Source organism: Stigmatopora nigra, chromosome 9 (genome assembly GCF_051989575.1).
Source record: "Stigmatopora nigra isolate UIUO_SnigA chromosome 9, RoL_Snig_1.1, whole genome shotgun sequence".
In the NCBI taxonomy this organism is placed as follows: domain Eukaryota; kingdom Metazoa; phylum Chordata; class Actinopteri; order Syngnathiformes; family Syngnathidae; genus Stigmatopora; species Stigmatopora nigra.
The window spans coordinates 11091303-11216178 of NC_135516.1; the positions used below are offsets into that span (position 1 = coordinate 11091303).

At 38.4% G+C, this 124876-nt stretch overlaps 6 protein-coding genes and 1 long non-coding RNA gene across 12 annotated transcripts; 6 read left to right on the top strand and 1 right to left on the bottom strand.

Annotated features, from left to right (window-relative positions):
• Nucleotides 1–810: 810 nt before the first annotated feature.
• On the top strand, nucleotides 811–5227 carry LOC144201605 (uncharacterized). The gene is made up of 3 exons (XR_013327368.1): nucleotides 811–1226; nucleotides 1840–1883; nucleotides 4996–5227. It is a non-coding gene; the product is annotated as an uncharacterized LOC144201605 (long non-coding RNA).
• Nucleotides 5228–8961: 3734 nt separating this feature from the next.
• Nucleotides 8962–27962, bottom strand: tnn (tenascin N). Of its 3 annotated transcripts, XM_077725092.1 has the most exons (21): nucleotides 27839–27948; nucleotides 27530–27752; nucleotides 26192–26362; nucleotides 21237–21425; nucleotides 20960–21160; nucleotides 19979–20353; nucleotides 17696–17829; nucleotides 17441–17570; nucleotides 17128–17310; nucleotides 16948–17037; nucleotides 14154–14417; nucleotides 13811–14074; nucleotides 13450–13713; nucleotides 13101–13364; nucleotides 12453–12583; nucleotides 11706–11844; nucleotides 11484–11635; nucleotides 11254–11350; nucleotides 11000–11164; nucleotides 10132–10295; nucleotides 8962–9157 (listed from the first exon to the last, which is right to left on the bottom strand). In XM_077725092.1, the coding sequence occupies exons 4-21, from the start codon at nucleotides 21421–21423 to the stop codon at nucleotides 9014–9016; spliced, it is 3348 nt and encodes a 1115-aa protein (XP_077581218.1). In that variant the 5' UTR covers nucleotides 21424–21425; nucleotides 26192–26362; nucleotides 27530–27752; nucleotides 27839–27948; the 3' UTR covers nucleotides 8962–9013. The 3 variants fall into 3 exon arrangements, with proteins under 3 accessions (XP_077581218.1, XP_077581217.1, XP_077581216.1); XM_077725091.1 differs by lacking the exon at nucleotides 26192–26362 and having other exon boundaries at nucleotides 27867–27962; XM_077725090.1 differs by lacking the exon at nucleotides 26192–26362.
• A 6035-nt stretch (nucleotides 27963–33997) lies between these two features.
• On the top strand, nucleotides 33998–35068 carry mrps14 (mitochondrial ribosomal protein S14). Of its 2 annotated transcripts, none has more exons than XM_077724450.1 (4): nucleotides 33998–34120; nucleotides 34188–34320; nucleotides 34400–34585; nucleotides 34671–35068. In XM_077724450.1, the coding sequence occupies exons 2-4, from the start codon at nucleotides 34252–34254 to the stop codon at nucleotides 34851–34853; spliced, it is 438 nt and encodes a 145-aa protein (XP_077580576.1). In that variant the 5' UTR covers nucleotides 33998–34120; nucleotides 34188–34251; the 3' UTR covers nucleotides 34854–35068. The 2 variants fall into 2 exon arrangements, with proteins under 2 accessions (XP_077580576.1, XP_077580577.1); XM_077724451.1 differs by having other exon boundaries at nucleotides 34020–34120; nucleotides 34421–34585.
• A 251-nt stretch (nucleotides 35069–35319) lies between these two features.
• On the top strand, nucleotides 35320–37250 carry cacybp (calcyclin binding protein). The gene is made up of 6 exons (XM_077724307.1): nucleotides 35320–35462; nucleotides 35910–36120; nucleotides 36195–36291; nucleotides 36378–36477; nucleotides 36548–36642; nucleotides 36727–37250. The coding sequence occupies exons 1-6, from the start codon at nucleotides 35445–35447 to the stop codon at nucleotides 36890–36892; spliced, it is 687 nt and encodes a 228-aa protein (XP_077580433.1). The 5' UTR covers nucleotides 35320–35444; the 3' UTR covers nucleotides 36893–37250.
• Nucleotides 37251–37653: 403 nt separating this feature from the next.
• On the top strand, nucleotides 37654–44315 carry plk3 (polo-like kinase 3 (Drosophila)). Its single transcript, XM_077724308.1, has 15 exons — nucleotides 37654–38017; nucleotides 38900–39007; nucleotides 39090–39206; nucleotides 39317–39446; nucleotides 39605–39692; nucleotides 40135–40230; nucleotides 40739–40937; nucleotides 41046–41172; nucleotides 41325–41440; nucleotides 41687–41807; nucleotides 41873–41956; nucleotides 42044–42206; nucleotides 42285–42414; nucleotides 42486–42596; nucleotides 42680–44315. The coding sequence occupies exons 1-15, from the start codon at nucleotides 37796–37798 to the stop codon at nucleotides 42872–42874; spliced, it is 2007 nt and encodes a 668-aa protein (XP_077580434.1). The 5' UTR covers nucleotides 37654–37795; the 3' UTR covers nucleotides 42875–44315.
• A 21033-nt stretch (nucleotides 44316–65348) lies between these two features.
• On the top strand, nucleotides 65349–84271 carry eif2b3 (eukaryotic translation initiation factor 2B, subunit 3 gamma). 2 transcript variants are annotated; one of them, XR_013327398.1, is made up of 13 exons: nucleotides 65349–65635; nucleotides 66170–66335; nucleotides 67307–67464; nucleotides 70539–70698; nucleotides 70781–70892; nucleotides 73607–73696; nucleotides 74973–75109; nucleotides 75584–75774; nucleotides 75853–75918; nucleotides 76105–76253; nucleotides 79864–79967; nucleotides 82164–82286; nucleotides 84254–84271. XR_013327398.1 is itself a non-coding variant. In XM_077724587.1 (12 exons), exons 2-12 carry the CDS (start codon nucleotides 66188–66190, stop codon nucleotides 82214–82216), a joined length of 1368 nt encoding a protein of 455 aa, XP_077580713.1. In that variant the 5' UTR covers nucleotides 65349–65635; nucleotides 66170–66187; the 3' UTR covers nucleotides 82217–82314. The 2 variants fall into 2 exon arrangements, 1 of the variants encoding a protein (XP_077580713.1); XM_077724587.1 differs by lacking the exon at nucleotides 84254–84271 and having other exon boundaries at nucleotides 82164–82314.
• A 7520-nt stretch (nucleotides 84272–91791) lies between these two features.
• On the top strand, nucleotides 91792–121371 carry ptch2 (patched 2). Of its 2 annotated transcripts, XM_077724586.1 has the most exons (23): nucleotides 91792–92427; nucleotides 94329–94521; nucleotides 103739–103928; nucleotides 104036–104105; nucleotides 104184–104275; nucleotides 106361–106469; nucleotides 106560–106646; nucleotides 106742–106863; nucleotides 107423–107570; nucleotides 108465–108596; nucleotides 108697–108852; nucleotides 109539–109631; nucleotides 109709–109834; nucleotides 110850–111222; nucleotides 111301–111822; nucleotides 112248–112390; nucleotides 112473–112653; nucleotides 113060–113340; nucleotides 114931–115068; nucleotides 115421–115563; nucleotides 118428–118809; nucleotides 119367–119868; nucleotides 119962–121371. In XM_077724586.1, exons 1-23 carry the CDS (start codon nucleotides 92275–92277, stop codon nucleotides 119994–119996), a joined length of 4371 nt encoding a protein of 1456 aa, XP_077580712.1. In that variant the 5' UTR covers nucleotides 91792–92274; the 3' UTR covers nucleotides 119997–121371. The 2 variants fall into 2 exon arrangements, with proteins under 2 accessions (XP_077580712.1, XP_077580711.1); XM_077724585.1 differs by having other exon boundaries at nucleotides 110850–111822.
• The last annotated feature ends 3505 nt before the right edge of the window (nucleotides 121372–124876 follow it).

The window sequence follows — 124876 nt, forward strand, 5'->3', positions numbered from 1 at the left end:
CATGTTTTCTGAACCGTAATGCCATTAAAAAATGTGTTCTGACCAACCAATCAGAGGATAGTATCATTTGAATTAGCAAATTGACCTTTTTGAATGAATTTGAAGTCTTGGTCGATTAAAAAGTCTATTGGTAGATTAAAATTTTCATTATGTGGCTCAGCATAACCGATTCTGATGGCAAAAAAACAGTAGACAAAAACTATATTAGTAGGTAATTACAGCTTTTAAATGGGTAAGAAATGTTTCCACAAAGCATATATAGATATATTGGCTACTATATGATCCACATACAAACTGCGCATTACAATACTAACATTGGTAAAGTCCAAATTCAATATAAACACAAAAAACTAACTTACGTTTTCTGTTAGGCCATAATGGTATCAATCGGAAAATAATAATGTTATAATGCACAGTGTTGCTAAATAAAACTTATAAAACGGCATAATGGTATAGAGGTGCGAGTTCACTTTTATCATGCTGCTCTAGTTACCCACACGCCTTCCCTCTCTCTCCTTTTCAAAACATTGAATGAAAAAGCCTCTTTTGCTTGACTAGGCCAGAAAAAGAATTAACCACAATGCCACAGGCGGCCCACTGTAAGTGTGGTTTGTGTGTATGAGTATGAGTGTGAGTGTGAGTGTGTGTGTATATGCACCACCACGCAACACACTACATGTTTCTCACCTGGTAGAGCACTTGCATACTTTCACATCTTTAGCTTCCCGCGTTTGTTCCCTTTTTAGACGTGGGGAGTCGTTTGTTAACAAGGAGGAAGCCTTATTGTGCTGAAGACAGACATTAGAATGACTGTTTTTTGCGTGTGTGTACTTTACGAGGCCTTATGCTTAAACTCAGAGTGACGTCACCCATGAGCATGTGTGTGTGTGTGAGTACAGTAAAAAGTGCCGCAAGAATTTGTGCAGGAAACACACAAGCATGCACAGACAGAGGGTCCATTCTTACACAAAGTGGGTTGGGTACAGTGACGTCGTGACCATAACTCACAAATACACACTTGGAGGAGGAGATTGTTGGAGGGTAAGAGGGGGGCCAGGCTAGAAGAGCAAACAGGAACAGAAAGTGAAGTCTGGTCATAATGTCTGTGTGTAAATGTGTTAGGGGGACAGAAAGAAGAACAACAACCGATGTCTCAAAAAGACAGAGAAACTTAGGCTATTAGTTCCAAGAGGAGGCCAGGCTTGATCCTGAGACCTGGACTACAGGTAATATGTCAATTTGAAAGAGTTTTTGTTTAACTTTGGTGGTAAAAAAGTTTTAAAGTTGACTTTTTTCTCGGGTTGCTTGTATTTGGAGTATTCGTTCACTTGTTTTTACACATGTATGATAATTAAGAAAGTTGAGTGTGTTAAAATTGGATGGAGGTGATAGATGACAGGGCACGTGTTGCATTGAAAGTGAACTGCAGTGTAGAAAAGGTTGTGGATTTGACATTTGTTTGATTGTTTTTTGAAGGAAATGGGATGGGTAGGTGTAAAGGATGATGAAAATTTGTTTGAATGAGAGTATTTGTAAGAAACTTTTATGGGTTGAAGGTGGATTTGGATCTGATAAATCCCATAGTGATAAACTGAGTGAAGAGTGGCAAGGTTTTTGTCAGTTAGTGCAAAAATACAATGTTAAAATAACCATATGTGCGTATATAAGACGTTAAAAAGTTACTCTATGATGGCAAAAAATAGTAAAATGGTGTTTAAAACAACCATTTCTATCTACATGTCTTATTTTTAGGTTTGAACCCAATTTTCACATAAAATATCAGTGCAGTAAATGCTTTTTAAGTGACAGTACTAATGGAATCTTCTTATTTCTGCCTAGCAACAACAACCAAGAGAAAAGTTTGACTTGACCAGGAAATAAACGTAAGTAATTCTGTTACATTTCCATTAATACTGCTTCAGTTTTCAGTTTTTTCATGACTGTTTTTCCTCTATTCTCTTCTTCAAACTAACACAGAGGTCATTAAGAGTTTACTGCTTTTGACCTTGCTAAATTGTCATTTTAAAATCAATTATTTGCGACTAATTTCCCCCAAACAAACAGTCCAAAAAATTGCTAATAGTGTCTTCTATACTCCGGAGGCAATCATTAAAAATTCCTGCCATGCCTTCTGTCACCACTTCTGCTCTTTTAGGTCACACGTGCCCCTTAAAAAGCAGCCCCCGATGCAATAATAATAATAATCATGTTTCTTAGTCTTTCCTGCTTTTGTGGGCCTTGTAAGTTGGCTTTCGTCGGACTAAAAAAATAAAAAAATCCTCCTTTGAGAGCACAATGTCATGAGAAAGTCTACCAGGCGAGTAGACAGTCTCGGAATGTCACAACAGCCGTTGGCTAAAAAATGTCCTATATTGAAAGACATGTCGTTTTTAAACCCCCCCTGTTTTGCTTGTACTAAATTAAAGTAGCAGTAATTTCAATTTGTTTTGTCCTTAGGCTCTCCTTAGTTATATTACGTAACTTACTATTTAACTTTTAGTATTACTTCTTAGTTTTTATAATGTGAAATAGTTCCTATTTATTTTAAGAACATGTCTGTGACCTTTTAAACCACTGGTGTCAAAGTGGTGGTCCGCGGGCCAAATCTGGCCCGGCGCATCATTTTGTGTGGCCCGGGAAAGTAAATCATGAGTGCTGAATTTCTGTTTTAGGTTTAAATTAAAATGAAGAGTATAGATGTATATTAAATTTTCTTGATTTTCGCCCTTTTAAATCAATAATTGTAATTTTTAAATCATTTTTTTCAGTTTTTAGTTCAAAAATAATTTTGTAAAATCTAAAAATATATTTAAAAAAAGCTAAAATAAACATTGTTTTAGATCTATAAAAAAAACCTGAATATTCAGAGACTTTAATCCAGTTCATTTAATCCATCTTTTAAAAAAAAAAATCTAAATATTATATCTAAAACGGTCCGGCCCACATGAAATCAAGTTGACGTTAATGCAGCTCACGAGCCAACCCGAGTTTGACACCCTTGTAATTTTAAACTGTCCAAACATTTCCGAAACATTATTTTTTTTAAACTAAATTGTCTTTACACTTAAATTATTTAAGTGTTTCTCAGTACAGTTTGACAGCAAGTCAATATTTGCATTATTTTTATTATTGCTTGAAAGTAAACACACAACAAAGACACCAGGAGGAAGGAATCAATGGTGTTGTTTATATTTTAATTCAAGGCCATCATATAACAAAACCAAAGGTGTCTTTATCGTTTGTCACATAACACTGTTGATTGCGATCGCGTCCTTGCTGGAAATAGCTAAGCAGCAACTATAAGAGCTTCATTTCCTATTGAGAAAATGACTGGAGGATGGTGTGAAAGGGGGGGGGGGGGGCTGTTCGTTGCTCTGCCTGTCGGTAAAGCAATTTCACATATGAGAAGTGCAGCAACGGTTATGCCAAATGTGCTTTTGCTTGTCACGCAGGTGTCTTCTTCCTTTGCTCTATAGCAACGAATGAGAGACAAAAAAACTTGCCTTGCATTCTGGGAAACAGAGCAGTGATAGGGGGGTTATAGTATTAAAAAAAACTCAAGGTGACCCCAGTGTTGAGGAGCGGATACAAAGTAATTCATTGTAACACGTTGTTGTTGTTGTTTTTTGGATTGGATAACTTTATTCATCCAGTATTCGGGAAATTTCACAGACTACGCCCCAAATTAAAATGTAGAGTGTAGATGTATATTAGATTTCCTGATTTTTCCCTTTTTAAATCAATAATTGGAATTTTTTAATCAATTTTAGGTGTTTTTAGGTCAAAAAAGATTTTGTAAAATCTAAAAATATATTTAAAAAAAGCTAAAATAAACATTAGTTTAAATACATAAAAAACGGAATATTCAAAGGTTTTAATCCAGTACTTTTAATCCATTTATTAAAAGAAATGTAAATATTATATCTAAAATGGTCGGGCCCACGTGAAATCAAGTTGACGTTAAAGCCTGAGTCTGACACCCCTGTTTTAGACAGTTTAAATTTTTTCAGTCATTTATATTCGCCAATATGGACGTCAAAACCGGATTTAACCGGACAGACTTAAAAAAATGGTTTAAATATCTTTTTTTTTCGTGAGCTTTAAATCCAAAGAACCAACTACTAATGGCATACCACCCAAAAGTCAATTTTCTAAAATATGGCCTAGTAAAAGCTTTTATTTGCTCTTCTATAGCACCTCATGTATTCACACTCATTTTCTCGCATCCACTTTGATTCTCCTCCCAATGCTCTTGTTAGATTTCCGATCCCAGCGGGATTCTCGCCAACATTGCTTCACTGAATCTCTCACTCAGATGCCAATGTGCCATTCCTCCCTATGCAAATCCTATCCAATCTGCCCATCTCTGGCCTTTAGTATTCCTTTGAGGGTCTCTCATGGATGTCTGCTCTGAATCCTCAAAAAACCTCTCTGTGGGTATGAATGAGGAATTTGTAATCATAAAATATTTGAAACAAGAAAAGCAACAAAATAGGAAAAAGGGTGACAGGAGCACACTATCGAAATATGTCCATACTAGTGATTTGAGGAGCTTCTTTCAAATAAAATGTGTTTTGCTGCCATTTTGGGGCTTCTATAGGCAATCACAAAACTTTACTGATAGATTTTTTGCTTAAAAATGTCAGATGTTAATGGAAAAGTAATGAGAAAAGCGTTTTCACACTACCAAGATGGCTTTTTTTTTCCTCCCTTAGGCTTTGCAGTTGAAATGATTGCTCATTTGTGTTCTATTTCCAGAACAACCAAAACAACAACAAACAAACCATGCAATTTGACAGAAAACTAGTTTTAGGAGTTATTCAAAACAATTCTTTTCTCTTTTTATTCAAACATTTGAATCCGCGAAATCATTTTTCCAAGCCTATTTATTTCAGCACCATTTTAGGAACAGCTCAATCAATACAAAAAAGGGAGCCTTTGCATTTTACCAGATGTAATATTCCAAATAATCCTAATTTCTTTATTTGTTTTCAGGTATCCAGTTAAATTAAAGTAACAAACCCAACAAATGTGAAGACAACAAGCAAGATTACACTCATTCCAGTTTGGGACTGAATCTCATTTCTTTTGCATCCCATTTTTCAAGATATAATGTTTCAACCCTGAAAATGAAACTCCGAAACTGCCCACATGGAATCAGAAAATCGGATATCCTGCAATCCATCTGAACCCTAAAGTAGGCTTTATAACATTTCGCCATTAAAGCTATGGATGGGACAACAGACAGCATCCGCAATTTCTTCTACTATCTTTGGAACTTTATAACAACCAAACACAACCAAGGTGTCTACAACACAGTGTGTCTGGTAGTCCTGCTTACACTTCCTCTCATTGTCCTCCTCACCACGTTGGTGGTGTGTTGCCATTGTTGCTGTTGTCGCCATGCAAATAGCTGTTGCTGTTGCCGCCATAGAACGGGAGGATGTACCAACACATCCAAGAAAAAGAAGAAAAACTCCGCCAATAACGACGACTTGTGGATTTCCGTCAAGACTAGCCAAATGATGCCTGATCTGGTTACCTTACCGATGGAGTAGGGAGTCATTTTCATTGATCCAGAGACTGAAAAGACTGAAGAACTGTAAATCCAGTGCTAAAAATGCTTGGATTTTGTGTTCGTTGTGCGTTATGTGAGGCGTTATGTTTACAAAGTTTGTGGTACAGACATTTAGAAGCTCAGTAGACATAGTAGAAAGTGTTGATTTGACATTTTTATGCAGAGGAATGAAGATGAAGTGAATTGAGGAGTTTTAGGTAGCACTTTGTTGCTGTATTGTGGCTGTTTTTGAACTATTGGTCCTCTTTTCATTGGAAAGTTGGATTTGACTGTGCATGCCAGTTTTTTAAGGCTTGTTGTAACCTGATCGAGGTGTCGCAAGTAATATATGACGTCTTGCTTTTGAAAGAAAAGTAAGAAAATTAGAGAAATTACACTTGATGTTTGGCTCATGGAATTCAAGTCGCAATTGTTTTGCTGTTATTGGGATTTTTAGTTATTTTGAACACTTCAGCTCACTTATATCTCATAAGATGATTTGAAGTAATTCTCCTCAAACTTTTTACAGTGTACTGCGCTTTTAAGCATAAACAACTGTTACCTCGTGTTTTAAGGACAGCAACAAAATAGTGAGGGTTTACAAAAAAGCAGAAACTGGCATTTAGAACCAAGCTAAGAATGCTTAAAGTTATTTATAAAGCTAAACTAACAGTACTTTGTCTTCTTGAGTATGATTGATTTGTAAAAATAAATCTATAGCTATACATTCTGTTATCTTAAATGAATGTGTGTCCCATTTAAACAAATATAAGTTTCCTTCCATTGTTAGAGATCACAAAGGTCTTAAGTGATAACTTCAAAAAATGTTTCTTACATATAATTTAGTTCAAAAGTCATATTTGTTACTTAATTTAAATCAAATGAAAATTGGATTTGCTTGAAAACATATGCACTACAAAAAAATGTATTTTTTCCCTTTTTTGTGGTAATTACCAAATGAGTCACATATCCGCAAGTGCTCATTATGTTAAAAATAGATGCAAAAAGTGCTAAACTTTTGACTTAAAGGGCAAAAAAAAAATTGAGGATACAGAAAAGCATTACATAGTATTTTTTGTTTTGTTTTTCGGCTTCAGTTAAAGATGTTTTGTTCCTTTTTATATTTCTTTTTCCCCCCTCTGCCCTTTCCTTGAAGTGCTCCTTCAGTTAAAACAAACACTCCCTTATTAAAGCCACGGACACTCATGGAAAAAATAGCTCAATCCAAACCCACGTGTATGCGTCAACCTCACTGACTCATGCAGACACTCACTCTTCCCATTATTTACATATAAAAAGATAAATAGGGTCTGTGAGTGTGTGCATGGGTGCATTAGGTCTTTATTTTAGGAAGTTAAACCTATCTTTTTCCCCTCTCTTTGTGTTTACTCTGGCAGAAAAAAATAAGCCTAACAATGGCGGAAACTATTCTTTTTAAAGTCTTTTGGAAGTCATGGTGAGTGGAAAGACTTTTATTTTAAATCCTCAAATGTCAGATAGCATTTTTACTTGATGACTTGATTTCCAAATAAATGTATATAGTATGAATGAAAATGGGAAATCTTAATTTTCAAAAGACGAAGTGATACGTACTGAGCTATTTTTACATGAAATGTGGGAGGACCTGGGAAGAACTCCACGCAGGTGAGTATTTTTGGTCGCCGTTCTTTTGGTCGCCGTTCTTTTGGTCGCCGTTCTTTTGGTCGCCGTTCTTTTGGTCGGCGTTCTTTTGGTCGCCGTTCTTTTGGTCGCCGTTCTTTTGGTCGCCGTTCTTTTGGTCGCCGTTCTTTTGGTCGCCGTTCTTTTGGTCGCCTGTCTTTTGGTCCCTTTTGGTCACCAGTCTTTTGGTCGCCGGTCTTTTGGTCGCCGGTCTTTTGGTCGCCGGTCTTTTGGTCGCCGGTCTTTTGGTCGCCGGTCTTTTGGTCGCCGGTCTTTTGGTCGCCGGTCAAATGGTGACAGTTTACTGTTGAAACCAGTTCTCAAAATTACATTAATTAGAGAGAGTTTAATATCTAAGAGAGAGAGTTTAATATCTAAGAGAGAGAGTTTAATATCTAAGAGAGAGTTTAATATCTAAGTGAGAGTTAAATATCTAAGAGAGAGTTTAATATCTAAGAGAGTTTAATATCTAAGTACTTTTTAATATCTAAGTACTTTTTAATATCCAACTACTTCTTAATATCTAAGTACATTTGACCGGCGACCAAACGTCCTGTCACGGAGAAGGTCCAATCAATAGGAAGAAGGTACTAATAAATCCCTTTTGGCAGCGTAACATAAACACGTTCCGACCTGGTCGACAGATTTGCTGATGAATAGGAAGAGGAATGCGCCGAAGTAATGAAGCCAAAGCCGTATTAATGACATTTGTCAGCTTGGAGATTAAAATGAGCATTGAGTCATGAAGTCACGCGAATATAGAGAGCGAGGGAGACGGAACCACATTTTAATTGGTGTTTGATTGAAGCCCATCGCCTTGATTGATCAGTCAGGTCCTCGTCATTGGAAAATGTAAAATGTGCAAAGCTTAATTCGTAATTCAGCAAATGTGATTTGACTCGTTTCTGCTTTAGAGAGTACGCCGAAAGTTTTCATTTAAAAAGAAATTACTATTCCAATTACTATTATGACAACTCTTTATTATTGAGGAATATATGCTGCTGTTGTCTATAAAATGAAACAAATACATAAAAATGAAGAATGGGTCATGGTAAATGTTTATATATTCACTTCATTATGTTTACTCTTTTGCTGTTTATGGATATTTTCTTCATTTGTTAAAATTATGCTTGGAATCCTAGGAAAGAAGTTAGATTAGAAAATTATTTCTTCTAATAAGTATAAGACTTTAGTCCGATATTTCTCCATCTTTGTTTATCGTCTATTTGAGTGACAGGTGGAAAAATTACATTTTGTGGTCGTAGATAATGTAAATAATGGTTTAGTGGATATGTCCTACTGAGAAAAAGCATTTGTAAGTAAATAAACCAAGTCCACATTATTTTAGTAGGTAATGTGTTAGCAGTATATTTACTAGGCAAATTTTTAATACATTTTTGCTTGTTTTAGTTTAATAAAAAGTGTTAGAGGGCAACTAACAGCACTTGTTAGCAAATTACAGTCTAAAATAAAGCAAATTGAGTTATATTTTATCTTATTTAGGATATTTGCTTCTTTAAAAACAGGACAAAAAACAATGGGAGTTGAATTATTAATGGCAATTCAATTTTGGAAAAAATCAATTAAAAGATTAGTAATATCACACATGGCTAGTCCAGTTATAATTAAAAAAATGATTGGTGCAAAAGTTTTCCGAGTAGGCTCGACAATTTGTTAGCACGTCTCATAATGGGAAAGTTTCTTGTTCAAATATTGACTTTTATAGTAGGTTTTTTTTTTCTTAAAACCTGATGATTTTGCATCCACTTTGACTGAAAATCTTAAATTTGACCTTTTCTACTTGTTCTGATGACTGACAGCGTTTTCTTGGTTCTTCAACGAGCGTCGTTTCTTGCTGGAATACGAAGATTTTGGTCGGATCTTCATCTCGGTGAAATCCAGGGAAACCAGGTGGCCTTTCCAGGGCTCCCAGTTGACCCCCTAAAAAAACGAGGAGAAGAGATTAGAGAAAAAAAGCTCTGATATCACCAAAAAAGGTAAAATATTCCAATTTTTTCTCCATTTGAAAATGTTTCAATCGATTGTTGTTGCCGGCTGTTGTTGTGCCAGTTGCTTTTTCGTTGGTCTCCCGGCTTCTCAAGTGTTCAATTCCCTCCCTTTTACTCTTGATCTCAAACCAACAGGCAGACGGTTGCCCTACAGAGCCTGGGTTTGTGTTTGAACTTTGTTTGCAAACAGGGTTGTTTTTTTTCCCTTTTCTTCGTCGCCAACTTCATGGTAATGTCGGCTTCACAAGGTTTCACATATAACTATTCAATGTGTAAAGTGCCTAACTGAACTGACTATTATTTGAAATGTTTGCAAGTTAACTTAAAGTAAGAAAAATATTTATTTAAACAATAAATGTAATGTATGGTCTACAATGTATTAGGTATTAGTTTTCCAATTATTTAATGCATTTGTGATAACAAATACATTTCAAGTACTTTTAAAGTCAAAATAGGGTGAATTTCTCATTTTTACACAAATCCTGGTAGGTCTTTTATTACTTTTTTAGGTATTATTTACTAAATTCAAGTCTTAAAAATATATAGAAAACAAATACATTGACTTTTTCGGACATTTAAACATTTTTCTACATTTTTTTTAATCACTCATTGCTTTAAAATGTTTAAAAAAATAATTTGTGAAGATGATGTCGCCATAGAATTATTGCTTTATTTTATTCAGTATTTTATCTGATTGGCGTGGAATTTTGATATAATTTCAACCCATTATAGCATAGTAAAGTAGCAAAATCTTCCAAAATGTCTATTTATGCCAACACTTCACACTGCATATTTTTAGCTTTAAATTATTGGCTAACAAGGAATATATGTGTAGTACAAATTCGTGCTACAATAAACTATCTGACGGATGATGAAGTTAACGAGGCGTATCTCTTGATTACTCACCAGACTGTGCCTGTTGTCCCCCCATTTTCCATTGATATTGGCCAAGTGACAGTTTTTGTACCACCAGGCGCCACGGTGCGTGAGGGCGCAGTTGCCTAAGGCGATGTCGTTATCTGAGTCGATAGTTGTCCAGGGCCGACCTTGGTGGTAGGTCATAGCGTCACCTGTGGAGCAAAATGGACAGACATAATTGATCAGAACCGAGTAAACGCTTCCTAACCTCAATGTGTCATCACGTTTGCTGACCCACTGGACGAATATCGACATTGGCGCAGCAGTGTTGCTTTGAGTAAATTTAGAAATGGCACATTTCTAATGCTGATGAAAACCTGAGTGTCATGAATTCGCATATAAATGAAGAAATAACCATAGAACTAATCAAAACTGGGACAAAGTTAACAAAATAAAAATTAAAGAATGGAGAATGCACACCAAAAAATAGGTAAAAATGACTTACATGACCAAGAAACATGAAACAATACTCACACAAAAGACACGCTACAAATTGATGACAAAGTAAAAACACCTTAGTCATGCAGGGTAAGGGAAGCCAGGAGGGAAACAATAGGGCAATTCCATACGAATCACACAAAGAACTCAAGGAAAACAGAACCATCAAACAACACCAAAACACAGACAGAATATGCAATTGAAGTCTGATTGTAGCATTCACCCCAGCTATATTAATTTTCTCATCCCATTTTGAGGTAAAAATAACAAAGTAAGGTAATGCAACATGGTGCAGGGTAACTTAATATATCCTTGTGTGAAAGAAATATAGGGTAATGTAACAAATGAAGACCTGGTAGTGAATACATCAGAATAGTTCATGTTGAGTGTATAGATGACAAATACATTTCATGTGTACCTGCTGTTCCTCTGTAACTGCCAATGGTAAGCGCAAACTTCTGCCTAGCGCTGGCGATCTTGAAGCTGTCGTAGATGGCGTAGACTCTCTCGGAACCCAGGCCCAAATCAAATCTCACCTCGTACTGGATGGGCGTATTGGTCATTTGGTATATCTTCTCCAGTCCTAAAACGACGCAGCAAAACAAGAGTCACTCAGCTTTGCGTTACTTCACAAAACAGTATTTAGCAGAATAAACAGTTAGGAATCCTGACCAATCCAAAATTCGTCAGTCATGTTGCCAAAACCAGCCACGTATTGCCTCCAGCGTTTCATGAAGTCCAGTTGGCCTGTAGTGCGACGTTGAAGAACCTAAAACAACGTAAAAATCAAGCATTTACAATACATGTCCACTATATAACCAACACAGCCTTCAATTTTCTATAGTACCAGTTATACAGACTGGTAAATGTTTTTTTTTTTCTAAAAGGGAGATTATTTATACCAGCCAGCCGCCTCCATCAGTATCCATGTCGCAGTAGGCCTCCATAGGTTTGGAATTATCATTATTGATGTAAACAGTGTAGATGCCACTCTTCTTTAAACCATTTTTCATAATCTGCAAACAGTCCATGGGGAAGGGGTAGAGAAGTCCAACTACAGGGGATAAAGAGGGGTTAAAAACAGATTTTTTGACACAACCCAAACTTATCTTATGTATCCACACCCGTTTTGAAGATGGTTTCAACCACTTTGCTCCTCTTGTTGCCCTTATAAGCTATGATGCTGACAATGTATCTCTTCCCCATCAGGAGTCTTTGTATCGCAAAGCTGGTCTCTCTGGCTCTGAGCTGCTTTTCAACAGTCTAAAAACACAATAGAACAAATTAGTCCACTTAACCACATTGTCCGCAATGTCCATCGACGATACCATGAGCATAACATCAACTAGCGACTGGAATTTAACTCATTTTTTTGGGATGAGGCAGGGCAAAAGAGTATGGTGTGTAATTTGGGTTCAAATTTTCAGTCCTTGGAGTATTTGGATGGAAGCGTATTACAGACACGTAATAAAAACAACTGCAAAATTGAATATTTAACGAACCAACTGCATTATAACTCCTCTTTATTATTCATGGGAAAATAATGGGGCCCATTTCAACTAGTGGTTGAGTCAATAATTGATTAATAAATCTGTCTGGAGGCCATATGCACTGTGATAAAAATGTGATCTTTAAGACCACAAGAGGGAATCCTTGCACAGATTTTTGACTCTAAAAAAGGATGTCTAGAAAGGCGGGTCAGTTTTTGAATGAAATTATAATACATTATTCATTATATGCATTGTCATCATTTGAATAATAATACAGACATAAAAAAAACCTTTGCCTGCAAAAAAATACATTTTAGAATATTCACAGCGTGAAAGTAATTCAATTATTTGTAATTTTGTCAAAATTCAGGTTCAACTCACCTCCATGTTGCCATCTTCATCCCTATAGGTTAGGATGTATCCGTCAATGTCAGCCAAAGGAGGATCCCAGGTCAACATGGCCGACTCAGTAGTGACACTCAGAGCCCGGAGGTCTTTTGGAGCGTCGATTTCTGTCAGTTAAAATCACAGCAGATGACATAAATGCTCATTCATGCTAGTAAGGAGTTAATTAGTTTGGATTTGGGTGACTGCAAAAGCTTGAACCAGCCAATGACAATCATTTCTCTGGCATGCCGAGAATTGACCGTATTTTGCCTCCTCTCATTTTTGACTTAGCGTCCAGAACTAAAGCTGACAATTATCTGCGTGCATGGTTTTTATTTTGCTTTGTATACCTCAGCTATTCATTAGTCTGTCCTGTTTGAAAATAAATACTAAGCTAATTTGTTTGACACATGCACTCAGGTAATTATCCTGTGGAATGAGAACATGGACCATCCATTCATTCATTTTCTACTGTGCGCCATTTTTTGGGTCAATTGGGGGCCCATTCTAGGTTGTGAGGCGCTTCTCCCAATAATTTGAAGCCAGCCGTTCACACTAATAATTTAACATTTGTAGGGAATTTGAATTTCATAACTCATTGACTGCAATTAACCGCAAATGACAGCCAATCGTTTTCAACACCTGTTTCTGCTTGTGCGGAGACCTTCCTGCTGGTTTTGCTTCCCTTAATAGCCCAGATGTAGATGGTATAGATCACACCAGGTCTCAATGCTGTCAGGGTGTAAGAATTGGCATCTGGACGTAGAGAGATTTCACCACTTGACCCTTCTGAGGATATGTAGGTGAGAATGTAGCCTTCTATTTCTGCCTGGACACCATCCCATGATACTCTGACACTACTTTCGGTTTCATCATTGGCTCGGAAGTTAGCAGGAGCATCCAATTCTATAGTGTAAGCAGAAAAAAGTTTTTAAGGAGTACAAGGTTATGTATGGAGCAAAGATATGAAGAAGTAAGTCAAACTAAAGACCTGTTTCTGCTTTTGTTGAGATCTTACTGCTGGCTTTATTCCCCTTGACGGCCCAGATATGGACTGTATAGATGACTCCGGGTCTCAAATCATTTATGGTGTAAGTGGTATCATGAGGCCCAATTGGGATTTCCTTACTGGAACCATCAGGGGAGATGTACTTTAGTACATAACCGTCGATTTCTGCCTTAACGCTGTTCCATGATACCCTGAAGCTTCTCTCTGTCTCGTCATGGGTTGAAATGTTGGAAGGAGCATCCAAATCTAGGAGTTAAAAGACAAGATTTGGTCATGAAGTCGGTTTTAGAAGGTTGGTTAGTCTATTCTGTTTAGATATCATAAAGTAAGTCATAGTAAAGACCTGTTCCTGTTTGTGTTGAGATCTTCCTACTGACTTTGGTCCCCTTGACAGCCCAGATGTAGACTGTATAAACCAATCCAGGCCTTAAGCCTTTTAATGTATAGGTGTTCCTGTTAGGCCCAATTGGGATTTCCTTGCTAGAGCCATCAGGAGAATGGTAGCTCAGCATATAGCCGTCAATTTCGGCCTGGACACCTTCCCATGACACCTTGAAACTACTGTCTGTTTCTCCCTGGGCCACAAGGTTAGTTGGAGCATCCATCTCTAATGAAAGGGAAATTAATTATTGTAAGATTACAAAACTGTTATGTTGAAAGTTCTGTTCACATCATCTAAACTCTACCTGTCTCAACTGTCGTGGAACTCTTCCTGCTGACCTTGTCACCATTGAATGCCCAGATTTTTATGGTATAGACCACACCAGGCTTCAGACCAACCAGCTTATATGAAGTCAGGTCACGTCTGATTGGTATCTCAACACTGGAGCCCCCATCCGAGGTGTAGGTTAAAGTATAGCCTTCGATATGGGCCTGCACTGGGTCCCAAGAAACCATTACGGTATCTTCTGTGACCTGAGATGTGATCAGGTTTGCTGGACCATCTATGTCTGTGGAGGTCACATTATGACATTACAATGTAAAATGTAATTTTATGTACAAAAAATCTAAGATAATAAACAACATCTGGAATGAATTAATCTACGAAGTAGAAGTACTACTGTATTTTCATTGCAACAGTTTATAAAATAATGGCATTTAGAACTCCAAAAAAGTACCAAATACCCCAATTTACGGACTATAAGTCAAATCAGCCAAATAATGCACACTGTTGAATCTTATTAAAAAAAACAATGGCAAAAACGAACTAAATAGGCATCTGTTAACATATTAGTTTTTGACATAACTGTACAGGGCATCGGAAAAAAAACATACACTAGTCGCAGATCTAGCCAATTTATGAAAAAGAAAATGCAGTTTATAGTCCGTAAAATACGATACTCCCATTCATTTTTGCCAAAACATGTTTTATAGGGCAAAAGATATGAGCAGTTAATGCCAACATCTGTCCCTTCACTTATTGTCGCCTTCTTTCCAAACCACAGATAAAAAGTAGAAGGGTTAAGAATTACCCTTTTAAACATTGTTACGATCTCCATTTACGTTGAACAGCACCACCGGGCTGAGTCACTGTTGGTGACATTGGTGGAAAAAAACGACATCCACCACACAGAGGGGCTTTGTGTGTTAACATCTGTGGGGGTATCGCGGGAGCCACGTGAGGCACGCATGAGGACGGACGGGCGTAGAGAATGTACAGAAGAAAGATTGATGACAGAAGAGTGTAGAAGTGAGGGTGTGGTACGAGAATCCAACAGAGACAGGGGAAGTAAGGGGAAATGTAAAAATAATCATCATTAGGGATGATTCCTTCGTGGCACCCTTCAAGGTTAGTCTGGTGTCATGATGTGGTTGGTTTGATGAAGACTGATGGATGATACTACATTCACGGGGAGAAAGGAGTTGGCTCTCTGCTAAAGTTTATTCCATTTACTTGTCTACTCTTATGTGCTTTCTTCTCATGATTTAAAACGCATATAAAGGTCTTCAGATACTTTAAAACTGGATAATATTATGAATCTTGTTTTAAAACGCACAAAAAGGTCTTCAGATACTTTAAAACTGGATTATATTATGAATCATGTTTTAAAACGCACATAAAGGTCTTCAGATACTTCAAAACTGGACTAGATTATAAATTTTCTTCATTTCTTCTTTTTGATTTGAAGTTGGTACAAAGTAATCTTATCAGTTATTAGGTTCTCAACAATTAGGCATTTTTTTGGTCATTTTTAGCCAGGAGATGGCATTTATCAGATTTAAAAATAACCCTGATAACCCAAGATAAAAGTTAATAAATGATATTTTCTTCTATCTATTGAATATATTCTGCATTTCTTTCGTATTGCCGTAAATTCCCCCACCACACTTAATCAATCTGGCCTAACAACAACAAGTATTAATACAAAATGAGACCAGAACTTTGCCAATGGAGGGAATAGATGATCCTCTTCAATTATCATCAAAATCCCTTTCAGAAAAAAAAATATAAATGAAAGCCTTTAGACACGAACTGGAGAATGAGCTGCAGTCTGTCTGGTGTAGATTAGGGAATTTGTGCACCAGGTCATTCATACTCATCACAGGAACAGGTGAGAGAGAGAGAAACAGAGAGACAGAAGAAAAATAGCAAGAAGCTTCAAAAGAAGAACGGTGATAACTAAACACCATTAAATTGTCTGCCTCCGGATTAAGAAAAGAAAGTCATCAACTGCATTGCCACATAAATTGGAAGACATGTTTCACTAAGGATGAAAATGGAAGTCAAGAGGGAGCAGGAATTTAAGAAATACAGAATTTGGAAGATCTGTCAGGCCTTTGTAATGTGGTAAAATCCAAAATAAGAAAAGCATTCACCAACAACTACTAAATAGAAATGATCATATTTACCGTATTTTTTCAAATAGTAACTTATTTCCCATTAAATAAGGTCTTATCTCTCAAGGGTCTCCAGAATATGATATATTTTATTCATTATTGGATAATTATTAATGATCCTTTAATGGTTTCTCTAGTTGAAACATGATTTTGGTAGTATTAAATTAAGTCAGGGTCCAAACATAAGAATAAGCAATTGGAAATAATACAAAATATTTTTTCCTGTGTTCTAAAATCAGTCCATAAAAAAACCTAATCGTCCAATGGACAAACCTCAGTAAGCATCTTGTAATTGTTTGACCAATCACATCACGTTTCCTATCCATGACCGCACTCACCATTAGAAGCATCCCACATTATAGCCTAGTAAATTCCATCCCTCTACGTCATTAACCCATAATTGTAACTCTCGATGACTAGACTGTATTCCGTAATTGTTTTGTTGTCATTGGCTGAACGTGTAGGCTTGTATCGTATATTACTCTCACAACAAGATTCTAGTTTTCCTATTAAATTCTAGGCTGTTAGCTTTTACAAGTACCCAACCGGCAGCCCAATTAAAAGTATATATCCTCAGGAGAGGTTTATCAGGATTATACAATTAACAGATGGTGATAAACTAAAATGTAGGGTATCACTGACCTGTAGAACCTATTACAGAAGATGCGTTTCCCTCTATTGGCCCTTTAATGGCCTGTACTGCAATCAGGTATTCGGTTCCTGGATACAGGCCTGGAAGTGTGGTAGGGGGGTTGTATGATGAACTCCGGTCAATCATGTCGGTAGGCAAAATTTGGCTTAATAATTAGTTTGGGAACTCACCTACGATGGTGTGTTTTGTGCGAGCTTCTTGGCTTTTCTGGACATTTAACTCTTCCTCTTGTCCTGATGGGTCCATGTGTGTTAAACGGAAGTAATCCACTTCTACTTGCGGGTTACTCCAGTCTACTTGGATTGAGACGTCGGTCTGATCAACAACTCGGATGTCGCTGACTGTTGAGACAACTGGAAAAAGCAACAAAAAGGTATTTCAATTGGCTGGTCCAGATCTCTAGCGTTCATAGTTAGAGATGTTAAGAGTTTCTTCTTTTGAAAGTCTTTTTTGTTGGTTTTAGGTTGGTTTTTTTTGGCTCACCTGTAGAAGCCTCAATTTCTTCGGCTCCACTTTGGATTCCGTTGCTGACTGCATGAATTTCAACCAAGTAAGAAAGTCCAGGTGTCAAACCCGTGATTAGATAGGAGTTATCCTTTTTGGGAACTCGAACCTAGAATGCAAATTGTTAAATCTAGTGTAAAAGTCATGTAAATTGTAACAGGACACATAAAATAATTGCAAAAAAACTACAGGGAATCTAAAGAACATATATAGTTTTTAAAAAAGTTTTTTTACCTGTTTTAAAGCAGTTCCCTGCCCTCTGGGATGATAAGTTAAAACATAATAGTCGACTCCAGGAACTGGTAACCACTGGACTAGAAGGGAGACATCAGTTGCTTGGACCAACTTAAGACCTTTAGGACTAAGAACTATAGTGGAAAAAAAACAGAAAACACAACACTTGAATGTTAATATTTAAAATTTTCCAATTTCTTTCAAGAATTTAGCAGAAGTGCATGTTTTGTTGCTTAACTATTTTCACATGGGGCCGCCTATTTACATCTATGTCTTAAATTACAATTATGATGTTTCTTGCAGATGTTATATCCTTTCTCCTCTTAATTTGCAGATCGTGAGGTCGTTTTGTGGTTGTGAGACGACCAAAAGCAAAGCTCTTCATCAGAGGTAGTGGAATAATTGATGTCAAGAGGTTGAATAAGAATGTATGTATCAACAGCAGTGTGCCATAACAACACAACAGTGGCCAAGTCATGGCAGACAGCCAGTCGGCAGTACCATTGCATGCTACGCTTTCTTAGAATGAGGCAATCTTTGTGGTGGATTAATAGTTGATGAATATTTAGATTAAAATAAATAGGGCTTTGCACGCAGGAACTTGAGTTTTTTTTTCGGTAAAAAGGAAAATATCTGCCCTGTAGAGTTGACATAAGACAGGAACAGTACCACACTGTATTCATCAGTTTTAGTCTTCAGCAGTTATAATGGTTACTTGTGCTATTTGAATCACATAAAGCAATCTTTGACTTTAAATAGCATGGCAGAAAGGTAACTTTACAATTTTAAAAAGGGTGCATTTGCTATCTTTCTGATTTTGAAGGAATATATGGTCCATTGAAGTGTGTTTTGCATTAGTGTGTCTGTGGAAAATTGGGTTCACAAAGGTTGCCATTCAAGCTCAATTTCGCAAATCCCTCAGAATTCTAAAGGTATATCTTCAAATATCCATGAACCAACTGTATACTCAGTCGCAATTGATGTGCTAGTTGACATTTATGCTACTTTTAAGAAGGAATCATTCACGCTTTCCAGGCTAGAAGCCATTGGTGGATAAAGATAACGAATGAATGATACCGAGAATACATATCCATACACAGTTGTTATTTTTGGAGTATTAGTGTAAATCCTGTTTAGTCCCTCTTGAAGACAAGAGAAAATTTAAGTTTGAGGGGGAATTAGTTGCCAAAAATTGTCATTCTTATCTGGGAAATCTTTTTTAGAAACTGTCATAAGCCCAAAGTCTGGATAAGAATTTGTGTATCAGCTCACAGCTGCTTCCCTTTCTTCTCATGTCACCTTCAATTGCAACAGTATGCAATTCCCCTCCACCCAATTTTGCCAACCACACTTTTAGCAGCAAAAGGTGCAGCTGAATTGAGGTTATTTTCTTTTTTTTTCTTCGTTCCTGTGGTGTTATGTGTCCTAATATCTTCAGACATTTGAAGGCCGAAGCTCCTAACAGTATTGGTCAGGGTTCAAACCACTAAAAAGGACCCCCCACCCATCAGCTGCTATTTTAAAATAACTTCTTTCTTCGAATACAAAAAAAAGAGGTGTAGCTGTCTAACAGATCATGTTGGACATTTTGATGATTTAGGTATAAAATACATCTAAAAACATTTCAATGTGTGGCTGGGTTTTAGCAGGTGGGATGATATTTGGAGTGAACCACTACTGTATAGGCAGGCCACTCTAGTCCACAGTGGGTGGTAAAAGTACTGAGACATTTACCCAAACAATTTAAAGATGTGATTGTCCCTCAACATACAGAAAAGACTATTTAAATCACACCTCAGGTAACATTTGCAGTAAAAATGTCTCCCACGTGGCAATTCTGGTTACACTATCAACACAAATTGAAAATGAAAGGTGGCCTTTTTTTAAGTTAGTGTCAGCAGAAACATTCCTGGAATAAAATTGTACTTATAACTGTTTAAAAAATACCTTAAATGAATTTTTCTTGCAGGAGAAAACACTATCTTATGATTAAAAAGGACTGTTTTATGTCTAAATACACAACATTGCTGGTATTTCTAAGGAAATGCCAACTTATACAGTACTACTGTATAGTACAATGGACATTGAGAATGTTCTCCATTTTCTAATAGATTTAAATTCCCAATTCCAATTCCCTCTGCATGGATTAAACAGTTAAATAGAACATTTACGATAAGGAAGAATGAGCCAGGATGGAAATTGATAAATAGCTCCTACGACTAAACTGTTCTTTATGACAACTGCAGTGCAAATGAACAAACAACCCAAAAAAAAGCATCTTACCTAATGAGCAGTCCTCCCCATGAAATCCCTGGTTACAGATACACTGGCCATCTACACAAAAGCCATTCCGACTGCAGTCTTTAGGACACTTCTGGACACTGCAGTCCTCGCCGGTGAAGTGCGGGAAACAAACACATTTCCCATCCACACAGTGGCCCTTGTCATTACAGTTGTTGGGGCATGTCAGTTCACTGCAGTCTTCTCCTGTGAAACCCTGGTGGCAGATGCATTTGCGATCCACGCAGCGACCATTGTCGTTGCATTCGTCTGGGCAGGAAGATATCGAGCAGTCTGGGCCTTCCCATCCTGGGTAGCAGTCGCAGTTGCAATTCTGCTCTTGGTAGGTGCCATGGCCACTGCAGCTTTTGTCCACACCTACAAAATTGCAGTCTCTTAGTGGTTTGTTATCGTAACCGGACGTTTGGTTGCCGTTTTTTTGGTCACCGGTCAAATGGTGATCGAGAGTTTACTTTTAAAACCAGCTCTGAAAATTATATTCATGAGAGAGAGAGTTTAATATCTAAATATCTACTCTTTTCAACAATACTTTGATATTAAACAGTACTTAGATATTAAACAGTACTTAGATATTAAACAGTACTTAGATATTAAACAGTACTTAGATATTAAACAGTACTTAGATATTAAACAGTACTTAGATATTAAACAGTGCTTAGATATTAAACAGTACTTAGATATTAAACTCTCTCTCTTAGATATTAAACTTTCATTCATGAATATAATTTTGAGAGCTGGTTTCAACAGTAAACTCTCTGTCACCATTTAACCGGCGAGCAAAAGACCAGTGGCCAAAAGACCCTGCGACCAAACGTCCAAGCACCGTTTGTTATGTATTTCGCAAAAGTGAGGAAAGCGAGTTTGCAAAATCGATCCAAAAAATTCTAGTGAGACTTATCCAGACAACAACAAGAATGGTGGCCCACAATTTTAGGTTACCAAGTCTTTTCGTTTGAGTCCTACCTACTGAACCTCCACTGCCACAGCATCCTTGAGCACACTGGCTTTTTAGATAGTTGACTTCCTCTTCTAAACCATTGACTCTGTACAAAAGAGATTTGAAGCTCTCAGATTCTGCACAGTCACACGTAGGAGACTCCAGCTTGATCTTATGCCTGAAGATGATGTTGTTCTCTCCAGTCGGTGTGGTCTCCATCTGCAAACCTACAACACACATATATGACCAAATACCACTCTTAATAGTAGGCTTGTTTTTTTCAAGTTAAATGTTTCATCTAACCTTTTTCATCCTGACTTTGAGGAAGCTCCAGTTTACAACCAGACCCCCCAGGAACGTCAATATTATAGACATGGCTGAAGGTAACGGCTTTCTCACGAGTGGAGGAATGCACTCTGGTAGCAAAGCTGCATTGCGACACGGTACAAAGTAAGACCAGCAGGGCCCTGCATTGGAGTTTAGCAGTCATGGCTGAAAGAGAAAGGCAAGAGAGTACAAATTAGGAACAAATCCAGAATTTCCTTAGGGATCAAAAAGTTATCTAAAGAAGCGGAACCACATAAGTTCATTCCGAGACCCCCAAAGTATTACTTCATTTAAAAATCGGTCACCGTTAATGAATTCTCGCAGCGTTAGTCAGCTGCATAATCAAAAGACTAATTCCACAATTTGGCATGAAGTATAATAAAATCCTAATCATGCACCATTGCTTATGGCTGTGTTAAATTAAAAACAGAAACAAGAATGAATTTGGATGATACTCCATCTGTTTGTTTTTTTGTCGATTATCCATTTACATTGCTGGCATGAAGTTTGTATAATATGTTAGGAGAGCTGCAGATGTTTGGCGTCACAGTTGAATGGATGGACGGCATGGTTGCCAAGTTGAAACAGGGTTAAATTTAAATCTCCCTGGCAACCGGTGACATAGAACTGAAAATACAACTACTGTTGACAATGTGTTGTCTTGTGTTTAGCATTTATGTTGTTTATTTTTCTCAATGAACTTAAACCCTGAGATTAGACTCAGTGGTTCTGTGTTTAGGGGATGTTGTCTTTCTGGCAACTAAGCCAATGGCACTATTAATTTTGCCCAGTCAAACATTTGCTGCTGTGCAAAAAACCTTGTCCTCTAACATGATGTCATTGCGTTTTAGCCAAACTGATGTCATGTCAGCCTAAAGCTATTCTGTGGCTCGACCCGAGAGGCTAAATTACAAACTCTTGTAAAAGCAATGTCATTTCATCTTGTTTTTTTTCACCCTTAAAGTCTGAATTTAACTTGTGTGGCAAAGATGTGAGGGAATGTAGGAAGTTTGTGTGGCCGATTGATAGATGTAATGTGGAAAAAGGCAAAGTTTAGTTGGAGTTTATGGAGCCAATTGGTGATGGGTTCATTGGCTAAAAAAATTATTATTGCATTTTTTGTTGTCTTATAGTTATTGATTAAAATATATATACTGTCAGACTTGGGTTGGTTTGCGGGTTTAGATATAATATTATTATTTTTTTGTCAATGGATTATGTTTTGGATCAGTTTTTTATAGATCTAAAACAATGTTTATTTTAGCTTTTTTATATACATTTTTAGATTTTACAACATGATTTTTTAACTAAAAACACAGAGAAAAATGGATTTAAAAATTACAATTATTGATTTAAAAGGGGGAAAATCGGGAAATTTAATAATATACGTCAATACTCTTCATTTTAATTCAATTCTTAAACAAAAAAATTCGGCACTCATGATTTACTTTCCCGGGCCACACAAAATAATGCGGCGGGCCAGATTTGGCCCCCCGGCCGCCACTTTGATACAGTGCTATAGATGAATTAAAAAAAAAGTCAGACTACAACATGCTAAACACTGTATAAAAAAACCTAAATGGTACATATGCGTTAAGTACACTGAATATGAATTAAATGGATAAAGAAATCAATGCAATAATAAGAATAAATACCACGTTTAAACATAGAAATCCCCAAATAACTAAAATGAATGGTTTTGTAATGTCATTTGGGATGCTGTGTAGAATTCCGGGAGGTAAAGTAAATTATGTAAATGTAACGTGAAATCAAATGTGGAAAAAGTGAAGTGGTGCGAAAACTTTCCATATGGACTGTACATCTCCATTGTGTCATTAACATATAGTGTCACATTGCTGTTTACATAGCTGCTAAATCCATTTACACTTCTTCACACCCCATAACGGAAAGACCAGTTGGATCATGGGTGATAGTTGCAATTGTTACTGTGGAGAACAGCCACTTGATGGAAAGAAACATGGCAAAACGGCAGTTCAAAACTCATAGACGGCAAGTTCAAGACACTACTGTAATTGCTATTGGTCAAGAGTTTGAGGTTGCCATTGGCGGCTATATGAGAAATCCAAGCCATTACATCATTGCTTAGGGAACATGTGCAGTGGTCGGCGCATCCACTTAAGTGGGTTTTTTTTTTATGAGAACGTGCAAATAGAGAGAAACAGCATCTTTCATGTCAAATGTATTGCTTCTATTATCTATCAGAAAATGCTCAAAAGGGCATGATAGACAATTCAAATGGAATTGCCTATAGACTATTAAGTACCCTGTTCCAATCATTATTCATACTTGGAGTAAAAGTGCATTTTCATTTGCTGTCTGGGTATCTTCTGGCTGGCAATGACTCAATTTTCCTCTTTTTAAAGTGATGGATTTGAAAGATGAGGACGGATTGGGCTTAGGTTTCAAACATGGAGATGAACCTCTCACTAAAAGTCATGTTTTATGTCTCAGTTCAAACACTTGGTAAAGGCGGAACAGTATAAATATTTCTGGCGGCAGGGCTCCCCATATAATACCTACTTTATTTCGCCATAGCCACAATGTATAGACATAGAGGTATATGATCTTGTAAAGAAAACATAGTGTATATGCTTAACATTAACAGAACTCATCTGTGTTATGTATAATAAGATATCTTCTGATCATTTTAGTGCGAAGCAAAGTTTAACGGCACATAAGCGGTGTGTAATGTAATATAATTAGAATAAATATAAGTAGAAAGAAATAGAGAATAAACTGTTGAATGAAGTGGAATTACATGTTAAAAGTCCATTTTTTTCTTATATGATGGCGTAAAAAAAGTCATTTGTATTATTTTATTTCTTAGCATTTTCTGTTTTGGCATTTGATTAAACCACTTTTCATATTTAACAATTTCACTGGCCTTTTTAAGTTATGATGGACATGTAGGATATCATTTTAGTAGTATTTTGACCTCAACTGAACTCAATTTTAAAGTAAATTGGACTTCAGTTTAATTGAATTTGTAATATTTTGCCCTTATCAGGTAAAAAAACAAGTGTGTTATATTTAAGTAGAGCAGATATAGGCTGTGTTATATTAAGGCTAACATGAGCAATGCCTGTTGGGATCCAAAGACACTTTTCCTGAGAAGAAGTGGTGATAGATGCTGCTACTGTAGTGTTTGTTTGGAAGCTGGGAACGCTCAAACAGTGACCTGACAGAAAGAGGGTGAAGGTGCCACAAACATATGCAGATAGCAAATCTTACGGGAAGAAAACAGAGGGATTGAATACCAAAACAAAAGGCAGCCTGTTTCTCAAAGTACCACCATCATCAACCCAATGTCAAAGGGGCAGAATATGTTAGTTTAGTTAGAACCAGTATGGGGAAACTATGGCCCGCGGGCCACATCCGGGCCCGCTAGGCCTTTTGATTCGGCCTGCCGACGTTGTCCAAATAATGTCCAGTTTTTGTCCAACTTTACAACGTCTTTTTGAGTCCGATTTAGCTTATAAATCTTAAATTTTCTCCAAAATAGACGGGGCGCCTTATAATCCAGTGCGCCTTATATATATGGAAAATACGGTATTTAGCTTCTACAGTCAAGTTTGAAATAGAATAAGGCTGTAAAACAACAAAATTTGTACTGACACTGATAAATGCAAAAAAAAAAAAATTAATAAACAATAGTACTTCAACCAATAGTGGCCTACACGCAGAATAAAAACAAAAAATCCTAAAAAAAACAACAAAAAAACACTGTATTTTCACGACTATAAGGCGCACTTAAGTCTTAGATTTTTCTCCAAAAATAAACAGGGCACCTTATAATCCAGTGCGCCTTATATATGGGAAAAAATGTCATTCATTGAGGGTGCGCCTTATAATGCAGTGTGCCTCATAGTCGTGAATATACGATAGTTTATTTTTTTATAAGGAGCCCACTCTCTGAGGGGTGTGGGTCTCTCCAATTGGCGCACTGTCTACACTGTCGTGCTTGGCCGAGGGTCTACATCTGGAACTTATTTCCAGGGCTTGTGTTGGTCCCCTGAGTCATGCACAGTAGCCTTAAATGTAAATCTTAACGGATCAGCAGCCCCCCCAAGCCAAGCCAATCAAATCTGTTCCTGGTTATTAAGAAAATCTACACTTGAACGTCTTAGCCTCTAAAGGGAAATGAACATTGACGGGCAATAAAGGATTATCTTGCACAACAGGACCATTGAGTGGACAGAAATGTTCCTTTTGGGGAAACTCAAGGGTGTCTTGTGTGTTTCAATGAGAATATCTAGTGGATAAATGCAGTTTTGTGAGAGGCAAGGCAAATAGTGTTTACAGTTAAAATTCTTGATGGGAACGGCACTTTGGCATTTTGATATAAGATTTGAGGAAGGGGGGAAAAAGGGTGTTTATCGATGGGGAATATGTATTATTATTGAGTTTGCATAATTAAGTCTTGAAAAGATTCAGTAATATGCTGTTCAAAGCCAATTTGTTATATTTTGTTTGGAAAATGTGAAATGTCATTTGAACACAGTTTACATTGATGTGTAATTCATATTGAATGTATGTATTTTGAAGGTCAGATCATTAGGAACACACATCCCCAAAATGATGAATTATGCGAAATATAGAAATGATATGAAAAAAATATTAAGAAATGACAAGATATGCAAAAAAATCATTAAAACTAGATCAAATATTGTCATCCCCTGCACATGTATCTTACTGAAGATTTTTGTCAGTGTGTATAATGAATTAATATTCTACATATAGTATATTTTCTCCCAAAAGCATGTTTTAAAAAGGTATCAAATTTCATAATCAATCCCTTCATAAAGCTGCTCTTTCAAGATTATCTTCTCCTTCTTTCAATTCTTGTTGTCAGACAGTAATTGCATGCAATTGTATGATTGAATGCAGTGATAATATAACAAATAGCTCACCCTTGATGGTAGCAATCAGCCTTGTAGCACCTGTTGATGAACTCAAGACCTCCTCAGCAGTGGGGATTCTTTTTTTCCTTCTCTCTGCCGCTTCAGTTGTTAAACACTTCCCAATTGCCTGTAGGCCAATGGGCAGTAATTTGGGAGTGTCTTACTTAGCTCCTTGTGGGACTAAAAGAGTCAGTAAGGACGAAAAAGGAGGAGGAAGAGGATGAAGGAGAATGCTTGTGAGAGCAGCTTTTAATGTTTTTATTCAATTTTTTTTCCCCCTACATGGCACTTGGCTTCTTTCCTCAAACGGATGGGTCTGCCTCGCATACTATTGACTTAAAAAGATACAATCTGATCACGCGTATGGAATGATTTTTTTCCATCCTGAAGAAATATTAGTGTTTATACAGTGACAGATTTGAAGATGAAGCCAAATGACTGCCACTGAAGAAAGTAGAATGCATTTGACAAACTGCAGATTCGTATGCAGTCTTGCGTGTTTATGGGAATAAAAGAATGTCTCAACAGTTTTCAGTAACTCAATTGTTTGAGACATTCGTTAAAAAAATGTTTTTTTTATAAAAGGGTACGCTTCATAGTTCCAAAATATGCATGTTTGGTTGATTTAAGACTAAATTCTGATTGGAATAAATTGTATGCAAAAACTTTCTCTAACAAGTTTGGTTCAGTCGCAAGTATTTTAAATGTTGGTGGGTATGTTCTGTTTTTGTCAAATACTAGAAAATATAGCATTTTAGATAAAATATTTTAAAAAATTGATAAATGGATTAAAAGCCCAGAATATCCAGTTATTTTTTTATAGATCTAAAACATTTTTTTATGTTAGCTTTTTTAATATATTTTCAGATTTTACAACATGATTTTTGAACTAAAAACTGGAAAAAATGATTTAAAAATTACAATTATTGATTTAAAAGGGGGAAAATCAGGAAATTTAATATACATTTATACTCTTCATTTTAATTTTATCCTAAAACAGAAAGTCAGCACTCATGATTTACGTTCCCGGGCCGCAAAAAATGATGTGGCGGGCCAAATTTGGCCCCCGGGCTGCCACTTTGACACCTGTGCTCTATATCCTAAAGTGACCCAAATAAGATGCTTTTGCATATTTATTTTAACTGCTCGTGATGTCTATAGTTGTCACACTAAGCACAAAAAGATGGAACATGACAAAAAATCCGAACAAGGCCATAATGAACACCTGAGTTACGACATTGTTATCCCAACAAAATACGTAAGAGTATTGTTAATTACAATGTAGATGGATGATAGATGAAATGATAAACATAACTGTCAGCTCGGGCCCCTGGCTTTTTTACGTACCATTTTGCTCAGTGGAGGAAGTAATTTGTTGAACGCTCCTTGCACACCTGCTGTAGAGCTTCAACTTCATCTCCTGTCTTCTCCCAGCCAAGATAAATCACTCCACTGCCGCACCGTGCCGGTTTATTCCTCTGGACGACCACCGAATGTGAGGACGCCCAGCTGTTGTTTACCAAATGAATCTCGTTTCTCTCGGCGTAATTAACGGGACAAATCACTCCACCTGCCAAAAAAATGTCACAGACTGATTTAATGCTATTGTTTATTACAGTTTGGTATCTCTATAATATGCAGGAAAACAAATCTTACCATATATGGTGTCATCGTTTTTCCGTACCTGTCATTATTCTTGGAAGGCTGTTTTTTTTTTAAGAGTCCTTCTTGCCACTGTCCTTAACTGTCTCAGTCTGGCTGTATCTGGAAAGGCATTTTTCTTATTTACAATGATGAAAATAAGGAAACTGTCTGTTACCATGTGATTAATCATTTTTTTGTGACACTGACAAAGATAGATGAGACATCTATCACCACCAATGGCAAAGTTATGTTGGGTTTATTTACTTTGGATAGAAAAAAAGGTATTCCGCATATTGTACAACACAAAAATATGGAAGTATTTAAAGGGCAGGATACAATATTCATAAAGGACAACAAATAGTATTCATAGATAACCTTTAAGTGAAATCGCCAAACTCCCATGGCAATGTTCTCTTTAATTTTTCATTGGTTTTGGCAGAAAGACAACTTCCCTGAACGCATTGAGTACCAGTGTGAGTGACATCATCATTGCTCGCTATGGGCACACCAGTATCACACTTGCCATAAGCAGGTGCATGTCAATAAACACACTTGAAAGTCTTAAATTTTCTCTAAAATAGACAAAATAGACTTATAATCCAGTGCGCCTTATATATGGAAAAAACAGAAAACCAACAACGAAAAACCACCACTGTCGGATATTAAAAAAAAAAACACAAACGCCTGAACTGAAACAATACTGTTAAATATGCAGATGCCATCTAAGTCTACAACATCTTCCATCATATAGCTACTCCCCCACTGCAAGATTTTATACCAAAAAAATTCAAAACATTAACAACGGCTAGCTCTAGAGGTGACTGTGTAATGAATACTTCATTTCTGGAAGTCAATTGCAATTACCGTATTTTTACGACTATAAGGCGCACTTAAAAGTCTTAGATTTTCTCCAAAATAGACGGTGCGCCTTATAATACAGTGCGCCTTATATATGGAAAAAATGTCATTCATTGAGGGTGCACCTTATAATGCGGTGCGCCTTGTAGTCGTGAAAATACGGTACATATTTCCTCGTGTATCTGGAAGCAGTTTATTCACTGTGAAACAGAATGACTGTCCAACCTACTTGACGCAAAATGGGAAGTGACAGACAGGCCAAATAATGTCACCGCAAAAAAAAAAAACAGTTGAAATCTTGATTTTTAGCTTGTCTGTTGGTCATTAAGAACTAACTCAATGTTGGCGAATTCACATCCTTACAATCTTAACTTATTTCCATTCTTTTTAAACATGGAAACCACGTTATTAGATTTAGCAGTAAGTGGAAAATGTTCACGTTTACATTTGCAAAAATGCCCCAAAGGGTGTTTCTTCTTTTAATCTTATAATAATGTGTGTATATTCACATCAAAATGATTAAGACCAGATAAAGACATGTTAGGTATAAACAAATCAAGGCCGTCAGGATAGTTTGAATGAATGGTGTCTTTTGTTAGCTCAGCCATCTTTCCATGAACACATTTAAAATGTATTATCAGAGTTTAATTTATACTCATACTGTCCTGGCTTCTGCAAACACAAATTAAAAAATACAGTAAACAAGCCAGAAAAAAAATGATGGGTTTAATTTCAGTGTGAAACATTCTGAACGACAGAAATTCTCTAAATATGTAAAATTTCCTACCAACAGTCTATCATTTATTGTAGACTTTCAATAGCAAACGCAATGTTTATTCCATTATCGAGTAGTGATAGAACAGAAGACACAATTTTACGATTTTATTTTACAAAAGAAGAAGTTAAAACACTATATGTTTAGTTTCTGCAAAAAATTTAGACAAACCCATATTCTTTTTGGCTTTGTTTTGTTCGTAATGAGAAAAAAACTATATTTAACTTTAGAAAATGCCATTTATCAAGGGATTTCATGGGAATGCGTATGAGTTGATTCCAGTTGACCTTCTGTTCATTTTGGGGCATTTTTAGGTCACTTCCTGGTGTATTACGATCGTAAATACTTTAATATATGGTGGTAAATATTGAGTCAGGTTAAGCCACAGACTTGCTGAACTTGTGGTGTTTTTAAACACACAAAAAAGACAAACTTGTTGGATTGAATAATTGCAATGCATGTCACAAAAAGTCATTAGCCAATATAAACTTAGAAAATCTTTCAGTAGTCCACCATTTTGGTGATGGTCCTGATTTTATGCATCGAATGAAGCAAATACATCTTCGAATTCCACCTGGAATTTTGCTTTTGAATTCTTTTGAGTCCATTAAAGGTTTTGTTCATAAAGCCTGAAGGCGACACAATGTACCATCTTGGTGGTCCCGTTTGCAAAATGCAAACACAGATGTGACCCTCAGTAACATTTTTCAGCATTTTTACCATCACTAGGCCTCCCCGCAATGTTCTATTCACAAAGAACATGTGAGAGGTAAAAGAAAAAAAAAAGAACCATCCTTTACCGTTACACATGAATGAAACATAATATCAAATTCTAAGAAATTGTGCAGCATCATATACTGTAAATGTGAGGAGTGGAGTTTGTGGTTTTCTAGAGATGTTATCCTTGGCAGAACTTAAGAGGAAAGTCACTTCAGTGGACTAAAAAAAAAACTGCTACTTTTGCTCCAAGGGTAGAAACACATTGACAGATGATGCTAAGTTGGTGAAATATAGTACATATCTGTCACCATGAAACAGTCCCTGCAGTATTTAGAATATATATTCTGCAGATATGGAAAATGATCAAACATTGAAAAAAAATCTATATATACATATGTGTATTGTATCTATTATTAAATATATTTAGTCGATTTTGCTCAAATTTATTCTCATCACATTTAAATTTTATAAAAATACAAAAAATAAAAAATGGCCATTAAATATGATCACAATAAACATGATATTTTAACCATGTCAATTGCAAAAAGCCGCCATGTGCACATAAAATGCTAACATTAGCCAATATCCCAAATTCAACTCTTTCTAATTGAAACATCATATGATATATATATATTTTTTTAAAACTCAATTAAAAAAATCTAAATATTAATATAAATTCTGAATGTATTTGTGCAAAAAGATCATTGAATCATGTTGTTAAATGAAGAATCACAATGTTTTTATGAAATGCTAAGATTAGCCACGTTTCCAAACTGTTCGCAAGATCATCATTATTATTATTATAATGATGACTTTTCACTACATGTCCGAATCCTCTTTGAGATCTATATCTGTCTCTATCTGCAGCACTCCCAAGTAATTGACCGACTGAGTGAGCGTTCAAGTCTTCGTTTAAGTTTGAGCAGACATTCCTGAGGTGTGGAAACCAAGGGTCAGAGAGGTCACTAATAATGAGCTGCATCTGCTTCATTCACATGGTTGGCGATGGAGGGCATGGCAGCGGCGACCGCTGCTGACTCAACGTCTCCATGTGCGTGTGTGTTCTAACCAGATGGCTGAAGAACATTTGATACCATAACGAAGACAATGTTGTAGTTCTTTTAAAGGTTTGAGTTTTTAAAAAAAATCTAAGTCAATATAACCATCTGGTGCATCCATTGTATTCTTTTAAAGGTGTGTTGTTGGAAATGTAATGGACAAGCTACCTCTCACAAGTAAAAAAAAAATTAAAAAGCTATCTCCAGAAAAATTTAAGCAACTGGAAACTTTGGGTTAATATTAGAATTTTGATAAGTACCTGCAAGACCAGGGGTGGGCAAACTTTTCGACCTGGAGGCAACATTGACTTTAAAAATTGGACAGATAGGCCGGGTCAGCACAAGATAGGATACATATAAAAAAGTGCATCCGTTAACAGTACATATGAAACAGAAAAAAGGACTTAAGTATTAACATACTCATCACTCATCATTAAAGTAAAAACTATAAAGTACAAAGTAAAGTAAAAAGAAATGTATTAAAAATATTAAAATGTCATTTAAAAAAAGATAGAGGGGCTGTAAAACACCAAAAACAAATAAGAGTGGACAGAGCTACTGCCACTGGCTTCCACATGACGGCGCCATCTTGAAAAAAGGAAAAAAAACATTATTTGGACAACGTCGGCGGGCCCGATTAAAAAGCCTAGCGGGCCAGATGTGGCCCGTGGGCCGTAGTTTGCCCACCACTATGCCAAACCTTGACCACAACATAACATAAGCAACATAAAGCATTTATCAACTTATTAACTAACTCTTTTTCATATTTCTTACAGGTTTTTGCATCAATTATATTTCATTGACCCTGTGATAAGACACAAAATTTGAAAGAAATGCAGTACATAAAAAGCAATTGTTTCTCCAAGGATTGCATTTACGGCCGTTGAAAATCTAGATTTAATTGAAAATACTTCAATGTGCTTATTTCTATGCACGTGCTGTAATATAAATTGGAAGTGTGGAACAATGAGGCAGTTGAAGGCTCGACAAGTGTAGCTCCACGTGTTCAGCCAACGAGATCTTGAGGCGGTAAGGCTATTTATTTTAGCTGATGACAGAAATAAGGGGTAACGTCTCCCTGTCGCATTTTCCTCTCACCGGGAGCTCTATACGGCTCACAAAGGCCCCATAGAAATGGAAACGGAACATTTGATCATTTATTTAAGGGCTTCTTTCTCATTTTCTTTATATTTCTAACCTGGATTTGTTTGGTCTTGACACGCTTGATGAAGCAAACCCTCCATACAGTAAAACGGAACCTTTGTACTGTTCCGGTTGGTTTCAATTAGTGTTACGTAGCTTTAACATTGGTTTATACAGCTTGCTACCTCTGTAATACCCCAAAAATATTTTTTTAAAAGCTAAGATGTAGCGCTTACTAATATAATTGACCCCACTACCCATTGTAAGATTGTCTGATTGTCTAAATCAAAATCACTGGTGTCAAAGTGGCGGCCCGGGGGCCAAATCTGGCCCGCTGCATCATTTTGTGCGGCCCGAGAAAATAAATCATGTGTTTCTATTTTAGAATCAAATTCAAATGATGATAAAATGTACATTAAATTTCCTGATTTTCCCCTTTTTAAAATCAATCAATGCAATTTTTAATCCAATTTTTCTTTTTTAGGTCAAAAAGCATTTTGTAAAATCGAAAAATAAATATACAAATATGTTCGATAATTGTCGAATTGTCAAAAATTGTTACTTAATATATTAAGTAAGCACACCTCATAGCAAATTCAAGTACTATGTATGAAAAACTGAAAAAAATGATTCCACATTATTATTCCTAGATGCTATATTTGATGATTTATACTGAACGTCCAAAAAAAAAGCACCTATAAAGTGACCCTAGGCCACAGCAGTGATTATCACTAACCCAGCCTTGGCAGAGGTCTGCACAGTCCTGAACTCGATTCTATTTGATCCATAGGTTCAGCCATGGGTCACGTTTGCACATAATGGAAAACCCCCAACTGGGAAACACAGCAGCTGCAACACTGTTATAGGTTGAATTGCACCCATAAAGGTTCTCGAATCCCTCTGAAGTGATGACCACAACGAGGTCAGCTTGCTTGGCGTTGCCAGTGGCGTAACTGAGAAACACCATAGAAACATGGAGCTTGTTGCACAAATAGTCAATTGATGTTTATTCTCTTTAATCAGTCTGTAAAGCTTCAAATCATGTCTCTGCTTTTAAAAATAAGTTAAATGCATGATGTTAATGAATCTGGTACTTATTGATTTTTATATAGACAAACTAATATTCATGTTTATGAAGATTTATTTTGAATCTGGAATGAACCTTTCAGGTAAGAGAAAATCCAGTTTTATATTTTTCACGTTTATTGTAAAAGCCACCAGTTGCTTTTTATCATCTATTAATCCAATGTAAAAAGTTTTGATCCTACCACCAAGTCTCAATTACAATTGTAATACATGAAAAAAATCCAATTATCTTTTTAGAGCTCTCCAAGTCACTGCTAGTTATTTAAATTATTATTGCAGTTATTTTTTTGTCATTGATAAGTACACACTGCCACCCTGTGGTTATGACGAGTAATTTTGTTAAGTTAGGAGAAGCATGACATTACCTTCCACTCACATTGCACACATTAGAATTGCAATCTCTATTGTCATTGCAGTTTAATTTGCAAGTTTCTTCCTAAAACTGTCCCGTCACATTGAGGCGTAACCACGCCCATATTGTCCCGTTACATTGAGGCGTAACCACGCCCATATTGTCCCGTCACATTGAAAGTGGAAAAGATGGTGAGTTGCTTACCGCGCTCCTAAGAGGTGTTTTGTCCTCCCAACCTGTCTATGTTTAGAAGATGACGAAGAATAGTCGTTATAAGGCCAGTTAACGGCAGAGGTTGACAGGTATGATATAAGTTATTATAGTATTAGGTATATAGTATGTATAGTTATTATTCGCCCTCCTGCTCAGTAGAGGGCGATGTTCTAAACTGACCTTCTTAACTGAGTTGTTGTCGCAAGCGACTTAATCCAACATGGCGACTCCCGTCGTTACACGATTGGGCTTAAGTGCCCTTTACAGCAGTTTAGGTGCCTCGAAGCAGGTATTGTCGCCTCTAATGACATTTTACTTTTGTCATGTGCACATTCTACAATACAATACTACAATGTGATTCGTAAAAGAATAAAAACTTTACCTTGCAGGCGATGAGGGTCTGCTGGGGGGCTGTGGAACAAGTGAGATCTTACTACGTCGACTGGAGAATGCTGCGAGATGTTAAGAGGAGAAAAATGGCATTTGATTATGCTGACGAACGACTACGAATCAACTCTCTGAGGAAGAACACCATCCTGCCTAAAGAGCTCCAGGTTTGTCGCCCAAAAACATTTCAATTCATCTTGGGAAAGTGGAATCAAGAGATCCATGTTCCAGATGTACTCTATTCCTTTTCAGGAATTGGCTGATCAAGAAATCGCTGCGTTACCGCGAGATTCTTGTCCCGTGAGGATACGCAATAGGTGTGTGATGACCTCACGACCAAGAGGAGTGAAGCGCAGGTGGCGACTCAGCCGTATTGTTTTCCGTCACTTGGCTGACCACAACCAAATGTCTGGTGTTCTGAGGGCCAGGTGGTAATTGAAAAAGACAGCCTTCACTGGCATTGTCTGTACTGTGCTTGTGAATGCACCCACACAGTTATTTTTGACATTATCTAGTCTTATGAAGGCCTTCAAGTAATGGATTTTTATTTTGTGCAAGATTACAAAGTAATTCTATCTCTGTGTGTCATGTGCTAAAGTGTTCACTAGTCTCTCACTATAGGATTGTAAATAAACTCAAATGTACAAAAATATTTGTGTATTGATTTATATATGTCGTTGGATGTCAACTGTCAGACTTAGTCGATCAGATTTTTTATTTATAAATTTGAGTCAGGGCCCCTTGGCCGTAAAGAAGAATATTATTGTATTGTCATGTCTGTTTATGCTTCCATATTTTCCATTTTGGATTCAGTTGGGATACTGTAATGGGTTTTTAGTGATGGCCCTAAAATATGTAATTCCACTTAAATCCACAAAGTGGCGGTAATGCACTTGAGACCTCGATGACGTTGGTTTCGAGGAAGAAAGTGGCATTGCGGGTTGCGCATGACAAACGAAACTAACCCACTGAAGACAGCATCATTCGGCAAATATAGAGAAACAAAGTACTTTACTTAACACCAAGATGGACCTGACAGAACAGGTAAATAAAATGCATTTATTCATTTAGTTGAATAACAAGTAAGATACATACGCACGCTTTCTATTTTCTCCCTCACCTAGCTCCTACGTTTCAAATGTAAGTAATGCTACATATGCTAACTTCTCTAGAACATTTTATTGCTGTTTTTCCTTTGCTTGGATTCCATTGCAATTTTTAATAAACATAAATTAGATCAGCGGTAGAGTAATTAAGTGTAAGGATGTTTAGTAGCTTCCTCCGCATAATGAACAGTCTTTGTGTTAAAGGGTTTAGATTTCATATTAAATTCGTTTGTGAGTACAGTTAATAAAATTGTTTTTACAGTACAATGTTATTAGGAAGATTTTTTGTAAGGTGGTGTGACGATGTGTATAAGGTAGGGACATATGTTCAAAATGTCGTGGTTTTGAGGCATCTGATGTAATACAATGAAATCCCATTGCTAAGATCAACCAGTTGGAGGCAGATTTACTGGAACTGGGATCTCTGGTGGAAAAGTCAGAAAGAACAAGAGTGAAAGAGCTCCTCAAGCAGGAACAGAAGAAGGTGGAGAAAGAGATCACCATCAAACAACAGCAGAAAGAACAACAAGCACGCAGAAAGGCCGATCCAGTGGCGTCCTCCAAAGCAGCGTACACGGTCAAAATTACCAACTACGGTATGACATTTCTTGCCATGTTGATATTCTCTCCACTTCTAAATGTGTAATGCATCTTATTCTATCCATTGCAGCATGGGACCAATCAGAGAAATTTGTGAAAATCTACCTCACCTTGAAAAATGTGCATAACATTCCATCTGAGAAAGTGGAAGTCAATTTTACTGAAAGGTTTGTACTAATTCAAAAGAAATCAAATATCAGCGTTCACTAAGACAAGTCGTACTCATCACATATGTGCTTGTTGTCCTGTGCAGATCATTTTCTGTGCTGGTAAAGGAACTTGATGGTAAAAATCACCAGATGACTGTTCTCAATCTGTTGTATCCAATTGATGAGCAGAACAGCAGCACCAAGGTGGACTTAAAGATTGTTTCTGTGTTCATATGCAACAATGTATTTCAAAGCACTGTCTTGCTTTCTACAGATAAAAACAGACATGGTTTTGATCATGTGCAAGAAGAAGACAACCAAGAAGTGGGAGTGCCTCACCGCAATAGAAAAACAGTCAAAGGATAAGGAGTAAGAAACTACTTATTTAAATGGCTTTCATTGTGATAATCAGAAAATGACTAACTTCCCCCCTTTTTTGTTACCTGTCTAAAGTAAGCCCGCCCCAGCCGATGACAATGCAGACCCCAGTGATGGTCTCATGAGTATGTTGAAGAAAATCTACACTGATGGCGATGATGAGATGAAGAGAACCATCAATAAAGCTTGGTCAGAATCGCAAGAGAAGAAATTAAGAGAAGATGGCCAAATGGATTTTTAAAATGTATCACATTATTGTCCATTACTTCAAATAGTGCCCAAATATACAAAATACATTCTTGACATGGATGGACAACCATGGATTGCCTGCCATATGAAGTTCATTGTTTTAGAGTATACAAAAAGATAAATACTGTACTACTGGGGTATTATTATATAGACCAAAATAACACCCTAAGTGAATTGATTTGAGATGTTTCTTTTTCAATCATTGTCAGATTTTGTTTTTTTGATGTTCCTCAAACAAAGATCCTTCAGATTTTTACTTGCAATTGTGTTTTGTCACAGTTTTGGTGGATTTTTAGTCCATACCATTCCAGTCATTGCACCTGTCATGAATAAATGTTTGAAAAATGTGAGATTCCTATGCTTTAACAATTATATAAAAGCACTGTCACATATCACACTATGTTGCCATGAAACTGATTGGAACGTCAGAAACCGACTATACATGCACACTAAAATTAATAAATGCACTAAAGCATTTGTCCAACAGAGAGCAGCAGAGTTTCGATTCATAATAATCACAAATCAACTATACGTATGTGTGAAATGAGTCATCAACGAGGAGAACATTTGATGAAAACACCGCTGGTGTCGTGTTAAATTCTAATTATTTAACTTGTAATACAATCAACCAATCAACTGAGAGTATCTAATAAATAATTTCCTTTTCATTATTCACAGTCGCCCATACAAATTAACAATCAGACACGCCCCCTATTCCATGACCGCGCCCACAGCGTATATATAGTCCTTTTAGTTCATTCTGTCCTGACAGGCTGACTACATGGATGGAATGGAATGACATAGTGGTTTTTTATCCTTGCCAAACGCACTAAATTCTCTTCCAACTAGGAATACAAGATTACTTTATTGTGTTTGTTAGACACCGCCGCTTAATATGGATATCGGTTGTTTCACGGCGGCGCAGCGTCTATCGGGCCACGCCATGAATGCGGATTTCAACAAAAAGCCTGCTACCGATGGGGTCCCACAAGCCGGGGTTCCATCGGTGGCCAAAGCCGGCCGCACTAAATCAGATCCGGGCAAATCGGAGCTAGCACAGGTAGTCCACGACGCCAAGACGGGACGTTCCTACAGTAAAGGGAAGCTTTTGGGAAAGGTAACACATGTTTCATGTATGTACATGTCATTCCCGTGTTGCTCGGTTGCAGGTGTGTCTCATGATAAGCAAGGTATACCGATTGCTTGGACATTTTTTTTTATAAATTGAAGGCGTCCAGATGTTGTATTTGAGAGCAAATAACCACACCAAAGCTGCTGTATCAACATGTTGCGTGTCACGGATCGCTGCTACCAAGTCATGCCTGTGTTCAGATGGACCGCAGAGCCACTGGACAACGTCAATTTCACGTTTTAATGAGAATGCAGCAGCAAGCCCTGCCTCTAGTTTTTGTCTGCATGCTTTCATTCGACCATGAGAGCTTTTTGGTGCATCAGATGCATACAAATGACGCAGAGGCGCAATGACCAAGGCTGGAAAAAGCACCATGATTAGCTTTTTAAAACTCTAAAGTCTTTTAAATATCCTAATAAAGGTCATTTGATATGAATTTTATCCCCATTTGGTTCCCCAGATGTTCTAAAAATCTAAATGAAAGATTCCCCTACCTCAATCAAGTTATGCATTTCATTTTGACTAATTCCAATCTGATCGTCTTGCCTCCATTTTCCTTGAAAGGAGCAATTGATGTTTTAAATAGATCTAGGGCAAGGATCACATTTTTAATCACTTTGATAGGATATGCACATAAATAATCTTGATTGATGCCAAAATGTGTAGGAGAATTGAAAATATTTTGTAAGAAATGCCTGAAAAGGCCAAAAAGGGGTGCATATTTCAGCTTTTTTTTTTGCCTCGGGGAAAGAGTATTCAGTAAAACCCCTTTAGTTGTCTGGAGTCATTCGTCTGGAAAAAGAATGTCAAACTATGTGTAAATTGAATGAGTGGAATTCCAATTTGATCCCCTTCATTCTTCTCAAGGGTGGTTTTGCTCGATGCTACGAGATGACAGACCTGTCGAGCAACAAAATGTATGCCGTCAAGGTGATTCCACAAAGCAGGGTGTCCAAGCCACACCAGAGAGAGAAGGTATTACTGATTGCAGCACATAGTCCTATGACTAAATGTCCCCTTAGCACAAATTATGCTAACTGTCTCCTTCCATTTACAGATAACCAATGAGATCGAACTGCACAAAACGCTATCACACAAGCACGTGGTGAAGTTCTTTCATTATTTTGAGGACCAAGATAATATCTACATATTCCTCGAGCTCTGCAGTCGCAAGGTAAAGACGTCTCGGGGAATTAGGAGTGGGTTTTCATATGATGTAAGAGTAAAACTTCATCTTTTGAAGGTTAGATTTTTGCCTCATCTCTATTTTTTCTCTCCTAACAGTCACTGGCACACATTTGGAAGGCAAGGCACACACTAACCGAGCCTGAAGTGCGATATTACCTCAGACAGATCATATCTGGTCTCAAATATCTACACAATAAAGGCATCTTGCATAGAGATCTCAAACTAGGTATGACAGCAGCAGTAGCAGTACATCATGGGTGGCTTGCTGGCTGCTATGATAGGAATGTTGCAATCGTGCATGAAAGCATCCAAAGTATCAGTTGTGACTTTAGCTGGGCATTGCTGACTTAGGAGGATAACGCTTTTGTATTTTTTTTTTTCAAGGCAATTTCTTTGTGAATGAAAATATGGAGCTACGATTGGGAGACTTTGGCCTTGCTGCCAAACTGGAAACGGTCGACCAGAGAAAAAAGTAAGTTCTCATAGTCTTCAAGTATTGTCTATTCTTGGGATGGAATATTTGTTATGACACACCTAGCAAAAAGCCCAAGAATAGCACAAGGTAGTGGCAACCGCACAATTATTTTTTATTTAATTCTCAGATGAAGTCATGAGGAATTGTCTTTTGGCATCCAACCTTGCTATTCTAGTTCAAAATGTTCAGTTTACCTTTGTTGATTGCATACCACGCATTGTTCTGTGATGGTGTCGTATGTGCAACAACACAACCTTCTTAAACACCTGACTAAACCGGTTTTCAAGTGGCAGTTGAATGTAGTGGTGAGAAAAATAGTTTCACTGGAGATTTTTCACACTACTGTGGAATACCAGAGAATTGCAGTAGTTCTGCTTAATTCTAACATGTTTTTTAATGTATGATGTCTTGTAATTCAATCTTAAATGTCCCTTCTCAGAACTATCTGTGGAACCCCAAACTACTTGGCACCTGAGGTGCTTAACAGACAGGGTCATGGCACGGAGTCGGATGTTTGGTCCCTGGGATGTGTTATGTGAGTAAACTGATTTTTGCACTGTGGTGAATAAAGAGGGGGAGTCAACAAATGTCCCAAGACTTCTACTGACAATGCTAACCTCAACCATTCATAAAAGGACAATGTGCTGATGTACTCAATCCAAGGCTTATATCGAAAGTAAAACCTGACTATGTACGATGTTAAAATGACGATCCCGACAAATACTACTATTAAAGGTTCTAATAATTGCTTTTACATAACTTGACATCTTCACTTAAGCATTTTTGAAGATGAGAGCCAAGATGCAGATATATTTTTTCATTTTTTCCAAAAGTGTTTATGTACTTTTCATGTTGACATTCAACCAAACCAAATTATTAATATAAATAGATATTTTGTCTTACCTTACATGTCTTACCTCATACAACAGTACATCAAATTGGGTCCTTCATCCTCCCTTTTACACTTAGAAGGAAAAGTTTGACCACGCCTTGCATGTTTATTTGGAATCGTGACTGAGTATCCTTGGCTCTCTCCCATTCAGGTACACGCTGATGTGTGGTAATCCTCCCTTTGAGACACTTGACCTAAAAGAGACATACAAATGCATCAAGGAAGTCCGCTACAACTTGCCCTCTGAGCTTTCGCCCGCCGCGCAGAAACTCGTCTCAAGCATTCTCCAGAAAAACCCCAGTGACAGACTCACACTGGACCAAATCCTCAACCATGAATTTTTCACCAAAGTAATTCACATTCAATCCCTATGACACTGATAGACATCATTTTACTGCATTGCCAACATTCAAATTGTCATCCTGGCCTTAATGTGAGCTTCTGTTGGTTCCCTGCAGGGTTTCACACCAGAAAAACTTCCCCCCAGCAGCTGTGTCACGGTGCCTGAGCTCCACCCCCCTAGCCCGGCCAAGAAATTCTTCACCAAAATGGCCAAGAGCTTCTTTGGCAAGAAAAAAGCTAAAGGTATGCATGTCACTATGTGGATCCTACTGGCTTCTACATACCACCTGTAGTTAGTTATCCAGCATGACTTCCTAACTTACTTAAAAAGGATTGCGTAGTGTGCATGGTTTTGTTTCCCAAATGTAATTTTATGGATGTGACTCATGTTGCAGTGGAGAAGGCGCCTTGTGAGGAAAAGGAGGACAAAGATATTTCCAAGCTGGTGTCTGGAATCGTCAAGTGCTCGATCAACCGCCAGATCAACTACAAAATGGTTGGCGCTAATGAGGTATGTCTATTCATTCTCGCGCTTCACTTTAAGGCTTCGTGTGTGATAGCTGATATTTTAGACTGTTAACTCATTCAGGGCCATTTACGATGATAGTGTGGCTTTTTCCAAGCCATTTGACTGACTATTCCAGTTCTAACTGATTAGATGTCTTATCAATTAGTTCATACATTGTCACATAATATTTAGTATTTTTTTTGTCACGGACAAAAGCTTAAAGTTTGGCTTTGTTTTTGTTATTTTCAGGTACCCGCCCCCACAGGTCAGCTGGTCAGTTCAGTGCCTCTTGAGCCAACCCCTGCTGAAGAAGAATCCAGGAAGTCTATATCGCGCTCCTTCAAGGGAACTCTGGCTAGCAGCTCTGAACGTAAGTTCTTGATGGACTTATTAGTTATAGTTTCTTTCAACTAATTTTGTTTTTCCCCTCTCCAGCATGTGAGGATGTCATAACGCCATCCGCTGTAGCCGAATCTGCCATTGAAGTTATCAATAACTGTTTGGCCAACATGCCTGCAGGTAATAAAAAAGCTCCAAGACAGAATCCATTGGTTGTAGTGTCCTTTTGCTTTTTTCTTGAGCTTACTATGACAACCATTTGTACAGCCACTAGAAACCCACCATGCTTGGCCAGGCCCCAGTCCTTCCTGTGGGTCACCAAATGGGTGGACTACTCCAACAAATACGGTTTCGGCTACCAGTTGTCAGACCAAAGTATCGGCGTACTCTTCAATGAGGGAACGCACCTCAGCCTATGTGACCAACGCACGTGAGTAGAAAGCCAGCATAACTCTTACCTCGACAAAAAATGTGAAAATTAACGATTTTATCATCTCGTTTCCTCCAGGACGGTCCACTACTGCTTAACCAACAACAAACACTTTAGCTTTCCTGCCAGTTCGCTACCCGAGCAACTTCGAAGCCAGAAGCAAATTGTGGAGCTCATGGCTAACTACATGGAACAAAATCTCATGGAGGTAAGCTCAAAATAAACAAGAAAAAAGTCCATATCTTAAGTTAAGTCAATACTAACCCATTTCTTCTACAGGGTGGTGACATTCAGTGTCATGAACAAGTTTCTGGACCCCCTCCTCTCCTTCTTCAGTGGGTGAAGACGGACCATGCTCTTGTCATGCTGTTTAACAATGGAACTCTCCAGGTTTGTCCTCATCACCCTAAATGTACCTTTTCAGGGTTTGTAGCTGAATCCTTCACGACATTTTTCTTTCATGTATCATCCAGGTTAACTTCTACACAGACCACACCAAAATCATCCTATCCAAGTCTATGGACTCGTACCTGCTGACCTACATAAGCCGTGAACGTGTGTCCTTCACATACCTCCTGAGCACATTAACCGACCTGGGTTGCACAGCGGAGTTGCGCCACCGCCTCCGATACGTCCTCCACCTGCTCCAGCACCACGCTGATGCCTGATAACCCACCCCCCTAACCTTTGCTAAAACCAGACTGGATAACTGTGATACCATTTGAGGCCCAAAGACCAGCTCCCGTTCGATTGGTTAAAAGACGGGCTTTGTGACACTTTTGGACTACATGCCGAGGCAGCTGATGATATTCCGATTTGTTCAGATGATGCGTTGGCCTCCAGCGTTTGTGCCTGTCCAAAGTTTGTTTGGCATTCTCTAATGATTGGAAAATCCATGAAAGATGCCACAAAAAAAAAAATGAAGACAACCATTGATTCTCCTTCTTGGTTGCATGGTGCCGATAGAGCCTGCTGCTTTCCGCCTCTACTGATAGACGACGTTAGTGCCAAATTTTGGGGTCTCTGTGCTAACTGATGATACACTTTAGATTTCAACTTCTGGTTGAACACAAATGATGGTGGTGGACCCTTTCTTTAATCCTCTTGGCTGCTTCCTAATCTGTGGACACTGGTGCACACTTTTTTTGTTTTCCATTTTAACAAAAAGATGAGCCAGCAATAGATCATAGTGTGATCTTTGTTTACCTCACACGCACACTTGACATTCCTAGCCGTATTTGGACGCTGAGGTTTGGAGGAAGCTTTTTGCTTCTTCACCTTCATTGTCTGCAATTTTATTCAGTGTTCACTTACATGGTACACAATATGGGAGAGACACGTAAATGCACGATTTTTGTTCGCTTATGTATATATAGATGTAACGATATATATCTATATATTTTTTTCTTTTACTATCACTAGTTTTATTTGATTTTAACTTGATACTGAAAGACTCAACTTTTGGTCCATTGGACTTTTAAAAAAAATTAAGTTTTAAATGGACATGTAGGTGAATGCGCGTGTGCCCACATGTTCTGGGAAAAGCAGACAGTTGGGGAAATATGAGATGAGGGATGGGGTGAAAAGTGCCTTTTCTGAGGGATGCCTGTATAGTGCAATAACTAGCCTCTTTAGTGAATGTCAAGCTGACTGCTTTGTCATAGTTTGCACGTGCTTTTGCCCTCCCAAAGTTCAAAAGCACGTCCAAAAGCGATACACTGTCACTACCCGGTATAAGCTTTTAAAATGAACCCTGCTCTCATCAATGTGTAATCCTCAGCAAGAAGAAGATAACGTCGCACTCTTACTGTACTGTGAGCCTCATTTCTCGAGCCAGAGTTGTACCCTCAAAACTGTGACCTGGAATGCAAAGTGTCTCGTACAAAGTGTTGTTGGTGTTTTCAGAAATCATTGTGAAAGCAAGTCTGCCCATTCAGGAGAATCTTTATTTTTCTGGCACATATTGTCCTGTTAATTTATTGTTTTTTATTTATTTATTGTGGAATAAATTTAGTTTTGACATGAAGAAATGTTCAAATCTGCTCACAGTTTTTGTATGTATTGTATTGGGGGAACATGGGACAAAAATAAAGTTTATTGAAAAGAAAATTTCTCTTATGTAATTGAAATTTGTAATGCTTAAACTACAGTAATCAGGATTTTATACTGGTGTTAAATCATTTGAAACCCTAATCCTAGTTTGAAAAAATATACCTACTTTATATATGTGTGTGTGTATACGTGTGTGTGTGTGTGTGTATATACGTGTGTATATGTGTGTGTGTGTACATGTGGGTATATGTATGTATGTGTACATGTGGGTATATATGTATACATATGTATACATGTGTATATATGTATACATATGCATACATTTGTGTGTATATATGTATACATATGCATACATGTGTGTGTATATATGTATACATATGCATACATGTGTGTGTATATATGTATACATATGCATACATGTGTGTGTATATATGTATACATATGCATGTGTGTGTATATATGTATACATATGCATACATGTGTGTATATATGTATACATATGCATACATGTGTGTGTATATATGTATACATATGCATACATGTGTGTGTATATATGTATACATGTGTATATATGTATGTGTATATATATTTATATACACGTGTGTGTATATTTATGTATATATTAAGTATACAGCCAATGCCTATACGTGTGTTTAAGAACCGTTGAACTAATGTACATGCAGTAGTTTACTCCATCTTCACAGTTCCCCTAAAAATGACAAGGCAAAATAGTCCTTTTACAAAAGGTCGATGTGAGTGCAAGTATTACGTCCATATTGAATGGAAAGAAACCAGCAGTAGCAGAAAAATGTTGGAGCATTCAAGTCCTTTCAAGAAAGCAGTCAGCATAGAGTGGGTGGGTGGCATGTGGGGGTAGGTAAAGGAAGAAGGTATATACGTCCTTCCTTCTGTGACCTCGGCTTTCAGTATGTGTTTGTGTTGGCCCTGGCTCTGTGCTGATGTCACACTCCTGCACCAAGCTCATCACACAACGTTTACACGCGTCACACTGCCGCCCTCCAGGAAACGAGTATTTCCTTTTCTCTATATCCTCCTGTGAACCATTATTAGAACAAAGAAACATGTCGCGCTCGTCCGCGACTGCGAGGTTGCCCCAATTCACAGCTTTCCAACTCTAAAATTCTTGAGTAGCTTTCAAAGTTCCTCCAAAAACTCAGGGTTTTTGTTTAACTCAAGCTTCTTGTGCAGACCATATTCAAGTATAGTATATTTATCACTTGCTGTGGGTCCCTAGTTTGCTGCTCTACCAAAAACTCACATTTTTCTACAAAAAAAGAATTCCCAAAAGATATCCAACCAAACACAAGACATTGCTCTTGGTTAACAACCTTAAAAAAAGTCACTATTGACGCTTACTGACTTTCCATTCAGACCCAGAAAAAAAATGACTAGGACACACAAAAATGCTCATTGGTTGATGTAAAAAAAAACCTTAGACTCTTTCACCATGACAAAAATTGACCAAAAATTCAACCTGATAAACTGTAATCAATATGTAAAGTAATATGAAGAAATTTGAGGCAACACTTTAAGTGTATCAGAGCTTTTTCAATGTTTTAGTGGAATCTGCCTGTCTTCTATTTTCGGCTTCCTCACAACCTCTTTATTCTACCTCTATACAAAACACCTCATCTCTCATTGAGATGACGGTACTGACTGGAAACTGAAGCAAAAGCAAAGAGTAAGCAGGCCAGGAAGTCTAACATCTGGAAGCGAGCGGCGAGACCAAGAGGGGAAGGAATTCCGGGAGACATCTAAGTACAGGGGCTAAGGGGGGGTTGGATTTTAGCAACGATAATTAGTAACTTGTGTTTCCCTTAGAGCTTTCCCTCTTCTTCCCAGACTCAACTCCTGCGTGTTAAAGGCCATTGTCATCATGCAGTCGTTTCCTACAAATTCCCAGCCAAGCCACAAGCCGGGGCGTGCATGAGTGTGCACTGCTGGCTTCTTTTGATGGTTTCCTCTCAGGAACTTGGCTTTTTTGACTCATTTCTGTCTGTCTCATCAGCTTTCTTTCCCTTCCTACCAATTTTTTTTTATGGGAGTATCTAAAAATAGTCTTTTTGCTATTCAAAGAACTTCTGCTTATCACATGTTCCAAATTCACCCATTATAAGGTAAAGATTTGCAATATAAAAGACCACATACATTTAATTATACCTCACCCATATGGCTTTGAACACACTTAATTGACATTTACAATGCTTGCTATAGCAACTTTGGTGGAAATTTATTGCAGGCTATCTCACATCCTGTAGTCTACACATGTATAAATGAGCACTGGAATACATACACAGTAGTTACTTGTGTTTTTTTCTCAGCTTTAGAAGAAAATGTTGCTCCCACATACAACACCTACAATACTCAGTGAAATAAACATTTGCCTCTCTATGCAATTGTTTCATGATTGCAGGGTTGGGCAAAAATGGTCTTTGAGGACTTGTGGGTGCAATTTTTTGTTCGAATTGATCCAGTAGAGACGCCTTGACCAATGAGATTTCTGCAATCCACTGATTGTACTTGTAAAATACCAGATTGGTGAAAAGGTGTCCTTTTTATGGGTTGGAATAATAAAAATCTGCACTCACTGTGGCCCTTTGTGGAATAGTTTAACCCACCCCTGAGTTATAGGATTCCAAAAGCAGAATAGCCAAACAATACTCATAACTATTACTAATCTATAATGTGGACAATGTTATGGCAATGGGTTTTAATATGATAAGGTTTTCATAAGGGTTTTGTGTGTTTTTTTTTAAATAGGTATGTCCATACCCTTGACCGTATGCCAAAGCACCTTGAGTGCGATTCTCTTAATCCATTAAAGTCTCCGCAACTGGGAGGACTTTGCTGACGAGATATAAAGCACAGCTTGAAAAACAGATGGCTAAAAGACAAGCAAGCAGGGGAAACCTCAGATTATCATGATGTAAGACATTTGGTAATTCAAATATATTATACTGCCCAAAGTCCCACTATCACAAGTTTTACATTTTAATTAAATGATAGAATCTTGTCAAAGACAGAAAAAAAATCTAGTACAATATGACATATTTATGTAACGGTTTGCCTCTGCATAGTAGAAAACGTAGCAATGTAGTTGATTATTCCTCAATTATCCCTATCATCATCAATGTGTCCTGAACAAGACTCACATGATTGGTCGTGTGATTTCCTCTGAATGAGCTCATTGAGTGTGGACCACTTCTCTGCTCATATGACACACGACCAAGCCTTCAACGCCCATTGTGTCACCACGGAGCTTTCCCTCCCGATGTTAAAACTCCATGTCATTACTGGCTCCAACTATAATCATGTGCTACAGTCACAAGGGGGATGTTTCAAAATTGCTAACGCAATGTTTTAGGAATTCCTGGATTTTTATGCATGACTGATGTCATTGTTCATTTGATCCAAATTCTCAAAGGTCATATTTTGGGGTGCTTTTAGGTGAATATTCCACCTGATACAGCTCTAAAGTTTAAGGAAAAACAATATTTTTTTATGTAGTATATGTGGGTAATCCCCTTAAAACTTGAATTCTGAAGTCAGGCAAGTGAATTACAAGTGCTATGAAATAAAAACTGTGGTTTAATTGATTTTGATTTAAAAAAAATGTCTTTGAATTACAAGCCCTGAATCCAGTCACTCAACTCTTTTAACAAGAACTATAAGTTTGTGAAAAAAGACAAGAATTTATCCAAAAGGAGCCTTAAAGCAATAAAAAATTGATACTAGCAGTTGATGTTTACTGCCAAGCCAAATCAGAATTGCTGCTACAGATTGAGTTATATAACCCTTCATGTAATGAATATTTGAACACAAATAGCACATAAAAACTTGACAATACAGGCATAATCACATGTATATATTCTTTATCCTCCGTTAAAAACATCTACTTGCAATCATACTCCTTTTTTTCATACAGAACCACAATAATGTGTTATTTTCTTAGAATTATTATTTTTTTTTTAAATCTATCGGGAGTTATAGACTCATTTCTAGTCATTTCTATGGTTGTAGCATAGCTTTTTTAAGATTGGACGGTTTGAGTATCTCAAGGCATCGCGTGACAACGTTGGATAACATGCAAAATAAAGTATAAATGTGATAATTAGTGATAGGAATTTTAATTAGGTTATCAGACAGTCCTTCCTCTTTACTGTTCCAAACTAAGGCATGTTAAAGAGAGCCTGTGCCTAAATTCCAAAACAACTGATAACAGGGGATTTCCCACATACACACACACACACACTTGTGTTTTTCAAATTCATGTAAAATAGTTTTTCTCAATATATAATGACTATTAGGGCAAAACATGGCAAAACAAGTCTAATTAATTGTAGTTTCCAAAAAGGCATGACAAGTCATAAGAGTTATGTCACTCAGTTGTGGAAAACATCTTCAAATTTAATATATCAAACAATAAATAAAGCATTAAATAAAACTGTGGTCATTCCACACAACATTTTAAAGACGATGTCACCACTTTTCTCAAAGAAAACTAAAACTGTGACATATTTGAGTCATAACAGTGAGTTGAATTTTAGATTTTGGTTTTGAGTTTGGACATAGTAGAAACTTTGTTGTATTTCACATGACAATTTTAAATTGCTGCATTTAGGCAGGGCATGTGAACTACAAATGTTTTGGTGGATTTGAAATACTTTATGAAGGCAATGATATTTCCTCATAACATGTTGATGAAGCAGTGTTAAACCACAGTTAAAGAAAGGGTGCAGCCTATGAAATTGAATGTAACTATGGGAGACAAAAAACTGGGTGTGGACATCAGATTCACAAGATGTCATGTGTTATTAGTTACATATTTTGATGTATGCTTCTTTGGAAAACAATTATATGCAGACAAAGAGAAATTCTATTGAATTGCAGGCAGAAGTCTTACCAGGAATTATATGAAGTCATGTACATTATGTAGATTTCAATAAAATCAGGAATATGAGACCACACAGATGTTGTTTTTTGACAAAAACAAACCTGCCTGTGTCATAATAATCTGCAGATAAGCAACAACAATCAAGGAAGAGCAATTCACACGTGTGGAAAAACTTGTCAGCGGAATTTATGCGTGGGTGAATTCTCATGCAACAAAAATAAACTCACATTGCTAACCTTATCTTCAACTATTGCGGCAGATAACATGTTTTATTTTTTTAATCTTATAGTGCCTTTAGTTTCCACTTGAATAATTGCACAACAAGAATAAAAGATGTCAACTTTAAGACAGTAAATAAGAGATTATATTTATCAACAAAAAGTGTATTGCACTCACGTGAAGGCTAGCATTTATTTCCATGTTGGCTTGCAGATAAGATAGCAATTTTAGTATTATTTTTATTAATATGGTAGTTAACACGTGTCTCATATCATATCACATTGTCAATTATTTGCTCATTTGAGTTTGTTTTGACTGAAAGAGTCAAAGAAAAGTGTCCAATATTAATAATAAGTGCATATTGTTACTTAGTTGAGATGACCAAAATCTCAAGGTAAGAATTTGATCAAAAAAATGAAGTCACCATTGCTAATACAGTGGAAAAAAAACCTTCCTTGTCAGGCGCACGCCAACACAATAGATTACATAAAAGGGTGACTATTGAGACAGGATTGTGAATGCCATGGTTACCCTACTGGTAAGAAGAAAAGAGGAGAGACAGCTCAAATGTTGTTGTTCAAAAAACCATGGAGATGGTTCTTTTCTTCCTTTAAAAATAATTATCAAGGGACCTTCAAGCAAAGAAGTTTTTGGTATTGCGACAAGGGCTTAAATGCCTTCTTTTTAACCTCGAGATGTCAACATTCCTACTTTGACATGCTGCACAAATTCATACATTCCGAATTGCATGCTTGTCATTTTGGTTAATGCATGTTCAAGTCCATCAAATAGACAGATTCAATCAAATACAATAGTAGTAGACCATTATACATAGTGTATCATTTAGAAATGAAAGAAATATTTATATTATTAATACTACTCTACCTGTGAATTGCTTTCAAAAAAGATTGTTTTGAAATATTCTTGCATATGCATAATAGTGCTTAAAATATCACTTTAGCATGGTTCAGTTTATGATGGCCTACAATCTATAATGCCAACTTGAGTGTCACGTTTTGAAATCACACACATTGTAATCATTTACAGAAAGCGTGTGTGCGCACACTTAACACAAAACCGCTATGTTATCTCGTGCGTCTCAGGGCAAAACAAAGAACACGGGTGTTGACATAAAGCAAGATTATAGATAAGTGTTGAAGTAGAGGAACACCCTTGTTCTTTCATCAGACTGGAAATGTTTAAGAAAAAGACTGTGAGAAAATCGAATTGTTTTGTTGACTAATTTGTCCGTCAGGGTGTATTAACTAGTATATTAGTGTAATAAAATCGTGTTAGAATAAAGGATAAGGAAAATAATTATGACCGAGCAACATGCAGCATTTGCAAGATCACATGTATCCAAATTAGACACAAAATATTATGAATTTTTAAACAAGGTTCCCATTATTTAAAGCCTATTATTCATGGTGCTAAAAAACCCCAAAGAAGAATGAAGGTGGAAAACCACATGAAGAATGCAGTAAAAGCCACTAAGAATACAAATGGAGGATAAGTATGCAAGACGTATAAATAGTGATATCTGTATGCAGGTTGTGTCAGGTTTGTGTGCAGAACAGACAATCTGACTTAATATAGTGAAAAAAAAACCAACAACTGGATGCATAATCAAGCTACAGAGAACTAGAGTGTTCTAACTCCCTTTTTGTCATTTTACAAGTGTTTAAAAGCTTTATGTCTTCCACTTAAAGCTTCCTGTAAGGTCCAAACTTTCATTAATGAATATGAAAAAGAGGTATGAGATTGTAAAAATGTTTATATAGTAGGGCTTATCATTGTTAGTTGATTACCTTGTGTATGAAAGCCTATTGTCCCACCCACCAAAACAAAAGCATGATGGGTTATCACATGACTGTATATGCTACTAAGGCAATGCAAATCTAACAGCGGTGTGAGTCATCTGCCGCATGCACGTTGCTCATTCACATGTGTATTAATCTCAGCAACTTTTTTTAGTAGACTAAATTCACAGTAGACTGTAGCTCATGCTGTTTTATAGCCACAGTAGGAGGTAGTGGCTGTATTCACAGATAATGTTTGTACAATTGACACCTCTGGTGAGTCATGGCCCCAAGACCTCATGCAGTGTTAACGATGTATTTAAGGAAGGTACGCCAGTGTGAACTCTTCACTCTGCTAAAAGGCAAATGTGATTCTGTAGGAAAATAATGTTTTATGGCTCAGTTCATTACACAACCAGAGTGGTGGGAGTGGGGAAAACAACTATGGTTATTATTTTGTTTTAAATATGGCCTTAGAATCGAACTTGTGTCTGGTAATTGCAAAGAATTCAATGCTGTCAGTGTTACATAAAGAATGAATGAACCATTATGAACCTAAATTTATACAGCAGCAGATATATTTGTGATTGAAGGAGTCAGGGGCAAGTGTGCGTTTTTAACCAAATACTGGAAGCCAAAAAATAGGAATGTTTAAATTCCACTGTACTGTGTAAAGCTAACCACACCGACGGCATTCCATCAATGGTTTGACGCGACATGACAATTTTCGCTTATCTGTGAAGGTTGACATCCTAACCATTTTTGCAATAACTTATATTTTGAGTGACACATTCATCATATTTGCATTCATCATCTCTCAGTGGGTTAAGAAAAAAAGAATTATTTTAGTGTCAATGATGATGAAAGCTATGAATTTTGATTAGTTTATAGCTTATGGATGTCAAATCAATTTGAACTGGATGGTCTAGCTGCGAATGAACATTCATTTATTCACTATCATCTATCACCATGAATGAAAAGAATGAATGAACATAGGATAGACAGTATGGTAGAAACATGCATCCCTTGACACTGTGGGGAGTGTGAAGAAACTGAGAGGCCTAAAAGAGGTGCAGTCTGATGGGTGTTATAATAGCTACTTTTCCTAACAGCAGTATTTGTAGACAGCCAAGCATCTCCCAGGGGGTACCCATCCTTTTTCACCATCTGCATCACTTATTTCTTATATCACCTGCACTCCTTTCTCCCTTCTCCATGCTCACCTTCACTGCCTTGCTACTAAATCTGGCTCAAAGTGGGAAGACAGGCCTTCGAGTGTAGAATACCAAGTAGACCAGGGAAGAAAACATAGAAGAAGAGGAGGGGCAGTGACATCACACTTCAAACCAGACCTTCCGGCTAAACAAGGTTACGCCACAAGTACGTGATCCATCATCCATTTTTTGTGCTTTATGATAGCCATTGTTACATCCCCATTCAAATTCACCAATATTTCCGATTATGAAAAGAAATGTAAAAATGTTAAATGTTTTCACGTATTACAAAAAGAGAATTTTGCATAAAATACTAAATTTGAATGAGAAAATATGCACAATGTGGTTGAAAATAGAAGAAAGGAGATGGTATGTCATTTATAGATGAATGGACTTCACTCTCATCTTCACTGTGAATGTCCCTTAGTGCTCACAGACTTGCAAGAATTTAAATGTTTCATGAAGAGAAAATTCTTGCAGCCTGTAATAGAGTCAGTAACTGTGCTCTTGTCCTCACCATTTCCAATATAGAGGTGCCATGAAATACTACAGAAAATCATTTCTAATATACTTTTTTATTCTCTTATGCCCATGTAAGTATTCCGTCAACATGTGCTAGCAGTACTAGAAACTTAGACATGATCCTCAATTCTGGTTGTGATGTCACTAACAAAATTGCTGAAAAAAAGTGGGTGTTTCCTAAACATATTTTTGTTTTTTTTTAACTATGAAACCCTAAAAACAGCCAGATTATAATGCCCAATTTGTAATCTACATACAACTATTGCAGTGCTCTTAATTTAATAGTGACTTACTATTGTAAGCGAATGTTGTATACAGTTCCTATAAAGGATTTTGCGTTTATTTAATTCCATATTTTTGGCGTTTTTCCCACTTTTGGCAACCTAAATTCACATCCGAAGGATAAAAGCGCCACATGATTGGACGTCTATCCTTGTCAATGACACTGATATGTGTTAACATCATTAAATGGTGACACAGCTCAGTGTTTACTCAATAAAGCAGTCTGCAAAGACATTACAGGGGGTACCTAAAGACTTGTACTGGGGGGGGGGGGGGTCGTGTTGGAGCAAGAGCAGCCGTTGCACGAGCCATTTATTGATAATCATAAAAGCCCCCAAGCAGTCGGGGTTTGGAAAATCCGTTTAGAGGGCAGTTTACAATGGGGGGTGTGTGTGTGGGGGCGGGGGGGGGGGGGGGGGGGATGTCACAGACTGCAAGGCTGGAGCAGATTTGGGGCAGTGTGGAAAGCCTTCTATGGTCCCCAGCAGGTGGGATCAACCTCTTAGCCCCCCTTTTAGCCTCCCTACTGACATGCACGCATAGACACGCTTCTGGAAAAACAATAGGGAAAAGTATGAAAATACTAAGGATAACTTTTGTAGGGGAATATTTAGAATAGCATGAGGGGAAAAAAGCTGCAAAAACAACAGGTCCTGACTTGGCACTTGACTTTAGTGATTACAAGGCCCCCATACATAACCCACCACGCCAACAACCCCATCCTCCATGTTCTGAACTAAATAATTCGGGGCCCCTTAGTCTGCACAAAGACATGGCTGCTTGTCTGTCAAGCAGAGGCGCAAAAAACAGAGAGGCCCCTACTCGTTTCTATTCAGCTCTACAGAAGGACATTATATTGAAATCCCAGCCGCTGCTTTCCGAGTGGGGAGGAGGAGGAGGAGGCCCACACCTGTCTCTTTAGCAGGACTGCTTAAGAAGAAGAAGAAGACAAGATATAGACTGGAAGAGTGAGGGGGAGGCTGAGGAATGCATTGATGCACAACCAGGCCAGCTGTTTCCACAGATATATATTTGCTACTTTTGAAAAAATGCAATATTTTTCCTAGCAACTCTAAAAAAGTCATACTTTTGACTATAAGTGCATCATAAAAGAAGCCCACAAAGTAAAATAAGAACTAATAATCCTTCCAAAATGATGTCCTCATTTTATTAGGCAGATGTAAAAGTGCCTGATATATTTTTTCCTCAATTTTCCAGCTTGTAAATGAAAAAATATTGTGTAAAAATCCACTAAATGATTAAAGAATTGAGAATAAAACTACACAGCCTTCATGAAATATATTTTTCAGTAGACTTTGACAACTTTGAATATTCATTACACTGAAAAAAATTACATAATATCAATTATAATAATAGAATAGAAAGACCTTGCTTCCCAACACATTAGAAAGAAACTTTAAGAAATAAACTAATGTGATTTAGAAAAACCCCACATCACCAACATTCCTGTTTTAATAATCCATCTTGATTTATCTTCCTTGGGAACATGCTCAGGCATGTCCAGATCGGAAGGAGGAAACCCCCCACTCCAAAAAAAAAAAAGGGAGCCACAACTGCACTCAGCAAGGAATTTTTTATCTTACTGTTGTACTATCATTATTGAGGACAGCCTGACACACCAAAAATATCTTTCTTAGACTAGTATTACGAAGTAGAAGTAATATATTTGCAGACATCTTGGCATTTCACTCCAATCAATGTGTTACAGTTCCAATATCTATGTTTAGGTTTGTTTTACAAGTTGTTGTTAAGTCAGGTTGACGGGTGTTAGACTTTATTTGGGTTAAGAAAAGAGACTAGAAAGACAACAGATGAAGGGTTAAGAGGGTAAAGCAGCTGAACCAACAAAACGATGCAGCAGAAAGAAATATTTATGAATATGTAAATGATATCCAATGTTGAATTCAGTGCCTGCCTTCCAGCACGCGTGTTGTTTTGTCTACTTTCATGCAAATTTGCTTGTCTTCTGTTCATTGTAAGAAAGGGAATGTCTGACCCTGTGATCTCTTGTGAGTCCTAACCACCAACCCCCACACCCCTTTTGCCGTTTCACCTCCCCATATCCTGGCCAGCTGTCAGGAGAGACCTGGACAGAGAAAGACCCATCTGTCGCTTTCCTTCAAAGGTCAGGCTAGTGTGCCTGCGTGTATATGGCAGTGGAAAGCTTCTTTTCACATGGTTAATCTCTCCCTGTTGTTCACTCTAGCGCCCCTGGGCACACTTAACTTGGGTAACAGTTACTATATACAAATAAGGCATTTTTATTTGATTCCTGTATTCCATAATTTCCAATTATTTTGTATATTTGCCAATTATATCAACTTTTTTTAATATATAACACCATTCAGATATGCAAGACCTTGGCAAAGTTATTAAAATATGAGTGTCTTTGATCATGGTAATGAGGTTTTTCATATTTCAAAGACATACTGTTCTGTTTTTTGAGTGAATAAATATGGCCTGATTCAATAGAATTCATTATGAATATTAAATTAAGGTGACTTGAGAGGTAAAATTGGTTATTTGAAGTTTTTTTTTTATGACACTTGAATGGCAATTAAGATCTAGTGTTATTTATTAGGCTTTTGCATTTTTATTTGAGCGTTCCAACATGATGATCTCGCAACATAACTTTAATTTTAGACTTCAGTTTTTGAACATCAGTTATACTTAACTGGTCAGAACAAATACATTTGGAATAAGAAGATGATAGAAGATGTTAGCATGTGTACTTTTGGACTGACAAACTTCTAACACACTAGTAATCGTAACCCTCCCACGTTGGGACTGTAAAAGCTCTTTAATGCTATTCTACACAAGCATCTGACAAAATTACAGTGTGCTATGTTATATAATCACAGTTCAGAGGAAAGAGCAGTCCACATGAAGAGGATGTAGGCTAAGATAAGCATGAGAGCATTGCAGCCTCTAACTTAATCCACTAAAAAAATATATAAATTGCAAGCAAATGTAATCCAACCTTGGATTTGGAATAAATGTATTCTCTAATTCATTATTAAAGCTACTCCCTTCTATCTTGATCAATTAGTTTTTTTAGGTTTTTTTGTAGATTACATTTATACATTATACATTTTATAATGATAATATTTCTGAAACTACATATTTACAATATATTCCATGAGAAGGCACAGCCAACCAATAGAATCATCAAAAAGTGTGTATGTGTACATTTTTTGCAAAACACTACCTTCAAAATACCAAAAGATTACATTTATTGTTAACCAGAGATATACTAGCTCAAAATAACATACATTAAATACAGCATACTTCTATGTTGAGCGTTACTGTGTAAAAAAATGAATATTTAATGTAAAAAGACATGAGTAAAAACTACCTGTAAAATAAATGACGCAAACCACAATGCTGTGTGTGACATTTGTTCAAATTTCCTAATAAAAACACACCCTGTTTATTTGTTGCTGTCGAAGCAGCTTCTGTTTCCTGATGATACACAGGTGAAGAGTTGTTTGTGTGGCACTCTATCTTTAACAGCAATTCTAACTAAGTACTCACAAAAGGTAGTCTACAGATAAGTAAATGTGGTTATCTTACCGCCACAATGTCTATACGCAACTAGCTGTATTATCTGCAAACCACATGATAACATTGAACTAATGTATTTTTAGTTTCTCTGTGTAAAAAAATACAGGCCCAATCAAAGTACGCTAGTAAATTATCATGGTATATAAACTTAATTTGCAACTGTGTATAATAGTTTTTGAGGAGGTGGAACAGATTGGTGGCATTAAAATGTCATTTTATGGGATGTTATAAAATTCCAGACAAAATATGTCTTGACAAATATCACGTGTACTGCTCCATATCAACTTTTTATATCGAATAGTTCATTATGCTTCTGCCTGAAGACATTTTTTTAATAAATGGTGCCCTGAATCCCTTTGTCAGTTATACAGTTGTGTGATTATGGCTGAGACAGACTAGGAAACAATCTGACACATAGATGAAAAATAAAATGAAATGTTGGAGTTGGAGGTAGACTTGGAGCATCAGTGATTACATCGTACATGAGAACCAGAGTGGATTAAAACTGTAAATGCATTCAGACGAATTAAGCTTAGGTTAAATATCACACTTCTGCTAAATATATTTTAATATTGCAGTCACCAGTAAGGATAAAGGTTCATTTCCCAAATACTGTGTGCTTTGTGTACATGTCTATAGTCAGTTAATCTCTTTTCTGCTCCAGTGCATCCCTCTGCAGGGTCAAGTGTGCACTTAAGGTTTTCAGTTTTGTACTACATCGCCTGTGGTCTTCATCAAATATATTCAATATAAAAACATATGCATGTGATGTAATAAAATATTATTGAACTAGGTTAACTATTTTGTCACGTTTTGTTGCTTTTTCTAGTGCAAATACTAAAGAGTCATCATGCAACTGAGTTAATACAAGCTTAGAGTAAAGCCATTCAATTACAAGAGCTTCGACTGTGTAAAACCTTTAGGAACATCACCCAAAATAACTTACATCCTGCTGACTATTGTTTTTTTTTCATCTAGATCCTTTTGGGATCAGTAAAGGAAGAAGCAACATCACTGGAGGTACTGAAAAAAAAAAAACACAACCCACCCATGTAGGCTGCAGACAAACTCATTTCTTTTTGACTGTTCTCCAAAACGCAATGTCAAGTGTAAAACATCTGTGGTGACTCATGATTTCCCCCAAAACGGAGTTATCCTGACATCTAGCGGAAGAATGCAACAATTTGTAGCAAAAAAAATTCAAGGTGAGTAAAAAAAGTTTATAAAGTCAGCTATTGATGTCTGTAATCCAAAAGTAAAAGTCCCAATGATTAAGTGGTAACAGAATATTCCAAGTCTAAATATGTATCATCCTCTAAAATTGCTCTCCTTTACCCAACAAGCTAAAATTGGCTTGTTCCTGGAAGCAGACAGTCCAGGAAATTTATGACTTATGATTTATTTGTGCATTGGTATGCCAGCTTAGTGCCGATAAAGTATTGCTTTCAAAGACAAGATCAAATGTGAGACAGCAAAATGATGGAAAGCCATATGGTTAACTATTAATAAATTAGATTATCTGGTCAATCTATACTATTCCAAACCAAATAAAATAAAATCAAAAGCCTTTATTGTCACCATACACACCATTTAATCTGTCCAGAGACAGCAGCTGGACTGTACCAATAAACTCTTGGTCTGTAACATGCATTTAAATCTTGCTAAAACCAATTGATATACACACACTGTATTGTCTGCACAATAAAGCGCAGTTTCAATGAATGGCCATTTTTTTTAATGTATAAGGCGCAGAAGATTACTATATTGGAGCAAAAATATTTTCACACCCCCGCAGTATGTCATGTGTGATACTGTTGCACACATTTGGTTGGTATGTGCAATCAGTGGATTGCAGTCAGGTGCTTGTCAATTGAACCCAACCCCCGCTGGTTCAACTTTGTGTCCATGGAAGAAAAAGCTTGCAGACACAGTGTGCAGGCCTGGATTGACCGCTTTGCCCGCCCCTTAATTCTAACCTGAACAACAAAGTAGATCAGGGGAATTTGGCTCATTGAAAAATAGATTTTGGAGCAAAATAGGACACGATGGAGTTCTCTTATTTTCAGATATAGCACAGAAGGGATTGTGCATCGTGCTACCGCAAATACTATTCCAATATGTTATTGTTATTTTATTTTGGTGGACTTTTGTCTTATTCCAACTGGACAGCTCCTAATCTTCACTGTTTGATGCCATTCTCTATGGTCCTTGGTTACAAAATATGGATCACTGCATGACTCATGAGGATTTCCCAGATAAATGAGAATGTATGCAATAAACTGAAATATTCACATCTGGATTTTCTTTTGTTGAAAGATGGTGTAGGGGTTCATTCATCTTGTGGTTTGGGTTTCTCCCTAGTGAGGTCATGAATATGAGTGTGTTTGTAGCCTGTGATAGTCAACAAGTCCAGAGAACTAATGAATTTAGTAAGAGATTAAGATCATAAATTGATAGACAGAGATGGAGATGTATGGAAAAATAAGTCAGGTAGTTAACAAAGTTTAGGTTGGACAGATTGATATATATCGGATTCAGAATTAGGTAGCTACAGAAGGTGTGTTCACTAAACATTGGTTTGCTATTAAAACCATTCGCAAACTTTTAATAACTTTTTTTGTCAGGCAAAACCACCCACAGACACAAAAACACCCACAGTCATGTACAAAAAAATTGAAAAGACGCCTTACAAATAGCTTTGAAGTCGTTCCAATACTTGGCCTATCCAGCATTTTGAAAGACACCGAAAACAATGGCTTGACAAAAACTACTAAGTCTTCATATTTAGTTTCTTGGATAGGAACCTAAGCATATCAAATACTTGGCAGTTCCTCAGACAACAATCATATTTATTAATTTTCCATTATGCTTTTATTGCTGACTTTAAATGTTACTACTTTCTTCACAAGCTGTCTGAAATCCAGACAGATGTTCACCATTACAAGTACATGTCAAAGTACACCCAAAAAAAGAACGTTTTGAACAACAAGGGGACACAAAACAGATCCTCTTTCATAGCAAGAGTAGTGGGGGTTTGTACAGGAGGGGGGGGGGGGGGGGGGCTCTGATTACTAAAAAGCTAAATTGAAACATCTCACAGTCATGATGCCATGACTGGCCATTGTTCCAATGAGCAATGAGATAAAGAAGAAGCGCTTTGCTTCCATTTGGCAGCAACAAGCGAGTGCAAGACTGAAATTGGGCGGTCTGTTTTGACGCCCGTCTTCCTCATAGCCTTCCTTAGCCTCACCCCCCCCACCCCCGTCAGCCTGACTCTCAATCTCCCCTTACCGCATCCCCCCTCCCTGGGAAAACAGTGACAACAAATTAGCCTTTTTTTTCTCTGCGGGACCCAGGGAGGAGGATACTTGGACAACCCTCAGAGTGTCCGCCTGGAGTTCCCATGCACCCCTCTTGCCCCTTCCCCTTTCAACAAGTGAGGAAGCAGTCATTGTGCCAGCACCTGTCTCTGAGGAAATTGGTAAAAGTGATGGCTTTGTTAGCCATCCCTATGGTAACCAGGAGAAAGGAGTAGGGGCCAACTCGTAGGGATTGGGGAAGAGATTTGACTGGGTTGGGGGGAAAGGGAGGTGGGGGGTCAGAGAGCTTGACAATGAAGTAGCCGTTGCATTGCTTTGGTTGGGTCTATGGAAGGATGTAGTGACTTGCTGTGCGTGCATGTGTACGTGTTGGGAGGATGCATTGTGTACTGTTCATTCAATTCAATCATTAAGCTATGTCCAAACAAACAAGGGTATTTGATAGAATTGAGGTTTTTCTATGTATTTGCCCCACAATAAGACAGGAGGAAGTAGAAATTAGGAATATTGCATTAAATCATTGTCTCGTAGGACAAAGTATATATTCTGGAATTTTTTACAGTACTTAAGTAGCACCTGCAAAATATTTATCCCTCGATGTGTACTAATGGCATACATTTGTGAATAATTGGATACAAAAATGGCAACTAATTGACATGATTTTATAATATGTGATATATTGAAATGTAAATAAGTGAGGCAACATACTGTAACCCACCCCAAACATATTTTACTAAGATTTTAGTAATGCAAACAAATTAACATAATTAGTATTCCGCATTTAAGACTAATTGGAAAAATTGTACTATTCATAAAAATCAAGCATCAGAAAAACTTGATTCCAAAACAACTAACATTTTTTATGCAGAATTAAGCACAACATTGGGTTGTCCACTTGCTAAATTTGTATTGTCCACTTTATAAATTATATATGGCATGACATTAGCCCAATACATGAATATTCTCTATTTTCTCTCAATTAGATTTCAGATCAAAAATCTCAGGTGGCTTCCAAAAGGAATTAAAAATCATAGTCATTACCTCTTAGCTCCATGAGATGGTGGTCTTTTACTGCTTCTACTGACTGAAACTTATTCACTTGTATGTTTTTTTTCTTCTTCTACTGGTAGACAAGACCCTCCTGTGAAAGATGAAAAGATTTTTAACAAAGGATATGTATGCCATCACCCATGGGTGTTTGGTCTAATTTAGTCAAAATTATAGGTGGAAAAAAACTAATCTTTTCATGAGCCTTGAAAGAACACAATTCTCCTAAAGTATTTCTAAATTATAGCCAAGTCCTTTATTGTCCCTTTGCACGATCATAGGATGTAAAAAAAAGCTCTTTTCATCTTCCCCTTTGGGATTTCCTTTTGCATGGGAGGTTTTGCGGGCACGTTTGAAGATGATGGCAAGTCTTCAACTGAGCTGCAACACATTTTGGTGTAATTATTTCAAAGAATATTTAGTAACCTCAATGCAAACCTTGATTTTATAGTACATTAACAATGAGAGCATTGCTGCTTTGCTATCTAGAATCTTGTCTAAATATTCAAACTACATTTTTGTTGTTATTTTAATTGTTTTTTTAAATTATGTATTGTATTTATACAAGAATGAAAGAAAATAGGTTAAAAAAAACTGGTTTATTGAATAAATGGTGCTGTGGATGTATTTCAAGGCATAATTTTATAGATTTACTTAACTCTGAATGAGCATATAACAGGAAAAAAAATGACAAAATAACAAATAAGGGGAGACGGAATACTTCCAACGCTTCCAAGGGGCCTTTATATCCGTGACCGGACGTTTGGTCACCGGTCTTTTGGTCCCTTTTGGTCGCCGGTCAAATGTACTTAGATATTAAACAGTACTTAGATATTAAACTCTCTCTCTCTCTCTCTTAGATATCAAACTCTCTTTCCTAGATATTAAAGTCTCTCTTATGAATATAATTTTGAGAGCTGGTTTCAACAGTAAACTCTCTGTCACCATTTGACCGGCGACCAAAAGACAGGCGACCAAAAGAACGGCGACCAAAAGAACGGCGACCAAAAGACCGGCGACCAAACATCCGAGCACCCTTATCAGGTTGTGCCCCCCGTCTTTACAATTCATTAACAGGCATGTCTAGTTTTTATACTCACCACACTCACATTCAGTATGAAAAACTAAGCAGATGTATATATGATCATGATATGTTGAATCTATTGACTCTCTCAAGCAGTGCAGCGCTTCCCTCTGGTTCTCCAATGGAGGATAAAATTTGATAGGCAGCAATGAAAGTATTTGGCTGTGTTTACAGTACTGATTCTCGCTGCATCTGAGTCTGCATCTGTCTTTCCCAACAGCATGTGATAATATCGCCACATGGGAATGAAAGTGAACACAAGTGGGTTACAAAGCCCTCTAAAAGTGTCTTCACTAAGCTGTAATTTATTTCCTCTGTTACCTTCACTGAAACCAAATACTTGCACAGTATTTTCTTCCTGATGCAGAAACCACTAAAGCAATAATCAGCCTTCCTTGCAAATGACTACATTTAAAAAAAGAAAAGATCTTACAAGCCATTTATATCTTGTACTTTCCTCCTTTTTCTCTCTGACAAAATCTCACAGATTTGTGTGTTTTTTAGTGTGAAGTATTGGATGTGAGCCAATATACATACATTTAGTAGAAGGATACACAGGGACATTTAAAGCTAAAATATACATGTACTCCCTGCTTTTAAAGTCACACTCCATCTTTTTTAAAAAATATTATTGTTGGATAAGAGAGCATACTCATTTTCTTTTATTCAAATGAAACACATCATTAGGTCTATTTGGCAGGAGGGTTTAAATATATGGCATAAATCATCAACACCAACTTCATAAAAAAAATGGAAGACGGTGCTTTTGGCAGTCGTGTCATTGATGTGTGACACTTTCTCTTTTACATGACAAAATATCCAACTAAAAGTTTTTTCCACGTGCCAAGTTGTACTCGGACCACAGTGGAGTATGAGGTTATGTTCTTGCTTATTCTAGTTATGACCTAGAGAAAATATTCGCTGACTGTAGAGAATTATAATGCATGAAACAAAAAAGGATGGGAGTATTTTTCAAAAGCTGATTTTCAATTAGTTTAGTAACTCCTCAAAAGTATACTTCTAGTAAGCAAGTGTAGTAAAAAGCAGTTTTTCAGTTTTAGTCTGGAGTACCCTAAAAATATGCTAGAAACTACAAGTAATTTTTGCAATAGATTTCACCTAATTTACATAACTATCTTTACATCTTTATATAAGTATCTTTAATGCACGCACTTACACACCTCCACTCCCAACCTCACACTAAGACAAGACAGGACCACACACAAATGGCCTCACACATGAAATGTTTTGCTCTGCAATAAACATTTAGGTTGAGAAGAACAGGTTTGCATGTGGTTTGTGTGCTAAGATGTGTACATCGATACCTTATGGTTGAGTGATATGTTTTTTGCAGAAATGGATACAGTTACACAACCTGTTTTAATGTGTTCTCAACCAGCAGCTCAATAGAACTGTACTGTTTGACCTGTAAAAAGGATAAACTGATGATCAGGAGGATGGTGCAATTTCTTTATGTATGTGTTTAGTTAAATAAGAAATGTTACAGTTGTTTCTTTGAGCATACTATATTTTCAAATACATAAATATTAGACACTGGTACTTACGGTTTGATTGCGCCAGGGCTTCTGCCCAAATGTTCCCTCTTTATTACACATTTCCGTTGCTTCCAAGCCCCCCCAAGTCTGCCCTGTTTGTGGAGCAAAAAAGACAATTTCATAATCTGGAAATGATGACAATGCAGCATCAAAACATCCTATTGCACTTGTTTTTGCAGCTGGATTTTAAGACAAGTTATAAATGAAATCCGGTTGCGGCAAAATGAATTTAGTCGTGAAAAAAAAACGTTATTACGATACTTTTTTTTAAGCAAGTGAGGATAAGGCGTTCAAAGTTATTAAAGGCACATCATTTCAAATGAAGAGACATCTAGAAAGGCATGTCATTTCAAATGAATAGACCTCTAGAAAGGAATGTCTTTTTTTTTAACACTGAATAAATGTGTGTTAGTGCTTTGAGCCAAGAGTACGGTCAGACATCTTTATCTTCAGGTTTTATGTGCATGCGTTAAATCTCTGACATTGGATTTTAAACGGGCCTTTGTTGGTTTCCACAGCAGCGGAGTGGAGGACAGCGCCTTGCCAAATTCACACCACAACATACAGTATATGTGGTACATAGTACATACATTACATTCAAATGTGTGAGGCCACTTTTGGACATGGTGATGTCAAACCTCACACACACACACACATAGACAAGTCACAATGTTGCCTCAGCTCTGTACTCTGTCTGGGTGGTCTGTGCTGAAAATGTTTATGATCTAAAGAGAGCTAATCCAACTGGCTTGTTTCGCCGAATTGAGAATGATTTACTGAACGCTGCAGCAGAGGAGGAGCATCCATTAAATTTTAAGGCTCCATTTCAAATCATTCTGTATCCAGACGTCCACACCAGAGGACACACACACACACACACACACTCCACCCACTTCTGACTGCAATGTGTTTTTGTATTTTTTTTTTTGTCTGGTGTTTGGATGGCCATTTTTAACTGACAAATCAGCTGCACATGTAAAACAGACTGGGTAGTTAGTGACTTCTGACTGTACAATACTCTAGTAAATAATCTAAATTCATTCATCATCTGTACTGCGTATCCTCACAAGGGTTAGGCAGATAACTTCTGGCGAAAGGTATTAAAAAAATGGTTTCTTAGATTTGTTATGATCCATTTTTGTTGTACAAACAATACTGAAGCAATGTAAAACACAAAAACATTATCTACAAGTGGCCCAGCAAGCCTTTTTTAAAGGATTAAAGATAATGATGAAGTTGATTTTAAAATTAATTACGATTAAATTAATTTGGGACACCTACATTACCACGTGTTTGATGGAATACTATAGTCAAGTTCATCTCAATTTCAGAGCAAACACAAACAAAAGTCACATTCCCAGATCTCAATTTACCGTTAAGTCTCCGTTAAGGATTTATGAAATAGGAGTTTTCAAACTTGAAGCAAGAAGAGTTTTGTTACTTGTGGCTGCAAAACTGATCGAAATTAATACGTACTACAATTCGGGAGAGTAGTAGTAACTGACGCGTACAACTTTTCCTTATATTTGTTTCCCCGTCGGAAGAGTTACGGTGTTACCACCGTGATAGAATCATGCAACATTGACTGTCAATTTCGCCTCGTTGTTGTTATTCTAAATCGGTAGTTTAAAATATCTCCGTTTATTTTTTTTATTATCTATGCTATTACCAGCTTGTTCCTCGTCAAATTGCAGCTGCGCGTCACTCGTCGACTAAGTAGCAGACCGTAAATATATGGTATATGTTAGCTGGGTGCTAACAACTCTGACAAGAGCCCATTCAACATATGTGTCCACGGTGGAGAGATCATCAAGGATTCAGTAGTTATTGAGAGGTAAATATTTCTCGAAATGACATTTTACATGACTGGCTTGTCTTCCGATCCTGTTAAAGTTTTAAAGTTAATTTAATTCCGCACTCTACCGGCCGTATGGGGTGGGGGGCTTGTGAGGGGGGTGGGTGGGGGTGTCATGGGTACCGATGATGCAGTTGCTAAGAAACGGACAGCCAATCATAGCTTGGGAAAATTTAGAGTGTTCAACCAGTCTACCCTGCATGTGTTTGGAATGTGGGAGGAAACAGGAAAGAGTACCTAGAGAAAACCCACGCAAATTCGGGAAGAGCATGCAAACTCCAAACAGGAGGCCCCACCTGGGATCTAACCCACGACCCAAGAACTGTGAGACCCACGCGCAAACCACTCCCTCGTCGGGCCGCCCGAATGATAACTTCATAATTTTAAATAGTATTTAGAGGAATGTGCTGGGTTATGTGTTTAACACTTTTGAGGTCATTGTAATGGGAAATGGGTAATGTTTGTTATATTTATACTTGTCATGTGATTTGGATAAATTCATTTCTCTTGCAGTTGTTGCTAGCAAACAACATGGAGCTGCAGGCGGTGTTGATGGCGGCCGGTGGGGGCTCTCGGATGACCGATCTAACATACAACACCCCCAAAGCCATGTTGCCGGTTGGGAACCGGCCCCTCATATGGTACCCTCTAAACTTACTGGAAAGGGTGGGCTTTGATGGTGAGAAGCAGTTCCTTACATTGTACTTCTTTGCTTCTTTGAATATGATCTATCTTTGACATTTACTACATTTTTCATGTCTAAATTTGGGCAAATTTATATCAGTGTTTTATGAATGGATCTGTCAACATTCATGAAAGAGACCAAATGTATACATACATTATATATATATATATTCTTTCAAAAATTGTGTCTTGTTTCTGTCTGTATTTCTTCTTTTTTTTATTTTCTATTTTTTTTGCTAAGGAAAAACACTATGCCACTACATTTTAACATTTTAAAGTGTTTGTTTGTGCTGTGAGGGTTAAAGTGATGCTGATTTTCCAGTCTTATTTTCACCAACATATCAGTATTACATAAGCAATTGACCGGTGTGTGTGTGTGTGTGTCCTAACTCATTATGGTGTGTGTTTCCCAACTTATTTTAACTTGTAGTGTTTTGGCCTCTCGTGCTTGCTACATGCAGCCCGTCCAGAAACGCTTGGCTTATAAAGGGATTTGTTGCAGTGTGCCGTTCTTGCCAGTAAACAAGGCTGCTCATTGTAAAATAAAAAAAAGGCCTGTTGCTCCTCACTGCCCTTAATAAAACTACATTTCTATATATAATCGCCATGTGTGGCCAGCACTTTTTTTACTGTTTGCAGCCACCTAGCCAAAGGCCTGCAATTTACTTTTACTAGGCTGACACAGCGAGTCAGTCAATGCATTACACCAAGTATTTTATACAGATAAGGCAGCAATTCTCAGACACCGTAAAGAAGTCTGCTCATGTTATTATCTACTTTAAGGGAAGCGTGGATTTAAAGGCTTGAAAGTGCCATTATCTAATCAACATCTCGTATGGCATTCGGAATTCAATTCTTCAAGAAACAATTAATCTATAAGATGCAGAATTTACTATCTTACCAGTTCAAGTATACCAACATGAACATAATGATGATAACATGTTTTTTTTTTAATTCAACTTTCAGAAGTGATCGTGGTTACTACCAAAGAGGTCCAAAAGATGATGAGCACTGACCTCAAACTAAAAATGGACGTGAAGATGAAACTCGACTTTGTTTACATCCCGGAAGATGAAGACATGGGCACAGCTGACGCTCTACGACGCATCCAGCCAAAGATCAAGGTTTGAACCACATAATAATTTATTCTCACACTATTAACTAGGTATCATTCTTCAGTTCGTAAAGCTAATCTACTATGGAGCCATCGAAATCCACTACAACTCTCTTTATCTTACTCTAACAGCAAAACAAGACCATTTAAGTGGCAAGAGGAATGGGCCTGAATTACTTACGCCCTCTGCTGGTTTCTTCTAATCAGTGTCAACCTAACTATCTTGTCTACCCATCCTATAATCCCATGGGTGCAAATGTTAGATCAGTCAAATTCTCTATGATTGACAATATTTATCTCCAAAAACTCTCATAGCTTGCTTAGTTGTGCTGTGTATAAAGATGAGTTTTGACAGTTCTAATACTCCCTCCCTCCCTGGCATTTGTATGAAACCACATCATTTCTTATTATTCCCACACACCCAAGTCTTCTTTATTTAACCTGTAGTGTAACCACACACAAGTACACTCCAATGGGACATGTTTCCTCACGCTTCCATTGAGGATATTGGAGTCAATAATCCTTTGAGCAGCCAGCTAGATTAGAGGCATTGAGTTACACACACTCTCACACTGCAGGGTGATGAGTGAGGGACCATAACTATGGTCTGCCAAAATCCCAGCAGTGGAATCATTCAAACTGTCAGTTTGGTACATGAATACAGAGTAGAAATACACACACTAGCCCATCTATTTATACAAAAAAAGTTGCTTCCATGAGGAGGTTTTGTGTTACCGATCAAACAAAATACTTCAGAATAATCTCTCAGGGAGTAGAAAAACCCTGATCCCTGACAAGAGAGATTACAAGCAGGATATTTTATTTTGTTTAGTGAAGCTGCACAAAGGATGAGTGCCTATGCGCATATTGTTGCCAAAGTCTTCAATGTTAAGTCCACTGAGTGAAATGTGTACTTAAGATGCATGTTTTCTTCTCTCAAATCCGCCTAGAAATGTCCCCCCTCTTTTATTCACCTGGCAGCTCAGGGCTGACTCAGCTTGTTGTTTGTAAAATGCTTGTTGACCTTCAAGGAACACACAAAAGGTGAAGAGAGAGTCGAGGGGTGAGATGGAGAATGATGCCAGAACAAACCTAGAGGGATTTCTTAAAGAAATACCCCCATTTTTTTTCCACAGGCAACATTTTAGTTATGGTTTCCCTCAAAGAACTATCTTTGTTGCGAACCCTTATTATTTATGAATTATTTATTACATAAACATAACCAATTTAATGTATTGCATTCAAAAGCCAGTTAGGTAAACATAAATTCAATTAATTTTTAAAGGATATAGAGTAACATAATAGTTTTCATATCTTAGTGTTTTTAAAACTGGCACATATTTTTAATTTTGGTGTTTTAAGCAAAGTGTTAATTGACATAATTCACTTTTGTGGTCACACTAAGTGATGTGGCAGGCCAAATTTAGCCCCCGGGCCTTGGGTTTGACACCAGATGATCACCTTTCATTAACACTGATTATTTGCTCCCAGTCCAAGATTGTCATTTATGAATTAACATATAATTAGAATAGTGGCAAGGTTATTCATGTATTTCCTTTTGACTGTTGTAAGTAGTAATATGTCAAAGTTATACCATGTTTTTTAATTTTTCGTCTAGTCATTCAGGAATTAACTTCATTTGGGTATTTATTGCCTAAAGTTACACCCACTGGTGTTTTTTGATCCGTCAACACACCCATGGACAACATAAATAAATGTATCAAACACAAAACCTACAGGATTGTGAACAAGAACAGAAATCTACTTGCCCACCAGTGTTACCAAGCTGACAAATTTTCTTGTTTAAGAATGGCTTTCATAAAGGAAGCTAAAAACACACAAAAAGGAGAGACACTGTGACTGTGTGTGGTAGCATGTGTGTGGTCCTGACCTGTCCAGAGATTTTGGCTGTTGAAAGGCCAAAGTGTCTCTCTCTCTTTCTGTCTCTCTCTCCAGCTGACTCTACTCTGCCGTCGCCTTTGAGTGTCCATGTGTGTGTTCTGTCTAGGGGCATGTGTACAAGCCTTCCTATGTGTTTGTGTGTTAAGATAGGGGCGAGTTGAAAGGTCTCTGGGTCGCTCGTTGTGTCGGTAGATCTCCTGCAGGCGCTGTAGCCTTGCTGTGGCAGCTTCCTGTCGCCAAGTCCAGACCAGGCAATGCTATAAGTTGCCACCGGGTCAACTACATGACCCTTTGGACCTAATCTTACACTCCCCTTACTCACAAAACGATAATTCCCCTCTTTTTAGTCCACATTTACATCTTGTTTACTCATTCATAGCTTCAGAAATGATGTCACGTGTAGTACAACCCAATTTTAGCAATTGCCAAATTTAGTTAATTACATCACATTTATCTAATGCTACTTTTTCTTTTGGGAGGGGCTACATTTGAGTAATGGCATTATAGTTAACTTTGGTAAGGATTATTGATTTATATGTAAATTGAGTCAGTAGATTGATGATGAAACAAATTATACTTGTAAGTAAAGCTACCCCTATAGACGATCTCAGTTTCAGCATCGCTTCACTTTTTCTGATCAGAGATTATTTCTGTCAATAAAGTGGTAGGTACTAATGGTAGGATTAGTCCTCATGCTGACAGCCCGCATCACTGAGCAGACAAATGGCTACTGTGAACAGAGGCACAAGTTAAAACACATGCACACATACCCACGCACATAAACACCAATGATGTAGTGAGGGGCTTGTTAAAATGACTGATATTGCGTACGCTCCTGTGTGGTGTAAGTGATATCTTAATGGGGTTCACAAGAAGTCTATTGATGTTTTAAATGTACCTTGGTGTAGGGTGTTGTTACTCAGTAATTGCGATAAAATGGTAATAAAAATACTCTTTCCTCCAATATTATTTTGTCTTTCTCTTATTTTAATAATTTTTTTGTTTGCATAATTGATACAGTAATGACAGAAAAATATGTGACTTTTTCCAATTACTAGTAATAGGGTAGAAAAGTTCCCAGAGAAATCAATTTGTGAAATAGTGAGTGGGGACTTCATTTTAATAGATTTTTTTTTTTTTTTTGACAATAAACATTCTAGAGTTGTTTTCTTGTCTCTTCAGACGGACATCTTGATCTTGAGTTGTGACGTGATAACAGATGTGGCACTTCATGAGGTCGTCGATCTCTTCCGGGCTCATGATGCAACACTGGCTATGCTAATGAGCAAAGGCCATGAATTCACAGAAACAGTCCCTGGACAAAAAGGAAAAAAGAAAGCCGGTACGTTTTTAAAGATGACCATTTTCTAAATGTTACTTTTTGTCTGTTTATTTTGTAACCAAACCCCATTTTTTATCTGCAGCTGAGCAGCGAGATTTTGTGGGTGTGGACCAGTCAGGCAAAAGAGTTTTGTTTATGGCCAATGAGGTGGATTTGGAGGACGGACTATCGATTCGGAAGTCAATCTTAACCAGGTAACTAAATACTCATGTCTTAATGCTGTCATTTTAATACTAATGTTGCCCTCTGCATTAATTAATGAATTAACTTATCCAATACACAATATAAAGCAGTTTAAAATGATTACACACACACTCCTACATAACTACATTCCACTAGACCAGATGTTTTGGTTTTTAATCAGGATTTGTGTAGCTGGCATGCCAAACTATCCTTGTTTCACCAGCAGTAAAACATGTGTGGGTTTAAGCGGGTTCAAATATGAGACTCAAAATAAAATGCATTTGACTTTCTTAGTATTAAGGGAATCATAGGCATTTTTATTAAGCAAGCTATAGCCAAATATCCTCAATAAGCCCTTCAGTCATGTTGCTGCACCCGAGGAAACCTAGCCAATGAGTCATTCTTCAACATCTAACTTAACATGGAGCTCTGCTTGTAACTAAATTCAAATTTCAGTTGTCTCAAAACTATTGCACAAAGAGCTGTAGTAACTGCAGGATTTCTTTCTAACAGAGCTAATTGACACCCTTTCAACGAGCTGGTCTAATTGGTTGAGTGCAGTCAGGTGCCTTTTGTTATACTGTGTGATGGGGGTGGGGTGGAACAAAGACCAGGACGCACAGTGGTTGTTGATGACTGGTGACTAGAAAAGAAGAAGAAAAAAATACAGCAAGCTGTGGCTGAGATTCTTAGAAGAACTTCAGTTATTGTCATCAGTTCAATAGATGTGTCATGCTCGCCTGCCGAGGGACAAAATAAATACCTGCTTCTTTCTAACAGCAACTTTAGCCGTGCTTTTTGCAACCACAAGACATGTTGGTACTTGTACAATGGGAAAATAGCTATTATATTGCCTATAGTTTATGTATATGCTATGTTGCAATTGCAATACTTGTTGTGATATTATAATACTTTATTTGCATTTTTACCAGGGAGTTTGTTAGGAGTTTCACTGATTTGTGTAAATTAAGTTTTATATACATCTATTTCACAAGCCTATGTGTCATCAGATCGTCATACCGAAAAACACGGATTCTTGATATCATCAGATCGTCATACCAAAACACCGATTATTGATATTATGATCCCCTCTTTACTCCCATGTGTCAGTAATGAAGAGCAATGTCTAACCCACAACACACCTGTGTATTATGTTATGAATAAATACAGTGAAACACACACACAAACACAGAAGGTCTTTGTGTTTGCGCACGCACATGTGGTTTTACACTTTGAAAATGGCGTCACACAGAGAAGGAACACACACAGTTTGATGGATGGCATTAGGTTGTAAAATGTGTGTGACCATTCAATTCTCTGGAGTCACACTTGTCAGACTGCATGGACGTTTTGTTTTAATATCAATCCCAATGTTTCCTTCACAGGTTATGATGAAGTTGTTCTTGTTTCATTCAAGCAGTTCAACTTCCTCAATGATGATATTCCCTTAGAAATTGCATACAAATGGACGATTGATATTGGTTTTTAGCTGAAAACCCTAAGAGAAGAATTAACAAACAACTGTAAAAATGGTTTTTCCATTATAATATCAATGTGAATATGCAATTTTGGCTTAAATTTGCCCTTGTGAGAAGTAGTATTACAGACACTTAGCCCAATATTAAGAAAAATATATATTGATTGATGGACCTGCTATTAAGTGCAAAAAAAAAAACATTTTCTGGACTACTTAGCTCAAAAATCCTGTTTTTTTTTAATAACTATGCCTCTCCTGAAGTGGAATACTTGACATACATACATATATGTATATGCAATTTAACTTCACTCTAACCATGCCATTTTTTCAGAGATGTGTATACATATGTGTATTTTTTTCCTTATGATTTTGCAGCACAAATAGTTGCAGACCTTCTGTCATAATTAATAGTCATGCTCAGATCTCAGACAACCAGTCAAGCTTGTGGGCATGGCGCATTAGTCATTTTTAAATAGTAGGACTTGCCAGACATTCTTTGGTTCTGTTTTTAGGAAGAAAAAAAAACAAGGTTTTCGTGTCAAAGCTTTTTCGTGAATAGTGAACCACCACCAACCATGTCTGCTTTTCATTTTGTCAAAAGCTCCATGATTGTTCTGTGGTAATGCGACACAGTCCTTTCAAATCAAATACTTCCAACCAAATTCAATCTAAATAACTAACTACAGTATATGTTGGAAAAAGTTTACCATCTTCTGTTTTGGTGAAAATGGGACCCTACCCTGCTTTTTAAAAAAATATTTACAATCTAATGATGAATGGAGGGTTATGGGGTGTATAAGTGAATGTCATAAAGGGGGAGAAGGTTGTTTCTTGAAACCTGAAGTAGAATAACTTGCTTTTCGTTGGCTCTCGCTTCGTAAATGTCACGTTTGTTTGCGTACAACTCCCCCACCGACATAAACCTGCCTCCCCCTTGGTTATAGCCTCTTGTAACCAGGGTCGACCTCTACGGTAGCCTATACAGGACTGCAGACAACTATGATCTCTCTTGACTTTAATGTCTGTCTCGCTATGTCTGGCTTGCATCATGGTTTAGATTCTAAGCCATCCTGTAATGTGACATGGTTTGGAGTGAAGGAGAAAGAGCCATAAAATGAGTATAGCAAGAATAGCCATAGCATGTTCTCATCAAAGCAGAAACACTTTTGTGAAGGACATTTATGACTTCAAATAAGCTGTTGTGTACTATCCTAACGCTTACTTTTCTTTTTTCTTCTGTCTTTGCAGACATCCAAGAATGCTAATCAAAACAGGCCTCTTAGATGCTCACCTTTACTGCATAAAAAAAGCAGTGGTTGACTTTCTAATGGAAAACAAGTGAGTTCAAGCATTTCTAAATTATGAGGTTACTTGTATATAATCTTGTTTTTTTTTCTCAACATTCTGAAATGAGACAGGTTTCATTTAACAAACATTGCCCAGGCATGAGTACACGTCGCCTGCTTAATTTGTAGCAAATGTTAAAGAGAGTCACAAATAGGGTGCAAGGTTTTGAAAGGTCCTGTTAGCAGGGTATTCTATCAAGGCGTTAATTTGTTTTACAACGTGTCACTGAGGCAGGCCGTGAGGCCTTTAGCCTGTGAAGTAAAACGGTGTCACCTGGCTGCCCACCGTTTCACACCAGTGGTCCGAAATTAGCAACCCCTGCCGTGGAAAATATGTACTTATGAGGTGTTGTTATTGAATGAAAATCACACATGGTTTTATTAGGCTTCACAGTAGTATCATACGTAAGGGATGTGGATGATGGAAATATCTGTTATCTTTATTCTAATTTGTGTCAAAGCTGGCCAAATAATGTTCCTGGTTAATTTTGAGTATGGTGCTCAAATTCTATTGTTTTTCCAGGTTTTACAGTCCCTCTATCTTTTTTTAAATTACATTTTAATATTTCTTAATACATTCCTTTTTACTTTACTTTGTACTTTACTACTTTACTATAATTCTGAGTGATGAGTATGTTAATACTTGAGTCCTTTTTTTCTGTTTATGTTTCATATGTACTGTTAACGGATGCACTTTTTTATATGTATCCTATCTTGTGCTGACCTGGGCCATCTGTCAAATTTTTAAAGTCAATGTGGCCCCCCGGGACGAAAAATTTGCCCAAGCCTAGCCAAATAACACACATTTCTGCAGGTTTTACATTTTTTTTATATGCATTTGCTATTGATGGTCTCGTTATTTGACTCTCTGGGCTCCTCTGGTTGGCCCTTTCACCACGTTCCTCCTCCCTTCCCTCCATAAGACATGGACACAGTAACTGTTGTTTTTCTCCTGTCATTCACATGGAAATTCTAATCCCCTCTTTAAAAGAAAGTAAAGGAGAGGGTAAAGGGGGTGGCAGGGTGTTGGAGAGGAACATTGAGCACAGCGCTGTGTCCAGAGAAAAGATGTTCCCCCTGATTCATCATAACCTTCATATATAATCATCACAAGGTCACTGACAGTTTCTACTCCAGTATTATATAGAAGAAGAAGAAATTAATGAATAAAACATGACTATATCTTTTAGATTTGTGATCTCAGAGTGGTAAAATAGTGACATTCCTTTGCATTATAGCTAATTTAGCCTCTTTTTTCTTTAATACAGATCTATTTCATCAGTTCGGGGTGAGCTAGTGCCATATCTGGTGCGTAAGCAGTTTTCCAAAGCAGTGAGCGGTCCAAATTGTAAAGATGATACTGATGAGCAGAGCCAGAAGAAGAGTGACAATTCGATAAACAATGGTGGGGAAAACACACAAGAAGCACTGTTTCTTATTAGAAAGCAAACATTTGCTTTGAATTGTCTACACTTTATCAACAGATGTTTAACCCAGTTGTGCGCATAGGATTTATCAACAAGTCAATTGAATTGATAGTCTGTGTCAATACCATATTTTGTCATTTAGGGTAGCGGCTTTGGCATTTAGCTGTAATTGTGTCAGGCAAAAATTATGACTTACTGTGTATATATTGTGTTTTAGTTTCATCAAATCATGTTTGTTAATAATTGAAATGTCTGACACCGTCAAATTAAACAGAAAGTTGAACCAAAATGAAAAAATATTACAAAGCTATGTCCAGTTTGCATTTTGTCTTTAAAAATACCATTTTTTTTTCGTAGTCCCGTTCACATTGCATGATGTTATGACGCAAAATCTTTAGTTTTTCATCATTTTTAGCACTAACGGTTGATTCCCATGTTCCTTTTTTTCCCAGAGCTTCTCATTTCGTCACGCGACAACTCTCTCCTCCAGTTGGCCCAGGAGCGCTCCTGTTGGAACGACCATCAAGGGGACATGGACGAGGCGTACCATGGGGGTAAACTCCGATGCTACGTCCACATCATGGAACAAGGCCTCTGTTTACGCGTCAATACACTTGCCGCCTACATCGAGGCAAATCGCTTGGTAAGATCCAAACCCTCCAATGATAAGATAACAGCTTCACATGTTCTTGATTAATCACACTTACAATTTTTTCATAAGGTTCCCAAGCTTTTGTCTGAAGAGCCAGCAGTCCACCCATCTGCCGTCATTTCAGAAAGATGTCAGGTTTGTGTCAGCGGTTGTTTCAACATTTTGTCTCATGTTTCCTGGTGAATTGGAAGTTGTGCTAATTGTCACCATATGGTCAGATGATCTCAGATTTTTATATTAGATGTTGATGGGGATTGCACATGTGTGTGTGTGTGTGAGAGTGGCTATGAGTAATGTCTCTGTACTCTATCATCTGCTCAGATGGGAACCGACAGTATGATTGGAGCTCTTTGTCAGATTGCGGATAAGACATCAATAAAAAGGGCCACTATTGGAAGCTCTACTATCGTTAAGGAGAAAGTTAGAGTGACCAACTCTATCATCATGCATGGTGTTACCATTGAAGAAGGGTAAGATTCTACATTCATACTCATTTTCTCTTTTAAGTTAGCTCAAAAATATTCTCAGAGAATTTCTCATGCATGTTTATGCTCAAGTCCTTATAATAACCTCAAAGGTGGTGTAAAATTCCATTGGTATATGCTTATATTGTGTAATAATAATTCTAAAAGAAAAATCTTGCCAAAACATTGGTAATACATGATTTTGTGCTTAGGAACCCTATCATTTTGGAAGGTAAACAAACTATGAGCATTCTGGCCCTGCTTTTATTCAAAATGTATCTATATAGTTCTGCTTTTTAAGTATTTTACCAATTCCTACCATTAAAAAAAGATCCGCAAAGCACAATGCTGCCACCAAGTTGACATTATTTTGGAGTAACTATGATAAAATACCCAACACGCACCTTTTACACTACATGTTCCTATTAAGGACTATAAATGTCCACGAGCAAAAGCTTGTGGGCTAATGTGGCTATCTATGTGCGGTGTAGGGGTGTATGCGCTTTAAGTCAGATGCTTTGTAAATGGGAGGTGTCACAGGTTTTGTTTTCCACGCACCACGGGGTCGAACAAGGCGCACTAGGCCCACAATTTGTCTATTGGTGTGCGACCAGCCAGAGGCCAGCTCCAAACAAACACGGAGTTGCTGAAGTGAAGCACACAACATCCCAATATCTCATTTGACCGCTAATTTACTTGGCCATACCAGGATTCCCACTGCTTATGGAATTTGCTGAACACTATAAACCCTTGTTACTCTACACAGTAAAAAAAAAATCCTGCGCCATTTAGGAAACCAGGGAATGGAAACCTGCCGTGCAAATCCAAATAACAATTTAGGTTTGATGAAATACCAGTTTTTTGCACGTTTTGAAATATAGGAACAGAAACTTTTGACTGTATATGCTTCCATTTTACTTACTAGATGAAGGAAATTAGAGTAAATTAGGTAAAACATAATGTTTGTCTCTATGGACTACATTATTTTTTAATTTTTACCTTTTTGCTTATAACATTAAGACTATTTTCATATTCACACTTAATCTTAGACTTGTATATTTACTCTTGCAACTTTTTCTTCACAATATAATGATTTTATTCTAACTTTTTTATATTTTAGTTATGTACTAGGCATAATTTAACCCCCAAAAAAGAATCCTGCCTTAATATTACAATTTTTCAATGGAAAAACTGTATTTTTTAAACAAACATTGCTCTTTTTAGTCCAATAACCTTACTTTTAACAAAACCAGTATGGAGTGAAACCCTGGCTCTTCACCTTTATCCCAAAAACTGGACCGTCTCTTTTTTTTTTTGGCCTCCCCAAGGATTCGGTTCAGTAGTTTTTGCATAATCTTAATTGCAAACAACCAAGCACAACAAAAAACCTTCTTTGCTGAGGTAATGAGTGAATCAAATCACGCTGGGATCATCTGTGATGCCGCACATATTTCACTGATGTCATCATGACGCCAAGTCACTCATTCGTGCAGCTGCAACAAGAAAGTGCTTGTACTGAAAGAAGTAGAATCTACTGTACAATTGCCATGTCGATTCATCAACTATCCTCTCTAATAGAAAGAGATTCATCTCGGCCTAAAGTCTGGATCTAGAATGCACTTATTCAAAGTGTCCGCTTCATTTTCTTTCTTTCTTTTCCCGCGCCGACGCCATCTCCCTCGTCTTTCCCTTCATCTTTCTACATCGCTTCTCCAAAACCTCTCGAGGACCCCAAACAACCAGTATAGGGACCCTCATCACCACCACCACGTAGGCACATACACAAAGACATGAATAAGTGCGAGAGGCAGTGAGATGAGAAAGAAAGTGCCAAAGCAAGCTCGACTCCAAGGAGAAAATTGCAATTCTTTCCTTTCTTTTCGTTTTGGGACCTAAGAAGGAAGGAGAAGCAGGGAAAAGAAAGGAAGAAAGAGCTAGTATGAGCGGATTAGCAGACCCTGGCCATGTCGGCGAAACCCCTCGCATTTCTGGTTTCTTTGTTTGGAGCTGACCAGAGCTTGTTGACAAAGCGCTGCGTGTTTGGGAAGGGGGATAGTAGGGGTCAACTTTACAGGGGAGGGTGGAACAGGAGGTGGGGGTTGATATGTGTGTGTGAGAGAGGGAAAGAGAGAGAGAGAGAGAGAGGATGGGGTGGTCATGGCAAGGAGGAGCCCTGGTGTTCGTAATTAGTGGTGTTTCAGCTTTGAAACTTCTTTGGTGGTCTCTCGTTCCCCATCTCTCGCTCGCTAGTGTTACAAAACTGGGATTCTTTTAATCTCCAATCACCAGCTACCACCATGGCAGTCACTAAAACACACAACACACACTCTTTCGGACCTTCCTGGCTTAACCCACCTGAATAAAACGGGCCAATACAAACCTGTCTGTTTGGGGGCTACAGAGGGCCAAGTGTGTGTGCGTCACTACCCGGGCAAGACCAACATATGTTCACCACTAGTCTCCCCAAGCTACTGAAGCACGTACACACACATTCTCCATCCCAAGCATTTCAAACACACACACACACACACACGGCGTCCATTTTCAGCCAACACAAGACTGTCTGTATGTCCTCTCCCAAAAATTTTATGGTTATGGTTTGGCTGAAAGCATGCATGCATGCTAGGTCAGTAACGCCAAGTTAGGTGGGAGTTGCCCCCCCCCTACCGCCCGCTATGTCCTAAAAGATGGTAGCGCATATGCTCGCGCTTGTTGTTGTTTAATATAAATGCTAATGTAATGTCATTAGACACAGTAAGAAGTCTTGATATGGAACTTTTCAGAGCAGGTGGACAGTGTGAATAGATCTGATGTTTCACTCGGCTACATTATGGCATGGTGTCAATATCATTGGCTGGTGGAAAGCTGTGGTTGTACTGGATTGCTTCCAGGGTGAATGCTTGGAAGTGTGTGTGCGTAGGCAGGGGTACACACGTTTTTTGGGAGGAATTAACGAGAATAAATATTCCTCAGGCGCTTAAAAGAGTTAAGTGAGAAAATCATGGTTTTGACATTACTGGACTCAATTTAAGTAGAACCATTACTTCTAAATTGATTTGTGAGTCTCCTGAACACTCCAAATGTTAGGATTGAAATATATTTAATTTCGCAAACTGTGGGGGTGCGAATAATCGGACTAAGCGTTTTTTGAGACACAATTTCAAGGTAGTATTTTTTTGCTTTGACTTGTGAGCAGAAATTCGACATACACGAAAGCCTTATAAGAGTAAACACCTCTTCAAAACAAAGGATTCAAGCTGTTTAATGCCACTCCCATTTGAAGTTTACTACTAAACTGGACATAAAACACAGACATGTACATTTCTGTATGTTAAAAAAAACTGTTTGCCACGTTACTTTCCGCCATTTTAGTTCTAAAACGCTGTACATGACTAAAGAATAGCTTTGATTGTTTCCGCTTTATAAAACTATAGTTTAACCTTGTTTCAAAACAAACAACGCATTTTTTATTATATAATATAAATAATTATTCACCTGCATGTTTTCTAGACCTTCTATCAATGATAATTAACACTGCAGTTTACTATATTTCTTAGTAGTAAAAGTGTTATCTTGTGTTTAAGCCAAAACAAATTAAAAAAATGCTTTCTTACAGATGCAACATCCAGGGAAGTGTGATCTGTAGCAATGCTGTGATTGGTCGTGGCTCCGACCTCAAATACTGCCTGGTGGGCAGCGGACAACAAATTGAACCCGGAGGTGAGCAACTATCATAGATATTAAAAAAAACAAACGAAAATCCTATAAAAATACGTGTTTGCGTTCAAAAAGTTTTTAAATTGAACAATTCCATGTCTTGGTATTTTACCAAACAGCCATGGTTTTATATATGTATCAATCTGTGGGGTTTCTAGTGGAAAGTTAGTAAGTAAAGGACAGATTTTTTTCTCTATGATCAAGTGATTAGATTTTTTCAAGAATTTTCTTAATCTTTTTGTAGCCAAAGCTATATAGGAGCATGTGGGTGGGTGTATGCATGAGTTTCGGTCAATGCATGTTTGTGTGCGTGTGTGTGTGTGTCACATTGATGGAGAGGTTGGAGAGCAGGGCCAGAACAAGACCACCCGGAATTCAACAGCAGCGCCCTCCAGCCACGTCCAGCTCGCACATGCACGTTAAGAGAAAGAGACGCACGCTCGGGCCACTAGACCACCGAACCGCCTAATTAAATGAACAATAGAGCAATTGGAGAAATGCCACTTTGACTTTTGCTGTGGTAATAATCTTCAACAAAATTCAATCTAAATTTGGCCCATCCATAGTAAACTGGGTTAAATTAGCATGGATTTTTAGTTACTCAAGTGAAAAAGTTAATATCAGTACATTCAGTATTAGTCTTGAACTATATCAACCTATACCCAAAGCCTGGATTCCTTTGGGTTGTTTTCGAGCATCTGCAAAGTGTAGTAAATTAGATAGTGCGTGTTTTGGCACAGCTGTGACTACTGGCGAAGGATATGGTTTGCTAACATATCATTCAATGTTACAAACTGGCTTGCATAATTGCAGTGCGTAAGACACCCTGCCAAAGTACCGTCAGAGAAAAACAAAGTGTCGTCTTTTGTCTTTTTAATGGACTGAACATTGGTATATTTAATCAAATGGATGGGATAGGCTCCAGCACCACTGCAAACCTTAAGTGGTATGGAAATTGGATGAAGAATTATTTGTTAGGGTTGTCTATAAAAAAACGGAATATTCAGGAATTTTAATCCAGTTCTTTTAATCCATTTATTAAAAAAAATCTATATATTATATATCTAAAATGGTCTGGCCCACATGAAATCAAGTTGACATTAAAGCGGCCCGTTAATCAACCCGAGTCTGACACCCTTGCTGTAGGTGGAGAAGAATGGCTGGAAGATAAAAACTGATCTTCTAGAATGACTGTTGATTACATTCATCAAAATCTTTTAAAAAGTCAGGCGAGTGAGGCTGCTAAAGACATTAGACGTTACACTATCGGTACTTTTAAAGCTTTGAGGACGCAAGGACCACCCATGCTGGCTGACACACACACTAACACACACACACACTAACACACAGCCTTAGACAAACACACAGACAGACTGCTGTCAGGTGTTTATATTGGTGTGTACACAAGTCATTCAGTGCTTTGCGCTTTGGAAATGCACACAAATAGGTGTATTTTGTAGAAATTTCTTTCAATCTCAGTATCTTGTTTTTTTATTTAAATAATTCCTTTAAAAGTGACATATCTATGGCCAAAAACATCTAATAATACCACAACCTTGTGACCTCGTCACTTATTGAATTCTTACTTACTGAATAATGATACATTAATAGTTTCATTCTACTTGTTTTTATGTGTTTTACTAAATTTCATTTTGAGAACGGACCATTTCACTTATTCATAAAAATATCACTTTTCCCAACCATATCATAGAAATCAAAACCAAAACTCTACATTGAATCTCTGGTCTGTAAAAAAAAATACCTCTGTTTATTGGTTACAGACTAGTTATTGCAACCCCAATGTGTCCCATGCCCCATTTGCCTCCCCATCCACACAGCTGAGGAAAAACCTATTTGTCAGGAGATTCCTTCACACTTGAAGCCGCTTGGCGTGAATGGAACATTATTCTTGTCCACCATTTGCTTTGGATCAGTCCAGATGTTGGGGCTTGGAAGCCTTGGATAGAGGGAGGTGCATATAGTGGCCACAAGCAGACGTACTTTCAAGCATCATCTGTTTCCTTTGCGAGGTTCAGGTAGCAGGCAGCATGAGCTAAGATGTGCCATTCAGCGGCTGTTTCTGGGACTCACACAATAGCGTCAATTCAAATATGAAACAACACCTTTTTTTTCAGTTTTTTTGTTCACCTCCACATAACCCAACCAATATTTATTGGACTTTTATGTTTGTGTCTTTAGCCGAGCGAACCAATGAGGTCATTGTTGGCACCGACCAGCTGATGGAGATCTAAATGACCCCGCCCCCCTTACCTGACCATCTTAACCTGGAAAGCGGTGACACACTTTTCAAAAACCTTCAAGGTTATATTTCAATAAAAACTGAATTCAAGCAAGTCTCATTGTTTTGACACCATACATTTTATTATGGCTGCTTCCTTCTAATCGCCATATTGAATGATGGGCTTCTACTGATAGCGATTCACTCCTCCCTTCTGTGTTTTCAGTGTGTATGTGAGCGTGTTGGGAATTGCACGCTGCGCAGCTGTGAAAACCAGAGATGTCGAGTCAAAGCAGTGGGAGTGGTGACCACAATAGAGTGGGGGGTTCCGTTTATTTGTACACAAAAATGGTGTATGTGTCTGTTCTAGACCACCCAGCTCGATCTTGTATCAGCTAACACCAACACCCCGCCCTCACTGGCAATTTCACTCCTCGGAAGAGGAAGCGTGCTCGCAGCCTACGCCTTTTTATTCTTTTTCTTTCACCCCTCCCCCCCCGTTTCGCCTCATCTTTTCCCCTTCTTTGCTGCCACGAGATTTATTGCATCCCTTCGGCTGAGCGTTTCTTAAATTACAGGTTGGAAGTTCTTTAGTCACGAAAGGGAGACGACGCGGACAAAGTTGTCTGTGTGGAAGCTTTGTATTTGTATATGATTTATGACTGCCTCACTTTCCTTTTGTGTCTGAGGGTTTGCAAGAATATAAAAAATAATTGATGATTTTTCATATGTCAGTGGTGGTCGGTGGATTGCCTCGCTAGTGAGAGATCAAAAAGCCTTTACATGAAGTTTCTTTTTAAAGGCCAACTCTGCATTGTGGCTGTAAAGTTACGTAAATGACAGTAGCTCGTCATGTGGTTCATCAAAACCTCACTTACCGCTTGAGGCCTTTCACAAGATTTGACTACAATGTAACAAACACCAAAATCTTGCCTATTAACTCCATGCCAAAGGTCACCAAACTATTGGCTAAGGCACTCAGTTATCAAGGGTTTTCGAACTACTCAAATGTGGACCGATAATGTGTTCTGTTGTAACTCAGACAATTTAAACGACGTGATGAAAAAATGTGACTTATACTCCAATGCGACTAATGTATTTTTTTTTTCTTCCCCTCTACAATGTGGATTCTTTGGCTGATGAGATTTATAGTCCGCAGTAATCCTACAAGTTAGTGCATTAACTAAAATACACCTGAACAAATGAATATACGACGACATGCAAACCACAATGAAAGATCTCACATGGCGCACTCTTTGTTAACATTTTTTAGCCATCTCCAACTCTGACCTCTCTCTCCCAGCTCATGATGAGACGTGGCAGCTGCCAATGTTTGCATTAAGCTGTTGTATATTTATACAAAGACCCCGGAGTACCCTCAAGACAACGCCACCATGGCGGGGCCCACCTACTCGTCCATTCGCGCGTTTACTCGTGTGAATGCGAGTATGTTCGCACGTTAATGCCTGTACTTACCTGTGTGTGGCCATGGTTAATCTGCCGACTCACAAAGTCATCGCACCATTGATTGTGTGTGGCAGTGGCGTTCTGGAACTCAAATGTTCATTTAAAGGAAAAAAAAATGCAGTAAAAGATCATTTAATTTCCATATACACATACATATACATGTGTATATATATATGTATATATATATATATGTATATATATATATATATATATATATATATATATATATATATATATATATATATATATATATATATATATATATATATATATATATATATATATATATATATATATATATTTACATATATATATATATACACACACATATATACACATATATACACACATATACATACATGTATATATAATATGTTTTATATATACCATATGTAGCATTCACCTGACTTTGTCACAACCTGTGTGAGAAAATTCTGCATTTTTTTATGTACCCTAACTATGTATGAAACTAATATTGTGACTTTTCTTGTGATTTTACCCATCTGTCATGAAGTGTCCTTCTGTTTTTAGGATCATTCTGCTCATCATGTGATACTAAAACAAGGACATTTATTTTTCACAGTGCCACCATTGGAGATATACCACACCGTCTACTACCCAAAAAGCAGTATACATACAGTAAGTAATACATTTTGACATGCTTTTAAATGTACATTGTTTTTTTGGGGAGGCGTAGCCTGTAATGCCTGTCGTGAGGATGGGTGCCAAAGCACATTTCATGTCATGCGATGGCATTCTTCATCCGTTGTTGCGGACACAAAGATCATCTGGCATCAATGTCCCGCTTTGAATAGAGAGAATTTCAATAGGAACGATGGCGTTGCCATTGTTTTCAGTGTAGTGCGGTCGCTTTAGTCTTCCAAATGGGTGTTGACAGTTGATCGTCCAATTGTGATGTTGACACCCTCAGATGTCTCACGTGTCCTTCCAAAATAATATACAGCTGTTGTTTCTTGGTTGGTTCCTCCAGACGCGCTAACCCTTCGCACTCGTCACGATACACAGTACGTGTGGTCATGAAGAATCGGCTCTCACCAGCCAAGTTTTTCCCCGCCTATCATCCATTCGCTTTTGTTTTCCTTTTAAAGTAATAAAAATGATGTCTGGTAATGAAAGTGTAGAGTTGCAATGAATCACCCCAATAAGAAAAAAAATAGTGTATTCAGTGAAGAATATCAGAATGTGACCTTCCTCACATTAAATTCACGAGGTGAGACGTGAACCTTGAACATATGAGAGGATATTTAAATGTCAGATGTTTTACTTGGAAGCTTTTCGTTAAAAGGAAGCACCATAAAGCATGCTAAACGCATTTTTATCATGTTAACCTGATTTTTAAATTGCAAGTTCCCAATACACACCAATGGAAAAATAGTGTGTGGTCTGCTCAAGATGGGCAACACCATCGCCCCTTTTTTTTTCTTCTCCTGAAACAGATGTTTGTCGTAAAATCAAGCTTGACCTCTAAGGGCATCTTTACATCCATATATAGTGTTTAGTTTATATACATTTTGATTAAAAAGTAAACCCCCTTTTAAAAGATATTAAGTTTAAATGGATATTTTTTCCCAAATTGATGATTTTGTTTAAAATTTACAGCACTATTATTGTCATTTTTTGGTACTTTTCAGTCCTGCAGCAGATTTTCACCCAGTAAAACTTGTCAAATCACCTTCTTAAAATCGCCGAAAATGCTTATGGACATATTTTTATTAATAGATGGGATGAAACTTGCTGAGTTTAACATCCTAATGGTTCATTTGGCATGTAATGTTCAGAATATTTGTTTTTTTTTGTTCCAGGAATGAAGGTTAAAGACTATTCACAGTGAATGTGACAAGACGCCACTGAAGGTGGAGAAGAATTTGGACACAGAGGTAGGTAGGGTGGAGTTTTAACTTGGGGAACAAGAAGGGCTAGGGCCGCTTTTGGTGGTGTTGCGGCGGCAGAGTTGGTGGGGGGTTGGCCGAGTAGCTGGGTGGCTTCATGGCTTGAGGGCTGATCATGGGTGAGCAAGGAGACACAGTGCGAGGGAGCGGCCCACCCAAGTGGCAGTCAGTCACAAACCTGTGTGTGTGTGTGTATGTGTGTGTGTGTGTGTTTGCTGCTGACCCTGACATATTAGCACAACACTTCCTCAATTTGTCTTCTGTGTTCTCCAGCCACAAATGAATTTCCTCCCTCCCACTTTTTTTTTCTTCCACACGCTACCTTTCAAGATGACATACCCCCAAACACACACACACACACAAGCAGCCCACCTCCAACTAACACATAGCAACACCACCCAAACCCTACACACTTTATAATGTAAACATCTGAATACATACAGCTTTTTTTTTACATTTATAGTTGCAACACTCGTTTATGTTGGTAAAGTATTTATGCATTGAGACAAAGTACCATGTATGGCATCACAGAAGGTCGCACATATACAAAGACAGACGTCTCTGCCTGTCAATGTGGAGCCCCCCACCACACACCCCCACAACCCCCTCCAAGCTAATTAGCTAAACATTGGCTGGGTGGTTGATTGGGATCACATCTTAAATGGCTTTGCCTGTAAAGCCACAGGAAGAAACACACCAACATCGACTTGATTTACACTCTCAGGTGGCCTTTTATTTCTCATCCAACAGTTTACTGCGTTGCCATATATAGAAATGACACATCTGTATCAGGGATTTTTTTTGTGATAGTAAACCCCAGGTATGTTTAATGAAAATAATTAAATGTAGATGGATTTAAAAGGTGATGCTGGTCTGAAAAAAATGTTTTAAAAAAATAGATTTTAAAAAGGTTGTGCAATGAGAATATATGCAATGTTAGCAAAAATATGACATCCTTATTTATAGGTGCTTTAGTACTAAAGAGAAATATTTGGGGAAAAACTTAAAGTAGAAGAGAGTTGTTGTGATTTTAGAAATATGAAAATATAAATTGCAAAAGTTTCTTGAGAACAGTGTAATGAGAATAGACATGATGTTAAAATATGAAATTGTTTTTAAACAAAATCAAGCTTTTATGCAGAAAAAATAGACTTGTAATATCATTTTCTAAATGAAAATATTCCACCTTTTATGGTTTGTAAGTACAACTATAAGTATTAATATTGTAAGGAGAAAGAAAATTCATGAAAATTAGGGAATAAATTAGTATAATATGATTTAATGAGAGTTTAAATGTGAGACTAGACACAATGTTAAAAAATATAACTAGAAAAAAGTCATTTTAAATTGTAATTAAATAAATAGAAGTAAGTTTTCATCAAAATTTCATAATAAATTGGCTTTATATTCTATCACAACTTTTTTTTAAAGGCCCTTGTTTACATTTTGTGTCAATTTCCCTGACATCAATATGGTGGTGTTGATCCAAATTAGAATTGGCGTAGTTCTGAGCTCAACCATTCTAGAATTGTTCTCTTTAATCAGACATGAGTGAATGTCGTGAATGGGTTTTCTCTAAAAATGTTTTCCTTTCTGTTTGCTCACATTGTGTCACACACACACACACACACACACACACAGTGTTGTGAGGTTTGTTTTAAGAGCCCAGGTCCGGCCGGGTCGGCGTCGCCACCTGCTCCGTCCGCTCCCCCGACAATACCTCTGTTACAAGCGCACATACAAAGACTTGACAAAAAGTGTGTTTCTGTGGTTTTGTGTGTTTTTGGCCCCCAGAAAGGCCACCATTCATTAGGGTGACAAAAGGCGCCAAAGAAATGCATTATCATAATTAATCTTGTACTCAGACTGTGGGTGGCAGCTCGGGTAGGCTAACCTCGGAGACTGACAAGAGGCGTTTTTAAATGCTGGAAAAGTGTCGCTCTGGGTAACTTGTTGCCTTTTCATTGATATTGGGCTAATTATAGAAAAGTACTGTGAAGTCTTCTCTGTTCTTCTTAAAATATACGTTAAGTGAGGCGTGGATGGAAATCAAGCAGAACACCCAAGATGAACTTTTATGTTATAGCGAATGGAGTGATGATCTTAAGTTTTGATTTCTTTTCTATAGTTTCATGATGCGGATTCTTTGATGAGAGATGTAGTATTGTTTTTGCGACATTTTTGGGGGTTTTGGCAAGCGAAAAATAATTTAAAAAAGCATTATTTTTTTGACAATTAGTGCATTGATTACTTTATTTGACCTATATCGGATCAAAAATGTTAGTACTGGTTGATTTGCGTTCCAAATTTCACTTTGTTTTTGTTCAGTCACGTGTTTGTCTTGTAAAAGAAGAAAAAAGAGGTCATATCTCAAAAACAACAAGAGGGGAGGACAAAAATAGGAAAAAAGATACTAAGATATTTCAAAAATTATTTGAAACTCAATGTAGGAAAAGAAAATAACAATAAAATGAACCAAAAAATGTCACTTGAATATGTATGCACTTTTACTTCATTGATGCTAATAGAAAGATTTTTAAAAACGTATAATAACTAAGCATTTAATATACATTTGACATTTTTCCACCATGTTTTGACTACTGAACTATATTAAACCTTGCGTCTAGAATACAGTACATGCCAAACCACTGGAAATACGCTGATATCAATATATCTACTACTAAAAATGTCATGTTTTCTTTGCACAGTTTGAGGTTCTGAAAGGATCTTTTCCATCCAGTTTACGACAAAAGAGGGATCGAGGAAGGCTTTTTTTTTCCCTTTTCTAAATAAACGCGTTGTGAGTCTGACCTTTTGAGGGTGTTGGCCGTCGCAAAACTGCTGGATACTTGAGAAAAGTTCCGTAATTCTGCTTATGGCACATACAAAGAACCCCGGGTTGGACAGCCAACCAGCCATCTATGCATGGACGAACGGACAGATGGATGTAGTCACTGGGGAGAGATGAAATGCACACTGCTTGGTGGTATGAAGTCAGGAGGGGAGGACAAGGGTAGAAGGGGGGGTTTGCGGAAAAAAATTGAGGCATCAAGAGGAATAAAAAGTGTGTAGAAGAGTAGAAGAAGGGGACAGACAAGGGGAGCATATGGGACATAGAGTCTTGGGTGGTTTGTGTACACGCTACAAGGCGTTGCGATGGCAGATATCTGCACAACGCATGGTCATCCCAGACAGTTTATTTATCCAAGGCCTCCAGACCAGGCCTCGGACCTCCCTGAGTTTGTTAGGCTTGAAGGGGGCCCCTACCGCACAACGCAATTCCTCACATTCCACTTGAGCTTCCATTTCCAGCTGCCTGTTTCCCTCTACCACTCAAACCGGGACCGACCCTGTCAAGCCATATTCCAAAGCGGCGTAAAACAAATAATTTTGCCCTTTCCCAAAATGTGGGCGTGTTGACTAAATTAAATCGGTAGGCAAGGTCATTTTTTAGGCATAATTGGTAATTGACTCGAATATAGCCAAGATACTTGTCCAAAAAGGGTCTCCTACAAAACTAAAAATATATATTTATACCCTAAAAAGGTTTTAAATCAGTACAATGCCTTCTTATTTTATTTTTTTTCCGTCCAGTTACTTCAGTTTTCCTTACATAACTCAAAAACACACACCTTAGGCTAATTGAATGCTCTAAATTGTACCCGGTGTACCCCGCCCACCTGTTGTCCAATGACAGCTGACAGGTAATGAAAACATAATGTTAAGTTGTGACTGTTTTTATGAGAACATCAAGTTAATTATACAGATTTTAAATTAATAATTTACTTTCTATATATTATATATTTGGGCAAGAAGCTTTTTAACACAATGCAGTGCCACATCTTTCCATTAATCACACGGCTTTAGTAACCAAATGTTGTAACACAAATGGTGCAGCAACACATGTAGATTAAGAAAAACTAACACTCACAACATCTGTTTTAATAATCAGCACCTGTTTGTATTCCATTCCCACCTGTCGGCAATCACCAAAATAAGCACAATGCCTATTGAGATTTAAAGGATGAACTGAACTCATCTTCAACAAATGGGATTCATTCGTTCTTTATATTAATAATATTATTGTATGTTTTTCTAAACAACGAGAGCAATTCTTAGTTTTTGAAGGCTGGAGGCTGATCCAGATTAGTAGAATTTCCATGCATTTTATTAATGTAATATGATTTTAATATCAGGAGTATTATTTTGAGGTATAAGCGCGAGTACTGGTTGAATTAAAATGGTATATGTCGTGGTACCACTACAATTACTCTCAGTAGCTCCTCCTAGAGGTGAGATGTGCTTTAGCCATTGACTGAGTTAACTTACGTGTGTTAGTTTCTTTATAAGCTATGAGACATAGCTCGTAATAAAGATTCCTTCTGCCTTGTTAAGGCCAGAAAAAGCCAAGCTGGAGAATGTGCGTGGTCCCCAAACGTGCAGCTGCCAGTAGTGGACCAACACCTAAATCCAATTACTTCACATCCGCTTCCAATTGTTTTTAAGTCAGGCAAAGGGGCTCAAATTAGCACCAGGCGCCTGACAAATGTTCCGCACAGCAGCACCGCTCGCCCTGCGCAGACGACCCTGCTAAGTTTTGACACGTTTGTTCACCCTGGTATTTTTTTACTTTGCAAATTACACTTTTAAGATTTTTTTTTCTTTCTTTTTTTTAGTCGGGCGGATTATGAAGCGGTTTTGTCTGGGAACCTTCTTTCCAAGCTCATGTGAGCTGCTTTGTGAACTCATGAAATCATGCATGTCAAGACGTGGAAACGTTCCAACGAGTCTCCTTAGATAAGAGTGTCACTCTGAACCAGGCAAGGGGTCTTTAGGGTGGGGGGGTTCGGAGGAATAAGATACATTATAACAACGGTCTTGCTTTAAAGTATTCTGAGAGTTAAGCTTAGAGTTGCATTAATGTTTGAGAACTTGCACACATAGCAAAGACATGTGGGTTGATAAAAGAGAACGGATGCATAATTGTGGTTGTAGTGGACCACAATGGAATACTTTAAGATATAGCATCTGCCTGTTCCATGAAAGTTCAATCAAGTTCCAAAATTAAAGTTATTAACAGTTTCCCTCAACTGTAAATAAGTCACTAGAGTACAGTAGGAAACTACTCTAAAGTACAAGGCATCAACATTTTTTTAATGACAGTAATTCAACCTTAGGTTCATATTTGCAGTCACTTGTGTGCTTAGAAGTGACAATAGATGCTGGTATTGTATTATTGTAGCATTATCATTCATCAGGAATGAAAATTTGATATCTTTTACTCATACAGACAAACAAACAGTATTTGCTTAGGAATTGCAAGGGTGGCCGTTGTTTTTGGTTGCGGTTTTGATAAACGCGGCTTTGATCGAGCATGTGTTTGTATTTGGTTTGATGTTTCAACTTGAATTAATACCCAGCATAAGCATTGTGAAAATATTGTGCATGTACTAACCGAATACCCAAAAATAAACTGCGATTAATAGCAGAATAAATATACACCAGGAGAAAATAATGACCAAAAGCAAAGAATTATGTACACTAAAACAAACATAGGGTTTAGTGCGTCACCCTCACAATTCTGGGGTCAAACGCCCAGTCCCATGTCGGTCCTCAACTTCGTACTTGCTTGTGTGGTTTTTCTCCGGGTACTCCAGTCTCCACATCCCCCAAAACCAATCAAACACTCTAAATTACCCCTAAATACGACTGTATGCATGTATGATTGTCTATCTCATATCATCTGATACCCATCATTAGTTAGGATAGTCTCCAGCACCCCCAGCAAACCTTAAGCAGTTCGTAAAATGAATCAATGAACGAGTCCCCGCATGGAATTAAGTAACAGAACAATTCCAAGTAGTAATGTCCACAAAACAGGGAGTCATGTAAAGGCAAAAAAATGTGTATAAACTGTAAGATGTGTGTGCAAACAGGGAATAATGTGCACAAGCATGCAGTCAGCAGGCAGGCGTGCGTGTGCGGGATTTATTGAAAGAGTTCCTCTCTCCCTCCCTCCCTCCCTCCCTCTTTTGCTCCCTCCATCCCTCCTCCCTCCTCTCCTCTTCTCTCCCTGCCCAGGCAGTAGCAGCCTGGGTGGTCTGCCTCTCTCTCTCTCGCGCTCTCTCTCTCTCCCCCTTCTCTCTCTCTCTCTCGCTCTCCACTTTGGTGAGCTGTTGCTTAGCAGCTAATAATAGGCGATGTTTGCAAAGTAATTTGCCTCTTCCTCGGCCAATGGGAGCCACGGCACTTTTCCATCAAAGCTCCCTTTTCACAATTTGCCGAGAGGCGAGCTCCTCCAAATGTTGCCGAAGCGCGATCGGAGGTAGACGTGACGCGCGACCACCAGCAAGACCGCCGCTGCAACAACTCCTACCGACACTTTCGGAGAAGCCGTTTTTTCCTGGTGTTTTTCTCCTTGATTTTCTTTGCTCCATTTCACTTTTTCTTCTTTCTTTTTCTTTTGAACAACTTACTTGGCGATCGAATGACGACGGGGGGATCTTTACGGATTGGGGCGCATAATGTTGGGATGGAGTTTGGCCACTCGTTCGGCTCCACGGAAGACTAGTAGGACACTTTCTTCCAACCCGTCGGCACCGGACGCGCTCTTCTCCCATGTCGGATTATTGCGGCGATCTGTGAAATCGCAGCCGCTTTGTGTGTCGCTTCGCCCCCCAAACCTCTTTGGACCATGGCCTCGGATCGCGGGGTACCAGGGGCCGGCGGTGTCTTTGGAGAGTTACCCCCGAGCTACACGCGCTCACGGCCGGCCACTGACGCCGACGCTCTTCGGAGACCCAGCGGCTACTGCCACGCCGCTTTTGCACTTAAACAGATATCAAAGGTGATCACTTTTTAGGATTTGCTGCACTTTGCTCGCTTTTTTTTTAACACCCTACATGTTTTGGAGGGATGCCGTCTTTCAATTAGATGTCCAAAAAACCAGCTCTGTGGGAGTCAACTTCCAGGAGGTTTCATTTATGGATGACAAGTTTTGACACTAGTGTCAAGGTTTGACTTTTTCCTGTCGCAATCAGTTACTTAGTTGAACAAAACTGGTTATTTAGATTACAATGGCAGTTTCTTCTTTTTATTGGAAGGTGTAGTGAGTCCTTTATTGGTGGTCCCAGTACCAGTTCCCCAAGAATTCACATATATGGAATAATTAGTGATTTAAATGAGCATTTTTATTCATATTGTTACATTTTTGTTGTTGTCTATGGTGTTTTAAACAATTGCATAGTTTATATATACCCAAGAACAGGCACTCTAGGAACTTGCTTCCTAAAATTGTCGCATAGTATTGATGATGCACCAAAAAGTCATACTTTGAAAAAGACATTGTTAAACTTTTGTTCAATGTTGTGAATACTTTAAAGATTTTGCATGTGAAGCAGCCTGGTCGGTTGTTGCGGGACTTTATATAACACATAACTCTTCACTAAGGGTCCCAAAACCACTAAAAAAGCCAAACTCTCAGTCTGTAGTGGTTTGAGCAAAAAGTTCATTGAGCTTACACAAGTGGAGGGTTTAACTACCTCATCCGCCAATCAGTAGAGTACAATAGGAAAGCCAATCACTTTCCAGAACGCTAGATCTCCCCTCTGTTCTATGCACCATTTTTGTGGTCGACTCACATTCCCATTCCATGTTGTTATAATGTCATCCTAGCTTTCCCTTGCATTTGTTTTTGACTTCAGGCAGCCTGTCAGAGCAGCATGGTGGGCTCCACCAAGCTGTTGTTTGGAAATGCGGTGGGTCCTGTGAAGGAATTCACTGATTGAGTTTGATCTGACAAAGCATCTTTTCGGACCGCCCGGATGCTTGGATGTGTTTCAGCGCCGCGGAGAGGAGGGAGGGGAGAAGGGGAAACGTAGCGGTGACAGTTGTAGCGCTCACAAGCGAAACTATCAAACAAATATGCATACAATCTAGCAAGATGGATGAGCTGCAGATCCTGTTTTAAATATGTAGAAAAGTTAGTAGGCGGCTTGATTAATGTGGAACATTTGTGACTCTCAATCGTGTAAATTGAAGACATTCGGAGGTTTGTTGTTGGCCTCAGAATCGTCTTAATTGCGTTACGTCATGGGAGATCCTGCCTCAGCTTTGGATCGGTTCATGTGACCGGAGTTGGGGTGCAGACAGTGTATTGCTTCTAAACTTTGCTGAATATACACGGTTTAGACAGCATGTTGGGTTTTTCAAGGGTTGACGTGAAGGGTGAATCAACTATGAATGCAAGGGGTCTGTTTCTATCCAGTCAAAAGATGAGTTACACTGTGTTTGATTACAAATAAGAGATTGCCAGAACGCGTCATACACATCTGGTTCCTTATCAAAGCATGTTTCGAGACCCCCGCTGGGGTGGCTGCTCATCTACAAAACTAATAGCCAAGCCATCTTTTTCTTTATTATTTTTAAATGAATGCAAACGAAACCAAATTTCTTATGGAATGTTTACATAACTTTAAAAAACGAACCCGAAATCTCTAAATGATACAATCCCAAATCCCTTTGGTAGTATTTCCAAATGTGTCATTTTTTGGGGGTTTCACACTGATATTCACTTTATCCTATGACACAATTGACAGTTTTTATAGCAAGTTTTAACTAAAGTAAAGGATTTGTAGAAAGCTTATATGTCTTGGCCCGCAAGCCATGAGTTTGACATCTATGGTTAACAGTACACGTCATAATACTGACCCCCACCATCCATCCCTCCCTCCCTTACTTCCACTCCAGGGGAAGGCGGTAGGTCAGAAAGCCCCCCTGTGGATCCGCGCCAGGTTCCAGGCCCTCCTGTTTTCTCTGGGCTGCCACATCCAGAAACACTGCGGGAAGGTGCTCTTTATCGGACTCTTGGTGTTTGGGGCCCTCTCGGTTGGACTCCGAGTTGCCGCCATCGAGACGGACATCGAGCAGCTGTGGGTGGAAGGTGAGTTGACGTTTTTTGGCATTCCAAGCCGCCGTGCTTCCTGTGTTGGTTGTTGTTGAATGGTCGCTGAACTGTTTGGTGCTTTCCCCAGTTGGTGCAAATGGGAGCTATAAGGGTACAAGTGACCTTATGTCACCTCTGTTTATTGGGAAGGCTCTTTTGGTGTCACATGCTTACAGACTCTGCATGTGTTTGGGTAAAATTACAGGGGGGTCTTCAGTTTACGACGTTATTACCGTTGAGCTGGCTAAATTACGCCAACAGTCGTAAAGTCATGATTACAGTAAATATTTGGGAGAAAAAAAACACCCGTAGGCTATAAATATAAAACAATCAAATGAATTAAAGTCTATTATCTCTAGTATTGAGCTTACGTTTCATGTATTCTTATGCTAGAGAAGAAACTTTTAAGGTGGACCTCAATTATGAGTATATTTGTCAACTGCTATTTTAACAAGAGGGCCATTTAAAGATTGAGGTTGTGATTTAAGTATCTTAGAAAGTGCTTCCAAAATGTTGATAGGTGGTCTGTATTTGAAACAAATGGGACATTGGCTGTTTGTGGTCCTGTGGGCTGAATTTCAACTCTTGGATGTTGATGGAACTCAACTTCCCACAGCTGACGTCATGTTGGCACTTCTTTAGACATCAAACTCAATAAGAATGAATCAACAATGTTCTGCATCTAGCCTACTTTTAGAGTCATCAACCATCAATTCTTAATGAATTATATACCTCAAATCATTTCATCATCATGTCTATCAGTATTAGAAACTCATGCATCCTGTCAAGCAGAACACCACCAAATCTTACCACACACACACAAGCTATATTAGGTCCAGGGCCACTTATAGGTTTTAGGTCAAAGTTATCGTCACATTATATTTTTTTTCAGGTGCAGAAGCAGCTTTATTTGTTTTTTCATACTGGCCAAAATTCCTTTTAAACCCCCAGGCTTTCAATGCTGGGGCTGATCCCTGCAGCAGATGGACTGTGTGAATGGTTAGCCATCTTTGAGAGAGAAGGAGGGTGCTGAGGGGGTGTCGCAACCCCTCCACACACACATACACATACACACACACACTCACCACTCCCCCCCCCTCCTCCCTTACGACTCCCTGTGTGGTCCCTAACTATTCTTGGATTCCATTCAACAAGAGGCAAGGCAGGCAGGCAGGCAGGCACCCCCCCTCCCTCCTGAAACCACCGCCTCCTCTACCTCCTGCTCTACCTCCTCCTCCTTGAAAAATCTAAGTAAATGCAGCTGAAGTTTACCCACCTGTTTTGCACGCTCTAAAAGCGCCACAGCAGTTGGTGAATATAAACACACCCTATAGGACCTTTTTTTTTCCGGCCCACCATGTCAGCACCGGACAGGGTGTGGGGGGGCTTACATGACGACCTCGTCCTGTCATAATAGTGGCACGCTCTCGATATTTAATAGATGAATATAGACCATTAACATATATTCATTATCAGGAGCCAAAAAAAGTTGCACTTGTTGCTTTTTCCTTTCACTGTAAAGATTCCCGGATTAACTCTATAGCTAATTGGCTATGTTTTTTTGTTTTTTTTAAAGATGTTTAGACGTTTGTGTGCCAGTTGTTTTGCTGTGGGACTAAAGAAGGAATTGGGGAGGGAGAATTGAGTTGGCGCAAAGGGGGTTCCTAAAAAAAAAAAGGAATGCTGTGCCTTTAAGAGGCCGCGGCCATGTTTCTAAAGTTTCTGCCTGCCTTGTTTTCACCAATAGCCCATTCACAAAGCTGCGAGGGGCCACAATGAAGAGTAAAGTGGTTGTGAGACAAGGAGCGGTTAGTTCTCGCATGCGCAAATTCAAGTAAACACTCGCACGGATGCATACAAACCGCATGACAAAAGATGATAAGACTAGGCGTTATCTCAAAGCAGGGCTTTAGATGGTTTCGATTCGTTTTGGAGGAATTGGACACTTCCTGAGTCGCATATAAGTGTGAGGAAAATAATAGCCATTGTGGTTAAATACTGAATATTTTTTTGCAAGAATTTTAATATTGAATATAGTATATAATCTTTCATTCAAAAAGAAATACAAATGTGGAAAATATCATGGTTAAATGACTCATTTTTGAATGAAAATAGCATTTTAAAGATTTGATGTGAATATATTGGGGGGGAATCAATTCCTGTGTAATTAATTATAAAATTATTGGTAAGTTTCGCAGTAAATAAAAGAAAAATACAAGATATATATTAAATTTCCTGATTTTCCCCCTTTTAAATCAATAATTGTCATTTTTTAATCTATTCTTCTGTGTTTTTAGTTCAAAAATCATTTGTAAAATCTAAAAATATATTTCAAAAAGCTAAAATAAACATTGTTTTAGCTCTATTAAAAACTGAATATTCAGGGCTTTTAATCCAGTTCTTTTAATCCATTCCCACATGAAATCGAGTTGACGTTAACACGTCCCGCAAACCAACCCAAGTCTGACACCCCTGCTTTTGGGTGTCAAAAACACCACATTGAAAGGCGTCGTTTCGGGAACTGTCCTCACACAACACGTTCACACCGACATATTTGCCACATTTTATATACACAAACAGATTTTTCCACTGTTTGTGTGTTGAAATTTACACTTCTTGCCTTCTCTTGAGTGACTTTAGTCCTCACACCTGTCTGCTAGTATAAAAGTTGTCATTAAAGAGGCTGACGAGATACTCAACAGCCACAAAGAAAATACTATATGACAGCCACATGCCCAACATTTGTGTCCTCCAAAGAAACATTAGTTTAACAGTTGATCTCCATTATTGTCCTTTAGTAAAGGGGCTTTAAATAGTGCCGATAAAAGAATAAAATGATACAGGAAGGCAAGAGTGATGGGAGTAGACACCCGGGAAGAAATGGGGGGGTTAAGACAGGAAGACAGAAAGTTTATGACTTGCTGACACTTTTTTGCCTTGCCTTGTCTCATTTCTAAATATTACATTCCCGAGAGTGGTGAGGTGTTTCTATTGAGAGAAAGAAAAAAAACATCTGTATGGTAGGAAAAAAGAAAAAAAAGATAGAAAAGACCTCACGGTTTCTGTAAACAAATGCTTTCTAGCTGAGTTTTAGGTGAGCCGTGACAGACCCGTTCAGCGATTCCAACTGTCCAAACACCAATGGAGTATAGAAAAGGCCAATTGGGTGAGCCATACATCCCATAAAGAGGATGTGAGGGGTTTGGGGGGGTCTCAAGGCCATTGCAATATCCATGCAGTACAGTATAGTTGCATGCAAAAAAGCCTCCAATTCCAAACAAACAAACCACAGCAGGTAAATGCTACATTTCATGCAATTGCACACAGTGGCCCAGTTTGGATAGAGAAAGGGAGCTCTATAAGGCATTATTGGAGGTGAATAGTGCACGCTGGGCACCCCAGCTAGATAAATAAACTCATAGCGCTCAGGGCCCGAGACCTCACTGGTAGGGAGAACAAACAAGAGTAGAGTTAATCTGGGTAGCCTCCAAATGTTGATTTCACCCCTCTTTTTTTGTTGAAACTCCATCATTCAGTCTGAGTCATGCCTTGCCTTTCTCAGCATCTCTGGGTTATAGGACCACCCCTAAATGAACATTTAGACACATGTTAAAGTGATATGTTTGTGCTTGTTTTCTTTTACGGATCAATAATTTTATAGTTATAATCTAACCCAATTGATCTCAGTTATGGAATTTTTGAATGACTGTTGTAAGGGTTCTTAGGCAAAATGGATTGGACTTGTTTTGTGCTCAATGGTAGTAAATGGGTTTAAAATGACAGAGATGGATGGAGTTTTTAGAAAAAAAGACAAAAATAGGGGGTTATATGTCATGTTTGTCATGTAGTGCTTTATTTTTCTCAATTACGTACTATAGATAGAATGTAAAGTGACGTAATGCATATATTTTCCTGACTTTGGACACTAGAATGGCTTTAAAAGCTATGAAACGACTCAAAAAAATGTGGCGTCATGAAAGCTCAATTATTATTGGATGGCAATCACTCCCCTTTTGTCAGAATAAAGCGACACCAGTCACCTTTGAGCTTGAAGCATTTTCCCTTCAGCTTTACATGGTAGTTGTATTAAAACCTCCATGTGGAGGATAACTAGACACTATTTTGCTGCTTATAAGAGAAAAAGAGTGTGTTGGAGGGGTTAAAAAAAAAAGAAAAAAGAAGAAGAAATGATTCCCGGGCTCAATAAATTCATTTCTGCTTTGAATGAGACCAGCAATGTGGAAAAATTTTGCCTTTCAGGCTAGGATGAATGTATGTTTCAACCACACATTAAGCAGTATTAGCGGTCAGTGGAGTGTCTAATGTGACTATTTTTCACAGTGGCCAACACTGGCCGCGATTAGCATAATTAGCAGAGGCAAGCCTATACATATGGAAATAGAAAGTGCCTAAATGCCAGCCCTGGTGGAAATTTATGTGTGATGGCTAACACCGCTGGCACATCTGAATAGAATGTAAGTGAAACAGATTTTTTTTTATCTTGCTTTCTCTTGTTTTTTCTACTGGAAACGCGCTTCTTTTTCATGTACACGTCTGACGTATTTTATTTTTAATACGTCAACTTCTAATTTCATCCGAGAATAGTTTGAGGAAGATTCAGATGAGGACAAAAAAGGTTTACACTGTATTTCTATAGGTAAAGTAGCTTAAATGCCAGCTTGTCTCTTTTTTTTTTTTTTTTGGTGCCCCCTCCCAGTCTCCCATTCCCACTCCCACAGTTGAGTCTGGCATTGTTTTACAGGCTGGGAACGTTTTGGTCCATTTGCTTTTTGTTGTGAGAAAGAGGGAAGAGAGGAGAGAAAAAAATCCTGCTTTATTTTATTCTGCTGTTTGTTGGGAAACATCTGAAAGAAATTGAAGGGTTGACTGACAACAAAAGGGTGGTGTATTGGGTGTAAGTAGTAGAGTTGCACTCTGGAGGGGCTGCCCATCTGTTCGCTACAGCGTACTTTTCAGGCTGTGTGGGCAGACGGAACCGAGCCAGTTCTAATTCGGATCAGTCCACATGTGACAACTTGATTTAGATATTCCTAGAGAGTTGAATTCCTCTATGTATTAGAGCTTGTCCTCCCAGGGAATGGTTGGTGTATAGTCACAGGTTATGGACAGTAAAGCGATCATACTTATAATGATTCTGTAAAATGTTAAACTTAATTATACAAGTGAGAGATATGTTGTCAAATAGGTTGGTAGCATGACACTAGTATAGAAGGTGAAGGTAAGAAGAAGAAGAAAAAAAGCCTACATGTCACGTTCAGCCCTCCTCATCTCGGGTCTTCCTCCAGAACAGCGTGGGGCCTTTCAGAGGCCCCCCTAATCCAGCTAATCTACCACACTGAACTTTGAAGGTGGCCTGCCCTGACCCAGCATGGCCTGAAACAAGGGACTTTTTGGGCCTATACACCAACAGAAGAAATAGAATTAGATAAATAGGTGGCAGTCTCCATGTATATATATACATATATATACATACACTTATATATACTTATATATATACACTTACATACAATTATATACACTTATATATATACACTTACATACACTTATATACACTTATATATATACACTTACATACACTTATATACACTTATATACACTTATATATACACTTACATACACTTATATATACACTTACATACACTTATATACACTTATATACACATATCTATAAGAAATGTGGTTTCTAGTTCAGATTTTTGCTTGCATTTGTCATGAGGAAAATTCTCTCATTTTGTCAAGTTTAAGCTAAACGCGGAAGAGAACAGTCATGACGAGAGCAAATCATTGAGATTGTTTAAGTTAGCCATTACGCCAGGCCAGACATGTTCATCCAAACATTAAATCTATAAAATCCAAAGTCATCAAGCCGTGTCAGGGCTTGTTATGACTTTTCTCTTCTCTTTCTCAAAGTCATAACTCTTTGCTTGGGATGTTGAAAGACTCACGACACTGTTTCCAGTGATGTTTTCCCGACTTTTTGATTCACCTTCAAACCACGATCCAAACATTTAATACTAAGCAACCTGTTAGACTTTCAAGCACCCATTCTCCTCCCTTGAAGGTCTTTATTCTTTCTATTAGCCTCTAGGGAGTATTTTTTCCAGGGAACATTTGCGGTCCACGGTTTAGGATTGGGGGGGAAACACACGAGGGTGCTGAAAGACGAGATGAGACTCAAAAGAAAAAGACAAGTGGTCCATCTGGGGTTGAGCAGGAGTGAGTGAGTGTGGTGATTTGTAAAGTTGAGGTGTTTGGGGCCGGGACCAAGGGAAAGAGACAGCGAGAGAGAGCGAGAGAGCTAGGAAAAGAGAGAGAGGAGGGCGGATCGGGCCGCCTGGGTGGTCCAGATGGGAGGAACGAGACACAAATAGCTATAATTTACTTCAGGAGGCCTGTAATTACAGAGCCAGAGTCTCTCTCACTGAAGCCACCCAGTTCCTGTTGGGATCAAAAATCCCGACGCTGTAGAGGTTAACATGAAAAAAAGGTAAATATCACATTGTCAATAGACAGGGTTCTGTTTTGTACTTATACATTTGGAGGTAGACATAGGTTTTCCAAGTCATTACAGTTCATTGGTTGATTGTTGAGAATTTGGTGGAATTCTTACTCATACCCTGAAGTAACTGAAGCATCATATATAAATATTGTTCCAGTACTGATTAGTTTACTCCCTCAAAAAGTGAAATGGGATATGTTAGATCTGTGCAATGGACTCTAGTGTCATTCTTCTGCTTATTGCAAATCTGAGGTGTTTTTAAATGATACTTAAACTCGATTTATTGTCGTTTAAATCTAGCCCAAATGATTGTTTCAAAACAAAATGGCTGACTTCCCTCTCATAAGAATAGTAAACAATTCTAAGAGGGTCTTGACAACACCTGAAAGAAGCAATTTCCATAATTTATGTATTAAAAATAGATCCACTTCTCCCTCTGTGAGTACCAGTTAGTGCAAATGCGATCCGTGAGGAAATGACCTAAACGCTCTTTTTCTACTGTTGCCGTTCTTCCCAAATGAAAACTTCTATGTCAACATTTAGCGGAATGTCCATTTGGGGGTTGGAGGGGTTGGTGCGTTCTAGCTCGGCGGCGGCGGCGACTGCAAATAAACGCAGTGATGCGATATCCTCTGGCCCGCCACGCACCAAAGGTAATTAAAGCCTTAAAAGCGCGGCGAAAGAATATTGCAACCCCCCTTTCCCTGAGGTCCAACCTGATCTCACACGTTCATAAGCCTCGTCGTTTGTTTTCTTTTACCCGGCGTCAATTTCAGGCCACGTGGGGGGAGGTGCACAACTTTCGAGTGTACAGTGAATACTCATTTATCGGCTTAGATACAATCGTACTTCTAGAACTTACGTTTTAGGGTTTTAGTACTTTTTCTCACTGTATAACTTTTACGAAATCGGGATGTCCCGATGCTGATTTTACGATAAGATTTTTTACCAATGTGTTTTGCCCACACCGATCCAATGCCGATATTTTTAGATGTGTAAAAATAGTGTTAAACATAATATTATAACTATAAATTTATTGGAAAACATAGAAATGCCCTGATAAGAAATCCACCATCTTGGTTTCTCTTCCAGAACCAAGACACAACTAATCGGAAAATTTTCTAAAGCAGGATTGGACAAACTAGTCCTTGAGGATCTCACTAGGTCCTGGTCTTTATTCCAACCAATCCAGGACAGACCGATTAAACAATGAAGTTCCTTCTTAAATCCACTAATTGCACTTGTAGGACACCAAATTGGTGAAAAGGTGTCATCTTCATATGCCTTTATAATGTAGCCTACTTTTGCAAGGAGTTAAGAGATCCATGGCCCAATGCAATCGAATGCAAAGTCGTGAAAGTGACTACAAAAGTGACAAGTGTTAGAATTAAGGAGGAGCTATACTTCTCCAATGCTTCCCACATTCTCCCCCCCACTCCCGTCCTCAATCTACTTGTGGCATTGTCATGTAGAGGGACAGCAAGAGAGGGGCAGACGGGCCCTCAGTGATCCAGCGCGGCATGTTTCATGTCCACTTGGCACAGGCACAGATCCCCCCCGGCTGGCAAACTCTTTTCTCCTGTAATTAGGAGGCTGGAGCGTATATAGCACACACACATACACATACACATACACACACACAAATACACAGAGCCAAGCATTCCTCTTCTCCTCTTTCATCCATTGCTCGTCTCCAAACTCCTCTTCATGGCTTCATCGTCGCTTTGACGTAGCGCCTTTAATCAAATCCATTTACTTGTCTTGATTTGCCTTTATGTCTTTCATTCTCCATTTCTATGCACAGCAAGCCATCTCCAATATGTTGGTTTTAAAGAGCAAAAATTAAAAAGTACATTGACTGGCATACCCATTAGTGTACATTGCAATACTTTTAAAAAAAATCCATTCATTCGAGCTCCAATTGACTTTAAAGAGTCATTCACTCTCATATTCATGAACATTTTTTGGGGCTTTTGAGAACCTAAAATGCATGTTTTTAGATCGAAGGTTTGAGCAAATTCTACATATGAAGACTTAAACCAATATGAAGAAACTGAACTTTTAAAACAATTTTATTCTTATTCCTACTAGTCAAGTCAGCTAAAAATTGATTAAATAACAGCTTTTATTAAGAAAAACGTTCAAATATTCATGTAAATAGTTCCATTTCCAATCAGTTCCTCATTTTTACCAGGTTAAATACATTTCTAATTGTGTACAAAAAGCCACAATTCCAAATATATATTATTTCTGTACATTTCCATCTTAGCCTAGCATCATAGACCCCTGCAGATGCATTTAACATAAAGACAAATGGGGTAATTTTTCATGGATTTCAACTAGGTGATTGTATCTGCCATGCTGAGTGGGATGCGAGGGATCAGGGGACTTTTTTTTCTCTTTTTTTTTTTTAAAGTAACAGGGCACATCTGTTTCGCAGAAGGAGCCAATGTGAAGCTGCATTAGTCATTTCTCTTGGCCAGACTCTGCCTTGTGTGAAGTGCCTTCAAAACCAACACTGGCGAGGGCCAAGGGCGTTGCTCCATACACACGTGTGCACGTTCATGTGCAAATATATGAGCACACTTTTTTGTTTAATACTGCCAAATAGGGAACACTGATGGATACCTTAAGTCATGTGTCAATTCAAAATGACAGCCTATTTATATAAGGATTTTTTTCTTCTTCTTCTAGCTGGTAGTCGAGTGAGTCAGGAGCTTCGCTACACCAGGGAGAAGCAAGGGGAGGAGTCTATATTTACCTCACAGATGCTCATCCAGACCCCCAAAGAAGAGGGTACTGATATTCTTACCCAGGAGGCTTTGCTGGTGCATATGGAAGCTGCAATGTCAGCTAGCAAAGTCCAGGTTTCCCTTTTTGGAAAGTAAGTTGAATTGGATAACTTTATTCATCCTGTTTTTGAGAGCTTTGTGAGTGATATCTTGTTTTTATTGGATGAAAATAGTTAATTTTCTATGTTTTTGTGTATAGGTCGTGGGATCTCAACAAAATATGCTATAAATCTGGAGTTCCCATCATTGAAAATGTCATGATTGAAAGGGTATGTTGAATCAGATTTTATTATTTTGAATATTTCTTCTTCTTGTGAATATTAATGATGCTATTTTTCTGTTAACAGATGATTGACAAGCTATTCCCTTGTATGATAATCACCCCATTGGACTGTTTTTGGGAAGGGGCCAAACTACAAGGAGGGTCCGCCTATTTACCGTAAGTGATGGAATATTTAAGGCAATAAAGTTTTTACTATGGTTTTTTTATTAGCTTTGTTTATAAGAGACGTAATAATATGCTGAAGATGACATTTGAGGGGGAGTATCTTTTTTAATAGTTGTACTTATGTTAAGAAGTGACATCAACGGGTGAAATCACAGCAGTGAAAGCCTCTTAACCCCTAAACAGGATTTTATATTCATTTATTTTTCTTAGTCACAACAACTGTTGAGATACTGGAATTTGAAAATTTTCATTTTAATTTCATATCTTGTACACATTTACAATTATTACTATTATTATTATTGACGTCAACTTGATTTCGGACCATTTTAGATATATTATTTAGATTTTTTGTTTTATAAATGGCTTAAAAGAACTAGATTAAAAGCCCTGAATATTCATTTTTTTATAGATCTAAAACAATGTTTATTTTAGCTTTTTTTATATATATTTTTAGATTTTACCAAATAATTTTTGAACTAAAAACACAAAAAAATCGATTAAAAAATTACAATTATTGATTTAAAAGGGGAAAATCAGGAAATGTAATATACATTTATACTCTTCATTTGAATTTGATCCTAAAACAGAAAGTCGACTCTCACTATTTACTTTCCCGGGCCACAGAAAATGATGCGACGGGCCAAATTCGGCCCGCGGGCCGCCACTTTGACACATGTGCTCTATAGACACCATTGCAGACTTTTAGGGGAGCTGTTATGAATGTTTACCACACACTGTATGGAAAGATACAGTCAGGCTGTCAGTGAGTGCTTTGACTGACAGCAGTGGTCAGTAATAGAGTTCTTTTAGGATTGGACTAGTCGATGGGGGGGTGTTTCCCGGCAGAGAAATTCAAAAAAGAGAAAGTGAGGCACTGAGGGAGAGATGGTGGGCTGGTAGAGGGAAGGAGGGCGGGGAGGTGGCGGTGGTGGTGGTAGGGGTAGGGGAGCCCTTTGGGTCAGACAATGGTAAGCATTCTTTCAGTTTACGAGTGAGTGTCCATCAGTGCAGGGGCCCTGGAGGAAAGAGGGAGGTAGGGTTGGGAGAGTTGGGGGTGCCCCGGCTTTGTCAGCTCGCGGCGAACACTCGCCATTCTCATGGTAATACCCCCGCGCTCCCAGCTCCCCAAGTTGTCCAACAAATAAAATAGGCCGCATTCAAAACTCAAGTCCTTCCAGAAAGACAGAAAGAGGCAACAAGACGGTTAACATTGAAGTCTGGGGCGTATTTTTTTCTATTCCAAAAGTTCTCCAGAGCCAGAAGTGATATTTCAATTGAGAGCTTCATTTATAAAAGGCTGAGCTTTCTTTGCAAATTAGTTTATGCTCCCGCAAGGGACAACAATGTTCGGTGCTAACTCTCCACTCAAGAGGGCCAAATCTTCTGAATATACTGCACACTGCCTTCCCAGCATCTATTGATGTTTATTTATAATTAATTGTAGTAGAATTTGAAAACAAGGGAGCGGAGACACACTTCTTCTTCTTATGGTTTCCATCTTAAGTGAGATGGAACCATAAATAAAATGTATGAACAAATAAGGGCCTGAGCTTCATTTAGTTAGAGATTATTTTAAACTTATTTCTTTTACTGACAGTGATCAAACAAACAGTTCTTAACAAATATGCGTTATTGGAATAAATGATAGGATTAGATCCTAATGTGGATTCATCAATTATTCGAAAGTTCCCTTTTGTAATGCTGTCAAGTTAGGATACTCGGTGTTCTTCCGGGAATTTAAAGCCAGGTATTCTAGTGTGAATCTGAACTTTTGACTGTGTTTCTCCCCCTTGTGCGTAGGTGAAACATATCAAGATGTTTAGAAGGCAGAGGTAATTGTTATGACTCAGTGTAGGGCATTGAGGAATGGAAGCCACCATGCCTTTCCTCTAGGGCATTGTGGCAGTGTGAAATGGGATAATAAAGACCATTTTATTCTGTATCTACTAAGAGGAGGGGAGCAGGGAGCATTTAAGCCGACAAAAAGCATTTTTTTTTGCTTAACCAGGGTGCACCAGGCTCTTCGGATGTGTTTTTTTTATGGGTTAGTGTTGATTATTGGTGCTTTCTCCGCAGGGGTATGCCAGACATCCAATGGATGAACCTGGATCCAGTCAAGCTCATGGAGGAACTAAGTCAGTTCACATCTCTGGAAGGATTCAAGGAGATGTTGGACAAAGCCCAGGTAGGATTTTACTTCACTTGTTCATAGGATCTTCGCGATTTAACCTAGTGGATTAATGTATTGCCCGTCCGTGACTCTGCGATTCTCCAGGTTGGCCACGCTTATATGAACAGGCCTTGTTTGGATCCATCGGATCCCGACTGCCCTCTCAGTGCCCCCAATAAGGAACAATTGGAGGTATGTGTGCAGCCAACAACACATCATTTACCAAAGGGGGAGAGAGAATCCAGTTTTTTGAGTGTGGCTGATGGTTGTTTCTCTATGCCTTGTAGTCTCCTGACATCGCCGGACGCTTACAAGGCGGTTGCCACGGTTTTAGCCAGAAGTTTATGCACTGGCAGGAAGAGTTGATCTTGGGAGGGCGCGTGAAGAACACCCAGGATGCTTTGATGAGGTAAGTTTGACCTTCTTTCTTATGCTTTAGACTTAGAGAGTTCATGTTTTTAGGTGAAGTTGCGGATGCCATGTTTTTTTAACTGGAATTTTTCAAATGGTTTCGTCAAATGACTTAAATGTCCAATTTAGTTTGCAAAACAGAAGACAGTGTCTTGGTTCAATATACAGGATTAAGAAACAGTGATAGCTAGAGAAGTATTCTCATTTCTTCTGTCAACAAAAAATTCGCCCTTTATCTCTTTCTCTTCATTTGAAGTGAGACAATACCTCGTTTTATGTTTAACTGCCAATTTGCCATTTTTGTTGCTGTGAACTAAAAAAAAATGGTGCGTGCAAACTCAATTTAACTTCAGAAAGAGAAGTACTTTGGAACAAGATTTAATTATTACAGCTATTCTTACCTGGCAACCAATTCAAGAGTATATCCCACCTACTGGCAATTGTTCGCCGGGATAGGCTCCAGCACCCCTCGCTTCAACAGAACAGACTGACTATTGTAAACACTGCTGACAAAAAGTTATATTTAATGCATTTTGCCATTTTTTTTTCCTTTATAGCGCCGAGGCTCTTCAAACTATGTTTCTATTGATGAGCCCTAAACAGCTGTATGAGCACTTTAAAGACGATTACGAGATCCACGACATCAACTGGAATGAAGAGAAGGCTACGGCCATCTTGGAGTCATGGCAACGGAAATTTGTGGAGGTATAGTTGACCCTAGTTAATATTCTATCAAAGTTTTGGTTTATCGGCTAATTCTCCAAACTAATGAGTCTTTTTTTATGCTTTTTAAACCATAGTAGCATTGTGTGTTGTCATACAATGAGATGTTTCCATGTTCTTATGCATATTACCGCCACTTTTGTTGGAATTTCGTCAGCTTCCTTGTAAGCAAGTTAAGGAGTTGTGTGCGTGTGTCTGTGTGTGTGTGTGTGGTAGGCCAATCATCTCTCACTGTCAGAGCCCTCGTTATGGGAACAAGCTGTTGCTCTGATAGCTGACACCCACGACTTTGGGGCTAAGCGAAGAAGGCGGGGGAATTATGTTTTTTTTGGGGGTGGGTGGGCAAGTATTGTGCTATCACAATGCGAAAATCCCCAAAAATCAAAAAAACTGAAGAACCAAAAAGACAAGAAACCACAACTAGATAAAAAAAATGTAATGGGAATGATATATGAGCAAAAAAAGATAAGTTAGTGGCGGCCTTCAGAGTCATGTGATCCCTATTCCTTTCACCTTTGACATTGCAACCTCTGGCATCTGTGCTCATTACTCCTCGGTTGTCATACGTACACACTTTCGCACATGTGAAAACACACACACACATTTGTGATCTCTTTCAAAGGTTTTTTTTTAGTTTAGGGTAAGGGGGGTGCGCTTAAATACGACAGCGTTGAAAGGGACGTGTAAGCACTGGTGGTACTGGACTCTTTCATGTTAAATAAACAACAGTGTAGAATGTATGTAATGGCATTCAATATGGTGCTTTGCTTTTTTGTGTAATGCTAAAAGCATTTGGAGAGGCTGGCATGAGCTAAACAAGAGATTTGGAATAACTTTACTGGGGTTTTCGCTCATTTATCGCTGTTTATCCTTCAGGTGGTCCATCAGAGTATCCCATCAAACTCCAGCCAGTCCATCCACGCCTTCTCCACTACTACCCTCAATGACATCATGAAGTCTTTTTCCGATGTTAGCGTCCTACGGGTGGCTGGTGGTTACTTGCTTATGGTAAGGAGAGCATTTGATTGGTCCATCAAGTTTGGCGCTAAAGCTGATTGTTGGATTACTGAAGATTTAACACACGTGTATGTGTGTGTTTTATTCCCAGTTGGCCTATGCCTGCGTCACCATGTTAAGGTGGGACTGTGCCAAGTCCCAGGGCGCCGTGGGGCTGGCCGGCGTGCTCCTGGTGGCCCTTTCGGTCGCTGCCGGTCTTGGTCTTTGCTCCCTGTTGGGACTTTCCTTCAATGCTGCTACCACTCAGGTAACAGCTTGGACAACTAGTTCTTTATTTGGCAGTAAAGAGAGCGTGTTTTTTTTAGGTATAAGTCATGTATTTAGCACCTGGGAATACAGTGGGGTAAAAAATAATAATATTTACAAACTAAAATGAGTACAGCAAAGGGATCTTAGAAAGTGATGGAAATGTGATCAGGAATAAATAGATACAACATCATGGAATAAATATTTGACCTTTTTTGATGAAGAGAGCCACAAACAATTCATATTTTCTAATTTTATTCCTTATGAGCCATACAACAAATTTAAAAGTCAAAATACATACATGTAAACGAGTGCCTTTTCTATTTTTTTAGTAATTTCACCACTTTTAAAGTGGAAAAAAATGAATATTTTTAAAAAATATTCTTATGCTGTTGTTAATCAATGAGAAGATGCATTCCAGAAGAGTCTACTGCAAAAAAATGAAAATTAAAGCAGTTCTAATAATATCTCAGTTCTGTTACCAGCAATTTCCATATTTTAGCTCACAGATTAACAAAGAGCCAGATACACTCATCAAAACAGCCACATGTGGCTCCCGAGCCATAGGATCCCCCCTACCCCTGATCTAAGTCATCTTATATCCATAAGATATAACTGTTATATATAAAAAACAACAGGCTTGTAATGCTGAGTACTCCATGTGACCCCTTGTGTTACTCATCCCAGGTGCTTCCCTTCCTGGCACTTGGAATTGGTGTGGATGACATGTTTCTTTTGGCTCACTCCTTCACAGAGGCTGGGAGTAACATTCCCTTTAAGGTAAATTCTTTCTTCACTAATTTTCTTACATCTTCCCTTCTTCTTCTTCTCTTTTAAAAATGAATCGTCTCTTCCAGGAACGAACCGGAGACTGCTTGCGTCGTACTGGCACCAGCGTGGCTCTAACTTCCATCAACAACATGATTGCCTTCTTCATGGCTGCCCTTGTTCCCATTCCAGCATTGCGAGCTTTCTCCTTACAGGTATATATCTCGCCTTCTGTTTTTTTTTCTCTCCTTACTAAGCAATAAACACTATTAATTCCACAAGAGGCTCCTTTTGAAAATGAAGGGGATAACTTAAAAGGTGACATTTATTCCAAGCAGGGAAATTCTTTGGAGCTGCTGCACTGACAGTGGCAACATTTTTTTCTTTTTTATAATGGTGCGTTTACACGTCAGAGTCCGATCAAACCTGTTAGGACACAGAAAGGGGAACACTCGGATCTGTATATCACCAGGCGTCGTTACACTGTGACTTAACCGTGGGTGGTCCGCAACACACAAATACACACTGGTGGTAGTAGACACAGTGCAAACCGCAGCCAGTCAGCTTGGGGGGCTCCTAAAGGGTGATGGTTTTGCTCAGACTCGTAGCATATATGTATATTTTTCCTACCCTACCCCTCCTCCTCCCTGCTATCTAACTAACTAACAGTTCTAGAGCTTTACCTCCTGCTCTGTTATTCCTTGCATGGCCTGCTTAATGTTCCTGGTTCTCTGTTTAGAGCATAGATGTCTAACTTGTTTTCATCATGGGCCACATCATACATATGCTTGCCCACAGGAGAGTACGGTTAAATATACATATAGTACTTATATATAGTATAGTTTGTATATTATCAGGGCGTAACGGTTTGCTAAAAAAATGCAGTTTGGTCTGTTAATCTCTTAAAAATTGCTTTTTTTGGGTTGTAATCACATATATTTTGCTGTGAGAGGACGACAATTCATAATTTTAAATGTTTTGTGTGCAGGAATGTTCACTATTTACTGATTTTTTGAGGAATTAATAATGTAAATACCAGATGAATATTTTTAAACTATTAACTTTAAGATTAATGTAGAAAAAAAACTAACAATGACACTTCCTATTGCTGTTATTCAGTCTAAATGGTGAATGGAATTTACTCATTTCTTGCTTTTCACTTGGTTTCAATGCCATTGACGACAAAGTACATCAAATTCAATCTAATTTCCCCCTTTTTTTTACTTGCAGGCTGCCATCGTAGTGGTATTTAACTTCGCCATGGTGCTCCTCATCTTCCCCGCCATACTCAGCTTGGACCTCCACCGCCGCGAAGACAAACGCTTGGACGTCCTATGCTGTCTTTACAGCCCTTGCGCCGACCGGGTCATCCACCTTTCCCTGCACGAGCTGTCGGACAACGCCGAGCAGAACCAGGCGCCGCCCCCGCGTCAATACACCTCGGGTTCCACCATCACCACCAGCACACAGATCACCACTACAGTGCAAGCTTTCACACAATGCGACGCCGCCGGGCAGCACATTGTTACCATCCTTCCACCTACCTCCCAGATCTCAACCAGTCCCACTTCCATCATTCTTTGTCCTACCTCCCATTCACAAGGTAAAAGCACACACAAACAAAACTACCCACAAATTAGCATCATCTCTTATAACACTTACCTTATTTTCCCCCTTCTAGCTATTCCACCTACTCCACCTACCCCTGTTCAAGATCCCTATGGTTCCCAGCTCTTCACCCCAACATCCAGTTCCACCCGAGACCTCCTAGCCCAAGTCGAGGACTCCAAATTAGGCAAAAAATGTGTCCCCCTTCCATTCCTTCACTGGAACTTATCCCATTTTGCCAGGGAGAAATATGCCCCACTTCTTCTAAAGCCTAAAAGCAAAGCTATTGTTTTCATCCTCTTCTTGGGTCTTCTTGGCCTAAGTCTTTACGGGACCACCATGGTGCACGATGGCCTCTACCTGACAGACATTGTTCCACGCGACACCAAGGAGTACGACTTCATCGACGCCCAGTTCAAATACTTCTCCTTCTACAACATGTATCTAGTTACCACGGATGGATTCGATTACGCACGCTCACAGAGATTGCTGATCCAACTACACAACGCCTTCAACTCGGTCAAATCGGTGGTCCGAGACAGTGACGGCAAACTACCCCGCATGTGGCTACACTACTTTCAAGACTGGCTCAGAGGTGCGCTATTCTTTGTGCTATGGCAGGAAATAAGTGGGGTGAATTGGCAGGTTTTTTCAGGTGTGCTCAGGCTAGGAGTGAATGAACAAGTGGGGGGGCTCGGGTGTTGAAGGGTGAGTGAAAGTTCAGTCGCTCTGTTTACCGCCCCCCCGTCCACCTGGGCTCTCGGGGTGGAGCAGTAGACAGATTGGGGTGAGGTCAAAGGTTATCTTTTGAATGTGCGTGTATGCGCGTGTGTGTGCGTGTGTGTGTGTGTGTCCTCAGGGTAGGACATGTCAGAGGCCCAGTCAGGAGGAAGTAATAGCTAACAGCTCAATCAAAGCCAGCTGCCTAAAATGAGACAGAAAAAAAAGACTTTTTTTTTATATGTTGGTACTCGGCACAATTGAAAATGACAATGTCATGTTTTCATATCCCTTGTGCAGGTCTTCAGGCTGCTTTTGATGCAGATTGGCTGGCAGGGAGAATCACCTCAGACAGCTACCGGAACGGTACAGAAGACGGAGCACTAGCGTATAAACTCCTCATCCAGACTGGATCTAAGAAAGAACCCTTTAATTACAGCCAGGTAAGTTGAAACATCGCTTTTAGGTTCCCGCGCTAACATCTTTGTCGGTTGCTTGTTCTGACAAAATGTTTTTATTTTGTAGCTGACATCTCGCCGGCTGGTGGATGCTGAAGGTCTTATCCCACCTGAGGTGTTCTACATTTATCTAACCGTGTGGGTTAGTAATGATCCTCTGGGCTACGCTGCCTCCCAGGCAAACTTTTACCCTCATCCCAGAGAGTGGATTCACGACAAGTACGACACCACGGGAGAGAATCTGCGAAGTAAGTCTGTCTCTAAAACTTCTCCTATTTTTGTGGTACCGAAATAGGCGTCTTTGAAATATATGATAGATCAGGGGTAGGGAACCTATGGCTCGGGAGCCATATGTGGCTCTTTTGATGGGTGTATATGGCTCTCTGGCTTTTTTAATCATATTTTTTCATCATTAGACTCTTCTGCATGCATTCTCTTATTGATACTCATTGATTAGCAACAGTGAAATCATATTTTCAGAAGAATTCAGATTTTTTTTGGACTTTCAAAGTGGTTGAAATGAATAATAAATGCTCACATTTTCATATATTTTTACTCTTAAATTAATTTTGTTTATGGCTCTCTTCGTCTGCAATAGATAAACACTAACAATAGCTTTTCAGACTCTAAAGATACCCTTTTTCTTCCTCGCAGTTCCGGCCGCAGAACCTCTCGAATTCGCTCAATTCCCATACTACCTAAACGGTCTACGGCAAGCCGGCGACTTCGTAGAAGCCATCGAAAGCGTTCGAGCCATCTGTGACGAATTCAGCCGTAAGGGTGTATTCAACTACCCCAACGGATATCCCTTCCTCTTCTGGGAGCAGTACATCAGCCTCCGACATTGGTTCCTACTAGCCATCAGCGTAGTACTAGCCTGCACTTTCCTAGTCTGCGCTCTCCTCCTTCTCAACCCATGGACAGCCGGCATTATCGTGAGTCCTCTCCCACATAATTTCCCCACTTTTTTTCCCCTCTCAAGCCACTCCACACAGCTCAATAACGTCGTCCGACGTGGGGGCCCCGCTGGTCGGTGCGCACACACATATGGGGGGACCTTTTGTCATTCTAATGTGGGCAGGGCCGGCCTTAGAAAAGGGAATGCTAAGGAGCGAGAAAGACTTTGCCCTCCCAAAGCCTCGAGCTCCAACTCCATCAGCGCTTTTGTCAGACGGAGAACGAGAGGCTCTGGGGACAGGACGGATCTGCCCAGTCGCGACCTTGGCCCGTTCGACCCATCCATCAGAAAGGGATGTGTGAGCCAGAAAAAGAGAGACAGTCTTGAGTCGTTAGAAAACGTTTCACACACAAGCTGGTGCCCACCCCACTCACCCCCACCTTACAAATTCATGTCCATAGACATTTTAAAGGGGTGGGCTGGAGACCGACCGACCGACCGACCGACCGACAACCGTTGCAGCTTCTACAGGAATGTTTTTAATTGGACTGATATCAAACACATACTACAATTCATGCGTGAGCACAAACCAGAGCATCCGCTGGTATTTGGAAGCTTTCGGGAAGCTTGTATGTGGTCGGCCCGTAAAAAAATGGCTTTTATCATTTTGGGATTTAATTGTGGACGCCCCGTCGGGATCAAAAGAACTTAGAAAATGTTTTTTTTGTCGATAATTGGGCCATAGCTGAGATGCATGTCATAGTACACCATTTACTTGAGATAGTGATTTAATTTGGTCTGTGACCTTGTTCATAACTAAAAGTGAATGGATTATAGCAGTCATTTTTCTTAAAGGGAAATTACATCAACCTTTTAAAGTCAGCTACACCAAAAAAAAAAAAGAAATCTTTACATAACTGTATTCATAAGGAAAAAGAGACCTTATATAATATTAAATATTAAAAACTACCGGTATGGATGCTAAATTTTAGCTAAATAATGACATTTGTTGCCAAATGAAAGCCGTGGCTTGTTTTATGTTTAATTTGACAGTAAATTTCACTGAGTTAGCCAATCATACATTCATATTCTGAGCTGCTTATCCTCACAAGAATCCCTGGGGTGCTAGAGCCTATCCCAGCGAACAATTCTCAGTAGTTGGGGTATACTCTTGAATTGGTTGCCAGGTAAGAATAGCTGTAATAATTAAATCTTGGTCGACTATTTGTCAAAGTACTGCTCTTTCTAAACTTGAATTAAATTTAGAGTACCATATTTTTAGTTCTTAGTAACAAAAATGGCAAATTTGGGCGTCAGTTCTTTCCCAAAAAGAAAGTTAAACATAAAACGAAGTATTGTCTCACATTCTGTCAATCACTACAAGCACCTCCCTTGAAGGGAAAGCAAAAAAGTATGGTAAGATGGAGAAGTATGAGCCTCAGGGTTGGTAATTTGATGCCATACGACCAAGACCCTGAGGTCAAAGATTGTGTAGGGTGAAAAGGCAAGAGAGCTCAACTCAGTCCCTTCACGTCACCTTTAATCTTCACGCCTTCTCGCTTCCTTTCTTTCCTCATGTTCTTTTCCCCCCTTTTAAACAAAATACCCTCTTTTTTATACCTTTTAGGTGTTTATCCTTGCCATGATGACAGTGGAATTATTTGGCATCATGGGCTTGATCGGCATCAAACTGAGCGCCATCCCTGTCGTCATCCTCATCGCTTCGGTGGGAATTGGAGTGGAATTCACCGTCCACATTGCGCTGGTAAGTCCAGATAGCCAGCTAGTGGTTACTCTGTATCCACACATAGCTCAGTACATCAAACCAAAGTCAAAACAAACTAAAAAAAATACAGTTAGATTGCCAATTTCCTTCATAATCGATAAAGGAAATTGCATCCAATTCCTGTCACTACCCCAAACCTGCGTATTTCGCTTTTAGTATCCCTTCCTGTCCCTCTATATGCAAGCTACCCCCCCCCCCCTAACTAAAACAAATAGAGGAATTCCAAAGTATGCCAAGCTTTGCCACCACAAGCGCAAGTTTTGTGCGATCGGCAAGATTTCCAAGTCATTTCTCCTTTACACCCACCAACCCCCCACTTTTTCTGCGGCAGGGCTTCCTGACAGCCATTGGCAGCAGAAACAAGCGTTCGGCCGTAGCTTTGGAGCATATGTTTGCCCCGGTGGTCGACGGCGCCATTTCTACACTGCTGGGCGTTCTCATGTTGGCGGGCTCTGAGTTTGACTTCATCATGAGGTGAGAAGCAAATGCGTGTGGATGGAAGATGGCAAGAGTACTCATAACAACGACTAGAGAATCATAATAGGGTTTAAAAAAGACATTTGGTTAAGGTTATTCTGTGCTGCAGGGATTATTTAACTCCCAAAGGAAATAGCTACAAAAAAATCACATTTATGCCTAAAACTTGACATTTTAAATGAATTTTAAGTAGTTTAAAGGCACCATTTGTACTAAACTAGTCTTCTTTTTAAGTAAATATAAGTTATTCTAAGGGGAATTTGAACCAAGGTCACCAAAAGGGCAGCAGAACATGCAGACAATTGAGCCAACGTGCTCTTTTTTTGAGGTTAAGTTTAGCAAACTTAACATTTCAAATTCAGTTCATTCAGAATTATAAGTATGGCCCACAAAAACAAGTTAATTGAGCTCATTTAATCATGAATAAAATGAGTTAGGATGACTTTAAATAACATGTGACTTAAGAATTTGAGGAATTGGAGTATTTTTACATTGTGGTAAGTAAACTGTGATCAAATATAGATTCTGCATTAGTTAAAATCAGCTTTCAAACCTAAAACACAAAAACAACCTCTATTCAAACAGTTCCCTAGTCTCATTCAAAACTAACAGTACTCTAATTGAATTCCATCTTCTCGCTAAAAAACACTATGTACATACTTTCTTACATCCTACTACTTGTAGGGGTCTAGTACCTCACTTTGCGAAACCCATCCATATGTTACCCATACGAATGTTTTGGTTTAACATTGCTGTGGCATGGAGCCAGTTGTCTTCACCCTGGGATGGTAGGAAGCCCTGTGGGGGGTCAAATTTGCGTGCAGGTGGAAATCTTACAGCACACACACACTGAAACGCGTGCAGCAACAAACACACACCTGGTTCTGTCACTCCTGCACACACACACACTCACACACACACACACACACACACAAACACACTCACACACACACACACACACACAAGCATCCGCCTTTCCGACCACAGAACACACAACAAATGGCGAAAACATCAAGGGTGTGTAGCAGCTGCTCGTAAACATGGAAGTGTTCTGCTACCCACTGGGTGGTGTCTCTTTTCTCTCTCTCTCTCTTTCTCTCTCTTTCTCTCACTCTCTCTCTCGCTCTCACATACACGAGAATCTATAAAAATTCCGATCATCCGCCCGAGCTCTCTCCTTTGCCTCTGTACTGGGTGCCATAGTGGGTTTGTATTTGAACTGGTCAGGCAGATAGTTCGATTATGAGTAAGCCACCAACAGACATGGATGTCCTGGGCTTGTGTGCGCCTACTACCAGTGTTTCATGGTCAGAGTGGAAAAAAAAAAACGGCAAATAGCTCAATGTTTTTCAAGCTGAATGCGGTCTTGGGCCCAGAACCCAAAACCACAACCTTGAGCTCACAGACTGCTAGCGGGGGCCGCCGTGACATAAAAAGCACAGTTTGTCTGCACAAGGGAACGCAAGCGAAGAGAGAGAGAGAGAGAAAGGAAAGGAGGAGATGTGCTCGGAGGGGGGGCTTCCTGGCATCCAGATGGAGGAGAGAAAAAGGTGGAAAAATGGATAGTGAAGCCTCATTTATCAGAAGGCTTTACTTTACAGACCTACCTGCAATACTGAAATGAAGCTTTAACCGATAGCCGGATACTATAAAAATAACCTTTACATATGTAGTTGTACCCCTCCCACAAATATTTAACTAATACTAGACTAAAGGCATACGGTAGACCCTATAAAAAAATCAAGTGAATGTAAAAAATATATAAAAATTCAAAAAACAAAAATAAATGTTAAAAATAACCCCCAAGAGCTGATAAAAATGAACAAATAAATAAATGTTAAAAAAATAACCCCCAAGAGCTGATAAAAAAGGAATAAATAAAAATAAATGTTAAAAGATAACCCCATGAGCTTATAAAAATAGTAATAAAAATAAACGTTAAAAAATCACCCCCAAGAGCTGATAAAAAAATGAATAAATAAAAATAAACATTAAAAAATAACCCTCAAGACCTGATTTGCACATTTTTGCTCATCTAGGCCACAATATAATTGTTTTAATCAATATTATTTGGCATTATTTGACAACAGATGTACAAAAAGTTGCTGCTGTAAACATTTCCTGGTCTTGTACCACTCTAAATAAACATCACGCCTAATTTGGCCTATTGAGTCCAAAACATGAGTGTGTGTACACAAATAAGCATACTTATCCACATACTGTAATGCAAATAACCACGTAAACAGCACACTTTCATTGTTATTACACACAACTGCCCATACCATCATAGCAAATGGAAAAAACGGAGACGCTGTTGGAGGTCCAGGTTCACATGGGTTGTCGTTTTTTTTCCCCTTTTGTGAGGCTCATTTGGTGATTTGTGCACCACTTTTGGTTAATCGAGAAATAGATTTGTGGTGACAGTGTTCGTTCCAGTCGCCATGATCCCTTTTGTCTTCTCTTTCTTCATTTCAACAATGTTGTCCCTCCTTCTTCTCACTGTCTTCCTCTGGTTTCTGTTAGCATTCAAATGAAATGAACTCCTCTCTAATTTTCTCGGGCTCTTTCTTGTGGCGCACATTACCCCAAAAACCAACCCCCTCCCTCCCTATAGCGTCACTAAGATACACGCAATGCAAAAACGCACAACAAGACACAAAATGGAGCCTTCTTGTAGTAACAGCAAACAGGCATAAAATGATATTTTAGTAGTTACCCACTTCTCATCCTCAGTTTTTATAAAATAAACTCGTCTTGTACCATTTAAGGCCCATATCTCCATATTTCTGAACTGAGAAGTTTTCACGATGAAATCAAGGTAAACATAAATTGCTAAAGTTCCTTCCTTCTTGTCTCACCAGGTACTTCTTTGCCGTGTTAGCCATCCTCACCGTTCTGGGAATGCTAAATGGCTTAGTCCTCCTGCCGGTCCTCCTCTCCATGCTTGGCCCTCCGGCCGAAGCGTCCGCCTCCGACGATGGCGGCGGCTGCTCGGCGGCGCCTTCCCCCGAGTTGCCTATCCCACCGCCCATGGCTCATCACGGCTACTTGGCGGATCACCGTGAACCCCACCGAACGTTTTCCGAGACGTCAGACTCAGAATATTACTCGGAGCTGACGAGTACTTCGGGAATCGGCGAGGAGGATTACAAATACTGCGACCGCAGTGCGTACAGCTTGCCACCTGCTTCGTCGCGTATTCTGGTTGAAGCCAGCAAGAATCCCAGCTTCCCTAAACTAACGGTACATATAGTACACACATATTTGATTTCAAGTTTGGGCTTTTTTTTTTATTAACATAACATTTGTATTCTTTTTTTATTTTCTCTTAACTTCTTGCTAACTATTTACACAAATTGCAAGTTTTTTTAAAGGACACTAGAAATACCGTATTTTCACGACTATTAGGCGCACCACATTTAAAGGCGCACCCTCAATGAATGTCATATTTTATTTTATTTTCCATATATATAGCATACTGGATTATAAGGCGCTCTGTATATTTTGGAGAAAATTTAAGACTTTTAAGTGCGCCTTATAGTCGTGAAAATACGGTAATCCTTTTTAAATTAATTCAGTGCAAAGTGAGAAATCCATTTTAATAATATAATAATCACATTACAGTCCCATTCTTGATGATAGACAAAATTTTAAGCACATTTCCATTCAAAACATCAATGAAGAACAATAATTACATCCATAAACACATCTTCATTAGAATACAGTATCTTTCACTTTGCCCTACTTCTTGTCTGGCAGTTCTGATACTCATACTTACATAAATATTCTTTCCACCCCAGGTTGTAAAGCCAATGAGGGAAACAGGAGGACGTATAGAACCATCCACCGACTCTTCACACAATACTCAGTCGCAGTTGACCTGCTGGGATGGCTCCAAGTGGGACCACCACCACCAGCAGCAAAAGCAACCAGGACAAAACAACCTACCCGGAGAGGGACCTCACCAGCCTGGGCGGACTTATCAAAACGGCCCCAGGCTACAGGGCGGCAGAGGCCCTCAGCCAAACAGGACTAAAGGAGCGGCTGACTTCAGCAACGTGGTAGCCGGGGGTCCCGTCACCATGGTGACGGCCACAGCCTCCGTGACAGTAGCCGTGCATCCCACGTTACCCGGGGCGACGTACCAGGGCTACATGCACGAAGGTTTTGACACAGACACAGAAATGGACTGCTTCGAAGCCACTAAGAGGACTAAGTTTTCTTCATATAAAAGAGACTCAATAGAGATTAAGGATGGGGAACGTCTACAGGATCATAAAACGCCACAAAACAGCCGACAAGGTAAGATTTGACCTAAAAAAATCAATTTTTGATCATTTTTTGTTTCCCTATATTTCCCCAAAATCTAATTGCATATTTTCTCGTCTTTTTCAGGTGGGTCGAGGGTCCCGACGGCCAAAGGGTGCTAAAAAAAAAAAACCTTCAGCACGCTTGACCTTTTGACATCTGTATATAGAGCCCACATAGGATTTATTTGAAGGACATGATGTAAATCTATGAGTATATATTTTAATACTAAAAAAAACAAGAGGGAAGCTATTTAAAAGGGTACTCTATAACTTTGGGTAAAGTTTTTTTTTTTTTGCTGGGGGTGGGGGGGAGTTTTGTTTTGTATTTTTATTCCAAAACCACCCCTCCCCTCCTCACAGCTTAGTGTATAGAATAAAAATAATGTGCTATATATGTACAAAATGTCCACACAGAGTGAGATCCTATTAAGATATTAGGCTATTGAACATACATGGTCAGTGTTTTATTTGTATTATTTTGATTTTTTATTTTTTTTGCTGCTACACAAAGTCATTTTAAGTGATTTGCCTTAAAAAAAATGCAGTAACCCCTCTTCCTCCCCCTTAAAAAAAGCCACACAAGAACACATACATATTGTAAAATTATACTGTGAAATCAAATAGATTTCTTAACAGTGTTGCCTTCATTACAATTATCAATGCAACATCCAGAGAGCTCAGTATTAAGTCCTTTGCAGTTTTGATCTAGTACTTGAAGGTTATGTTAATTGTGGCTGCACTTCACATTTAACACAATGGGAACTATAAGGGAGTCTTTTTAAAAAAAATTGTAACCCTAATGGTGTTACTGATAAGCTATTTCTTTTACATTTTAATTGCAGTTCCTATATTACAGAAATTGTCTTATTACTGCCTGGTTTTATCGCAGGGAAGGTTTTTTCTGTAGTTTTTTAGGTGGCAGCTTTTATTTTTTTCTTTTTAAGAAAGATGTTGAGTAGCTACTGTGCAGTTATGGAGAAAAAAGAAAAGAAAACACAATACTTTAACGCCATTGGCTAGCCTGGAGGAGGTTGAGGGGAAGCTTATGCGTTATTTGTAGTTTCAAAATAAATATGTTAATGTCATGCCATATAAATTATTTATATTAAAATTTTATTTTTGTAGTTTGTACAGTTGTTAGTATTTAGACTGAAGTTCTATTTTTAAAGAGTAAATATATATTATATATAAATATATCTATTTGTTGCTGAGTTTGATTTTATATTTGTTTGCTTTTAGGATGTTTTTTTTTTTTAGGGGTGGGTGGGGCTTAATTATGTTGTGTGGGAGGTGCATTAAGGGGTCACTTTGTTATTTTTTTTTACCCCGTTAAGGCCCCGCCCCCCTTCTCCCATCAAGTGTCATTGTCCATGTCTAAAACACTGTGACTTCTGCAAACTATGCTTAAGAAACCCCTCGTGTGATCGACCGATGTGTTCTCTCACCTGCTATAGAAAATTAACTAACAAAAATAAATTCAATGGGAAAAAATAAGCATATGTGTGGAAAACTCTTTAATATTCAGCTCAGTTCATAATTCAGGTAGGTTTTTAGCAGGGATCGGGAACCTTTTTGACGAAGAGAGCCATAAACATTTCATATTTTCAAATATTATTCCTTGAGAGCCATACTCATAATTTAAAAGTTAAAATACATGAAAATGTGAGCATTTATTCATCATTTCACCACTTTGAAAGTAGAAAAAAAGTAAATTCTTTTGAGAACATTATTTCACTGTTGCTAATCAATGAGTATCAATGAGAGAATGCATGCAGAAGAGTCTAATGAAGAAAAAAATATGATTTAAAAAACCTCAGAGCCATATACACCCATAAAATGAGCCACACATGGCTCCCGAGCCATATACACCCATCAAAAGAGCCACATATGGCTCCCGAGCCTTATACACCCATGAAAAGAGCCACATATGGCTCCCGAGCCATATACACCCATTAAAAGAGCCACATATGGCTCCCCTGAGCCATACACACCCTTTAAAAGAGCCACATATGCCCCCCTGAGCCATATACACCCTTTAAAAGAGCCACATGTGGCTCCCGAGCCATATACACCCATCAAAAGAGCCACATATGGCCCCCTGAGCCATTTACACCCTTTAAAAGAGCCACACATGGCTCCCAAGCCATATACACCTATCAAAAGAGCCACATATAGCTCCCGAGCCATATCTTTCCTACCCCTAGATTAAACGGAGGTTTTGGCTAACTTGCTCGCAAGCTCGAAAGCAACCAGCCGTAAACAAGAAAGATAAATATACACGCTACATTACACTGACACATAATTTAGTTTAAAACTAACAAAAAGAATGCCGTTGGCGTCTAAAATGTGTAAAATGACTGATGTCTTGTTTGACAAGCTTCCATGCTTGATGGTGATTCGCACTGTCCAATTTGAGAGGCTCACACAAACATAATCAGCTTCAATTGGAAGCATTTACAAACAGATTCCATCCTTTCCTTTCCCATACATAAACATATGGACACACACACACACACACACACACACACAGGTTGGGACCACCTGTGGAGATGAAAGGTAGAGGTTGTAAATTCCTTTCTTTTGCACATACAAGAGCAGCACGTTTGTCTGCATCTGATAACTTGCTTCAGGCAAACCTCAAACATGACAGATTATTGAGGTTGGATTCCTTTTGATATTGATATATTATTTAGGTTCTGACTCAGCGAGCCCTTAAAACGCCTTCCTGGAAATGTCACATGGTTAATGTTCAATGTCCAAATAAATCAACGCAAAGATATTTGAGCTTAACTTGTTCATTTATTTAAGAAAAACAAAAATATAACCGCTTTCCAAGACTCAAAATCCAGTTTGAAAGACGCTTTATTCCCTCGTTATGATTAATAAACTCATTTTAGATTAACTAATGTTGTGTTAATCCATAAATAACAGTTTCTGGTCTGTGAATATTCTCATTTATCTGAATAATTTTACATTTAGGGCTTTGAATCTTTGATTAAAAAAATATTCCACTCAAATTTGAGTCAGAATAAATGACTTTAATTGATTTTTTTAAAAGAGAAAAGTCCATATTATGTCATTTTTATTCCTTTTTTAAGTTTTCCGCTCTTGTATTTTTTTTTAAACTTTCTCCCACTCAATCATGAAATATCTTCATTTATTTTTCCTCTCTTGTGATTGGACTGTCGTAAACTCTTTTAATCATCGAAAAACGTGAAATCAATACAAACTAAAATCACCCAAATAAATGTGTTAGCAATCTACCTCCAATGTATATATTTTCTGTGTGTGTGTGTGTCCATATGTGTGTGTGGTATTTTGGAGGATATACCTTGGCTTCAAGAAGAAGGATGAGGAATCAAGCAATCATGTAGACAAGCAGGAGGGCCTGTGTAGTGTAAACACATTTTAAATAAACAGGAAACAGCGTAATGCCCTTTTAATTGATTCATTCTGCGCTGGGGTGTTTACAGAATGTCCTAAATATGAGAGGGCCTCCGTGTTTAGAAGCGCTTTGTTTAGTTTAAATCATAACACTCCGAGGGCCAGACCTGACGCTCGCTAGCTGGATCATTGTGTGAAAAAAAAATCCAGTGACCCCATAATGAACGCCCGTCAGAGACATAATTTAGGATTATCTCTCCCACGATGCGCTCGTAATTTAAATTGCGTTCCATATATTATATAAAAGGAGTGAATAACTACTCTGTGATGTTGATCTTGTATGAATCAAATTGAAAGATAGTGTTTGACAACTTTTTTAAAGGTTTGTGTATTTGTGGTAGGTTATCTTAATATGCCAGGAAGAGTCTGATACTCTATTGCATGGGGTGTCAAACATACGGCCCGCGGGCCGGATCCGGCACGTCTGGTGGTTTGGTATGGCCCGGGGAAGAAAGCTGCATTGTATAAAAAAATATGAATTTTCTTTAAAATTTGTAGTTCTTGTATTATCCGTGCAGTGTTTTAGTACGTGCAGAGAACATGAATTGACATGTATTTATGTTCTTATGTTATTCTCTTGTTCATAATATATTGTTCATAATGTAAAAGGAAAATTCTGTTCATAAACATTTTGATAATTTACTCATTCTTTGCACTAATTATTAGTATTAGTGACTAATACAAAGGAAAAAAAATTAAGCTCTATTCGGCCAATCGGAGTTTGACACCCCTGCGTCTATTGTATACTTTTTGTGGGTCTTTAAATGTTATTAAAGTTGAAATTGCAGCTGTGGTGTAATAATGGGTAAGGGGGTTTTTGAAAAGAAAAAAAATAGGAGTGGAGGGAGGGGGTAATTAGATAGACAAGTTTGAAACACTCACATGGGGGAGTGAGTGTGGTGAAGGAGAGCAAAGCTAAACACATCCAAGTGGGCTAGTAAAAAAGCTAATGAAGGCTCAGTGTAAGGCTGGCACATATGCACATTTCATGTGGTTAGGAGGAGGAAGGGGAGGAAGAAGAATGGCTTTGGGAGCAATCAAGGGGCTCACTATGGGTCGGTCATTTGGGCAAAAACTGCATTGGGTACCGACTGTGTAGAAATTGGGCCTTTTGATTTGAACTCTTTATATCTGATGCCCATACAATGGGAAACTGAAGATACTGGATTTTAACTATGTTGGATGATAATTGGTTGAAATTGATTTTTGACAACTTGTGGCTTCTTTTGTTGAGGGAAATTTTCTATTGATGTTGTGGAAGTGAATACAAGTAACAGATGCTATGAGGAATTAAGTAGTTTGCTCAATAATAGGTCTGATATGGATAAGGATATGATGATATGTGATTATTCTATGTGATAATTCAATGAAAAACAATAGAGTAGTTTATACTAATCATGACTCAGTGGTTTGTTGTAAGAGAGTTTTTATTTGTCACCTTGTACTTGTTTATGTGTGAAGTCAAGGTGCCACTGTATTTGCTCTGGCGACCATTCCAGGATTTACACCCTGCCTCTCACCCCTGTTGGAATGTCTAGATTTAACAATAAAATTTG

Bases quoted from the DNA above. Each gene is read 5' to 3' on its own strand.
- tnn (XM_077725091.1), bottom strand. From the start codon at position 27,599: ATGAAGTTGAAGCTCTACAGCAGGTGTGCAAGGAGCGTTCAACAAATT. The intron at 20,354-20,959 runs GTAGGACTCAAA...GCAATTTTGTAG, and splicing joins TGGCAGTGGAGGTTCAGTAG to GTGTGGACAAAAGCTGCAGT. The intron at 17,830-19,978 runs GTAAGATGCTTT...TTTCCACTATAG, and splicing joins TGGGGAGGACTGCTCATTAG to TTCTTAGTCCTAAAGGTCTT.
- mrps14 (XM_077724450.1), top strand. From the start codon at position 34,252: ATGGCGACTCCCGTCGTTACACGATTGGGCTTAAGTGCCCTTTACAGC. The intron at 34,321-34,399 runs GTATTGTCGCCT...GATTCGTAAAAG, and splicing joins GTTTAGGTGCCTCGAAGCAG to AATAAAAACTTTACCTTGCA. The intron at 34,586-34,670 runs GTTTGTCGCCCA...ATTCCTTTTCAG, and splicing joins TCCTGCCTAAAGAGCTCCAG to GAATTGGCTGATCAAGAAAT.
- cacybp (XM_077724307.1), top strand. The intron at 36,292-36,377 runs GTTTGTACTAAT...TGTCCTGTGCAG, and splicing joins GAAGTCAATTTTACTGAAAG to ATCATTTTCTGTGCTGGTAA. The intron at 36,643-36,726 runs GTAAGAAACTAC...ACCTGTCTAAAG, and splicing joins AAACAGTCAAAGGATAAGGA to TAAGCCCGCCCCAGCCGATG.
- plk3 (XM_077724308.1), top strand. From the start codon at position 37,796: ATGGATATCGGTTGTTTCACGGCGGCGCAGCGTCTATCGGGCCACGCC. The intron at 39,207-39,316 runs GTAAAGACGTCT...CTCTCCTAACAG, and splicing joins TCGAGCTCTGCAGTCGCAAG to TCACTGGCACACATTTGGAA. The intron at 41,808-41,872 runs GTAAGTTCTTGA...TCCCCTCTCCAG, and splicing joins TCTGGCTAGCAGCTCTGAAC to CATGTGAGGATGTCATAACG.
- eif2b3 (XM_077724587.1), top strand. From the start codon at position 66,188: ATGGAGCTGCAGGCGGTGTTGATGGCGGCCGGTGGGGGCTCTCGGATG. The intron at 75,110-75,583 runs GTGGGGAAAACA...TTTTTTTCCCAG, and splicing joins TGACAATTCGATAAACAATG to AGCTTCTCATTTCGTCACGC. The intron at 79,968-82,163 runs GTGAGCAACTAT...TTGTGTCTTTAG, and splicing joins ACAACAAATTGAACCCGGAG to CCGAGCGAACCAATGAGGTC.
- ptch2 (XM_077724585.1), top strand. From the start codon at position 92,275: ATGGCCTCGGATCGCGGGGTACCAGGGGCCGGCGGTGTCTTTGGAGAG. The intron at 107,571-108,464 runs GTATAGTTGACC...TTTATCCTTCAG, and splicing joins GGCAACGGAAATTTGTGGAG to GTGGTCCATCAGAGTATCCC. The intron at 115,069-115,420 runs GTAAGTCCAGAT...TTTCTGCGGCAG, and splicing joins TCACCGTCCACATTGCGCTG to GGCTTCCTGACAGCCATTGG.